Consider the following 144179-nt stretch of genomic DNA (forward strand, 5'->3'; position numbering starts at 1 on the left):
TGGTACTGCCCCGCTGCCAGTGCTGCACTCCCTTGGTACTGCCCCTCTAAAGCAGAGACGAGTCAATTGCTGATTTTTATTTCATTTGCTGATTGACCAAGATACTATTGACACAGATGTGAGGCTCTAAATCAAACAGCATTGTAATGAAGCAGGTACATCTCCTTGCCTGTTCACCCCATGGGCATAGCTGCGTGGATTATCTGTTTTGTGAAAAAATGCCCCATCAGGCTGGGTGGCACAATAGGACAGGTTAGAATAATAACCTAACTAGTGTCTCTGAGATGTTCATGAACAAAGGAAAATGAAGTTTAGTTTGCACGGTCATAAACTGCTCCCCCTTCAGTATGCAGCAACTCTTCAACATAACCTGCCTCAGCCTTGGTACGCGTCAAAACATTGTGACCTCTTCCTTGGTAGTAGTCATCAGCTGTCCCTCGATTCAAGGATTACATCTACCTCCAAGTGTGAGTTTCTGCCATGGATCTTCATTGACTCAACAGGCTGATTCTCGACCCCCAGATCTTTGGGCACATGGGGCAGGAGCTCCCATGAGATAGTGGGATCTGAGTGCAGGATTTACTTCCTTTTCTTCTTGGCTGCCACTCTACCTCATCATTAAGACTTCTAATTCAAAGTGTGATGCAGCTTGAGGAACAAGTTGTTCTCAGCTTGAATGATTGGTAGCAAGTTCCTCCCAATCAACAGTGTCAATATGTCAATGCCGTCATATACTTCAAGATTCAAGATGTCTTTGAGGCATTTTTTTTGTGTGTGTGTGTGTGTCCACACACACACAACATTGGCCATTTGAGAGTTGGGAAAACAGGATCCAGCGCTTTGGAACAGTGTCCAATCCGTTAAAATTGATTTTGCAGGAGTTTTTCCTAAATGATTGTGGTTTCAAGAAAGCAAGCAGCATTTGTTCCATATTTCTCTCATTGAATCTAGAGGATGTGCCAGAAGCATTGCTGATGGAATTTCTCTAGCGTTTTTATGAGTTGTTGATAAACAGTCGAGATGACGAGGTCAGCCACTCTACTCAGACCTTTGTTGACTTGCAGAAGTCTTTGTTGCCAAAACACTCGCTGCTGTAATTTGTAGAAGGCTGGACTGATTCAAGTGTCATGGTGTTGGACCTCAGCAGCCACCTCTCTCAAAAGGCCACCATTGATGATGAGGTGTAGGAGGTATTCAACATATTCCAGAATCTCTCCAACATATATGGGAGGTGGAATATTTGACTGACCTAGTGTGGTTAATGAGTTTTGCTTTGGCAACATCACGAGTTTGTCAGCAAAATTGGAGAGATCAAAAGTGGTTTGCAAACCTGGTGCAGAGTGTGGGCAATGATACCGCAGTTATCTGCAAACTGTATCTCTATGGTGGTCAGTTTAGCTTTGGCACAAAACTTTCCACCTAGACAGTATTTAATACTGACACCAAAAGGCAGCTGCGTCTCACTGATCCAGTTTCTCGGAGTCATATTAAATCCTATATGCAGAACAGGATCATAAATGGAGCCTTTGGCATGGATATAAAGCATCATGTTCCCAACTGTTTAATTCAGAACCATCTCCACTGTCAATGCTTTAATTATTTTACAGAAACATTACAATGATTTTCTATTTTTGACTGTCCATCCCTGTAAGCATCCCTCTACTTCCTGTCAACTACCTGAACTTCTCCCTCTCCCAAGAGGTTGCTTGCCACAAGGTCATGAAGGGTCTCAGCCAACTCAACATTGGGATTTCATCAGGCTGCCTTCTAACATTGCTCCATCTGCATAGGGCTACTGGGAATCATAATTCAGATAAAGCATACTCGGGCAAATTCACATAGGAAATAGGACTAGGAACAGACCATTCAGGTCCCTCGAGTCTGCTCCGCCATTCAACTAGCTGATTTACCTCAATTTTCCCACATTATCCCCATAACCCTTGATATCTTTAATATCTAGAAATCTATCAATCTCTTGTGAACATACTCAACGACTGAGCCTCTATAGCCCTCTGAGGTAGAGAATTCCAAAGACCTGAGTGAAGAAATTCCTCCTTATCCCAGCTTTAAATGCTTACATCTTTTTCTGAGAAATATATCGTTCCTTCATTATTGCTGGGTTGAAATCCCAGAATTCCCTCCTGTGGGAAACAGCACTGTGGGTGTACATACATGGACTGCAGCAGCACGAGAAGGCAGCTCACCACCACCTTATGAGTAATTAGAGGTGGACAATTAATGCTGGCCTAACCAGCAAAGTCCACATCCCTTGAATAAATAAATAAATTAACTCTCATCTGAAAAACAGTGCAACACTTCCACAGTATTGACATGCCAGCCTGGATTATATACTCTTATAGTCTCTGGGCTATGCCTTTTGGCACTCTAGTGGCATCCCTACCTCTCAGCCAAATGCTCTGGCTAAGGAAGTTGCATTCATTCAAACAAAGTTGCTAATCAGCCTGTAAATCCTTCTATTAAGCCTGATGGCAGACAGTAAGAATCAGAGAATCATTGCAGTGCAGAAGGAGACCATTTGGCCCATCCAGTCTGCACCAACTCTCCGACAGAGCATCTTACTCAGGTCCTATCCATAACACCACATATGTAGCCTGCTAATCCCCCTTAGCTACACATCTTTGGACACTAAGGGGCAATTTAGCACAGTTAATCAACCCAACCAGCACATCTTTGGACTGTGGGAGAAAACCGGAACTTCCGGGAGGAAACCCATGCAGACATGAGGAGAACCTGTAGACTCCATACAGACAGTCATCCAAGACCGGAATTGAACCCGGGTCCCTGGCGCTGTGAGGCAGCAGTGCCAGCCACTGTGCCAGGGAATTACCCGCACAGCCACAACTGCAAGAGACAAAGGCAAGAAATCAGTCCATTGGAAGTCCATGACTGCTAATGCCCTTTGGGCATAGGACCTGAAGGGAAGGGGGGGGAGCATGAACACAATTTTCTGTCTCCAAGGCAAAGCTGGTCCCCACTGAGCCATAGCTACCAGAGACCTTGTACCCAGTGAGGAGGCAATGTGTTGTAGGGGGGGAGACAGGAACCTTGAGCAGAGTGACACTGACTCAGCAGCAGCTCAGCTCCCGCCCCTTTTCTCTCGGTTGCCCAGGAAGTAGCGGGCAGGGGGGTTGAGCAGCGCTGTGATTGGCTGGCCGGGCTGTCAATCAGGTCGGTTGCTAGGCAGCCGCATTTAAACCGTTCTGTCCCGGCATGCAGCCCAGGCTGGGTTCTATTTAAATGAAAGCAGCCAATAGGAAGCGGCGCTGGGCTGCCTAACCGCCGGCGCTGCTGATTTGAATCAGAGCCCGCGAGCAGTGGGCCGGGACAGACGCTGCAGCTTCTACCCCCCTGTACCCAGCACAGAGCCGAGACAAGCCACAGCCCAGCCTATATCCAGCACAGAGCCCAGCCTAGCCTGTATCCAGCACAGAGCCGAGACAAGCCACAGCCCAGCCTGTATCCAGCAGCACAGAGCCAAACAGCACCCCAGGCCTGTGCACCAACCCCGGGACTCCCCCCGGAAAGGACTCGCTCGGGGACTTTTGCTTGTCTCCCCTCCCCACCCTCTGCATTAAACCCGTTCAAAATGACCACAGCGTCCGGTAAACCGTCAGCCAAGCTGGGAACGGTGGTGGCCCCGCCGGTGGCCAAGGAGATCCCCGAAATCCTGGTGAACCCCAAGACCATGAAGAGGTACCTGCGGGGCCGCTTCCTGGGCAAAGGGGGGTTCGCCAAGTGCTACGAGATCTCCGACACGGACACCAACGAGGTGTACGCCGGCAAGATCGTGTCCAAGACGCTGCTGATGAAGCCGCACCAGCGGGAGAAGATGTCCATGGAGATCTCCATCCACAAGAGCCTGAATCACAGCAACGTGGTGGGTTTCCACGGCTTCTTCGAGGACGACGACTTTGTCTACGTGGTGCTGGAGCTGTGCAGGCGGAGGGTGAGTGTACCCCGGGAGGGGAGAGAGGAGCAACATTGGGGCTGCCTGTCCTGTCCCCGGGGGGGGGGGGTGGATGGAGGGAGGGGGTTGTATTTAATGGGCGGATTGACCGTTTCAAAAGGGTGCGGGGGACACAAAGAGGCCGCTGAATGGGGCGCCTCGCCGCGTCCCCACCGTGGAACCAACTGTAACCATTTGGGAGAGGCAGCGGCACCAATCACAGGGGCCGCTGCCGGGGCCATTGGCAACAATGTATCCGGTGGCTTTGTCAATGTATCGACTCGGGGCGGTAGCGGGCTGGCGGCTTCTCCCCGCTCCCCTGACCCTTCACTGGGGGGGATCTCTCGCCTCCCCCGGGTGGATCCGGGCTCGGCGCCGCCTCGTTGGCCGCTCGCTTTAAAGGGAGTTGATATTTAAAAATCCGGCAGCTCAGCGGGTTGGCCGCCCAGACTCTCCGTCTCATAAAAAAAGGCGGAGCCACCCGGCCAGGAACTGAAACCTACGGCAGCCTCCGCCAGATGGACTATTCCCAGCTCACCACCCACCCCCCCCCCCCCCCAAATACTAATTTACCAAATGGCTCCATGTAAAAGCCAGTAAGAAGTCTCCCAACTTCTTACTGTGTTTACCCCAGTCCAACGCCGGCATCCCCACTCCATGTGAAGCCACAGTTTGTACTCCGGTAATGAACATTCACCGGTTCCCCCGCTTGAGCTGGGACTAAGCCCGCATGATCGGGTCACTCTCCTTTCCCCAGTCTTTTTAACTGAACTCTCTCTCTCTCTCCTTTTTATGCTATAATAATAAAAAAGTAAAATGTCTCCTTCAGTCTCTGTTAGAATTGCACAAGAGGCGAAAGGCCGTCACTGAACCGGAGGCCCGGTATTACCTGAAGCAAATCATCTCGGGCGGCCAATATCTGCACGACAACCACGTTATCCATCGAGATCTCAAGCTCGGCAACCTCTTCCTCAACGATGACATGGAAGTGAAGATAGGTAAAACTTTGCACCGTGTCCTGTCCCGGGTGTCAGTACTGCATGGCCAGTTCAACTGAGCCACTTATGGAACTAAGTATTGCTTTTCTCCTGCAAACCGTGCACACATTTATTAAAAAATATTAAACTCGCTCGGAATATCTTTCTATCTATATATATATATATATATCAGACACAGGAAGTTGAGCAGAGTGCAGGGCTAATTTTCCTCTATTAGTGCGAGTTAATATTTGTGTAAAGTTTGAAGAGTGGGCTTGACTCGACCCTCGCTGGGTTTGGGGGCATTTTACACTCGAATTTCCTCGGAGCTACATGACTGATTCTTCAATCGGATCCACCGTAAGGGACATGGGTGGTGGTAGGAAGTGCCATTTAAACGGATAGGGACAATTAAAGGGGACTGCCCAACTGGTGTGGTAGAGAACGTGAGTGCATCTCGATTTGCCTTGGCGGCGAGGGGGAACAGCTCACTGACTCTCGGTCCTGCCGGGTCACTCTGTTGGGTTTATAAACGGAAACAGTTGAGCAAGTCATCCACTGTGATGGGTGCTTGTAAATACACTGGAGAAAAGTAGACTGCATTGGGATACTTTGAACTTGTATAATGTTTGAAATGATACTTGAAAGATGTACATCTGATGTGCTAAGTGCAATTTTACAAGATGTAAATTTTAAATTAAAGCACTATCTCTGACGTTCCGCTGATTTCAGCCCCTATGAGGACTCTTGCCCCCGCCCCCCCCCCCCCCCCAGCTGTTACCAGGTATGGTCAAGAGTGACTGAGTGCAGTCAGCTGGACTTTGTGATCTAATGACAATACTGACATGCCTGTCTTACAGCACCATGTCAAAAATGACAATTTGGGGTGCCTTCCAGCATAGTGGCTAGTCTGGCCTTCATGTGTATGTGTCATTGGCCTTTTGTTGGGGGGAAAAAACTTGCATTTAATAGTGTTTTTCACAACCGCCAGACATCTGAAAACGCTTTCCAGCCAATTGAATACTTTTTTCAAGTTTAGTCCCCTGTAATGTGTGAAATGTGGTAGCCAAAATACAGCCAGGTCCCAAAAATATAGACGATAGGAGGAGGCCATTTGGCTCTTCGAGCCTGCTCCACCATTCATCACGATCATGGCTGATCGTCCAACTCAAGAGCCTAATCCTGTTTTCTCCCCATAACCTTTGAACCCATTCACCCCAAGTGCTATATCTAGCCACTTCTTGAATGCATTCAATGCACTCAAACATCCATGTGATGGTGATCAGATAGTCTGTTTGTGATGTTGATTGTGGATTAAATATTGGCCCAGGACACCAGGGATAACTTCCCCTGTTCTGAAATGTTGAGCTGTCCAATCTCCATTTGGTAGTGGTCCCTCGCTCCTTTCCAAATCCCCCCTCAGATGAAGGATTCCCACGGGGAAACCAACTCAATAGAAACAAAAGGAGAGGCAAGTATCAGCTGGGTCATTGAACCTGTCCAACCTTAGCATGGTGCCACCATAGCCCTCTCAACCACCAAGTTAGCTCAAGGATACCCACCTGACTGCTTTCTAGCATTCTTGTCCTCAGTTATTAGGACTCTTCCACAAGAATGAGGAAAGGCAATGTAAAATAAAGATTACAATTCAAAGTGGTCTGGGGGATCTCTGTGCATAAATTTTTGAAGGTGGCGGGGCAGTGAATAAGAGATACAGGATCCTGGGCGTTATAAATGGGGAGGAAATTGAGGAATGTTTATAAAACACTAGTTCAGCCTCAACTGTGGTATTTTGTCCAAATCTAGACACAATGTTTTAGGAAGGGAATAAAGGCATTTGGAGAGGACGCAGAAATGGTTTATGACAATGGTTCCAGAGATGGAAGACTTCAGTCATGTGGTTAAATTGGAAAAACTGGGGCTGTTCACCTTGGAGGAGAGAAGGTTAAAGGGGGGCCTGGACAGTGTAGACAATGGTGGTGGGGTTGCAAAAATGTTCCCCAATGATGGATGGGTGAGAACCAGAGGACATCAATTTGAAGTGAACAGCAAAAGATCCAAAGTTAGCAAATGACTAGGATCTGGACTGCATTGGTGGAGTCCAGTGTGGTGGAGGCAGATTCCTTTATGAACTTTAAAAGGAAATTTGGTTACCTATAGAGAAAATGTTTGCAAGGGGAAAAAATATTGGGGCAGGGACTAATTGAGTTGCTTTTGTAAAGAGCTGGCATGCATGTGACAAGCCAAATAGCCACCTCCTGTGCTGCAACCATTCTGATTGAGAATAAACACTGACCTATAGTGTGGATTGTTTTGAAGGTGACTTTGGCCTGGCCACAACAGTACAATATGAAGGAGAACGCAAGAAGACCTTGTGTGGGACGCCCAACTACATTGCCCCAGAAGTGATTGGCAAGAAAGGACATAGTTTTGAGGTTGATGTCTGGTCTCTAGGCTGTATTATGTGAGTATTTCATTCTCCACTCATATAAGGAGATTTGAATGGAGTTTTTATTGTATCCTGCTCACATTGTACCACCATCCTCTTGCAGGTATACACTACTGGTGGGGAAACCTCCATTTGAAACTTCCTGTTTGAAAGAAACATACTTGAGGATAAAAAAAAATGAATATAATATTCCCAAGGTGAGTGCTTAGCGTAGACCTTCTATTCTGGGCAAATTACTTCAGGGATATCTGGGACATTGATGAAAGTTCTAGCTGTTAAATTTTATTAGGTTGTATGAAACCCATCAATGGTTGGGAGTCTATCATCAGACCATTTTGCCGAGGATAAGTTTCATGCACTTATTATTGATGTCTTGTCATTAACTGCTGGCAATTCGTTTTAAAAGGACTACACTGGCGCAGAGAAGGTGTAACTATCAGGAAATGCTAAGCATGCTGTGGTTCTTGTAGAAAAACGAAGGCTAGAAGGTGACCTGGTCGTGATCATTTAAGATTATGAAGGAGTATGGTTGAGATGTTTCCACTGATAGGGAATCTGAAACTAGGTGCCATAAATTGGAATGTCACTAATAAAACCAATAGGATTACTGCATGAAATGGTGAGATGCAAGCATAGATGTGTCTGAAGGGAAGTGGGAGACAGAAGTATAATACTATGAGGAGGTTGGTGTGCATGGGTTGATTGGCCTGTTCTGTAAATTCTATGTAATATTTAACCTTCCTTTTAACCAATTACCACTCTAATCCTCAGCATGTAAATCCTGTGGCTGCTAGCCTCATACAGAAGATGCTCCGATCTGATCCAAGTGCGCGGCCCAACATCCATGAGCTGCTGAACGATGAGTTCTTCACGTCTGGCTACCTGCCTGTCCGGTTGCCCACGAGTTGCTTGACTATGGCTCCCAGATTTTCTCTAGCTCCTGGTGGGATTGATTCCAGTATGAGGCGGCCACTTACGGAACTCAACAAAGGTACCATACATTGGGCAGTGATCGGGTGGCCCTTGACTCCTAATATGTCCACTAGGTGCTTGTGCATATTGTGTAGCATGAATTAGAAGTTTCTCAATCTGTACCAAAGAAGATCCATTTCTAAATGTAGTAATTGTGGGAGACTTTTCATTTGCACGTAATCTGGACATATCAAATGATGGCTTGGAAAATGAATTTGTAGAATGCTTTTGTGACCGCTTTCTGGAACAAAATTTTAGGAACTGACTAGGGATAAAGTTTAAGTGCTGGAAATACTCAACTGGTCAGACTGGTGAAAGATCATTAACCTGAAATGTTAAAACTGTTTCTCTTGCAACAGAGGCTGCCAGACCTAAGTATTCCTAGCATTTTAGTTTGTTTGTTAGTATCACAAGTAGGCTTACATGAACACAGCAGTAAAGTTACTGTAAAAATCCCCTGGTCACCACACTCCAGAGCTTGTTCGGGTACACTGAGGGAGAATTTAGCATGGCCAATGCACCTAACCAGCACATCTTCCAGACTGGGTGGAAACTGAAGCACCCAGAGGAAACCCACACAGACGTGGGGCAAACGTACAGACAGTGACCCAAGCCGGGAATCGAACCCGGGTCCCTGGTGCTGTGAGGCAGCAGTGCTGCTCTGCACCATGCTTCCAATATCCACAACATTTTGCTTTTTTGTATTGAGGATAAAGCTATTTTAGATCTAATTCTGTGTAATGAGGCATGGTTAGTTAATCTGGTGGCAAAAGCCCCAGGGATGGCAGGGGTTTTTGTTTTGGGGGTGGGCATGCAGGTGAGCAATGATCATAAATATAATTACATTTGAAATTGACATACTCCCAGGCCCAATCAAGAATTCAATTATTGTATCTAGGTCTGAGGAAGAGCTGATAAGGCAGCAAATAAACAGTAAGAAACCATTTGAAGAGTCAGTGTTTCATTTTTGAAAAAAAACACTGATCCGTGACTTTCTAGTGAAGTTAAGGATTGTATTGAATTAAGAGAAGGGGCTTATAATGTTGTAGAGAATTGTAGTAGATCTGTCAGTTGGGGTGTTCTTTTGGCAGCCAAAAAGTTGATTTTAAAAAGGGGAAAAATAAGAGTAAGCTAATGAGGATTATTAAAATAGATTGAAACTTCTGCAAATATATAAAATGAATAACTAACAAACATCGATCCCTTGGAAGCTGGGACAGGAGAAATTATCAAGGGGTGAGGCAATGGCAGAGATGGTGAATATATCAGACTTTTCAGTAGACACAAATTACATGCCAAAAATGGAATGTAACTGAGGCAACTGAAATTAAAATCGGCAGATATTAGAGAATCTTAAGGGACTAACGGCCAACAAATCCCCAGTGGCCCTCATCCTCAGGTTCTGAAAAAGACCATAAGAAATAAGGGCAGGGATAGGCCATCCAGACCCTCAAGCCTGCTCTGCCGTTCAATAAGATCATTACGGATGTGATTGTGACATCAGCTCCACTTTCCTGCTGCTCATCCCATAACCTTTGACTGCCGTTTATAGATCAAGGTAACTGCAGAGATAGTGGATCCAGTGGTTATGATTTCCCAAACGGTTGAAACACTAAATCGTTCCGACTAAGCTTACTTGATATATTGGTACAAAATTATAGCCAATACACATGATCCCAATTGTTCCACTGCTAGTGACCACTCTTAATACTTCAGTGTTGCACAAGAGGTGTCCTTTACAGACACTAGTTTGAAAGGAAGAGACCTCTAATGAGACTGTTGAGAACCGTCTAAAACTTTATTCTTTAGCTCTCCTAATGACACCATTGAAGGAATGTTAACTCCTGCTGCTGACCAGAAAAGTGTCAAGAACAATTCCACCAACTGTTAACATATATAAATTAAACTTCAGTATGTAATTCTTTGGTCACATTCCTTGTAAGTGCAGCTCTGTATTTTGCTGAAATATAACTAAAGGAGATGATAATTCAGCAAATTGCAAAACAAATGCAAATTCAGTGACAGAAAACAGAGCAGCACTTAGGTTCTTAGTTAAGTGAAAGATGTTTCTAACAGACTTGCATGTGCAGGAAGTGCTTCCCCTAATGTTGTGCAAATAACAGTGAATGAAGACTAGAGTAGCAGATGATTAGGGGAATTGTCCCTCATCTCAAGCTGCAGAACCATAAACTGACCACATCAATGACAACATTGTGCTCTTAAAGAATGGGGTTTGAAATCTCTGCCAACCACTGGATCTTTTGAGTTACAGCTGAAGGGGAGGAAGTGCAAGTTTTTGTCTGAGGAAATCTGTTAGTAATTCACTTCCACTAATAGTTTATTGATTTGATCTTTGTAATGTTTATCCAATAGACGTTCCAGCTGGTGACAAACCAGGCAAGTCGGAAGATGGAGTAGCAAGGTAAGTATTCTCTTACTGCCACTAGAAATGGTGTTTCATGTAGATCAAAGGAAGCGTTTTGATTATATGAGGAGCTTTGCTGTTGCAATTTATTTTCAATTCTCTTTGAAATGGTCCCATGTATGGGAACTCTCCATGTGCCTGTCTATATCCATTGACTATGCCTGTTGAATTCTGTCTTTGGGGAGTCATGGAGCTCAATCCATATGGGCTTCCAGTCAAGTTTAAGTAGTTGGTCTATCTTTCTACCTTCCTTTTTCCCTCCTATAATCCAGGGATTGAATTTGGGAGGCTGTATGGGTCAACACTACATAATGCACATTAGTATAATTGAGATGTTTGAGTTCTTTGAACTTTTCTATAGACCTTTTTCTATATTTTATCATTGTGTTGGAAATGCCAGTTGGTCCACTCCCACCCTGACCATTGTTCCTAACCACTCGTGTCATGGGTAGACTATTCAAATATTGGAAAGGAAGATGTCACATGGTGCTTCTTGGGACTATCAGTTGTAAAACTAATTCAATTTCCTAAACTGCTAATACATTGCTTTAATCTACCAAAATACACCTGACTGAGCAAGCAAATGCTGCTATTTTGTACAGTGACTTCTCTTTGCGTGCTTTTGTGATTTGGATTCAATAGCACTCAGTGCATAACTGTGAGATCAAGCTCTCTGCTGGACAAGTTCATGAGTACGTGAGTCTTTTGTGACTAAACTAATTTCTCTTTTCTACAGAGAAGTAGGGGAATGCAATGATTTCTATCTCTCGGACCTATTGCAGCAGCTAAACAGTGTAGTATCAGCAAGGCCAGCCGACAAAGCAGTCATCAGACAAGGTACAGAAACAGGCTTCTCATAGCTCCTGAAGTGTTTTTTTTATGGCATTTAGGCTGCCTTGACCTGGGCTGCTGGGGGAAAACTAGTGCCCCATGAATTGATGTCCCATTTAATGCCAGCAAAATGGAGTTGCATCAACCTTACTTGTATACAATTAATGAAATTCCTGATAGCTAGCTTCGCAACTTCAACTACTCATTCAACCCATCACACATTTTCCCTTATTGATTTTCTTTTTGTGGGTGAGTAATTGCGCTGTGAAACATTCACTGAATTGGCACCTTGCGGAAAAGGTATAAAATAAACTGCTTAATAAATTTGGGGTAATTTTGCTTTCCCACCAGCTAGGTTTATCTGTTGTGCTTTCCTTTCTGTTTTTTACCCCCAACTCCATTGTCTTAAGCTTTTTTGTATTTGAACATGTATGAATGCAGTGTTTACTATTATTTCTTTCTCCTGACAGAGGAGGCTGAAGACCCGGCCTGTATACCGATTTTCTGGGTCAGCAAGTGGGTTGATTATTCTGATAAATATGGTTTGGGTAAGTACCATTCTTGACTTGTCTACACTGGATTATTGAACACAAGTACTCTCATACCTTGGGCCCTCATCGTCTTTCTTGGTTACCAGCAGAGTGAACAAAGAACAATACAGCACAGGAACAGGCCCTTTGGCCCTCCAAGCCTGCGCTGCTCATGTGCCCACTAGACCATTCTTTTATACCCCTCCATTCCCAGTCTGTTCATGTGGTTATCTAGATAAATCTTAAACGATCCCAGCGTGTCTGCCTCAATCACCTTGCTTGGCGGTGCATTCCAGGCCCCCACCATCCTCTGTAAAATATGTCCCCCTGACATCTGTGTTGAACCTTGCCCCCCTCACCTTGAGCCCGTGACCCCTTGTGTTCGTCACCTCCGACCTGGGAGAAAGCTTCCCACTGTTCACTCTATCTATGCCCTTCATAATTTTATACACCTCTATTAGGTCGCCCCTCATCCTCCGTCTTTCTAGGGAGAACAACCCCAGTTTACCTAATCTCTCCTCCTAGCTAAGACCCTCCATACCAGGCAACATCCTGGTAAACCTTCTCTGTTCTCTCTCCAAAGCCTCCATGTCCTTCTGATGAATCTGGATTAGCTTTTCTGGGGTTACCTTGGCCCAACCTGACTAATCGGTTGAATAATTTATTTGGCACTGTTGTGGGAAATTGGGGAGGGGACTAACTTGTCTGAATGCAACCTTAATGATACTGGGGCCTCATGGCCTTAAGAAATGCTGATTTTCTGCATATTAGGGGGAAAAGTTCCTCCAATGAGAGAAATGGTGTATTCTGCCTCAAACAGGCTATACTCATCCTATCCTCTATATTAATCAGAAGCAACTTGCTGAGTGGAGACATAACTCTCTAACACAATGTTGCAGGATTTTTCACATTTCTCCATATTTCCACTGTTTGTTTGGTGTCTTGATATCTGGCCAGTAGAGTAGGTAACTTGTACAGGTTATGTTCCTTACCTTCCAGCAGTACATTGACTCTGCAAATCACTCTCTAGGTTATCAGTTATGTGACAACAGCGTTGGTGTTCTCTTCAATGATTCCACTCGTTTAATCATGTACAATGATGGGGAGAGTCTTCAGTACATTGAACGTGACATGAGTGAGACTTACCTGAACTTTCGATCCTACCCTCCCAGTCTAAGTAAAAAGGTGAGTGCAGGAGTAGCATTGCCCAAGATTCAGTAGCTATACAACAGATAATTGGGCTGAAGGCCCTGGATATGTACTCTTGGTTATAAGTATTAGATAAATTGAGATTTGTTCAGTTTGGTGCACAAATGCAGTCAGTCTCTCTTTTTAGGAGATGAATATTAATGTGACAGTGGGGAACAAATATTGACCCTAATGAGATCACTCCTGCCTCTGTCAGGAGGGACCTATTCAAATTACAAGGCATGGAAACCAAATCTTCAGCTCTGAACAATAGGTTGACAGTCGCTGATGTAGGGGTGGCACGGTAGCACAGTGGTTAGCACTGCTGCTTCACAGCTCCAGGGACCTGGGTTCGATTTCCGGCTCGGGTCACTGTCTGTGTGGAGTTTGCACATTCTCCTCGTGTCTGCGTGGGTTTCCTCCCACAGTCAAAGATGTGTGGGTTAGGTTGATTGGCCATGATAAAATTGCCCCTTAGTTTCCTGAGATGAGTAGGTTAGAGGATAAAATATGTAGGGATATGGGGGTAGGGCCTGGGTGGGATTGTGGTTGGTGCAGACTCGATGGGCCGAATGGCCTCTTTCTGCACTGTAGGGTTCTATGATTTGTGTGAACAGTCCATTATATAGGTTGTGGGAGCCTGCTTTAAAAATCCTTTTGCAGCAAAGGACTAATCACCCAAACAATCAACTGATATAAAAATGATTACAGCTGCAGAAGGTGTATTCCTAGACCTATCAGCCTGCAAATCCTTCGGCAGTGTGATCTAATGGGTATGTTGACCTGATCTGGGGAAACAACAATTTGCTAATTAGCTTAAGAGATGACTGATTTGATCTCATTCATAGTTCAGAGATGAGCAAAATTAGACTAGTTACTGATCCACTGCAGCCTGTTGGAATTGTGGAAAAGGATTGGGTTTGTCTGATTATTTTTTTTAAACAATTGAATGATTTGCCATCAGGATTCAGTCTTTAAAGAATTGGACAAAGGTGGATGGCTGGCTGTGGAACAGCAAATTGTGGGCCTTCAAAAGGAACAGTAACAGTTCACCCAAATTTGGGTGGAAACCTTCCACCTACAAAACAATTAGTAACCAAGCATAAAAATGATTCAACATGTAGAAGGAATGGGTTGTTAATGGAGTCCCTCTCCTTGCAGGCAACCCTGTTGAAATACTTCCGCAACTACATGAGTGAGCACTTGTTGAAGGCAGGGGCCAACATCACTCCCCGAGAAGGTGATGAGTTGGCAAGGCTCCCATTTCTGCGGATCTGGTTCAGGACACGCAGTGCAATTGTCTTGCACCTCAGCAATGGAACCGTCCAAATCAACTTCTTCCAGGTGAGCATCTTTGTTCCAAATGGTGATTGTCATTTTTTATTTTGGTGGAGAAATGCAAGGAATTTATTTTTTTATTTCCCCACTCTTCCAGGATCACACTAAGATCATCCTGTGCCCACTGATGAATGCAGTGACCTACATTGATGAGAAGCGGGAGTTCCACACATTCAAACTAAGCATGATTGAGGAGCATGGCTGCTGCAAGGAGTTGGCGAGCCGATTGCGTTATGCACGTACCATGGTGGAGAAGCTGCTCACCACAAAAGCTGTGGCAACGCAGATCAAACATGCTGCATGAAGACTGGAGCTTCTGACTGGCTGACTGTGTCTGCCCCCATGCAACCAATTCTTTATTTTAGGGGACAAAGTTTGTGTAAATAACCCTATTTTTTTTGTAAGACTCGATTTTTGTATTAAACACCTTTTTTGGAAATATCTAAGTGAACAATGTGTTTTGAATCGAGTTGGTGGGGGCAGAAACATGACTCTCCATTATGTGTAGTGACTTGAGGCAGATGAGATCATGTAAATTAAGCTGTACATTATGCACCAAACTTTTTCACTCCCTTTTTCAGGTGTTCTAGTTTCACTTATATCCAAAATTTCAAAAAGCACTTTACAATCTTGAGTTTTGTCGTTTCTTGGGCAACAGTTGTCTCACTACTTTTCCTCCCCAAACCCAGTTCTGAGATCTGGAACTCCACTGGTTGAAGAACAGGGTACTTCCTAGATAGTTGGTGCTCTTGAACAGTACAAAGCTGTAGTGACTGATACCAGTTTGGATGAGAGGCTGAAATGGAGACCTCAAGATATGAATGTCTTTTGCTTTACTTTGGCTCTATTTCTATTCAAAGCTTATCCCAAGAAAGTTGGACAAACCTTTAGGAACAACTTTCTGTACAGCTGTTGACACAGGTCTCACAATGAGAACATTTTGTACTTAATTTTTTAATGTAACTATCAAATAAAAATCTGTTCTTGAATAATTTTGCAGTGTTTGATTGAGATGGAATATAAGAATGGGAACCACAAAATTTCAGAGCAAGTTTTTATCTCCGGCTAAATGTGTGGGGCTGTTTGTCTGTTGAAGGACCTCAACAAAATTTGTCCTGGTGGATGGGCCAGGCATCTGGATTGGTAGGGACATCAGATCTATTTTGTAAAAAAGGTGGCGAGAGTGAAAGCTGCCCACCCCCAACTGTAGCACCTGTGAGGGATGTGTAACTTGCTCTGAAGCATGTTGCCATTATCATTGTTCTTCCAGTTGTAGATATTGTTCAAAGTCTCACATGCTTGGTATTTAGGAATTTTATTTTACCCTTTACCTTCCAATACAAAAGATGTAAACTCTTCTATATACAATCAATTTAAGAAATGAGCCAAGCAACATGAAGGCAAGCTTAAATAAAATTGATTCACAAGTTTCTATTTACATAAAATCATGTGGCATAAATCATGTACTTTTCTACCCTATAAAAGGATTGGTTCATTCAGTTACCAGTGTTGCTTGAAATACTTAAACACTGGCATTAACCCATTATTTACTCATTTCAAAAAAAGCATTGTCTAAATGGAGTAAGGGAAGACTGTTGATTCACTGGCACATGCAGTATCAGAATTTGCTGCAGCTTTTCCCACAATTCTTTTCAGGGTGTTGTCATTCATTTGAGCAATAACTTTTCTGATTAATCTCACTACATGTCAAAATTCTGTTGGTGATGTGGGGGAATGAGGAAAATCTGGCTCTGCTTCCAGTCTTGGCTTTAGGTCTGCTGGCAACCCAGTACACATTCTCCAGCTCTCTGCAACTTTATGGGTCTTTACAAAGGATTAATTGGATTTAATTGTATTTTACTTGCTTTAATACTGGTTCACACAGAACCATGTTACTGGCATAAAGCTTGTTTTAAAACAAGTAACATCCTTATGATAAATGCTATTTATAGTCTGTACCATATGCACTTAAGGGTGTCTCATGGGTGAATGATGTTACCATTCAGCCAACCTACTGAAAACCCATCACCTCAGGAAACCCTTACCCACATCTAAAACCATTTCTCCTGATTGCTATTGGCTTTCAGTTTCTTCATTCTTTTGGGGGATTTGAACAGAGGCTAGGCAGTCTGTGATCTTTGAGCTCAGATGCAAATATTTAGAGTCTAACAAAACAAAGCTATTTTCACATTAGCCTTACAGGGATTCTTACAATACTAGCTCCCAAAGCACAGAATCTGCCCAGCCAGTGATTTTCATTAACCAGCCAAATTCAACAACTGTGTCAAAAATATTTGTGCAAGTGCATTAAGATCTGAAGGTACAAAACTGGCAATAAATAGTGCAAGAACTGAGGGGAAAATAGTGCTGTAAGTACATTAGGAATTGCAAGTACAAAGCCATTGAGAATCGATGACATGAATGATATCACAGAACAAATCTGCCAAGTTCCCCTTTGTCAGTATAAATAGTCTATAATCTGCAAAACAGCCAGCAAGCTCTCATGCTAGATTACAGATAAACCATTCTATTTTCTGGAAACATTCATACGTCAGCCTAAAAAAAATGCACTTCAGTTATAAATCTTTAGAGTTCTTATTGCATCTATTCCTACAATCCATTCATCTACAACAATCCATTTTTCACTCATCCCAAATCATTGGCAGTTTGTACCTAATTCCATTAGCAAAGAGATCAACACCCATAGGGCATAGATTTGGAGTAGTTGAATAATACAGCATAGGAACAGACCCTTCAGCTCAACAAGAAATGTTGGGTGAAAATAAATCTCAACAACCCCCCCCCCCCCCCCCAAGGTGTTGTGGGGGTCCAGAACACCTCTGCCTGAAAGACTGGTAGGGGCAGAAACCTTCATTGTATTTAAGAATCACTTGAGGTGTAATAACCTACAGGGTTACAGCAACAAGAGCTGGAAGGTGGAATGAGACCAGATAGCTCTTTCAGCTCAATGGATCCCTTCTGTGCCATAAATCCTATGTTTAATACCATCCAACATCAGACAAACCAGCAGGGCAAAATGTCATCCTACACCAGCACAGGTTACTGTTCTTGATGGGGGTTTTGCCTCTCCCCAGAGACTTGACTTTAAGTATCAGAGCGTTGTTCACAGTATGCTCACTCACAGTTGTGCAATGGTCATTTTAAATTAATGTCATGCCTCACTGGTGGACAATGCATGCAGCCTGCAGAGAGTTGGCCTGGATTTGTTCGGTTATGAACCCAAATAATGCTTGGCTGTCCCTGATGTACGACTCATGAAGGGAGTGAGTAGCTGAGCCTTGCAGAACTGGCAGGTATTAGGATGTATCCTGAGTTCGCTGATATCAGCTAGGGGTGGGGTGTTAGCAGTAGATCCAAAAATGGTTCCTGAACCTGGATACTTTTCACTGCCCTACCTCTTGCTGAAAGTATAACCCAACAAAAGGCATCAATGGTTCAGGAGAGAGGGGTAAAATGATGGTAAGGTTCACAGTCATAAGGTATTTACTGATGTGAAAAGTTGCATTTGTTGTTCAGATATAATTAAAATCCTTTTTTTTTAAGAAATAGGTTGTATTAATTACACAATATGAAAATAGTCTGTAGAAAAGCTCTCCGAGCACTGGTATAGAATCATGGTGTGCCAATGCTTTCCTGTGACTGGTGATCACAAATATCAAATTATTCATAAATCAACAATGCAATGTGATGATTTTCCCAGATTCAACTGTTCCAACAATATACAGACTGATGTTGGGATCTGCACCATCTTTCTTCTTGAGTTTTTGACAAAGCATAAAATTTTTATCAAGTAACTTGTGACCCATTATTACTTGTTACTGAAGAAGCCATTCTTACAGAGTGAAACTATAAACATATTTAATGAAACAACCTATTGATCTGGCATCATTACTGCTGGCCTCTAGTCTTCAGTACCAGTCAGTGGCTGTGTGTATGGCACAAACTTGTTGATTAGTCAATTCAGTCCTTTATAAACAGGAGGATCCTTTCATTTTTCACCTTTACAGTTTCTCCCAACAATATCTCCAGGATACAGTTGGCCCTCCTGAACCCCGGAGAGAAAGTCTTCCTCCCGCAGTAGTGGCATCATTGTTAAAAGGTGCAGCAATGTTGATGAGTCACTTCTTTCTCTTTTGTGTCTCAGCTCCTTACCTCTCTGCTGGAGGGTCCATTTGACAGGTAGTACACCATTGTGGCTGTGAATATTAGCAGAGTTGTCTCCCAGTCTGTGATCAATATCACAAATTCTATAGGAGTCCTGTCCAATCTTACCCATGAAATGTCAGCAAAACAGGTTTGTACTGATGTGGTGGTTTGGGAGGTTCCAAACACCAGTGAAGGGGTTATGTGAGCCAGCATTCTCCTGTTCGGAGGATGTAGTCTTGTTCTATCCTACATGAAGAACCCCAGCTCAAAGAGCACTTCCCTCAGGTCCACATAAGGATACCAGAAGCATATTGCCTGGAGCATTTCTTCCTAATTCTCTGGCTCTGAAAAGTCTTTATGTTGGCACAGTTGATGAGCAGGCAAATATGGTGATTCATTTTTTCCCATCTCCAGCTCCCTGATGATAATATGGGTGAAAAAGTCTCTCATGGCTGCATATCCGCATCGCGTTGTAAGTGTGCAACAGCAAGTTTGGAAATCGAAATGTGAAGTACTGCACAAACTGGTCAGGTACCTCTCCCAGTGTTTCCTGCACCTCTGGCGGCAGTTCATGGTAGTGGTGTTTCTGTAACAGCCATTTTACATCAGATTTGTGAAAGAGATTTTTAAAACTGTTCAAAATCTAATCTGATTTGTAAAACAAAAATATTTATGTTCGTGTGCTCATTGAGATGAGTATGACTACACTGGGAAATGGAACATTTCCATTTCAAGCACCCATCAATAGTAAAATTAAATCATAGCCATATGAAGAGCAAAGCTCCCTCTACTCTGCATAAATTCAGAAGATCCACGTGACATTTAGTTGTTTGGTCATACAGAACTTGAATATTGCTTAAAAAATACATTTTAAACTTTTCAGCCTTACACTCGTTAGGACATTCGCAAGAACACTAAATGTAAAGGGGTGGCACAGTGGTCAGCATTGCTGCCTCTCAGCGCCAGGGACCCAGGTTTGATTTCCGGCTTGGGTCAGTGTGTGTGTGGAGTTTGTACGTTCTCCCTGTGTCTGTGTGGGTTTCCTCCGGGTGCTCCAGTTTCTTCCCACAGTCCGAAAGACGTGCTGGTTAGGTGCATCGTCCATGCTAAATTCTCCCTCAGTGTACCCGAACAGGCGCTGGAGTGTGGCGACTAGGGGATTTTCATAGTAACTTCATTGCAGTGTTAATGTAAGGCTACTTGTGACTAATAAAGAAAAAAAAATAAAGGGGACAACAATTTATACTTCTTGAGAAGAGATTGATTGACAAGTGGGCTCTGAATGGTAGAGGTGTTACCATGCAGAATGCACTAATTAACTGATGACTGACAGTTAACTGCCAAGCTTGGTTTAAATTCAAACCTAGCAGATCGACTCTGATTAGTCAAGGCATTGCTCCAAGTGGACTGTGCACACCCTGATCAAATCATTGCTTGCTGCATATTGTGCCAACTCATAGATGGGTTGAAGGTTGCCACTTGCGGTCCTGAGAAGTGCTCAGTCTACCTTAGATTACCCTGGAAGGGTAAGGTTCTTCAGAATTTTAAGCAACAGATAAAGCTGGCTGTTTCATGCTGCTACCATAAGAACTAAGAGCAGGAATAGGCTATTTAATTTCTCGAGCCTGCTCCACCATTCAATTCGATCATGTCTGATCTCATCTTGGTCTCAACCGCACTTACCTGCCTGTTCACCATAGCCCTTCAAACTCTGACTCATTAAAAATCTGTCCACCTCTTCCTTAAATTTACTCAAAGTCCCAGTATCCAACACGCTCTGGGGTAGTGAATTCCACAGGCTCATGACCCTCAGAGAAGTAAGCTCTCATCTCTATTTTAAATCTGCCACCTGAATAGTAACATGAGTGGCACTAACAGGATGCAGCCATTAAGCAAAATAGACATTCTGTCTAACACACTGTAATGTAATGTGATATATGAATTTCAGCGTCGGTGTGATGGTGGGGATATAGGCTGTACATCCCAAAGTCTGGAGGATCATATTAAACAGCACGTCCTGTTGATTGTTCACAGCAGACCTTACCCAACCAGCCTGTGCTTGCAAACTCAAAACAGTGTCCAATATTACATATTATTCCACGATTGGACAGTATTTGGTAAACAATCCTGAGTGTGCTAAGAATTACGCTGACAACAAATTTAAGATTATCGGCCAGTCTGGCATTGTGGCGCACTTACGCATGCTAGAAGCTACATATATTAGTACGCAGGGCCCTGTTATTTGCAGCAGAAAGAACATGTACATGTTTTGTGCCTGTTTCAACTGAGCAAAATAGGTAACAGCCATTCTCTGGGACAATGCCTTGACCAGAGTCAATCTGCTAGGTTTGAACTTAAACAAAACGGAGTAGTTAACTGTCAGTCACCAGCTAACTGATGCATTCTCCATGGTAATGCCTCTACCAATCAGAATCCACTTGCCAATAGCCAAACAGCACTCTTTTCTTAAGAAGTATAAATTGTTGTTCCCTTTACATCTGGCATTCTTGCAAATATCCTGATGAGTGTAAAATGAAAAGCTTCCACAGGTCTTTTTTCAGTATTACTCAATGTGACATTTCTCCATTCTCCACATCAGCCATCCTTACTGTTATTTGAACGACATTGACAATTAGTGCTTTATTAGAGTTGTCTCGTGTCTCATGCCAACAAGGTACTGAACCAAAACAACCCAAACAAGTTTCACGTAAGCACCTTATTATGTCTGAGGTAAATTATAGTATCAGGTGAAACTGAATAGGTCTTTATTAACTCACAGTAAACTGTCAGCAGACCATGTTTGTAAATGTATATTCTTGTTAAGTTTTGTTTGCGATCTATAGCTCTACAAACTCTCCAATATACCAGCTTGCTTCACTGCTCCCGAGATATTATTCTACTCTGCGTCCATTCCCACTCCAAGTTGAAAGCTTCAGCCACTAAAGCTCCACTTTTTGGGATTCTCCCACTTCCAAAAGCCTCTTTAAATTATTCCCTTAAACGTGGCTTTGGTCACCATCCCGAACTTTTGTCCTCACTTTCTGTCTGATGTTGAACACCCTTTGGTAAGTGCCGCAACATTATGGATGTTATTTGAGTCTTAGGTCGGTCATGGCTAACGAACATTCAGCCTGTTCCTCACCTTATTTCTCATGGCTCGGAGAAGATCACGCACAGAATTCCCTTTGTACGTCCGGAACTTTCTCAAGTCTTGGTGGGGAGAGGAGTAAAAAAAAACACACTGTAAAATGGATCATTGCCATATTTTTAAAGAGTTAAACAGCATAATCCACTGTGCTGGGTATCTCACCTGTTTGCAGAGGGACGGAGATGTGCATCCTCCAGTTTGTTCTTACCACCATTCTCCCATTGCATTCCAATCTACCAACTATTGGTCCTTCTAACGACTCCTTTTCTATCCGGTCACTCACATCCTAATACAACACAAAGCAATCTTTGAATGTGGCATTTCAGTACAGCAGTTTTCTAGTGTTATACTTCTACAACTTCCATATGTTTCAGGCTATGCCTAATCGGAACTTCTGATGTGGAGATGCCGGCGTTGGACTGGGGTAAACACAGTAAGAAGTTTAACAACACCAGGTTAAAGTCCAACAGGTTTATTTGGTAGCAAAAGCCACACAAGCTTTCGAAGCTCTAAGCCCCTTCTTCCCGAAGAAGGGGCTTAGAGCTTCGAAAGCTTGTGTGGCTTTTGCTACCAAATAAACCTGTTGGACTTTAACCTGGTGTTGTTAAACTTCTTAATCGGAACTTGAACAGTCCTGGGCTCAAAATCTAAAAACAAAATCACTATCTGTCCAACTGGACCGAACGTAATCAGACCTCAACAAACCATAACATTGACTCTAACGAGTGTCTAATGAACAAAAGGTACAGCCCAGAGAGTAGCTGAGTCATATACAGATAAAAATCATCCCAGGTTCGATCCTTTGTTCATGCTGAGTTAGCATTAACCACCATATTAATAGATTATTAGCCCAGTAATGTAATCATTACATTACCCTACCCAGGTCATGGATATGGTAGAGTAACATTTATGTTACTAGACTAGAAATCCAGAGGCCTGGACTAACGATCCTGAGACATTAGCTCAAATTGCACCCCCGCAGCTGTGGGGTATTAGTTAAATAATTCTGGAATAAATTCCTTTAAAAACCCATCTAGTTCAGAAAGATCCTTTATGGAAGGGTCTATAAGTGATGTCACCCATAGTAATACTTATAAAGCTTTGGTAAGCTGCTCAGTTGTACTAAAGAAGTTGGCTCACCAGCACTTTCTCAAGGGCATTAGAATGGCTTGTCAGTGATGCCCACTTCTGATGAACAAATAATAGAAAAATCTGCTGGTTTCAGATCTTTCTTTGCACCTGTTGGAGCTAAACTCGCATTTTAAATAGAAAATCCAATCGATGTCCAGCTCAGTTGCAAGGATAAGATCTGCATCTACTGCTGGCAGACTGCAGCTTTGGGATGTTAAATTTTACGAATTTACTCCAATACTGCACTATGAGTGGAATCATCTTTAGATTATACTTAATATTTCTCAGCCTATCCACTTTAGAATATCTGGGCTGATAGTTCACGACTAAGAACTCTCATAGGATTACTTGGATATACGGTACAGAAACTGGTCCTTCAGCCCAACTTGTCAATGCTGGTGTTTATGCTCGACTCAAGTCTCCTCAGATCATCCCTCTTTTAAATCTACTATGGTAATCACTATTCCCTTCTACCTAATATGCTCATCTAGCTGCCCTTTAAATGCACGCATTCTATTTGCTTCAACCACTCCCTGTGATATCAAGTCCATAATCTCCTATCTCTGAGTCAAGAAGTTTCTTCTGTATTCGATTTCTTGGTGACTATCTTATATTGATTACACCTAGCTACGTTCTTCTCCATATGAGGAAACATTCTCTCTACATCCACTCAAAAACATTTCATAGTTTGCTTCTCAGCAGCTTTTCAAGAGAAAAAAGACCCAGCCTGTCAATACTTTTCTAATATATGTGTACCCACGTACCCTTGTAAATGCCCTCTGCACCTTCTCCAGTGCCATTTTTTAAAAGATGACTAGAGCATCATATACAGAAGTGCGGTCTAACCAAAGTTTGATAAGTTTAGTATAATTTCCCTACTTTTCATTTCTATCCCCCTGGAAATAAAGCCTAGCGTTTGGTTTGTTTACTTATGGCCCTGCTGACTCGTGGCATAACTTTTAGTAGTTGACTTATTTGTACTCAGATGCTTTTGTTGCTCTAGCCAAATAGACTTGCATCTTCTAAGTAATAAGTTACCTTTATATTCTTCTCAGCAAAATGTATTATCTCAGTTATTTGTATTGAACTTCATTTGTTAATTATTGCAATTCTATGAGTTATGCTGGTTTGAATCCTGTAGTCATTCAATTAAAATTCCACTTAAGTGAAGTAAGGAAACAGGAAATGCATAAGAGAATAAGTTAGTGTTTTAGGTGGGGTGTGACCCTCTGTCAGAACGTTATTCTTCTGTCCTTCTTCAGGTGTTGGCTAATCTGCTGTGAATGCCCAATACATGTGAATTCATTTCAGTGTCCAACATATATTTTATTTTTATCTCTAGTTCAGTGAGAAATATTCTGCACTATCTTGGATGATATTACAACAGAACATAGTTCCAAGTACCGACATTAACCTGCAATTTTTTAATCAGCAAATTGAATTTAGTGGACACAGGTATAAATTATTGGGAATTGTGTGCTGTGGACAATGCCACACATTTATGATATTGCTATGTTCTTCTCCACGAGGGGAGTTCAACACAAATGGTTTCTGGTCATTGCTTTAATAGTATTCAACTGACAGCAATATAAATGTCACCAACTTCCTCTGTCAGATTTAGTTACTGCAATGCGGGCTTTCCAACTATGTGTCACAAGAGATGAGCCCTCTGGTGTGGGTAACATGAATACAAGGGCAAGCTTCCTAAAGTATCTCAAACATTAAAATAAAATAAAAAAAATGACAGGCAGCCTTGGGATTTCTTGACCTGCTAATTCTGGTGGCCAAGGCTCTGTGTCAAAGGAACATTTCGAAAATCAGTCCATCGGAGGCAGTTCGATAGAAATTCTTCCCTGTTACATTCCACCTACTTCACGTGGGCTTCATTGACTTGATTTGATTTTTCACTGGGAGGAAATTACCTGAAAGAATTGAAGCTGCTTTTCTTTAGTCCAGAAGAAAGGATGTTTCAGGACACACTGAGCAGAGGGACGCTGCTGTGGCTCCTCTCTGATCATCTGTTCAATCAAGTGTCTACCCACAACATTCTCTAAAAAAAGCAAAGTGATATCATGTAACTTTTTAATTTTAAAGTTATATTAGCTACTGGACTGTGACAGCGTCACAGTCAAGTCCAATCCTCTCTTTACAGGTGTACATTTGTGCCTATTCTATCAAGGGTAACTGAACAGCATTGAAGAGCAAGAGATCTTCATTGATTCCTATTCCTAAACCACCCACTGCCACCAGCTTAGGAAAGTTATATCAGGGCAATAACTTGCACAACCAAAGTAAAGCAAGTGAGGTACATTATTTACCTCCTGGACTTACTGACCCAGACAGACATTCCTGGATAATTCTTTAACCACAGTAAGAAGTTTAACAACACCAGGTTAAAGTCCAACAGGTTTATTTGGTAGCAAAAGCCACACAAGCTTTCGGAGCCTTAAGCCCCTTCTTCAGGTTCTTTAACCACCAGTGTAAGTCCTGCTTGGTGTGTTGCCCCCTTGGTGTCAGAGTAAAGAAGGCGATGGAGAGGGTGCAGAATATTCTTCAAAAGAAGGAAATGGGCCAGAAAATGTGATACTTGTTGGAACCAAAACAGAAAAGAGGATAGATATTGAGGTTCTAAGGTCAGACTTTCAGGAGCTTAGAAAGAAGTAAAAAAGTAAGACCTCGAAGATGGCAATCTCTGGATTACTCCCATTGTCACACAGGAGTGATAGTAGAAATAACAAAATATGTTTGACCAATGTGTGGCTTGATGCATGGCACAGAAGGAAAGGCTTCAGATTTTTGCGGCATTGGGAACATTCTGGAGGCAGGAGGTACCTTTCCAAAAGGGTCAATTGCACCTCAACATGTCTGGGGCCAACGTCTTCGTGGGGAGATTCACTAGAGTGGTTGGAAACTAAAGTGGTTGAAACTAAATCGACAAGTTGGTGGTTGCATGCTTATTGAAGTAGAAAATGAAATAAGTATATTGGATAGTACTGCAGAAGGACCATTTTCGTAACAGATTAAGGAGGACTATAAGGAATACAGAGGCAGTTTAGAATGCATTTACATAAACACACAAAGTGAGTGAATAAGTTTGCTGAGCAACATGCACAAATAGCCACATGGGAACATGATGTAGTGGGAATAATGGAAATTGACTTAAATATGGTCAGGACTGGGTGCTTAATATCCACAGATGCAAAGTGTTCAGAAAAGATAGGGAAGGAAAAAAGGGTAGTGGGATGACAGTATTGATTAGGAAAATTGTGGTAGTGTTAGAAGATGATGATATCCTTGATGGAGCAAGGACAGAATCCATTTGGTTAGAGTTGAGAAGCAAAAAGCTTACAATCATATTGCTGGGAGACTTCTATAAGCCTCTAAATAGTGAGAGAGGGAGACAGAGGAATAAACTTGCATAGAAATCACAACGTGCCATAACTATACATTTGGGAACTTTAATTATCCAAATATCAACTGGGCTAATGTTAGAGTAAAGAGAAACGAAGGGGAGGAAATTCTAAAGATGTGCTTAGGAGAACTTCCTTGACTATTATGTTCTCAGTCAGTGAGGAAGGAGTCATTGCTGGAAGAGCTGTTTCGGATACAGGCTAGGTACATTCCACAAGTGGGAAACACAGGGGAACCAGAACCAGGGCTCCTTGAATGACAAGGGAGATGGTGAATATGATTAAACAAAAAACTAGTCTGTATGATGCACGTCTTGAATTCCTCAAGCAAAAACCAGGCTAAATGCAATAATTTGAGTGTGAAAGGTAAGAGAAAAGTAAGACTGACAAAGAGAAACATGGGAATAGTACGGCAGTTAGCACATAAATAGTAAACACATTGTAAGAGATCGGATGGGGGTCTAATAGGCACAAATAAGGTGATATATGTTTCAAAAGGATGCTAATAAAATATTGATTGAAGTGGATGTGGTGGAGATGAAAATTGGTAGGCAGGATGTACTGGAAAGATTAGAATGGATAAGTTGCCTGGTCTGGGTGGCCTGCACCTCAGGTGCATGAAGATAGCAGAAGGGGTTGCTATAACCTTCCAAACTCTCCTAGGAGGGTGGAAGGACAATTCTAGCAACTACAAGACAGTCAGTTCTGTGTGGGTAAGGTTTCAGAAACAGTAACCATGGAAAAAATTAAAAGGGATTTAGAGAAGTTTGAGCTGTAAAAGACAGATAACGTTTGGTTAATCTAATTGAATTTTTTGATGAAATAACAGAGAAGGTTGATGAAGGGATTGTAATGAATGTTGTCTATATGGGTTTTAAAAAAGTGTTTGACAAAGTACCATATAAAAGGCTGATTAGCAAAATTGAGCTTCATGGGATAGGAGGGTCGGTGTCCTGCAGTTTGGTTAAAAATGGCCTTAGGAAAGAAAATTGCAAGTCATGACAATTTATTGTTTGTCAGACTGGAGGATGGTAGGCATAGTGTTCCCCAAGAGTCAGTACTAGAACAACTGTTTTTTTTGATAAAGGACTTGGATACGACAATACAAAGAACATTTCAATATTTGCTAATGGTACCAATCTTGGAGGTGTGGCAAACAGTGAGGATGATGCCAATCGATTGCAACAAGACATAGATAGGCTAGCTGAATGTGGAGGCAAGTTGTAGATGGAATTTAATACAGAACACTATGAGGTGATCCATTTTGGCAGAAGCAATTGGGAGCGACAATGACTCAATTCTAAAGAGTGCCCAGGGACAGGGAAATATTGGAGTTCATTTGCATAAATGTTTGAAGGTGGCAGGACATTGTGAGAGAGTATTTAGCAAAGCATATGGGATCTGGAGCTTCATAAATAGAAGTATTCAATACAAAAGCATAGGAGGTATCGCTTTGGTGAGCCACAACTATAATGTTGTGAACAGTTCTGGTCACATTTTGGGAAGGATATGAAGATCCTTGAGAAGATATAGCAAAGATTTACCAGAATTTTTCCAGGTATAAGGGAGTTTGGCTTACAAGCTTAGGGCAGCAAGGAGATTATGCTTCAGTTATACACGGCATCGGTAAGGCCTGGATTACTGAGTACAATACTGGTCTCCTTGTTTAAGGAAAGAAGCAAATATTTTAGAAGCAGTTCAGAGGAGGTTTACTAGATTAATACTTGGAATGGGAGGGTTGTTTTAAGAGAAAAGGCTGGACAGGTTAGGCTTGTATCTGCTGGAGTTTGAGGAGTAAGGGGTGACTTGATTGAAACGTACAAGATCCTGAGGGGACTTGGCAGGGTGGATGTGGAAAGGATGTTTCCTCTTGTGTGGGAGAATGTAGAACTCGAGACCACTGTTTAAAAATAAAAGGTTGCCCATTTAAGCAGAGATAAAGAAAAATGTTTTCTCTCAGAGTTTGGTAGAATTAACGTAGGGGGGAGCTATACGATAAATGGCAGAACCATAAAGGGTGTAGATACGCAGAGGGACCTGGGTGTGCAAGTCCACAGATCCTTGAAGGTGACGTCACAGGTGGAGGAGGAGTGAATAAGGCATATGGCATGCTTGCCTTTATAGGACGGGGCATAGAGTATAAAAGTTGGGGTCTGATGTTGCGGTTGTATAGAACGTTGGTTCGGCCGCATTTGGAATACTGCGCCCAGTTCTGGTCGCCACACTACCGGAAGGACGTGGAGGCTTTAGAGAGAGTGCAGAGGAGGTTTACCAGGCTGTTGCCTGGTATGGAAGGGCTTAGTTATGAGGAGAGATTGGGTAAACTGGGGTTGTTCTCACTGGAAAGACGGAGGATGAGGGGTGACCTAATAGAGGTGTATAAAATTATGAAAGGCATAGATAGGGTGAACGGTGGGAAGCTTTTTCCCAGATCGGTGGTGACGTTCACGAGGGGTCATAGGTTCAAGGTGAGGGGGGGGGGAGGTTTAACACGGATATCAGAAGGACGTATTTTACACAGAGGGTGGTGGGGGCCTGGAATGCGCTGCCGGGCAAGGTGATGGAGGCGGACACACTGGGAACGTTTAAGACTTATCTAGATAGCCACATGAACGGAGTGGGAATGGAGGGATACAAAAGAATGGTCTAGTTTGGATCAGGGAGCGGCGCGGGCTTGGAGGGCCGAAGGGCCTGTTCCTGTGCTGTATTGTTCTTTGTTCGAGTTGAGAGATTTTGGAACTCGCTTCCTCAAAAGGCTACTTCTGCTCCTAGCTCATACTTTTGTATGTTCATCTCTTGCAAGCAAAGGAGGTTGAGGGGAGATTTGGTAGAGGTGTGTGAGGGGAGTTTAGTTAGATGAGGGAGATACAAAAAAACTGTTCACATTCGGTGATGGTACGAAGCTAGAGGACATAGTTTTAAAGTTTTACATGAGATACAAGGGAAATGTAAGGAAGAACCTTTTTACGTGGCAACTAGTAGTGATCTGGAACTCTCTGCCTACAAGAGTAGTGAAAGTGGAGACAATCAATGATTTCAAAAGGAATTCGAAAAGACACGAGGAAAATAAACTTGCAGGGCTACAGGGATAGAGTGGGGCAATGGGAATGATTGGACTGCTCTGCAGAGAACTGGCATGGACTCATTGGGCTGAATGGCCTCCTTCTGCACCATTATGACTCTATGTCAGAAGGCACTAGTCTTTGGCATTTCATTTCACAACAGAGGCTCTCACAGAGCTGTGCTGCCTTCTGGACTTGCACTATAGTGATATTTATGTGGACATGAAGGTCACCGCTCTGTTAAACATTTATTCCAGCAGATCCTCTCAAGAGACATAATAATTTCCACCCTTCACATAGCCCTGTAAAAGCTTGACAAGTGTTTCAAATCTATGTGAACAAGGCTGGAACAATATTTTTAATGATCATGTCAGAACTATTTGCCAGACTTGACAGATCTCCCATGAGGCTAGTTGCTGGTGCAAGGCCAAAGCTATGCCTTGAGGGTGGGGGAATCTGCTAATTATTTAAAATAAAAGGCTCAGAAAATTGAACTGAGCTTGTTACTGGCTACACTGTAGCAATCAGCAATCCTCAGTGCTGAAGACAAAATCCCTGTCATAATTATGAGTAAAAAATTAAATAAACTCTTACCATATACCTCTTGTTCAAAATGCTCTAAGCTGTACTTCCCTAATGAGATGTTGCTTTGCCGCCTCAAAGAATCACCAAATGGATGTTTTCCCTCAGAAACGACATAGTAGAAGACACAGCCTGCTGAGAAAATGTCAACTGCATATGTCTGTTGGGGAAATACAAGTGACATTTTTGAAATGGTTCTGACACACACACACACATGCACACACTACACAAATGGCTCAATGGAGTTCAATTTCTGTTCCCTTTCTTTAACAACCAACAATCCTCCCACCCATTCCAGCCACTCTGAAAGAAGTTCTTGTCATTTATAATTTACTGCATCCACAGGTTAGTACCTCACTCCCGATGTCAGCCCTGTTTACCCGTCATATACTCAATGGAAAGAATTTGTAGGTGTCCAGGCCATTCTGAATATGGAAAGACTGGCTATATATGGGGACGAAGTTGCGAGTGTCAGGGAAATGAATAATATTCTCACTCTTCAATGAACATACAACTGAAAAGTTAGGCACATAATTTGGAAAATGATGGAGGTACAAAGCAGGTTTGGCCGCCTGAGAGAGAAACGGCAAGTTAACAGTTTGGACAGAAGCCATTTGTCAGCACTGCTGTGACAGGTTCTAATTGAGCACTTGTCTGTTGTTGTTGACTGGTTACTTCCAGATTTTCTTCATAGGCATGTAATTTTGACCTTCTGACATTCTTTATCCAGTATTTTTAATTTTAAGGGTAAACAGTCTATCTTTGCGCCAACACTTACAGGTTTGTCTTTAGGCTCCTCTCGTAGGACCTCTGGTGCAATCCAGCCCTCTGTTCCAGGTATACCAGAGCGCAAGCTGAAACTGTGATGTCCAGCAGACAGTTTCTTACACAGGCCAAAGTCCGAGATCACTGCCCTCACATTCCCATGAGAGTTTGGCAGCGAGATGAGGATGTTGCGCGGTTTCAAATCCCGATGGACTAGAGCCAGAATTCCAGAAATAAAAAGGAGGGTCAGATTTGGCCAACAACAGCAATTTGCAACCGTTAACATAGTAACTGGTTACAAAGTACTTCACTGTCCGCAAGATATGGAGTTGTCATGGGGGCAAAGTCAGTCAACGTGACTAATGCTGTGACATGAGAAGGAGGTTTTGAAAAGTGAATGAGATAATAAAGCAGGAGCATGCGAATGGGTGCCAAAAGAATTGAAGAAGTGGTTAGAAAAAACTATTCATACATAAGATGGTTAGAATGTGGAATTCTCTGCCATAAACTGTTGAAGTGTTACATCGTCTTTACAGCACTGAAACAGGCCATTTGACCCAACAGATCCATGCTGACAAGTAGAGTTAATCAATTTTTTTAAGGGATTTTACATAGTTGTTTCAAGAGGACCAATTTTGAAGTTTATGGGGAGCAAGCAACAGATTGGAATTAAATAAGGTATAAACCTAAAGGGTATGTGCAGAAAAAAGGGAAATAGGGATTAGACTGGGTGGAATATAAACATATAGGAAGTGAGGGAACGAGCAGGATTAGACTAGCTGGAACAACAAAGAGCAATTGAAGGGAAAGGGAAAAAACGGTATTAGACTGGGCAGTAGATAAAGAATATGCAGAGTAAGGGGAAGAGTGGGATTAGACTAACTGGAATAGTAAAGAGAATGGGGAGTGAGGGAGCAGCAGGGTTACATTGAATGGAAAGTAAAGCATTGGGAACAGTGAGATTCAGCTCAGTGGAACAGCCGGGAGAATGAGGAGCAAGAGAAAGAGCAGGGTTAGGCTAGGTGGTTCATAAGTAAGAACACCATGTCAACCTGGTGGGCCGAATGAACAACAATATTTTTAAATTCTGCATTGAATGAGAGAAGGATCTTACCAATATTGAGGGAATGCAGGTGGGCCAGGCCAGACATGGTCTGAAAAAGTGCGGTTACAGGATCCAGATCAATGCGATCAAATTTGGAATCTTCCACATACTGTAAACAAATAGAAGTAAAATGTAAAAGCAATATACTGAAGTGCTGACTATGTTTCTCTCTTCACAGGTGCAGCTGAATATTTCCAGCATTTCGGTTTTATTATTGACATTAAAAAATTTCACATCCAATCTAACAGCTGGGGGTAAAAAAAACTCACCCCCATCAGGAATAACCAGAGTAAGATGGTAATGTGGAATAGAACACCAGGGTTTATTGGCTCCCAGTGTTAGAACTAAAAACTCGTAGCGTTAGGAAAACAAAGATAGTTTTAAGGGATTTGTGCATGGTTAAACATTAGCAATAAGGTAGAGTTTTAACTGTGTTCAATTCAATGTTTCTTAGAAATCTTAGAATCCCGACAGCACAGAAAGAGGCCATTTGGCCCATCGAGTCTGCACCGACCACAATCCCACCAAGGCCCTACTCCCATATCCCTACATATTTACCAACTAATCCCTCTAACCTACGCATCCCAGGACACTAAGGGCAATTTTGGCATGGCCAATCAACCTAACCCACACATCTTTGGACTGTGGGAGGAAACTGGAGCACCCGGAGGAAACCCACGCAGACACGAGGAGAATGTGCAAACTCCACACAGACAGTGACCCAAGCCGGGAATCGAACCCAGGTCCCTGGAGCTGTGAAGCAGCAGTGCTAACCACTGTACTACCGTTTCTGTGCCTAGAAGGATATGACCTATAATTAGATTCATGCTGCACAAAGATGTTTGTATGTGTGGGGATCAGTTTCAATTCCAGCTGCAATTCTATTGTGCTTAGAGGGGGCTACTTCGTGAAGGGTAAATAAATCAGCAGTAGTCGTCGAGCAAATGGGGCCTTGTAAGGTAGAGATGCTTTTAAGTTTTAGTTTTAGCTGAATTTGTTGGCAGTTGGAGACAGGATACTGGGGCGTGAACTTCTCTCAACTCTGCCAAGAGATGGCATGGTGGCACAGTGGTTAGCATAAGAACATAAGAAATAGGAGCAGGAGTAGGCCATCTAGCCCCTCGAGCCTGCCCCGCCATTCAATAAGATCATGGCTGATCTGAAGTGGATCAGTTCCACTTACCCGCCTGATCCCTATAACCCCTAATTCCCTTACAGATCAGGAATCCATCTATCCGTGATTTAAACATATTCAACGAGGTAGCCGCCACCACTTCAGTGGGCAGAGAATTCCAGAGATTCACCACCCTGAGAGAAGAAGTTCCTCTTCAATTCTGTCCTTAACTGACCCCCCTTTATTTTGAGGCTGTGCCCTCTAGTTCTAGTTTCCTTTCTAAGTGGAAAGAATCTCTCCATCTCTACCCTATCCAGCCCCTTCATTATCTTATAGGTTTTCTATTATCTATAAGATCCCCCCTCAGCCTTCTAAATTCCAACGAATACAAACCCAATCTGCTCAGTCTCTCCTCATAATCAACACCCCTCATCTCTGGTATCAACCTGGTGAACCTTCTCTGCACTCCCTCCAAGGCCACTGCTGCCTCACAGCACTAGGGACCCGGGTCACTGTCCATGTTCTCCCCCGTGTCTGCGTGGGTTTCCTCCGGGTGCTCCGGTTTCCTCCCACAGTCTGAAAGATGTGCTAGAACAAAGAACAATACAGCACAGGAACAGGCCCTTTGGCCCTCCAAGCCCGTGCCGCTCCCTGGTCCAAACTAGACCATTCTTTTGTATCCCTCCATTCCCACTCCGTTCATATGGCTGTCTAGATAAGTCTTAAACGTTCCCAGTGTGTCCGCCTCCACCACCTTGCCTGGCAGCGCATTCCAGGCCCCCACCACCCTCTGTGTAAAATACGTCCTTCTGATATCAGTGTTAAACCTCCCCCCCTTCACCTTGAACCTATGACCCCTCGTGAACGTCACCACCGACCTGGGGAAAAGCTTCCCACCGTTCACCCTATCTATGCCTTTCATCCTCCGTCTTTCCAGGGAGAACAACCCCAGTTTACCCAATCTCGCCTCATAACTAAGCCCCTCCATACCAGGCAACATCCTGGTAAACCTCCTCTGTACTCTCTCCAAAGCCTCCACGTACTTCTGGTAGTGTGGCTAGTTAGGTGCATTACCCTGAACAGGCGCTGGAGTGTGGCGACTAGGGGAATTTCACAGTAACTTTATTGCAGTGTTAATGTATGCCTTACTTGTGACTAATAAATAAACTTTACTTTAGATACTGGACAGGACAATGAAATTGCAAAGATGCAAGCTTCCTAAGGAACAAGATACAATTCAGACAACCATAGAATTGGGACAGAAAGATTTTTTTAAGACAACTGAAGTTAAGAGAACAGACATCAAGATATTGTTCAGAAGAATTCAAGGAGTAGGCAGCACGGTGGCACATGGTTGGCACAGTGGTTAGCATTGCTGCCTCACAGCACCAGGGACCCGGGTTCAATTCCTGGCTTGGGTCACCACCTGTGTGGAGTTTCCACATTCTCCCAGTGTCTGCGTGGGTTTCCTCCGGGTGCTCCGGTTTCCTCCCACAGTCCAAAGATGTGCATGTTAGGTGGATTGGCCATGCTTAATTGCCCCTTGTCAGGGGGACTAGCTAGGGTAAATGCATGGGGTTATTGGGATAGGGCCTGGGTGGGATTATGGTCGGTGCAGACTCGATGGGCTGAATGGCCTCCTTCTGCACTGTAGGATTCTATGAGAGTAAACAAAGTGTTGAGTTAAAAAGACAGTTGCAGTAATTAGATTTAAAGCGGGACAGCAGACTTGAGGGGTAAATGAATCTTTTCATGCCATTTTAATACAGTCTGGGAATTGAGAGTTAAAGCAATTGTAAACAGTTTGCACAACAGTCACGACAAAGAAATCCCAAAGGGATTGGTGCAAAATCCTGGATGGGATCCATTGTTAAGAGCGAAGCTGAAGCTTTGTTTAAAAGTGTCATTTGGAAAACCTGGTCTGGATTTCAGAATGCAAATTGCCAAACATATTTCATAACTGTTTTACCCTCTGCATGAAAACAAAACTCCAAATTCCCTTTTAAGCCTTAAATTCCCTTTTTCAAAGCTGTTTCCCCCGGCTACTTTAACTCTTCACCAAACTGAACAACTTGCCCAATCAACACTGGCGGCTTCCTTCAAAATCTTGGGACACGTCAACTGGGGTTCACTTCAAAGTCTTTAAAGAGACTGGAACTTCAAATTAATGAGGGTTATGCTAAAGGTAAGAAGAATCACTAAATCATTAAACAGAAAGCTGGTGACTCACCTCCTGTAGCGTGGCGGTGCACAGTTCGATTGCAATATAGTAGAATTGCTTGTCCCTTTCAGTGCAGAAATAACGAATGACATTGGGATGCTCATCAGATTCACGAAGGAGCCGAACTTCACGATCAGCAAAATTGAAACATTCAGGGAGGATCCTTTTCACAGCAACATTGCGGTTATCAAAGCTGCCCCTGGGTTATGAATAGGAAATCATTTACCACCACAACAACGAAACCTTGAACTTGTAATAGCACCTTTAATGCAGTAAAGCACCCCAAGGTGCTTTGGAGGGTCATGATCTCAAACAAAATTTGAGATCATGAGGAAATATTAGAGCAGATGATCGAAAGCCTACTCAGAAAGCTTAGAGCTCAAAGACTATATCACTTCGTCTAACACTCACAGCAGCCTACAATCCACTTACATTACTGGGATTGTGAGGTTGAATTTAGAAACACTCACCAACATGACAGCAGTAAAATATCCCGTAAGGAAAAGATTTTAGTTTCCGGACTGGAAATCCTTCCCTTCCCCTTCTGCCATTCTGAATTGTATTAGAATTCTGCGCATGTGTGGATGGGAATCGGTGGTTATCTTGCATTGGCAGGAGACACCGTGTTGACAAATGGCTGCGTTTGCTGCCAACGTCACGCTCATACAGCTCTACTGTTCTCTGCCATGTTTACTGTATTACAAACTCACACAACGTTGTATCAAACTGGCAGCAGAACAGGATTTCAAAAACCAGAATCTGCCAGCCTGTCATTGTGTCAAAGGAAAAAAAACTTATGCACCATTTTAATGCAGAAGTAAAGTGGATAATTTGAAGCAGCAAAACTAACAGAAAATCCAAGACACCGAGGCAGCATCTTGCGTTCGATGCTTCCAGAGTTTTTCTGCTCCCAAGTTGCAGCAATATTTTTCTGGTTCTTTTGTGAATTGTTAACGATGGCTCTTTGACAATTATTCAATATAATTAAAATATTAGGAGTGGGGAGCTGGTCCAGTCGTACTGTTTGAACATTAGTGGAAGTGTAATTATTTTTCTGCCATTCACCTGTAGTTATAAAAAATTAAAAGACATAAAATGTTAAAACCTGCATTTCTTGCCTACAAAACACATGTTTTGGGCACAGCAGAGTGACGTCTGTATGGACCAGTGTGTATATACAGACAGCAATATCGCGTTTACAGCAGACACAGTGTTTAGAATAATACCAAGTCTAAGAGTTTAGCAAGAAAGGTAAACGTTCCAAGTTGAATCCCTGAGTTACATCTCTGCCAAAAGGTCTACATCTCATACAGTGATATCAGGAAGTCCTTCCTCACACAAAGGTAGTGGAAGTCTGGTACTCCCTTCCGCAAAAGGCTGTTGAAGTTGTGGACTCAATTGAAAATTTCTAAACCAAGATCGATATATTTTTGTTAGGCGAAAATATGGAGGGTTACGGAACAAGATGGAGTTAAAATATAGATCAATCATGGGGCGAAATTTTGCAGTCTGTGCACAGAGTGCCGGCTGAGGTGAGCAAACCAGCGTGCAGCTACAGAGCTTCACAGCTGAGTTTTCTCTACAGATTCTCTGGCACTAAGTGCACAGAAACTCTGGAGAAGTGGTTTTCACCGTCACACTGGGGCAACCCCCCCAACCCAGATTGTCAGAAGGCCTGCCAGGGTGGCATGCCCCTTCCCCGGGGGCTGTACTTTCCTGTTCGCCCCCAGTGGGTTCCCCTTGACTGCTTCATGTGGGGGGGGGGGGGGGGGGGGGAGAGCATCTGACATGGAAGCCCTTTAAGTAGATGCAAATTTATTAAAATAAATTTTAAAATGAGATTCCTGCCCTGAAATTATTACATCACCGACGAGGGGCAGGGAAAATTACACAGCGCGACCTTGCCCCCAAGATTCTCGTTTAATCAGTCTCGCCATTTTCGCCAGTAGCAAACGCTGGCAGAAAATTCATCCCACTATCGAATTTAATAGCCAAATAAGCTCATGGGACTGAATGGCTTCCTCCCCGGTTCCACTAATGTCATTCCGTGGAACTATTACCCGTGAAGAGGTGCAGGAGAATGGTCTTGGGTAATTCTCCCTCATGCCAAGTGGGGCAGAATTCAGTCTTCACTGAGCATCTGAAGCTCAATGTATTAGCGCATAAACTTATATCCCAGCACGTTAGCAGTTAGAGTTGTTTTCTAAACAGAGGTTCCCTTGCCTTACCGGAATACAAATGTCCCCTCAGCTCCATGACCGAGCACATCCTTTGGGTTGAAGGAAATCTTTCCAGTTGTAACTAAGTTGGTTCCATTATCTACCGGATAGGGAAGACAGAATTCCATTAATCTCTCAATACCATGCGTCAGTTGAAGCTATTTGTTACAAATATTTTTGGGGAAGGTGTGAAATTAAAAAAGAAAAATCGAAATTTCTAAACTAGCAAAAAGCTCAAATACCAACCAGCAACTATTTCATCATAACAGGCAGTGCCGTTTTGCAAACTGTAATCATGAGGTTGCTCTGAGGATTGACTGCTCCTGTTTTGAGATGAAGAGTTGGATCCCTGGGGATCTTTCTGAGAGACCTGAGCTGCCTCTTTTGAGCAATCTGGAGACTCTGCCCTGGGTTGGTTGACAGACCGTGAGGGCTGCTGCTGGAGAAGCTGGAATTTCTCTTCGAGTTGTTGTTCCAGCTGGTGCTGCTGTAGTTTCTGCTGTTGGTGCATTCTCTGCCACAGAAAAGATGGAAGTGAAGATTCAAAACAGGGCAGTGAAACTTCATAACAGTACATCAGAGTAGACAGGTTGAATCAAGGCAAATGTCCACAATTCAAAAAGTTCAAACTTCTGAATCCTTCTCCAATCCCACAAGAGTAAACAAGGGAAAAGCACCATCTCAAGATTAGCACGGATAGCTCAGCTGCAGATCAGCCTCATCACAACATCAGGTTAATGAAGGTGAACTGGTGGCAGCGGTCACTGTAACACCAGGTCAATGAAGGGGAGCTGGGTGGTGAGTCCACTGTAATGGAGCAAATCTGTGCCGGCATTGGTTGGGAGGGGTGGGGGTGGTGGTGGTGTTGATGATGGTTGGGAGCAGTGCAATGATGGTGGTGTTCACTGTGACACAAGGTGAATGGAGAAGAGCTGGGGAATGGGGTCAGTGTAATACCAGATGCATACAAGAAAGTTGGGGATCACCAGGATAATGGTGCACAACATAAAGTTCTGTGTACTCAGAATAACTTACTTTTGGATACATAATTAGAAACACCATCCATCCTCCGACTAGCACTGTGAATATGGCCACAGTTAGGATGTCCTGGTTTTCCAATTCAGGCACAGCCTCACTTGCAGACTCCTGCCTTACTTCACTGGTCATCCGATAACTTTCATCAAGTGTTTTCGATTGCATCTGGTCAGGCTGCATCATAAACTAAAGGAAAGACAAAAATATATTTATCCTTAAAAATTTACATATGCTTCTATATAAAGTTACATTTACCAATAACATTAATTTGTAGTTTATTCTGATATATATATAGGCTATTGATTTGGTGCTTCACTATCAGGGAGGTCGTGAGCAGGCACCCCCAACTATTTCTAGTGTGCATCCAGCAGTTCAACAATTGTTAACCCTGAAGCAAGTTATCCAAGTGATTTCGAGCACAAGGATTGTTTTACTTCATAGAAGGCATAGGCATTCCTATGGAAGCTGTTGCATTGAACACGAGTGAAAAATACTGTAGAAATAGAAATTCCAAACTGTAGAAAGTTGGAACTTTTTCAAATATCCTGTGTTTTCCATGTCTCGTCCACGCCCTTGTTATCCCGATATTTGGCTATTTCAATGCACTTCTGACTGGCTTTCGATCTTCAACCCTCTATAAACTTCAGCTCATACAAAACTGTGCAGCCTATATCCTAATTCGCACCCTGTTCCCCCACTATAACTGTACCCACGCTGGCTCAGAGCAATGGTTCCATTTTGAAATTCTCATTCTTACTTTCATGGCCTTTCCTCTCCCCATCTCTGTAGGGCTACAGGAGGTTACAAACACTCCCAAGATACCTGTGCTCCTCAACATTTGGGCTTTTGCACATTTTTGATCTTAAATCATTCCATCATTGGTGGCTGTGCCTTCAGCTGCTGAAGCCCTAAAGCTCTAGAATCCCTATGCGAAGCACCTCTCTCCCCAGCACTTCCTTTAAATCCATCCCTAAAACCTACCTCTTTGACCGAGCCTTTGGTCTCCTGTCTCAATATATCCTTGTACGGCTCGGTGTCAACATTTGTTTGGTAATACCCTGAAGAGCCTTGGGATATTTTACAATGATAAGGATATAGAAACAGGAGTAGGCCAGATAGCCACAAATCTGCTTTGCCATTCAATGAGATTATGTCTTAGCTCAAGCTCCATATACCCACTTGTGCCCTATATCTCTTAATACATTTAGCAAACAAAAATATATCAATCTTAGTTTTAAAATGAATTGATCTGGCATCAAAGGTGGGAGAGAGTGCCAACCTTTTACCATGCTTTGCATGAAGAAAACGTTTCCTAATTTCACTCCTGAAAAGCTTAGCTCTAATTTTTTGACTGTATCCCCTTATCCTAGCTTCCCCAACCAGCAGAAATAGTTTCTCCAAATTTACCCTATCCCCTCTATATCTTGAAAGTTTTGAGCATGTCACTTCTTAACCTTCTAAATTCTAAGGGGACATGGTGGGAGGGAATAGTGAGGGTTAAAGAGGGCAGAAGAAGCCAATAGGATGAGAAGGTGAGATTACACAAGGCTCTGCAGAATTGTGACCAAAAGGCGATTTGTCACTTCAGTCACTCATTGCCTATCTCACATTATCACTGACTCTTCCTCACCCTTCAACCCTCCCTCATCACTTTCGGAAATGTACAAATTAACTTTGAGTTCCCCTTCCTCCTCAAGAATCCCACCCCCGTTACCATCAACTTGTCCATCGTCATCCTGCCCACCCACTAAATCCGTGTCCATCTCCACCTTCCATTGTTGCAATCTCACCTTCTCATCCTACCTCCTCCTTCTGCCCTCTTTAACCCTCACCATTTCCTCTGTTTGCACCCCAGGAGTCCACCATTGGCTCCACCAACCCATGTGAACTCTTTCAGACCTCTGCAGTCCCCATACATCTTCAGACTTGCACAAGCTCCCACACCTGCAACTCACCAAGGCCCTTCACATTCTCCTGTTCCATTCTTGAGAGTGAAACCCCCTCTGATTCTCTCTTCACCCAGCAGCCAAACATGTTCTGGGCTGATGTGATTTCTCTCTGGTATCACGGACGATTGGGAATGGGATGGGCAATTCTGGTCAGGGCTTCAGCTGCATCTCATTAGCAGGATTCAAACTGGCTTCACATCGGCCTCCGGTGGGAAATATGACCCGCCATGCTGAGAAGTAGCGGATGATCTTGCCATCATTCCACACTGGCATGAAACCTATTTTTTGATCTCTGCTGCATTCTGCATCCTTCCCCACCCACCTTAGAATCATAGAATTCTACAGTGCAGAAGGAGGCCATTCGGCCCATCGAGTTTGCACTGGTCATAATCCCACCCTATCCCCATCCCCATAACCCAATGCATTTACAGCAGCTAATCCCCCTGAAACTAAGGGGCAATCTAGCATGGCCAATCCACCTAACCTGCACATCTTTGGACTCGAGGCCTGTCGTGGGGAAAATCCTGCCCCATTTTAGTAAATCTGTGCTGCATTTCCTCTGGAGATCAATACATCTTTCCTCAGGTGCGGTGCTCAGAATAAGCTCACCTTAATTCAGATGTGGTCTGGCCACCATGACTTGGTATAGCTGAATCATTATTTCCACCTCCTTGTATTCTAGTTCTCCAGATATAAAGGTCAGTATTCCATTCGCCTTTTTTGATTATTTTCTGTAACTGCTATTTTAATGATCTGTGTACCCGGACCAGCAAGTGTCTTTGAACCATCACGGTTTGTAACTTTTCATCAGTTAGAAAGTACCGTGTTCCATCCTTTTTAGGCTAAAAATGGATGACTTCACATTTACCTACATTAATATTATTTAGTCACAGCTTTGCTCATTCACTTAATCCATCAATATTTCTTTGCAGTTTTACACTTCCACCTACACTGCTTCCCTTACTGCCTATCTTTGTGTCTTCAGCAAATTTGGCTTTCTATCTCATCATCTAAGTTATTAATGAACAAAATTAATAGTTGGGATCTTAACACGGATCCTTGTGAGACACCAGGAGTAATATTTTGCCAGTTAGTGTATCTACTCATTATATCTATTCTCTTTTGACTGCCACTCAGTCAGTTGCCTAATGAGCTCAACAACATGCTTCAACTTTAGCTAATAGTCTCCAATGAGGGCCTTCATCAAATGCCTTCTGGAAGTCCATATAAATAATACAATAACATCCATAGATTTTCCTGCATCCACTACTTTAGACATATCTTCAAACAATTAGATTCATCAGGCACCAGCTACCCTTCAAGGCACTATATAAATGCTAGTAGTTGTTATTCTATTTTACAACAATGTTTGATATATTGAGCATTCATTATTTTCAAGATTCAAAATGCATGCGAGATAAACAAAAGGGCATTGGTACACATCGACATAGGAAAATGAAGTGAATTGCTTGCAACGTACTTCATCGAGAGTCCTGGTGTTAGTCTTTGTCGTGATGACAGCTTTATCATTCTTCTTCAGTGGATCTGGAAATGTCCTCAATATTGTGGTGTGCGCTACTGGTGGCAGTTCATGGTGACCTTCAAACAATAAAAATCAAATTGGCTGTTCAATTCTTGGAAATAGAAGGTTTCTAATACTATACCAAATTAAAACTTAGCGCACAAGATAGCACTGTACGTAAAGCCTTAACAGACAGTTGTACAGCACAGAAACTACAATCTTTCCACTCATTGCCTGCTATATGCCTTTTTCACATATGACTGCAGGTGTATGTACCTAGTTTACAGAAATAGAAGGCAGTCAGCCCTCAAGAATTCTCTGCCAGACAACTTGAACATGGCTGATCTGTACCCAACTCACCATCATTGCATTTCACGCTCGTCATTTGTTGTGGGGTAGGCAGTGCATAAAGGTGAACAAACTTTGTTCAGTTTGGAGGGAGAGAGTATATTTTCTCAGATGAGTAATCTACCTTTAAAAAAGGGAGATTTCACAGCATCTTAAACAGTCCTATCCATTAAACTGAAAATAATCATGTTGCTCTAAAGATCTTGTCACTTTGCTTTCACTCTATTCCAAGATGTGTGGTACCTAAGTTGCATTGGCTATTATTTTAATGGATGAATTAAATCAGGCTTGTCCAATCTTTTCTCGTTCAATTTTTCCTCACACTCGGGGTGGAGGGCAATGAGCAAATTTGGAAAGATAAGGTTTGGCGAACATTAAACATGTTTTTGTTTAAAAAACAACTTACTGAGCAAAACAAAAATCACAGCAATAAACTGATAATTAAAAAATGAGTAATAAATAAAGCTGAACATTTGACAGTGAAAGGATGAATGCTCGCCCTCGCATGCAAGCTCACCCTCTCCCCCTCGTGCGCAAGCTCACCCTCTCCCCCTCGTGCGCAAGCTCACCCTCTCCCCCTCGTGCGCAAGCTCACCCTCTCCCCCTCGTGCGCAAGCTCACCCTCTCCCCCTCGTGCGCAAGCTCACCCTCTCCCCCTCGTGCGCAAGCTCACCCTCTCCCCCTCGTGCGCTGACTTTCCTCTGACTTACCCTCCCTCGCACTGACTGCCCAACTTCACTCGCACTTGTGCCCACTCTCACACCCTTGCCTGACCTCCCTCCCTCTTACCCACCCGGTCTCATCCGACCACCCTCCCTCCCTCACTCACTCAACCACACACATCCTACCTAGCACTCACCCATTAATTCACCCTCCCCCCTTACTCACCATCAATCATAAATTCAGCTTGGTGGTGGGGATAGGTGTGATGAGAACTGGAACGAGGCCTGAGGCCTAATAGCTCCCCAAGGCATGTGGCCACCGAGGAAAGTGCCGAGAGCACTGGGCAAAAGTGGGGAAGAACTGGTGAGACACAGAGTATCAGGGAGAGCTGGAGAACGCAACCAGGCCAGAGCACCAGCAGCCAGGTGAAAGTGGCTATTGCCAGTCCAGAGCACTGACAGCCAGGGGAACGTGTGCTCCAGAGTCTTTCTCTCTCCATCTTCAAATGCTCATAGGTGCCAGTGATCGCTGCTCCTCCAATCACAGCCTGTTTCTCTCCCATATTTGATGCTTACTGGCTGAATAGTGAGCCTATCGGCAGCAAACACAGGAGGAAAACAGGCTGTGATTGGAGGACTGGCCCCTGAAGAAATCTTCAAACTCACTGAACAATCTTACTGGCATTTTCAACAATCGTTCCAGGGGCCACATGGAGGGTCGACAAGCCTGCCTTAAAGTATGTCAACATGGATGAGCTGGGTGTACTTTCATTTCAAAGTCAGAAGGGTTGTAGTTTGGAATGCCATAGGAGTTTGAGCTTCTAGACTGACATTTCATTAATTTGCCTGCTTTCAAAAGGTATTAGCTCCCATCTGCTCACCACCAGCTAACTTGGTGCGGGAATTAGCAGTGTAGAAGAATCCACATATTATCACTAAGGAGAGGGCAAGTGCATCTGTATATGACTTGTTTCTGATTAAGATTAAAGATCATGAGTTTCCTGGTCATTACAACAACTGGAGATTATTTACATACCTATGAACAACCATTGATTCTTAGCATTACCAGATGATAGGATATTCCCCCGTGGATATTTGACATGAGTGCTTGGAGTCCTTTCGCATGCATCTCTCTCTCGCACAGTGACGTCATCGGTTGTGGGGCCATCCACACGGGCAATAATGATTCCACGAGGCTGGGGAGAAAGGCAGCAAAGTTGTCTTTTTTTTTAAAAAAAGATGAAAACAAATAACAATGCAGCATTCTCTGAAGCCGAGTAAATTAATGGAAGATGGAAAATAAGGAAAGTACTTTCTGTCGCAAGTGCTTTCCCCCAATCCTTGTGAAAAACAAGGCTTCTAAATGACATTTACACGTTTCGCAGAAACCCATTGTTGCATTCCAGTGCTGCTAATCTCGATCAGCCTGAAGCAAGTAACTTCACAACAATAGTTCACTGGCCCTCGTGGAGTTACAGACTTACCACTACAGCGACACCTTCGTGGACAAGTGATGCTGAGGCATAGAAGGCAGATGCATGTTTCCCGACATAAAGTGTAGGGCTGTAACAAGAGGACAAGGATTCAAATACACAACATGCTTAATTAGTGGGGAAAAAAAAATCACACATGATAATTTCCAAGACCTTAAAATAAAAATGACTTCAGTTAAGGGTTCTCATTAACCGAGCTGAGGTAATGTACGAGGGATAGATTCTAACAGTGGTTATTGAATTTCCCTGCTTTAACTGTCATGCTGCGTCAAGGTCATAGATAGCTGGCGTTCAGTAAGGAAAACCTGCAGTGGCTTCAATGTTGTGATCTATTATTGGGGCATACTGATCGCGGCATGAATCACATTAAATGTACTGAACAGAATTGTGAGCTTAGTGATTGAGGTATTAAAATAATCAATGGATCAAAGAGAATGCTTCTGCCCAATTACATCCATCCTTTCCAGAATTACAGATTCATACAATTTAGAAGGACCATAACAACATTAATGGGATGAATTAATTTCTGACCAGTCTCCCATCTTTCATCCTCTATAAGCTTGAGCTTTTTTTCCGGTAGAGGCGGCTGAGGGACTTCACTGGTGCATTCTGGGAGAAGTCGGACCAGCAACATTTACCAAGAAATGGGAAGCAGAAGATCTGGGTGTCAAGGAGCGGTAAACCCGAAACACTACATTAGTGTTTCCCTCCCTCCTCCTCTAACCAAACAAAAAGGCCATTGTTGGCTAAGATCAAGTGTAGTATGGATTGGATGTTGCGCTTGGTTGAGATCATTAGGTCACATTTAAGCTTCATTTGAAGCAATTTTTAAAAGCGGCATCTCAGCCTTTTGGCTAAGATGCAAATGAGATCAAGCCTTGGAGGAGGTGAGTCTGCACCTACTCCAATCAGCTTGGCTCATGTAGATCAGGCCCAAGACAGGAGTGTCAGCTTGGATCGGAAATGTCTCAACTTGTTGAGACTCTGAATTGGACTTGATTTGATTGAATTGGAATAAAGATTTTTTTAAAAGGCCACTGTGAGAAAGTAAGAGTTTTATAATTTTTTTCAAATAATTTCATTGGTGCTCAAAATGTCGGTCAGTGGGGTTAAGTTTTGCACTTGTGAGATGTGGGAGATCCCCGTGACGCTTCCAACGTCTTGGACGACTATGTCTGCAGGAAGTGCACCCAATTGCAGCTCCTTACAGACCGCATGGATAGGTTGGAGCAGCAGTTGGATGCACTTAGGGGCATGAAGGAGGCGGAAAATGTCATAGACAGGAGCTTTAGAGATGTGGTCACACCGAAGGTGCAGGCAGATAGATGGGTGACCGCCAGAAGGGGCAGGCAGTCAGTGCAGGAATCCCCTGTGGTCATCCCCCTCTTTAACAAGTATATCATTTTGGATACTGTTGGGGGAGATGGGCAATCAGGGGATACCAGCAGCAGCAGCCAAAGCAGTGATACCACGGCTGGCTCTGTTGTTAAGCAGGGAGGGACAAAGAGGACTAGAGCAATAGTTATAGGGGACTCTATAGTTAGGGGTACAGATAGGTGTTTCTGTGGACGTGAAAGAGACTCCAGGATGGTATGTTGCCTCCCTGGTGCCAGGGTCCAGGGTGTCTCTGAACGGACAGAAAGCATTCTGAAGGGAGAGGGTGACCAGCCAGATGTCATGGTACATATTGGTACTAACGACATAGACAGGAAGAGTGATGAGGTCCTGCAGCAGCAATTTAGGGAGTTAGGTAGAAAGTTAAAAAGCAGGACTTCTGGGGTTGTAATCTCAGGATTACTCCCTGTGCCACGTGCTAGAGAGGCTAGGAATAGGCAGATAGTGCAGCTCAACACGTGGCTAAACAGCTGGTGTAGGAGAGAGGGTTTCAGATATCTGGACCATTGGGGTCTCTTCCGGGGCACATGGGACCTGTACAAGAAGGACGGGTTGCATCTAAACTGGAGGGGCGCAAATGTTCTGGCCGGGAGGTTTGCTAGTGTCACACGGGAGGACTTAAACTAGTCTGGCAGGGGGATGGGACCCAAAGCAAAGGTGAATTAGCTGAAGGGGAACGAGAGAGTAGGGCCAGTAAGACTCAGAGAAACAGCAGGCAGGATGGGATTGCAAATCAGAGAGGGTCTGGTGGACTGAAGTGCATTTGTTTCAATGCGAGAAGTGTAACAGGTAAGGCAGATGAACTTAGAGCATGGATTAGTACTAGGAACTATGACGTTATTGCCATTACAGAGACTTGGTTAAGGGAAGGACAGAATTGGCAGCTTAACATTCCAGGATATAGCTGTTTCAGGCGTGATAGAGGGTGATGTAAAAGGGGTGGGGGAGTTGCACTACTGGTTGAGAATATCACAGCTGTACTCCGGGAGGACACCCCGGAGGGCTCATACAGCGAGGCAATATGGGTAGACCTCAGGAATAGGAAAGGTGTAGTCACAATGTTGGGGGTTTACTATAGGCCACCCAGCTGCCAGCGGGAGATTGAGGAGCAGGTATGTGGGCAGATTTTGGCAAGGTGTAAAAGTAACAGGGCTGTTGTGGTGGGAGATTTTAACTTCCCCTATATTGACTGGGACTCATTTAGTGCTAGAGGCGTGGATGGGGCAGAGTTTGTAAGGAGCATCCAGGAGAGCTTCTTGAAACAGTATGTAGATAGTCCAACTAGGGAAGGGGCCATACTGGACCTGGTATTGGGGAATGAGCCCAGCCAGGTGGTCAATGTTTCAGTCGGGGAGCAGTTCGGGAACAGTGACCACAATTCAGTAAGCTTTAAAGTACTGATGGATAAAGATAAGTGTAGTCCTCAAGTTAAGGTGCTAAATTGGGGAATGGCTAATTGCAACAATATTAGGCAGGAACTGAAGAATGTAGATTGAGGGCAGATGTTTGAGGGCAAATCAACATCTGGCATGAGGGAGGCTTTCAAGTGTAAGTTGATAGGGATTCAGGACTAGCACATATAAATGATTTGGAGGAAAATGTAACTGGATTGATTAGTAAGTTTGCGGACGACACAAAGGTTGGTGGATTTGTGGATGGCGATGAGGACCATCAGAGGATACAGATCGGTTGGAGACTTGGGCGGAGAGATGGTAGATGGAGTTTAATCCGGACAAATGTGAGGTAATGCATTTTGGAAGGTCTAATACAGATAGGAAATATACAGTAAATGGCAGAACCCTTAGGAGTACTGATAGGCAAAGGGATCTGGGTGTAGAGGTACACAGGTCACTGAAAGTGGCAATGTAGGGGAAGAAGGTAGTCAAGAAGGCATACGGCATGCTTGCCTTCATTGGCCAGGGTATTGAGTTTAAAAATTGGCAAGTCATGTTGATGCTTTATAGAACCTTAGTGAGGTCGCACTTGGAATATAGTCTTCAATTCTGGTCGCCACATTACCAGAAGGATGTGGAGGGTTTGGAGAGGGTACAGAAAAGATTTACCAAGATGTTGCCTGGTATGGAGGGCATTAGCTATGAGGAGAGATTGGAGAAACTTGGTTTGTTCTCACTGGAGCGACGGAGGTTGAGGGGAGACCTGATAGAAGTCTACAAGATTATGAGAGGCATGGACAGAGTGGATAGTCAGAAGCTTTTTCCCATGGTGGAAGAGTCAATTACTAGGGGGCATAGGTTTAAGGTGCGAGGGGCAAGTTTTAAAAGAGATGTACGAGGCAGATTTTTAAATACAGAGAGTGGGGAGTGCCTGGAACTCGTTGCCGGGGGAGGTAGTGGAAGTGGATACGGTAGTGACTTTTAAGGGGCGTCTTGACAAGTACATGAATGAGATGGGAATAGAGGGATATGGTCCCCGGAAGCGTAGGGGGTTTTAGTTAAGTCGGGCAGCATGGTCGGTGCAGGCTTGGAGGGCCGAAGGGCCTGTTCCTGTGCAGTTATTTTCTTTTGTTCTTTATCCTGTATTATAACCTGCAGAAAGCCCTGCTCACATTTCACCCTTGTGCTCACTAACCTAAATTGGCTCCTGCTCCACTAATGCCTCAATTGTTTTAGTCCCCATTCTCCATAGCCTCACCCCTCCCTCTCTCCAACCCTCTTGACAACTCTGCATTTCTCCAGCTGTGGTCTCTTGCAAATCCCTCACTCCGATCACCTCACTATTGATGGCGGTGCCTTCAGCTGCTCAAATCCTAAACTCTGGAAATTTCCTCCCTAAACTGCCCAGTCTCTCCATATCTCTTCCTGATCCTCTTGAGAACCTGCCTCTACGGTAAAAGCTCTTATTCATCCCTCTTAACATCTTGTTACTGGCTCAGTGGCAATGTTTATTTGATACTGCTCCCGAAAAGTACTTTGAGATGTTTTACTATGTAGTTTCATGAGTCTTTGAAAAGTTGCATCGTAATGCTCGTTTAAATACACAGTAAGCTCAAATAAAGCTGCAATATTGGAGTATTATTGCTTGGTATCAGTGCTGAGCTGCAGATTTATTCTCCCTGCTCTCTCAGTTCACAGTTTCAGTCTTATTGCTGTCGTGCGGCAAAGCTAAAAGAACAGTCTTCCCAGACACTTGCGCGCGTCTCCTAGAAGTTAGTGCAGATTGGAACTAGTGAGCCCTGTGCCAGTTGCTTGAAAGCAAAAAATGAAGAGAAAAGCTGGAGCATAAATGCTTATTAAAAAGGCAATGTTTTTCTGGCAGACTTTGCCTTGCACACCATTGGGTGACGATAATGAAAACCAGTCATTATCCATTATACATTTGGGAGCTGGGATTAAGAAAGGATCAACTTACACTAGTTGAGTCTTTGTGGTGGAGGGTTCTTTAGGGAATTGGTACTTCCACTTTATCATTCGGATGTCTTGAGAGTTAAAGGTGAGGTACCGCAGAGTTTCCATGGCTATGTTGAGATGAGGTATCCGGTGAAGGCTGTCCTGTTGCCAAATGAACATCCCCACCACGGGAGAACCGTAGTTCTGCATCCAAAGGACGTCACCCGACTCCCTGTCTACCGTCACCACCAAACCATCCCCGTTTGATGCAAAATGAGCCATTTCTGTACAAATCAGAAACATGGAGGCTGCATTAAATTTCATTCTTCTGACAATTTCAACAAACGAGAAGCTGAAATGTCACTCAGGAAGTGGGTGTCAATTACAGTGTTCAAAGATTTTAACCTCCTGAAAAAAATGTTTCCAAAGTTTCTTAATTAAAGCAAACACAAAACTTACTGTAGTTTGCGTTTTCGTTGCATAAAGGAGCAGAATAATCGTAGTAGGTAGCATTCCAGTAGAGTTCGCGAGTTTTAGTGTCGTACATGGTGATCATATACTCTGTCAAGATGCAAAATGGAAAGTTACTCACCACATAGTTTTAGATTTTTCCTTTTTCAATATAAATCAAGGGATGTTCCAGGAAATTAAACGTTGCTGGTTGAATATTAGCTCAAATACAGTGGCTAACTGCTCCCTGATATGACACTTCAAATGACTATGTGATCTGTTTTAGTCAAAACTATCCTTACATATGTATCCCATTGCACATTATATCCACCACTGTCTGTCATAAGGGAAAAACATTAATTGAAAATATGAAAATAACCCAAACAGCACAAAGGGGCCTTGATTTTGCAATCAGTGGACAAGCACCTGCGCTCAGCGTTGATTGTGAAGAAAGCTGCAATCTCAATGGCTTAGATTTCACTTTTCCTGATGTTAGTTTGAATCTGGTGCCAAATCAAGACGACTTCCAGGCATCCAGCAACAATGATGTCATCAAGCAGGGAAAGCAGTCAATCATATTGAAGTATCCTCAAAACCAGCAAGTAAAATTCAGCAATCACTTTTTATTTAAATTTAAAAGTGAAATAAATCGTTGGGGCATACACTAAAAGCCAAAATATTATAAACAAACTTTTAACAATTTGTTATACAGGTACAGTGCCTGTCTATCCAAAAACAGGCGCTGTCTGAAAAACCAACACTTTTTAAAGAGGGCCATTCAAGAATTTCAAATGAGTGAAAAAAACCTACTGGCTAGTTCAGGGATTTGCTGTATCGGTGCGGTGTATCAGCTTCCCGCATCTAATGTTTTGAATAGTTTAACCACCCTTGACCCCCACTTGACCTAGTTTGGAAAAAGTAAGAAGTCTCACAACACCAGGTTAAAGTCCAACAGGCTTATCTGGTATCACAAACTTTCGGAGCGCTGCTCCTTCATCAGGTGAGCCATTCACCTGATGAAGGAGCAGCATTCCGAAAGCTTGCGATACCAGATAAGCCTGTTGGACTTTAACCTGGTGTTGTGAGACTTCTTACTGTGCCCACCCCAATCCAACGCCGACATTTCCAGCTTGGAAAGGTTCAGGCAGTTGTTGTTTTGAGCAGTGGGAAATATAACAGGAGATGGTTGAACTCACACGGGAAGAAGAAAAAGACTCTTGCAGAATTCAATAAGGTAGAATATTTAAGCTATTCATCATACAGATTAGGATATATTCTTGCTACAGTATTAACTTTTGATGCCATTTGAAGAGCACTAAAACAGAAACCCAGAGGCTTCAATTCAAATATTGCACCTAATTCCCAAAAGTCTTTAAGTTCCATGAGCACTGGTTGCCCTCTTGCAACAGGCCAAAGTCAATTCAAAGAGAGCTACTAAAGAGTACTTGTACAACCTTGAATGAATAAAACGTAGTTTCAGTTACAACTCTTTTCAACATCATTTCGGTTTGATTGATATTTTCTCATTTTAAACAGGGTGAGCTGATGTAGGGAAGTGGGGGAGGCATGGAAGAGTTATTAAATCCAATGTGTGAGAAGTGAATTGATATCAGCAGAGACATGGACATTGACCCGAAATGCTTTGCAATCATATCATTAGTTTCTCATGTATCCCCCATCACTGAATCAAGGGGTCTTGATTTTTTTTTCTGGCAAGTTCTGAAATTCGCCATGGATTGAGTCCCGGGGTTGCTGGTTTTGAGACACTGTACCTGCATTAAAACACTTAGAATTTTAAATCTGAATGTAAATTTGACATTACATTAGTATATAAAGTTAGTCTCCCAGTGTCAGAGTGGTTCTTCAGAAGTACTTATGACTTAGTACACCAGTAAAAATCCAGCTACACCTCATTAACACGATGTAACTTTCTGATAAGTATTTAAACATGATTAGGGCGATTAGGGTGATTCTCACAACTCGCTGTAGCACAGTGGGCCGGGAGACTCGAGCAGAGACCATTTCACAGGCTTCCCACTGGCCGCCACGGCCTCCGTGCATCTCCGGCAGCCGGATTTCCAGTGCATCAGCTCCGCACAGAGCTGCATAATTTATGTAGATATATATCTCCATCTCTTTTAAATCTCATTAGTGGGCCCAGGACTGAAATCTCCGGGCCTACTAGCCTCTTCTGCATCACCCACACATCCCCCCTCTCCCCCCACCAAACAGGCCAGGAGTGGTTCACTCCAGCTCCAAGGAGCTGGTGGCCCAACCCCGCTGGAGTGAAGGGGGCCATCGAGGTCCCCCAGAGGGTCAGGCGCTGGGGATGCCCCCTGGGCATTGCCACCTTGGCAGTACCAGCCTGGCCCCCGGCACTGCCCAAGGGGCAAAGTGCCAGTGCCCAGGGGGCCTGCGATTGTGGCTGGCCCTCAGGGCGGTGGGAGGAGGAGACACACCAAGGTAGGCTTGTGTGGGGGTCGTTGAGGCATGTTTGGGGGGCCAGCAGAAGTCGCACAGCCGGCGACGTGGGGGGTCACGGGGATGGGTGGGTGGCACTGTGGAGCCATTGCACATGAGCCGATCTCAGCGCTGACAGACCGGCACATGCAGAGTGGCCCGCTCAGCACTATGCTGCCTGCCTCTCCAGCGGCTGCCTCCCAGCTTTTTGGACTGATTTACGTTAGTGGACTCTGCAGTGCACAGATTGTGGGAGATTCATTTTGAAACTTCCGCTGAAAAAAACAACTTGATCTACTTAATTTTGTTTACATGAATTCGACACTTAGAATTTTTTTGGGAGAATCACGCCCCACATTTCAGAATTAAAAGGGAAGTTGTCGTCACTTCAGTGATTTCTACTTAAATGTAATGTAACCTGCAGGAACTGAACAGGACAAACCAGAGAGAAGCATTGCATCGCTAACTTCTGAATCTACACATTTAGCTGCACATGTGCAAAGTCTAAAAGTTGTCATCAGTTTATTCGGAGCAATGACAATGAATGCTGTCAGCAAAAAATGGTGTGGAGATGCCGGCGTTGGACTGGGGTAAACACAGTAAGAAGTTTAACAACACCAGGTTAAAGTCCAACAGGTTTATTTGGTAGCAAAAGCCACACAAGCTTTCGAGGCTCTGAGCCCCTTCTGGGGCTCAGAGCCTCGAAAGCTTGTGTGGCTTTTGCTACCAAATAAACCTGTTGGACTTTAACCTGGTGTTGTTAAACTTCTTACAGCAAAAAATGGACCATTGTATAAACTTAACAGCCAATTGGACCAATAAGAGGTCTTGTCAACAACAACAACAAATATTTATATCATGTGTTTGAAATCAAGGTGTGAATAATATTGTAATCATACTCAATGTCATCAAGAATTGTGTGGAATTTTCAATGGTTGAACAATTCTATGAATCTATGAAATAGTTTTAAAGGATTGTCTGTCCAGTTCTGTCACAGTACGCACTTCTACCACTGGATGTCACCACGATCCTATATTAAGTGCACTGTAGTAGGGACTCAGAACAACTGACTAACTAAAATAACTAACACTTCCACTGGCCAACAGGTCAGAGGAAATGTTTGATTATGCTGAGCCATAAGTTAAAGGTAGGAGGTTTCCTGACCCCCAAGCACTGGGGTCTTTTTCCCTTTGAAAGAAAGATCGAGTGGAATTCTCCTAATTTGGATATGGAATCTCTCCAGGACACAGAATTTGGAAGGTCCGCCTGCAGATGCTTCCCCAACACACTGTTGTTGTGTTTCAGCGTCCAGGGTTGCGGGCGGGCGGCTTCCATCCTAAACTCTGGCGGCAGCCCCAGGCACTGCTCAGAAGAATCCTGACATCAGCATGCTATATTATTCCTAATGTGTTCCACGTCGGTGGGGGGCATTCATCTGTATCCCATTTACGGGATGCAAATGAGATTCAGGCTGCCCTCTGGCAGGTTTTCTGACCCGCTATGGTGGGGGAGGGATACCAGCAGAAGGCCCCCGCACAGTAAATTCACGTGAAACCGATTTCTGCCATATTCTCCCACCATCAAACACACCAGCAGCAGGGGCTTGAGAGAATTCCACCCCCTGGTCTTTCAAGGCCTCAAGATATCCCAAAGTGCTTTACAATTATTGAGTGGTTTTGAAATGTAGCCACTGCTGTAATGTAGGAAATACAGCAGCCTATTTGTGCATTGCAAGTTACCACAAACGGAAATGAAGTAACGTATTTAATCATTTGTTTTAGGTAAACAAATCACCACTACTAATATTAGAGTTGCCAATCTACTAACTATTTAAATAATAAATATTAATTTCTTCTGTAATTAAAACTGTTCTGCCAATTCATCCGGGCCAATCAAATTTGGGAAGGCCAAGGGTACTGGCCACATGAATCCAATTTTCCAGCCAGCAGACAATGTTTTATGTGAATAGTTACTGTGTACATGATCATGATCCTAGCCATGTGAGCAGAAGAATTACTCGGAACAATAAATGGACCAGCCATCACATCCTTCAACTCTTTCACCCCAGATCTCTGTACGATATTTCCCAAGCCCCTCTTAACACAGGAACACACCCAGCTGCCTTCTGAACCTACACCCTGTTAAAACAGTTTCCCATGGCTTCCCTTCATACTCCTAACCTCTTTTTAATTTGTCTCTTTGGGATTTGGATCCCTCCTCAGTGAACAATTTTCTAGATCAACCTTTCAAAAATCTCAATATCTCTTTATAGATCATCTCTTTTACAGGTCAAACAACCCAGTATCTTGAATCATAACGGTGACATAGAATCAGCCTTTTGAGCGCTCTCACCTGTCCGCCCAATGTACAGGAGGGGGGAAGATGGACAGATGTTCTCCGACATATCTGTGGTCAGCGTGGTCTGCTTCTCTCCAGTTGTGGGATCCACAACAAACCACAAGTCCTGTTTCTTACCTGGTGCAAGAAAAAGAGCACCTCATTTATTTTAAAACTCACAAATGGGCAGCCAAGTGTCAAAATGAAATGCTATTTTCAAAAAAATACTGCCATATTTAAGAACAGCTTCTTTGAGATTAACTTAGATGTTAGAACAATAGAGAATTAACATAAACCACAGAATTGGTGCCCAATAGCAGAAAGATACAATATAATACTGCAGTAAGACCACCCAGTTTGCGGTGACTGAATAAACAGGATCACAAATAGCTCCTTTGAATTAATCAATGAAACTAGACAATGTTTTTGAAATGTATTCACCCTTAAAGGAGTAGGTACATGATACAAATAAGCTCCAAAAGAGTCAACGTTGTGACAACACCTTTAAAAGGAGCTGGGTAAATCTTTGATTAATACAGATTCTTAGGATTAGTACACACAAAGATGACCAGCAGCTCTGGAATATGATTGTTCCTGGACTTCTGGGAGCAGGGAAGTGTCATCCATGGAATGTAACAATTTACAGTTGAATAAGGTAGATTATGTTAGACTGGAATTTTACAATCAGTGCCAGAGTGGAATTGCACAAGCCGCTCACTACTTACCTGTGGTTACTCACCCTTTTCTGGAGACTGAATAAGTTGGCTGGAGTCTCTGACAATGTAAACTCTTGAACCATAGAACCCCTACAGTGCAGAAAGAAGCCGTTCGGCCGATCGAGTCTGCACCGACAACAATCCCACCCAGCCCCTACCCCCATATCCCTACATATTTACCCGCTAATCCCTCTAATCTACACATCCCAGGACACTAAGGGGCAATTTAACTTGGCCAATCAACCTAACCCGCACATCTTTGGACTGTGGGAGGAAACCGGAGCACCTGGACGAAAGCCACGCAGACACGGGGAGAATGTGCAAACTCCGCACACACAGTGACCCGAGCCGGGGATCGAACCCAGGTCCCTGGAGCTGTGAAGCAGCAGTGCTAACCACTGTGCTACCGTGCCGCCCTGTCTCTGTTTAGTCTGTTTAAAGGAATGGGTGAAGTGGGCCATTTCTCATGCTATATTTTTCCTTCTTGCATTGTTTAGTCCCGGAATTAGAATTATCTTAACCTTTGATCTATTCATGCGTCTTCAAAGAATACATACACAGATAGAAACAGTGACACACGGACAATAGTCCACATACACACAAAGGCATCAGCACATGGCCAGGAGCTCAGCTCCTCCCTCTGCAGCTGCATCCTGAACTTCATAACCCACAGATTGCACTCAGTAAAGGTAGGCAACAACATCTCTTCCACGATCAGCCTCAACACCGGTGCCCCACAAGACTGTGTCCTCAGCCCCCGACTATACTTCTTATACATCATGACTGTGTGGCCAAATTTCCCTCCAACTCGATTTTCAGGTTTGCTGATGACACCACCATAGTGGGTCAGATCTCAAACAATGACGAGACGGAGTACAGGACAGAGAGAGAGAATCTGGTGAACTGGTGTGACGACAATAATCCTCAATGTCAACAAATTGAAGGAGATAGTCATCGACTTCAGGAAGCGTAGAGGAGGACATGTCCCTGTCTACCTCAATGGGGACAAAGTAGAAATGGTCGAGAGCTTTAGGTTTTTAGGTGTCCAGATCACCAACCTGTTCTGGTCCCCCCATGCCAACACTATAGTTAAGAAAGCCCACCAACGCCTCTACTTCCTCAGAAGACTAAGGAAATTTGGCATGTCAGCTACGACTCTCACCAACTTTTACAGATGCACCACAGACAGCATTCTTTCTGGTTGTATCACAGCTTGGTAAGGCTCTTGCTTTATCCAAGACCACAAGAAACTACAATGGGTCGTGAATGAAGCCAAGTCCATCACTCAAACCAGCCTCCAATTCATTGACACAGTCCTCACTTCCCGCTGCCTCGGAAAAGCAGTCAGCGTAATTAAGGACCCCACGCACCCCAGACATACTGTCTTCCACCTTCTTCCGTCGGGAAAAGAAACAAAAGTCTGAGGAACGTACCAACCGACTCAAAAACAGCTTCTTCCCTGCTGCCATCAGACTTTTGAATGGACTTACCATACATTAAGTTGATCTTTCTCTGCACCCTAGCTATGACTATATTCTGAACCCTCTCCTTTCCTTCTCTATGAACAGTATGCTTTGTATAGTGCACAAGAAACAATACTTTCCACTGTATATCAATATATGTGACAATAATAAATCAAATCAAAACATGAGCATCTGTAAACACAAGCACTGTAATACTGAAGTCTTTCTAATTTTATTTGAATAAAAGGTTAGTAGAAGCAGTGCAGCTGCTCCAATGTGCTGTGTCATTATTGTTAAGATGATGGCTCAAAGTTGCAATTACCTATAAAGTGTGTCCCTGAATTTGGATGTGGTGAGAGTGGGAGAAATAGTGAGTGGAATACAGGGTGCTGGAGAGAAACATTGGTGAACAAGTGACAATGGCACTCAGTAGAGTGCATACCTCTGCCACAGTGTGTTAACTCAATGTTATCAAGAGCTTTCATTTCACCGAAGCAGCCAATCCACATTCAACAACCTGTTCTGAAAACTCTGCTCATACTTTGACAGCTGTGACAAATTTCACACCCCCCCCCCCCCCCCCACCCACAGCTGAGACAATCCACAACGTCCCACATAAAACAATCCACAATATTCTTTTTTAAAAATCAATTTGCCCTTTCTCCCAATGATAACGGATCCTTTAAAACATTCCAGGACCTGGATCCATACCTTCACCAAAAAACTAATCAGTTCTTCCTACCTGTGCACCAAATTTGTTTAAACCCTTCCATTCATTTTTGAGATATATTTGTTTATAAACAGACTAACGGGGCGAGAAAATATTACCTCTGTCCACCTTCAGTCAAAAATGGCAATAGTTCAGCACCAACACTCTGTTTAAGAAGCAGCCTTGCTAGAGACAGAAGGATCCATTCTCTAATTTAGGAAATGATATATGTAACCTGGGAATCCTTTATCCGGGAGGGGGAACTTTACATAGATTAAAATTGCATTTCTCTTGTTATCAAAGAAACAAAAAGAGATAAAGAGCCAGTTAATAAACAAAACCTTTACCTGTGTACAATATTCCATCAGAACTCCGACAAGGAGAGGAATGGACCAACTCCGGGATGGTGAAGGGCAGTTTCTGAAATAAGAAACAATAGTATTTGATCAGAAGCAGAGGTGTTGCACTGGCTTTCAGGCAATGTTCTTCAAAGAAATGTTTTCTAAGCTTTATGTTGGTGTACTATTCAGAAGTGCGATGATGATATGTATTGCTTATATGGCAGAATTTTTATATCATTAAGAAATGGATGATATGTTAGTTTTCAGTTAGTCATTAAAACTAGGCTGCTCATTAGGCCTTAAAACCTTGGAAAGGCACTGCCCTCTCTGCAAGCTTCCATAGCTGTCTACTTATTGTCATTCTTCATGCCTGTTTCTTTGGAATAAATTGTACTGCACTTTCACCGAAATCAAACTGAAAACAGGCCAGGAAATCAGGATCCTCAACAACCAAATGCATTCCCGTTATTAGCACGATTTGGTCACCTGATACCTACAGCATCAGAGAGATGGTCTTTTTCCTTTCAGTCCTAATGGATCATCCAAAGAACAGACCACTAAGAATTCTAAGCTGAGAGGTGGGAGTGCTATCCTTTTAACCAAGCGTAAAATACACAAGGATTGTGAACAATAATTCTGAAACTGAAAAATATCCGTTTGGAAATAAGGTTTGAATTATGAATATTGCTGCTGCTTGCGGCTAATCCTACCAGGAGATCTGCTGTCATGGTACGCCACACTCTTTATGGATAAATGTTCAAAAATGTAGTACAAGATATAGTGGTTCCCGTGTTGCTCAGATGATAGAAGCATCTATTCATGCAGCGAAGTACTGGAGGTGGGAGGATCAATGAGCATTTGGCATTTTTGTTTGGTTACTTTTGGGAAAGGGAATATTTTATACAGAACTTTCCCTCAGGAGATTAAATGAGAAGATCGCGTTCATTATAGGGGAGGCTGTACATGTTGGTATTGAAGTAAATTCATGAGTTGTGTTAGGAAATAGAGGTAGTTTTAAATAATCTATATTGGTAAATGTGGGTGTTGGGAACAAGGTATTGCTTTAAGTAAGTTTAATTTTGTGTTTCTGTGGAAGAAAGGTTTGAAAGTTGAGTTAGCTCATGTGAAACCAAGGTACCTGCGGTTTCATTTCAAACTGTGCCTACATTATAATTAAAGAGTTTACAACATGAAAACAAACAGGGTTTAAAGAAAGTCTAGAATGGCACTTAGCAACCAGTGGCCCATTCTGAAATGCATAAGTACTTGTGCTTCAGTTGGAACCAGGTAGCTGGGTAGAAAACAGCTCTTACAGAAACTGCCAGCAGAGAGGCAGGAAAATGGAGTAAGTGGTAGAAAGCAAGTCTCAGAAACTAAAGAACAGGTAGTTCTAGAAACCAGGAATGAAAGAAGTCCCAAGAAGACTAAAGGCACAAGGACAAAGAACTGGAATCTGAACAAGGCACTATTCACTGAAGTTAAGGAAAGAGACAGAGAAAGGCTCCCAGATAAAGACAGAGCTGAAAGATGCAGACCTGGTGAAGTCAGCTAGCGAGAAGCCAGACTTGTGAAGTAATCCTAAGGTTGGCGATACCTTAATATAGTCTGTGAAGCAGTGATGTTCTACTGGTATGGCTGGATACCCGAGAGATTGGGTAGAAGCTTGAATGCATGTGGCAATCCAAGGCACAGGAACACTAAAAAGAGAGATTGAAATCCTGGGAGTGGATCCTTGGTAAAGGTGTCGAGAGAAAGTGTTGTTGGGAGAAGATTTTGCGGCATGTTTTTTCAAGAGTGGAGCTTGGAAACACTCGTGCAGAAGTAATAGTTCCAGTGAAACCAGTTCATTCACAGTGCAATAAGCATCTGGGATGATCTGATGAGAAATCTACAGATGTTATATTGGATGGCGTCTGCCACTTAGTTTCATACTGGGGTGTGTGGGACCACAGTTGGTCTGTTGGTTTACATGGACTGTGTACTTAATGAGAACATTACAGTATAAGATATATTTTGTAACTTGTGTCAGCCTTGAAAATGTGTACAATTGTGAAGATATGGGTGGAATGAAGGAATATTGTGTAATCAATCTTTTCATGTTTAATAAATGTTTTATTCTTTTGTTAAAAGTTAATTGGCCATCCTGTGACTCTGTTCATCCATATCTCTAAACAAAAAAAAAATTACATGGCACAGTGGTTAGCACTGCTGCCTCACGGCTCCAGGGTCCCAGGTTCGATTCTGGCCTCGGGTGACTGTGTGTAGAGTTTTCATGTACTTCCTGTGTCTGCGTGGGTTTCCTCCGGATGCTCCAGTTTCCTCCTACACTCCACAGATGTGTGGGTTGGGTGGATTGGCCATGCTAAATTGCCCCTTAGTGTCGGGGGATTAGCAGGGTAAATATGTTGAATTATGGGGATAGGGCCTGGATGGGATTGTCGGTGCTGGCTTAATGGGCCAAATGGTCTCTGCACTGTAGAGATTCTATGATTCTACAGAGTCTATCAGGCCAGGTTCCTTACTGTCCTATAGTAACATCAGCTGGGATTGTAATTGTGGGTAGAATCTCTAAAAACTAAGTGCAGTGTGAAGGAGTTGCTTCATGGTTGAATGATCTCTTCTTATTCCAACCTTTTTTTTGATTATGTTTTATGTAAAGTTTAAAACAGGAAATAAAGCAAGACAACAGCCATTGGTGCTCCTGTATATTAACATACAATCACATGAAGTTTCAATCAAAAGATTGGAGCAGCTTATTAACAATGACTAACAATAATCTTGTGGATATAATACGGCAGACAAAGAGATGTGTAGCTCAACAATACATTCAGGACTGAAACTCATTTTTGAGCTTCATGAAATGTTCTGCAACTTACCATTAGCCCCTCTTTAGTTGTCCCTCCCATGACATATAGGCTGCCATCATTTGGATCTGGAAGAAATGCTGGCCTACAATCAGAACAGAAACAAATTTCTGTGTAAACCAGGCACCAAACAGACACCACAAATGAAGAACAGCTTGACTGAGTAACTCAAACAAACAAGCAAAAGGCAATAACTTAGTTTAATTTGGTTCAATAAGATCATAAGAAATAGGAGTAGATCATTTGACCCATTGAGCTTGTTTCTCCATTCAATGAGACCATGGCTGATCTGATAGTGGCCTTTCTTGCCTGTCACCCTTGAGCTTTAATTCCTTTGTCAATAAAAAAATCTAACTCACCCTTGAAATTATTCAATGGCCCAGCCTCTACTGTTCCCTGTGGAAGAGAATTCCAAAAACTAAACCAATGAATTCATGAATTATTAGCAACTCCCTCAGGATTTATAAGGCTCTCTGAATCCCTCACTGGACCTACCTACCTGCACATCATTCTCTTTTTCCTCTCTTACTGTTTTCTTCCATCACAAACACAGGCTTTATGGGTCGAATGATCGATTTCCACGTGATAAGATGCTGTGGTTTTAAAGCAACTGCGCCACTGTAACACTGCAACCGGTGAACTGGCAGACACACTGGTTTGAAAAAGGTCTCTGACGCTTAATACTTATTTCAATAAATCACACTGAAAAAAGGCTGTTTTTCTGATGGCCAATCCTCAGTGTTGTCAAGATTAGGTGATTGCTTCCATCATCTGAATGTTCGAAGGTATTACATCAGACTGTCACGTGTGGAAGCTGTACTCAAGTGTATTATTGTATTTTGGGAGGCAAAGTTTTAAAGGTTACAAATTACACAAGGGGCCATCCAGGAACAACTGGAAATTATTATATAACTGGAGGTAGAAAGCACATAGGTAACAAAAATCAATATTAAGTGGCATTCACCTGTAAGCCAAGTCCATCATCCGTAGTGTTCTCACATTTTGGAATGGGGGCAAAAATCACCACAAAAGGACAAACAGTGGCTCATTATGGACTGGGGAAAATCACACATACATATCACCATAGAAAGGCCACGGGTGGACCTAGAAGCATTGTAATGGTCTAAAGGTCTACAAGAGCTGCAGGGACAAAGCAAAAACAAATTTGACACCACTGAGAAACAGGGGTCCCCGAATGAGGGCAGGGAGACCAAAAAGGACTCCTATAGAAAGGCTGGGACAAGGGGGAAGGTCAAGGGATTCAAAGTTCAAATATGAGTAGTCCCTAAATTGGCAGGAGGGGCAGATAATTATCATTGTGACCAAAAGCTGTCTGATATATTTTTGAGGTACGTGAGTGGTCTCCTTTTGCTAGTGAATGAGTATTTTTGATAGCAAAATTAAGTGTGTGGTTGAGTATTTTTGATTGACTCAAATTTCATACTTAACCCATTGGCATGGCTCTTTGCAAACACTCAACAATTCCCCACACCCAACAGTTATATGCCAGGCACAAAACTTTCCATCATGCACAAAGTCAATAATTGATGTTTTCACAGTAAGTAGTCTCACAACACCAGGTTAAAGTCCAACAGGTATTTTTGGTAGCACGAGCTTTCGGAGCACTGCCCCTTCATCAGGTGAGTCAGATGTTTTCATAGCATAACACTTCAAGCCTGAATGCTGCAGAAATTTTCAGTACAAATGATAATGGAAACTTACTCAGCTAGGTAGACTGGAACCTGAATGATTGGATCTGAAAAATAAATTATGGACACGAATCAATACTGTTTGAGAAAAGTAACAGAGCTTAATACAGAGCCATTCTCCTTCCTCATACTGAAAACTTGGCTGAAACTTGCAGCCATTTTATATCGATTCAAGCAGTCCAGAGATTTTTCTTTCAATCTTTTGGGATAATTGACACTATAAGATTGAGAATTTGCACTCGCGCCAAACGTGTTACAGTACTGGATTACCAAGTTGTTGAATTAGAGTTTATTATGGCAGAGGAGGAGGCCATTCAGTTCATCAGGTCCATGCTGGTTTTCTGAAGAGCATCCCAGTCTGCCCTATTCCCCCACTATCTCCTTGGAACATTGAAAAGTTATTTCTTTCAAGTGTTTATCCAACTTTGTTTTGAAATCATTGATTGTCTCTGCTTCTACCACCCTCAAAGGCAGTAAGTTCCAGGCCATTATTACGTGCTGGTAAGAAAAAAGTTCTTCTTTATATTCTCCCGTATCCCTTGCCCAAAACCTTAAGTAAGTGCCCTTTAGTACTTGTATGATCACCTATTGGGAATGAATGGCTTTACTTTGTTGACTTTATCTAACATAATGTCATAATCTTATGTAAAGGTTCTATGATTCCACATATTCAGATACTAATGATGTTCCAGTTAACGTGTAGAACTCTCAGGCCACCTGAACAGAGAAACCACTTCATGTCAGTTCTCACCAATGACGACTGACTGCTGATTATTTCAATTAAACATTTTCTAATTATTTAAAACTTGTCATGTGTCTACAGTTTGCACCTTTATCTAGAGGGGGTTTTGATTAGGTTTGCTTTGTCATGTTGTTTCTAGCACCACACCCAGACCTCAGTCAAGGCACTGCAACCCACATGAAAGGCAGCGTAATGCCTTACCTAGTCTTAAATTTGCCTGCTTTAAAAGGAATTACTTCACCACCTTCTTCACATGGCCCAAATGAGATTGGAGACTTGGTGGGTGCGGAACGAATGGAGAAAGAAAATCCACGTATTATTAATGCCTGCGCACCTGCATGTTTCTTGTTCTTTAATTAAGAATATTCTGAATTGAAAGATCACGAGTTTTGTGGTCATTGCAGCAGCTGGAAGATTATTTACAGCCCGCAAATAAATCATATACTACAGCAGAGCCTGAGTGAAACCCACAGCACCTTCACTAACATTAGCTTCCTCAGTAATGTTATCACCAAGTGCAAATAATAACAGAAGTTTTCTTGCAGCAGCCACTAGACTGATAACAAGCCAAGTGAAAGTTCAAGGTGCATCTTGATAGACACATGAATGGGAAGCGAAGAGAGGGATAGAAACCGCTTGGTGGGCTGAAGGGCCTGTTTCTGTGCTGCATTGTTCTTTGATAGCCAGCTTTTAGCATGTGCTGGCCTAGACCCACAAGGTGCAATCTGGACTACCTATTCCAATGCTTCAGAACAGGGAAAATTCAATGTTAATTCTGCATCATATCACTACACGCTACACAATTGTTTGTTTGCTCTCACTATACTACCCAAACATATACCCTCCATATAACTCCAACTTAGAAAAGCAGTCTTATTGCAGATATCATTAACCTTGAATTACAGACAGGTTTGCTAAGTCTAGTATTTCTCCTAAAGCCTTGGCATTGTATTGGGTTGACAGCTTCAGGAAGCAGGATAGGAGTAAAGAAAGATTGCCATCAATTAGTTATATCCTAGTTAAACTCAACACGTTGGAGATTTTCTTTTGTTATCTATGCAGAAAACTCTCATTGGCAAGTTGTTTTTGTCTTACCTTCCTTCAAGGTCCATTTGATTTCCCCAGTCCGTTTACTGACAGCATGTAGGTTCCCATCAAGCGTGGATACAAAGAGCAGTGTTTCTGGGAGAGTCATTGTGCTGGCAGCACACTGTTGAAACAAAAAGGATATTTGCTGTCAAATTTTAAAAGGAGGAAAATAAATCAAAATACAAATCCATCCATATCCATCTATGACGATTGATGATTTTTCTCCCTAAGTAGGAGACATCTTTACTGCCTGAAATTTTCAGTGCAGCTTCTAATACAGACTTAGCACGTACTGAACTCAAACATTCTGACTTAGTTGTCACTGGCTTTGTGCCCCATTAAGTTCAACTCTTGATATTTATTGTCTAATGCAGCTCCTGTTAGGCAATCAAATGCCCTGAAATACTCAAGATTGCTAAAAGTGCAAAATCAATGTCCAATAAAAAAAACTACAAGACATAGCTTCTTCTTTACACATTCCTGATCATGGTTGTGCTGTCAGGAGAGATATTGATTCCTAGCCAGGCACATCATTTCTGGGAAAGAAAAGTGAATTAGAAATCACCAATCAGCTCAGTGGCTAAAGAGTACTGTTGGCAAAGGTCAGAATGCAGAACACCCGCCCATGCCCTGGTCTGGGAACAGTACAAAGCTGAGCAATAGGAGGAAGAAGTCAATTGTAAAATCATTATTTCAGCATTATTTCACTAAGGTGGTAAAACATGCATCATTAAAACTTCCACACTGATTGCTCAGACAGAAGCAATCCAGATTAGCACTGTAATAATCTCATCAAGGCCAGTCCTTTGGTACAACGATGCTTTATTGAAATAGTGGACCACGTCTATGGCTTACAATAACTCAAACCAATACCCCAATACAGGCTGGGTGCCCCAGGCGGCACGATAGCACAGTGGTTAATATTGCTGCCTCACAGCGCCAGGAACCCGGGTTCGATTCTAGCTTGGGTGACTGTGTGTGTGTGGCGTTTGCACATTCTCCCCGTGTCTGCATGGGTCTACTCCGGGCGCTCCAGTTTCCCCTCTCAGTCCAAAGATGTGCAGGTTACGTGGATTGGCTATGCTAAATTGCCCCCAGATGTGTAGGTTAGGGAGGATTAGTCGGGTAAAATGCTCTGTTGGAGAATTGGTGCAGACTCAAATGGACCGAATGGCCTCCTTCTGCACTGCAGGGATTCCATAAAGAGAATGGCTGGATGCTTGTCAACAGATTGCAGAATCTTGCGGTAATCACATTCGCATTCAGGCACGAGTTGTTTTGCATTTTTTAATGAAAAGTTTGCTGCCTGTTAAGAGTGTTCACTTAAGCTGGAGCATAATTCTGTGACAGCCACTCATCTGCTGGTGTGCCATCTAAGCGACTAGACATTCGATAAGCCAAGATAACAAGTATGACGGCGTCAATCAACCAGGGTTGTAGCACCAAAAGGGAAAATGCTGGAAAATCTCAGCAGGTCTGGCAGCATCTGTAAGGAGAGAAAAGAGCTGATGTTTCGAGTCCAGATGACCCTTTGTCAATGTAGCACTATGTTTGTCCTGCAGCACAATGTGTGGAATTCAATTTAACATAGAACTAGGTATGTGGAGGTCTATTACTTCAGAGAAGATAAATGACTAGAGGATCTCCATTTTAATTTATTATTCCAGTGTATCTCAAGCTACTCAGAAAATCTTAAAATGACTGACTAATGTATAGCTGACTAATCAGACCACAAATTCCACTGTGGTTTACAGGAGGAAAAAAAATGATCTAGATTTTTAAAGTAGTATTATTTTCTGTCTGTTCAGCACCAATACACCATCCTTATATTTTCTAATTGAACCACAATACACTGCAAAGTTACAACCAAATCTATTAGTTTAGCAGTTATGATAGGATAGATTTCTAGTTAAAAGTTGTAGAGTTTGTCTCAACCTATGTCATTCAGCCTTTGGTTATTAGTTTGGCTTAAAATAATTTTTACTCACCCCTTTTCCCCTCCCTTGTTTCATGAAACTCATCGACTCCTTGCAGTTTTAGGGCACCACCTCTGGTGCTTTGTGCAAGTGGGCATTTCGACGTATAAGCTTCGACAGCAAGTACTGACAAGGTATCAACAGAAGCACACTGCAGGCAATCTGATTCAACACTCAGCAAGCAATGCAGCTCCTAGTTTTAGTGCAGTAATCGTTCCTGTTTCCAACTGCTGTCCACAAAATGCAGGACAAACCCAACCTGGCCAATTACTGCCCCATCAATCTACTCCCCATCATCAGCAAAGTGATAGAAGGTGTCAATGAGAATGTTATCAAGTGGCACTTACTCAGCAATAACCTGCTCACTGGCATTCAGTTTGGGTTCCATCAGGGCCACTCAGCTCCTGAGCTCATAATCTTGGTCCAAACATCATCAAAAGAGATGAATTCCAAAGTTGAGGTGAGAGTGACTGCCCTTGACACCAAGGCAGAATTTGACTCGAGTGTGGCATCAAGGAGCCCCAGTAAAACTGAAGTAGATGTGAATTAAGGGGAAAACTCTCCACTGGTTGAAGTCATACCTAATAAAAAGTGGTTGTGATCGTTGGAGGTCAATAATCTCAGCCCCAAGAGATTGCTGTAGCAGTTCCTCAGGGTCATGTCCTGGGCTCCACCACCTTCAGCTGCTTCATCAGTGACTTTCCTTCCATTGTAAGATGAGATGTAGTGACGTTCACTGACTATTGCACAATGTTCAGCACCATTCAAGGCTCGTCAGATATTGAAGTGTCCGTGCCCACATTCAGCAAGATTAGGCCAACATCCAGGCTTGGGCTGATAAGTGGCAAGTAACACTTATGCCACTTAAGTACTGGCAATGACCATCCCCAGCAGGAGAGATCTAATCATCTCCCCTTGACATTCAATGGCATTACCATCACTGAACCCCTCACTATCAATACCCTGGCGGTTACCTTTGACTATAAATTGAACTGGACCAGCCATATTAACACTGTGGCTACAAGAGCAGATACGTTTTGTGGAGATTAAATAGGCCCAAGGATACAAAAGGAGGCTCTACTAGTCCTACAGCAGTTGAACAAAGTGCTGATTTAACTGTACGACCATCCATCAGGATGCTGGCATAGCAACAAGGTTATGACACACCATCTGTGGGGTTATTTATTGAAATGTCTACAAATTCAACATGCTGTGATTAATTGCAGGGCGATTTCCATTAATTATAAACTTGTGCAAATGGGCCTTTTCAAACTCTACTACAAGAGTGCAGAAGAAAACAGACACAGCTATAGGCATCTGCTTGATGAACAACAGGTAGAAAGATTCAACACCTAGCATGCAATGTAGCTGCTAGTCTCAGTGTTTCCAATTGCTATAAGGTGATCCAGTTGTACCCCCACAGGAGTACGATTCACGTCGGCTCCTGTGGCGTAATCTAGACTGCGATCTTCAGGCACTTTGAAATTTTCTCCCCCCCAACATGTAAAACACTGCACCTGACATGCAGAATGTCTGATTTTCCCGTCCCGGGGGTCATCTGAGCACTTCAATGAAGGGAGTGTTGCAACTTGATCTGAATCAAGCCAGGAGGATGGCAGTGAGGAAACCAGTACTCGATTCATGGAGAGGGCCCTCAGCCATTTGCTGGATGCTGTGAAGAAAGGCGGGCTACAATATACCCTCAGGTCTAAGGAGGCCCGCCAGCAAGGTTACAAATCCCACCTGGGAGACAGTGGCAGCACTGGTCAGTGCCAGCAGCCTGACCAAGGTGTCCAATGTAGAAAAAAGATGAAGGACCTACTCTGATCAGCAGGGGTACCAAGTCTCCTCTTGGCATCCACCATTCTGTCACCCGCCCCCCCCCCCCCCCAAGAAAGTTACCTCACAGTGCCCTGGCACCCGACCTCCCACCAGCATCCTCAAGCCATAAGAACCCCTCACTACACTTAGGCCTAGTGCCCTCACAAGCCAGGCGTCATCGACCTCTGACCCAGTAGACGCCCAGCTCATATTAACCCCTTTTGTGTTCCTGCAGGTGAAAATTGCCCTCAACTGCTGAGCGAGACAGAAAATGGGTGGTGGAATTCCCAAGTTGAGGATCCTGACTCCGTATGAGGGGAACAGCAGGAGCAGGCCTGTGTGGAGCGAGAGGTTGATTTGCAAAAGAAAAGTGAGGAGTCACTGCATGTTCATCCAGATGACCAAACCCTTGACCAGGCCATGGATTAAAACCATGTTGCTTGCCTTGCAGGAACATCAACCGAAGAGCCTGGCCCACCTACCAGCAATGTCCCTCCACCCAACCTCGACCACCCCGGAGATCTTGGAGGAGGGCATTGATAAAGCATTACAGCTATCACCTGTACCATCTACCATTGCAGAGAGACACACCTTGGTGGGCGAACCTATCATGCAGGTTTCTGGATCATGATCTGGTGAGCACCACACAGCTCTGATGAACATCAGGTGGAGGCAGGAACGTCGCAGGCAGCAGGCTTCAGGACCACAGACACTTGCACCCCCCAAACTCGACCTGGACAGCGGGCTTGGACTCCCTGGTGCTAGGTGGATAAGGCTGCTCACTTCCTTTTTCCCCTCGCGGAGGTAATGACGCCTAGTTCCTGTTTTAAAATGCAATAGTAATTTGCGCCCACATAACACCATGCCTGGTGGGTAGGAAGATTCAATGAGGTCTGAAGATTTGACTTTAACTTTGCTAAGCATTTTATAATGCATTCAAATTCAACGCCCCCTCTCTGAGCATGTCATCAGCGAGGGCCCAGGAAAATCGCGGTCTTAAATCTCGCTGGTGCAAATCCTGTTTTGGGCCTCTCACAATATTTTGAGGCCATTACAGGATTTACCCCTGCACATTTACCACAGCTATTCCATCTAACCTACACATCTTTGGGCATTAAGGGGCAATTTAGCATGGCCAATCCACCAACTGCACATCTTTGGACTGTGGGAGGAAACCGGAGCACCCGGAGGAAACCCACGCAGACATGGAGAGAACATGCAAACTTTACAGAGCCACCCAGGTCCGGGTGCTGCGAGGCAGCAGTGCTAACCACTGTGCCACCACAGAGGCTGTTGTAATGTCGGAAATACAGAAACCAATTTGTGGACAGCAAGTTCCCACTAACAGTAATATGAAAATAACCAGATAATCTGTTTTAGTCATATTGATTGAGGGATAAGTATTGGCCAAGACACCAAGGATAACTCCTCTGTTCTTCCTCAAAACGGAGTAATAGATTCTGAGATGAAGCCTCAGTTTAAATGGCACCTCAAACAGTGCCGCAGCACAGCATTGGAAATATCAGCCTGGATTTTGACGCTTGTCTCTGGAGTGGGACTTAAACCTACGACCTTCCGAGGCGAGAGTGCTGCCCACTGAGTCATATCTGACACGTCCTAAAGGAAAACTGAGCAAATAGCAGAGTAGACTTGCTACTACCATCAGGTGAATTAACAGTGACTTAAGACCTGACCCCCCATGATGGAGTTAGCAACAACCTGTGCATATATCATGCCTTTAATGTGGCAACTATCACGTGTGCTCTATTCAGCAGCCATCCAAAGAAATCTTAGAAAGCAGGAAAGGAAGATAAAAAAACAGTAAAAGGAATGAAACAGCATGAGAGAGATAGGAATGGACAGAAATTCTCACTGAATGGAAGGGTTTTGATAAGGCTTTGAAAGGTGAGGAGGGAAGTGTAGAAATGGAAGAGATTAGGAAGATAAGGCAGCTGATGATTCCTCCACTTTGGACAAAAAGCTAGACTTGGAGGATTGAGGCGATGGTGAAGGGGCATACGGCTAGAAAAGGTTGCAATGATAGAGTGGAATGTGGCATTGGAAGTATCTGAAACTGAGGATCAGGATCTTACCTGCGTATCTAGGTAAACGCCCATGCAGATCATAATTTGTTTGCTTAAAGTTATACTGAGTCTACTGTGCCTGTTTACTTACCGACTGAATTGTGATGCTCAAGCGACAGATGGAAAGTTTCAGATGAAGAATATAAAACTGTGAATAGGAAATCTCAGATGCTAAATTTGGATTCAGAGGTCTTCCTCTTCTAGTCATATTTTATACGTAAATCTATATTTTCTTGTAGCAATTCAACCTATCTGTACTTTAATTAATGGCATTAATTATGCATTTTGTCACCCAAGTAGGACAAGGAGATTTTTTTGCTCTAAGTATTAACTAGATGGAAAACAAATACCATTTTTTTGAGCGAGGAATGGTCTAATAAGCTTCCAATATGGGCAGTAACATACACACATTTCTGGCTGCAAGTGCACCATTCCCACATTAGTGAAAGAAGGTAATTGGCATCAGAAGTATTTGTATTTACAAATATCTAATAAATTCTCATAATCCCTCTGACGCTCGAGATCAGTTCTGTATATTGCTGTCTTACGTTTGGCTATTTTCCCTGAGCCTTGATGGCCAGAACTGAATGCAGCACCCAAGGTGGAGCTTGACCAAAACATTATACACCTTCAGCAACTACAAGTGTGAATTCACATTCCTTTGCAAGTTTCTCAACCGCACCTGCTTAAAATTTGGAGTAATTGTTCCATCTAGTATTGCTTCTCGGTCTTTTGGGGAAGATCAAGTGTAGTATCGACATGTTGTACTTGGTTGAAGTCATTAGGTTACATTTTAGCTTCATTTGAAGCAATTTTTAAAAGCGACCTTTTGGCTAAGATGCAAATGAGATCAAGCCTTGGTGGAGGTGCAATGCCTACTCCAATCAGCTTGGATCATGTAGATCAAGCTCAAGACAGGAGGTGAGAGCCCTGTCTTGTCAGCTTGGATCGGGAATGTCTCACTTGTTGAGACTCTGAATTGGACTTGATTTGATTGAGGTGGATTAAAATTTTTTTTAAAATTGTTCCATCTAGTATAATGCCAGAAAGGGGCACAGTAGGAAACAAGAAACAGCATAATTTATTAATTAACACTCAGTTTTTAACGTTATTTTACAGGATGTGGGCGCTGCTGGCTAGGCCAGCATTAATCGACCATCCTTACTTGCCCCTGAGAAAGTAGTGGTGAGCTGCTTTCATGAAACACTGCAGTCCATGCAGTGTGGGTGCACCCGCAGTGCTGTTAGGGTGGGAGCTCCAGAATTTTAACCCATCGACAGTGAAGGAATGGCAAAATATTTCCAAGTCAGGGAGAGACCACATGGTCCACTGCATCTGTGCCAGTTCTTTGCTAAAGCAACTCAAAATTAATTCCACCTTCCCAATTTATCCCCATAGTTGTGGTTTTTTCATTTCTTCAAACAATTATCCTACTTTTCCCTGAAAGAAAACATGACAGAAAGCATTCCCCTATCAGAACAGCACTTAGTACAACTTAACAGCAAACTTTAACCAGGAAATAATCTAGGTGTATCTAGGTAAACACCCATGCAGTTCACCATTTGTTTACTTAAAGTTATACTGAGTCGACTGTGCCTGTTTACTTATGGACTGAATTGTGATACTCAAACGACAGATGGAAAGTTTCAGATGAAGAATATTGTATAAAACTGTGAATAGGAAATCTCAGATGCTAAATTTGGATTCAGAGGTCTTCCTCTTCTAGCCATATTTTATACTTAAATCTATATTTTCTTGTAGCAATTCAACCTATCTGTACTTTAATTAGTGGCATTAATTATGCATTTTGTCACCCAAGTAGGACAAGGAGATTTTTTTGCTCGAGTATTAAATAGATGGAAAAAAAGTCAAGCATCAATTATTTTAATCAATAAAATATAAAATTTAATAAAATCAGGATCAATCAATCCAGTGTTTAGCCAAAGTTTATGAAGTAAATATTGGGTTTTCCAAGTCTATTTACATGCACCTTCTCACAGCTGGAAGTTAAGAACATAACTCCGAGAGCAAAAAAGGCGGCCATTCAGTCCATCAATCCTATTTCATCCAGAATTCACATCGAAACATTAGAAACTGGACTAGGTCATTCTGTCCCTCAAGCCTGTTATGCCATTCAATTAGATCATGGATCATTTGCAGCTCCACTCCATTTACCAACTTTTATTCCTTATCCCTCAATACCCTTATGAAACAAAAATCTCTCCACCTCAGTCTTGAAAGATCCATTTGATCCAAAGTATCGACAGCCTTTTGAGAGAGAGAGAGAGAGAGAGAGAGAGAGAGAAAGAGAGCGAGCTAGATTTCTATTGCTCTTTGTATGAAAAAGCGCTCCTGAATAGGCTTTTCAATGACGTGACCAACGAGTGACACAGGATACATACATACATCACTAATTGACCATGTCACTCAAAAGTGAGAGCTGATCTGTAAAATGGAATTGCCACGTTGGTGGAGCAGGTGAGGTAAGTGAAGGGAGTTTTACTCTGCCCTTTTTCCTGTGCCTGACATAGGAGCGTTTGATGCCGTCAAAGAGTGCAAAATCAGTGGAGAAATGTTCAATTATCCAACATCAAAAACTCTCAAAGTCCATAATTTAACTTGTTCTTTTCCTTATTTCTCTTTGGACAGCAAGTGAATTTACCAATAAAATTAAGCTCAATAAAATGAAGTGATGCTAAAAAAAAAATCTCAATGTAGTACATATTCAGCCATTGCACTGGCCTGGCCAGCTTCTTGAATGTGTGCCAAGTTCTATTTTACACTCAAGATAATAAAATATGCAGGAGTCAAATGCTTCCTATAAATCGGCTTGCGAATTTCCAATCAGTACTGTATGCTGTCATGTTAACCTGTGAATCTTAAAAAAAGTGACTTCTTACTGCTGCACCTAAAGCTGTCACAGTTCACGATCAACTACACAAGACAGACCTGTTTTAGTTAGTAACCTGCTGAGTGCATTGGGAATGAGGCTTCCACCACACTCCACATTTCTCAACGTAACCAGTCTCGTACAAGATTTTAAAAATAGCAATGATTCAACTTGCAATGAAACGATGCATTCCGGCTCTGTGGAGGTATGGCCTCTCAACCACATTTCTAGATTAGATCCTGAGAGAAGCAAGTTTTCAATTTTCTTTTGAGAAAGAAATTAAAAGGAAGTAATCCAACTCCAATCACAGATCGGTAACCCAGAACATATACTCACTCTCCGAGTCATTATACAGAAGTATAGAATCAGCTGCATATTCTTGAATCATTAGTTCCTTGCAGTTACCATACTTGCCTCGATTCACTCAACAAATGTGCACACACCTATTAAAATGTTCTACCGTATAATTTAAATACAAGTCTCTAGAAACTTTACACAATGGGAACACGTCATACCTTGTGAACTTCCCCCATTCTTTATGGGAGGTACTGTAGGAGTTTCAGATCTTGTGACCTAAAACACACACAATATTTGGATACAGTAGTCTATAATCTAATTATAATATTTAGGATGCGGTGATTATATTCAGATGTATGTACTGCCCCCAAGATAAACATTTTAGCATTTGATGGCTTTACATTTTAAAACTTCCGATCAGCAATACTTTAGCAAAATTGCAACAGAATTCAGTGATATCAAGAATAGGGATACTGCCCAGAATCCAGTGTCATAAATTGGAAATTCAACTCCACGGGCAACATACCTTCTGTACTGTAAAGTTGCCAGCTTCATTAAAGATTTGGGTAAAACAGAGCTGCCAATCTAATCTTTAAAACTCTGTGCAGCTAAGCCTATGATTATCAATTCCATAATTTTAAATATAAAAATGATCAGTTATATGTATATTCTAATGATTTAACCTGCAGCAGTTCTTGGTGATATGCTTTCTGTCACGTGTGGAAAAATTCAAGATCAAACTTAATTAACATTAAAACAGCATTTTTGATAGAACGACAAAATCCTAGTTAATTACGCAATTCTTTTCGTGCTGCTTTTATCAGTACAACAGTAATAATCTTCCAAAGAACAGGATCTGTATTGTACCGCACCCAAACCTGGCTCAATGACAAAAACATTAGTCAGGTAATTTTCAGAACAAATTTCAACGAAGGCTTGAAGTCATGGCAACAATTATTTTAAACCAGGTTCCTTCATATTTTTAACAAGAATATCAACAATTGTCCAAGAATTAGTCTTTTGTGCAGAATTGTAAATACTCATTTCTGCTATGTGTGCGAATGTACAGGTACTTTTAAGTGGACTCCAAAAGCTTTGAGAAATATCTCCAGAGAGCTATTTTCAGCTTTAAATTCTTACATACTTTCAGCTACTACCACAACCAAGTGATTCCCACTGGAAGTGATTATCTCCTATTTTCTTCACCGAGTCAAAGCGCACACATCAGACGGGTGGGGTAGACGGCTTCTGGCCACCCGGACAGACATTTGTTTACAATCCATCAAAGTTTATTTTGCAGGAGTCTTGTCTGAATGCTCGAGTTGCTGCCATGAGAGGTTATGCAGAGGGAATGCAATCTATTGTCATCAGTCCTTCAACTTAAGGATGTCGTCAATTCGGAGTACTGTGTTTCTGTTATGGGTCTTGATGTGACTGAACAGCTTAAATCATGGCCTGCAAATCTTTGGGCACATGGGGCTGGATTTCCCACAAGGAAGTGCGATTCAGAGTGCAATATTTGCTTCCTTTTCTTTCCTTCTCTACCACTGCTTTGCTTCATCAAGACATTGGGACTCGAAGTTGAATGCAGCTTGATGGACTGGTTGTCACCATTCTGAATGATTGGTAGCAAGCTCCTCCCAGTCATTGCCAATGCTGTTTCAAGGAGAGCTTTAGAGTGCCTTTGAAGAATTTCCTTTGCTCTCCCCTGGATTGTTGACCATTTGAGAGTTGGGAAAAACAGACCGGGTGGGGTCGACGGCTTCTGGCCACCCGGACAGACGTTTGTTTTCAATCCAACAAAGTTTATTTTGCAGGAGTCTTGTCTGAATGCTCGAGTAGCTGGCTTCAAGAAGGATATTAGCATTTGTGCAGGCATTGCTGATGAACCTCTCTGGTACTCATTGTGTCGTTGATGCACAGTCCAGATCTCACTGCAGTACAAAAGTATGGTGACAACAACTGCTGTGTACAAAGGGGTTAGAATTTTCTGGCACTGGCAGGGCGGGTCCTTCCGCAGTGGATGCCAGCCAAAAATCCAGTGACTTCAGTAAGACTGAAGATCCTGTTGGCAAGTAGGGTGGGAAAGTTCTGCCCAAGATCTTTCATTGACTTGGGGAGGTCTTTGTTGTCAAACACTTGCTGCCATAGTTTGTAGAAGGCTGTGCTGATGCAGCTGATCCAGTGTTCCTTCGCCTCGTCAACGGTGGCCTTTTGCAAGAAATGGCTGCCAAGGTATGGGAAATGCTCAACATACTCCAGAGACTCTCTTTCAACATATATGGGAGGTGGAATATTTGGCTAACAAGGTATGCATTGATATATTAATTTAGTATTGATAGCATTCAAGGACAGGTTGAATTTCTTGTATGCAGAATTGGAGAGATCAAGAGTGGTTTGCAAATCTGGTGCAGAGTGGATAACAACACTGTAGTCACCCAGAAACTATAGATACTGTAAATTTATGTTGATTAGTTTTGGCACGGAGGTGACTGAAGAGTTTTCCATCTCGACGGTATTTAAGCTGAGACTGGAGAGTTGTTGATCTTTGAATAGGTGAAAAGCTGCTGTCAGGTATATCGTAAATGGAATGGGAACTATCACACAGTCTTGCGTGACCCCACTCTGAATTTTGAATGCGTCTGTTTCAGATCCCCCAAGACAGTTGCAGTCATTTAATCATGAAGCAATTGCAGGATTGTGAAGACATTTCTTGGATATTCTAATTTTTGGAGCACAATCCACAGAACCTCACACTTTACTGAGTCAAACGCTTTGGTCAGGTTGATGAGTGGACTGAAGAGTTCCTGGTGTTGTTTGTTACATTTCTTTTGGATTTGTCTGGGAACAAAGACAATGTTGGAGATTCCTCTGGAAGGTCTAAAGCTACATTGTGTCTTTGGTAAGGTTTCCTCAGCCAGAGGGAGTGGGCAATTCAGGAAAACGCAGTTCAGGATTTTCTGTTACAGACAAAAGGGAAATAACTTGATAGATTCCACAGCATGATTTATCTCCCTTATTGGATAGTTATAATTGTCGCATTCCTGAGGTGGCAGCGCAGGGGGGGTTTCAGGTTGCGCAAGAGAGTTATTTTCCTCCCAAACTTGTAGGACAAGTGCAGTGTCTTGAATATGAGCAAACTTTCACCAGCTTTGAAGACAGCATTTGGACCACAGACCTTGTTATAGGTCTCCCATCAATGTTGATTCCCCCATGGATTCTACCAAAGCATACTGGGGATAGCTTGAGCTGCCATTGTAGACTCAGAATTGGAACTGTTGAAAATATTCTTTAAAGTGTTGCTAGATGGCTTTGTCATCTTTCAGAAGAGAAATACCATCCTGTGACCAAAGGGGATTTTGTCCATTTAACTTTAATCTATAGATGGCCTTGCTGGTTTCAAAAATCTTTGCACATCATGCTGAATCATTTGGTTGGATCTCTCGGCCTTTCCCTTCCCACCACCTGTCCTTCATCTTCCAGATTTGATTTGATTTATTATTGTCACATGTATTAGTATACAGTGAAAAGCATTGTTTCTTATACAGACAAAACATACTGTTCATAGAGAAGGAAAGAAAAGGGTGCAGAATGTAGTGTTACAGTCACAGCTAGGTGTAGAGAAAGAGCAACTTAGTGCGAGGTAGGTCCATTCAAAAGTCTGACGGCAGCAGGGAAGAAGCTGTTCTTCAGTCGGTTGGTACGTGGCCTTAGACTTTTGTATCTTTTTCACGATGAAAGAAGGTGGAAGAGAGAATGTCTGGGGTGCGTGGGGTCCTTAATTATGCTGGCTGCTTTGCTGAGGCAGTGGGAAGTGTAGACAGAGTCAATGGATGGGAGGTTGGTTTGCGTGATGGATTGGGCTACATTCACAACCTTTTGTAGTTTCTTGCCATCTTGGGCAGAGCAGGGGCCATACCAAGGTGATACAACCAGAAAGAATGCTTTCTATGGCGCATCTGTAAAAGTTGGAGTGTGTCATAGCTGACATGCCAAATTTCCTTAGTCTTCTGAGAAAGTAGGGGCGTTGATGGGCTTTCTTAACTATAGTGTCGGCATGGGGGGACCAGGGCAGGTTGTTGGTGATCTGAACACCTAAAAACCTGAAGCTCTCGACCCTTTCTACTTCATCCCCATTGATGTAGACAGGGGCATGTTCGCCTTTATGCTTCCTGAAGTCGATGACAATCTCCTTCGTTTTGCTGACATTGAAGGATATTGTTGCCGCACCAGTTTACCAGGTTCTTTATCTCATTCCAGTACTCTGTCTCGTTGTTGTTTGAGATCCGACCCACCTCAGTGTCGTCCGCAAACTTGAAAATTGAAATGGAGGGGAATTTGGCCACACAGTTATATATAAGGAGTATAATAGGAGGCTGAGAACAAAGCCTTGTGGGGCACCGGTGTTGAGGATGATGGTGGAGGTGGTGTTGCTGCCTATCTTTACTGATTATGGTTTGTCTCGTGTCAGCTGCGAAATGTCGAAATGCTGCCTTCCTGACTTGTGGCCGTGGGTTGTTCTGCCAAGTAATGAAGGCTGCTTATTTTGTATTCCAGGAGTCACGGATTGGAGTGTCATTTTTGTCAAACCAGTCCTGATAACAATATACGATCCCAAAGGTTTAGACAAAGGAGTCCAGTACATCTGCCTTTATTTGATCCCACTATTCTGGAATTGACTTGGACATGTGAAGATTTTCCAGATTGGTTGTCAACTATGCTTGGAATTCCTCTCTTCAGTTGGGCTGCTTTAGAGTGGAGTTCTTCTTGGGCTTTTGAGCCTTGTGATGTCTTGATGCTAGGTGGCTGTTCATCACTGATCAAACACGTCGACGATCTGTCCAGCAGGCATCAGTCTCCCAAATGGATCAAATGATACAGACGTCACTTAGATCTTTGACACGAACAATGACTGGCTTTGAACCAGGATGCTTCCATGTGGTTCTGTATTTGTCCTTCTGACAAAGGTATTTGTTATAACAAGGCCATGTTGAGCATACTGCCAGCACGAGAATGCCATTTTCATTGGCTTTTCCTATCCTGTTCTTCCTCAATGATTCCACTCCATACTTGGAGCCACAGCCAATTCTGACATTAAAATCCCCCAGGCGGATGATCTATTCTTCTTTTGGGATGGCAGTGAGGACTTCAAGATCAGAATAGAGCTTTCCTTAACATTTTCACTGGAGTCAAGAGTCAAGGCAAACACTGACAACGGTGCCAAATTGGTTAGGGTTGAGCTGTAGGTGAAGCCATGAACCTTTCACTGATACAGTTATGGAGTTCTGGCAGTGCACCCAAGAGTCTATTCTGGATGGCAACACCAACCTCATGGACATGGGGGCTCACTGCCAACTCTTCCCTTTCCGGTAGATGATGTATCCCTTGTTTGTTTCTTCAGCTGTCCCTCCCCAGGAAGGCAGGTCTCACTGAGGGCAGTGGTGCCAATTTGGAGTCTCGATAGCTCATGTAATACAATTGCAGTTCTTCTTTCAGACGGTCACCTTTGAGATGAGCGTGTCAGGTATTGATCAGTAGGCAGCATTCTTGCGTCTTAGTCAAAAGGTCTTGGGTTCAACTCCCACTCAAGAAACTTGAGCACAAAAATCAAAGCTAACTTTCTAGTGCAGTGCTGAGGGAGTGCTACACTGTCAAAAGTACCATCTTGCAGTTTACACTTTAAACAGAAGCCCTGTATGTTCCCTAGTGTGGCTGTAAAAGATTTCATGAGCCAGAAGCTTTTTCTCTGGTGTCCTGGACATTATTTTTGTCTATAAAAAAAAGATCTGGCCATTATCACACTGCTGTTTATTAAGCCTGCTCCATGGAAATAAGCATTTTTTATCCATTCAATGGGTGTGGGCTTTGTTGGATAAGCTAGCATTAATTGCCCATGAGAAGGTGGTGGTGAGCTGCCTTCTTGAACTGCTGCAGTCCATGTGATGTAGATATAGTCGCGGTGCTGTTAGGGAGGGAGTTCTAGTATTTTGACCCAGTAACAGTGAAGGAACAGCAACATATTTCCAAGTCAGGATGGCGAGTAACTAGGAGGTGAGCTTCTCGGTGATGGCATTTTTACATTATGGCAGTAACTCAACTTCAAAAGTACTTCAGTGTTTATAAAACTTTCAGGTGCCCTCAGGTTGGGAAGGTGTCGGGTGCCACATAAATGCCAGCCTTCCTTCCTTTATAGACAACTTTACCAATTAACACTGCTGACATATTTAGTGTAGATTAAAGCATAAAGACACATTGGTAGATTATGTAAGTGGACAACATTGCAGCAGATAGAATTCAATGTTTAAATTGTGAGGTTATCCATTTCCAAATAAAAAAATAAATCTGGGTTTTTTTTTAAATGATGAAAAGCTAGGAACAGTGGCGATCCAAAGAAATGTAGGGGGTCCATGTTCACAGACCATGAAAATACAGTGGACAGGTGAGAAGTTTGGGCTAGAGTGATTGTGGCAGGAGGAGCAGTGGCAGCATATATTCAATGAAAAAAATGTCAAGGAGTGATTCAACAGGACAGTGATTACTTGGTGAGTGCTGTTTTTTTCTCTCTAAATTTGGGCAGTGTGTAAAGAAATTTATTTAGTACAAGTTTGTTAAATACCAAATTTGTTAAGTTTTAAGTAGGCAGACTTAAGTCTTAAGATTGACTCTGGCAAGTTTAGTTAGCAGCCTATTAGAGGCATGGAAGGGCACTTCAGTCCTGTTGAATGCACATCCTGCGCCACATGGAAACTCTAGGACACTTCTCATGTCTTGGATAAGTATTTTTGCAGGAAATGTCATCAGATGGAAGAATTTGATGTGCCAGAATTTGGAGCATGAACATTGGCTGGTGTCACTGTGGTGCATGTGCGAGGCTGAGAGCTACAAGGATTGGATATTTCCACAGCTGGTCACCATAAGAACGTGAGGCAGGCAGAAAGGAAGTGGGTGACTACCAGACCTTTAACGAGGACCAGGCATGTAATGCATCTTGTTACCACACCTGCCCAACCACCTTCAACGATTTGTACATGTATATCCCCAGATCTCCGTTCTTGCAACCCTTTTAGAATTGGACCTTTAAGGTTATATTCCCTGTCCTCATTCTTCCTACCAAAATGTATCATTTCACACTGCTCTGCATTAAATTTAATCTGACATGTGTCCACGCATTTCACCAGTCCACGTTCTCTTAAAACTAGCCTGCTCACAGTGCACAATATTTCCAAGTTGCAAGTGAGAGAGCATTTCAGTGGCAGTGATCATAGCTTAGTTAGATGTAGCATAGTTATGGAAAAAGGTAAAAATAGATCAAAAGTAAAAGTTTTAAATTGGGAAAAGGTCAAATTGCTCAAGCTGCGATGCGATTTGGCACAAGTAGATGGGAAACAGCTACTTAAAAATAAATCAGTGTCAAAACAAGTGTTAGGCATTCAAGGAGGAAATAGAGGATGCTTAGACCAAATATATTCCCACTAAGGAAAAGGGTAGGACCTCCAAATCCAGACCCCTCATGATATCAAGTAGGACAAGGGGGAAAAAAAGGGAAACTTTTGTTGAAGCTTAATACTGCAGAAAGCCTATGCGATTATAGAAAGCACAGGGGTCAAATCAAAAAGGAAATTAGGAAAGCAAAGAGAGCATGAAAAAATATTAGGAATTAAAACTGAGGAAATTCTAAAGGTATAAGCAAAAAGGATTACTAAGGAAAAAGTAGACTTGATAAGACACTACGTATGGAGGGAGAAGACATGGGGACATGGCTCATAATAAATATTTTGCAGCAGTTGTCACAAAGGAAGGAAATGAAGCAGACACTAGTTAAGGAAGAAGATGGAACATTGAATGGGGTAAACATAATAAGGATGGAAATATTAAGGTTCTTACACCTTTGAAAATGGATCAACAGATTCCAATGAAATGGAAAAGCAGCTGAGACAAACAAGGGGAGAAATCACAGAGGGTCTAACCATTATTTTCCGATCCTTGCTGGCTATAGATACAGTCATGATGTGGAGATGCCGGCGTTGGACTGGGGTAAGCACAGTAAGAAGTCTCACAACACCAGGTTAAAGTCCAACAGGTTTATTTGGTAGCAAATACCATAAGCTTTCGGAGCAATGCTCCATCTGACAAAGGAGCATTGCTCCGAAAGCTTATGGTATTTGCTACCAAATAAACCTGTTGGACTTTAACCTGGTGTTGTGAGACTTCTTACTATAGATACAGTGCCAGAGGACTGCTAACTTTCTGCCATTGCCTAAAACAGGAAGACTACAGACCAGTCAGCCTAATCTTGGTGGTGGAAAATTACTTTAAAAAATTCTGAAAAGGCAGTTTATATCATTTAGGAAGGTACAGATTAAGTCCAGTCAGCATTGATTTATTAAGGAAAGGTTGTGACTGACTAACTGGATTTAATTTTGAGAAGATAACAAGAAGGGTTGATGAGGGGAGCACGTTTAATGTAGCCTACATGGATTTTAGCAAGGTTTTTATAATGTCCCACAGTGGAGATTGTCAGAAAATTAGGTGCTCATGGTATCCAAGAGAAGGTAGAGCATTGGATCCAAAGCTTGCTCAATGGTAGGAAAGGGTGATGGCCAACATGTATTTTTTGGGTAAAACCAAAATACTGCAGATGCTGGAATCTGAAACAAATACAGAAAATGCTGAAAAACGTCAGCAGGTCTGACAGCATCTATGGACCATAAGACATAGGAGCAGAATTAGGCCACTCGGCCCATCGAGACTGCTCCGCCATTCAATCATGGCTGATATTTTCTCATCCCCATTCTCTTATTTCCTCATAACTCCTGATCCCCTTATAATCAAGAGCCTATCTATCTCTGTCTTAAAGACACTCAATGACCTGGCCTCCACAGCCTTCTGCAGCAAAAGAGTTCTACAGATTCACCACTCTGGCTGAAGAAATCCCTGCTCATCTCTGTTTTAAAAGGATTGTCCCTTTAATCTGAGGTTGTGACCTCTGGTTTTAGTTTTTCCTACTAGTGGAAACATCCTCTTCGTGTCCACTATCTCTGGAGAGAGAACAGAGCTAATGTTTTGAGTGTGAATGACCCTTCGTTAGAGCTTTCTTTGGGAGTGGACAGAGATTTCTAGTGGGTTTCCTTAGCATTTAGTACAGGATCCTTTGCTCTCTGTGGAATATATTAATGACTTAAATGTTGGCGGCATGGCTAAAATTTTGGAGATGATACGTAAATTGGCCACGTGGTTGAGAGAGGGAGAGAAAGAAAGCTGTACCCTACAGGATGATGGGCACAACAATCAATCCAGAGGAGCAGGAGGTGATGCATTTGTGGATTGGAAACATGACAAGGGATTACTCAATAAATGGCAGAACATTTGGAAGTGTAGAGGAACAGATAGGCCTTGTAGCACATGTGCACAGATCCCTTAAAGGAGGACAGGTATATAAGGTGGTTAAGGCAGCGGGCGGGACACTCCTCTATTGGCCAAGGCATCGAGTACAAGAGCAGGGAGGTTATGCTAAAATTGTATAAAACACTAGTCAGACTGCAGTTAGAATATGACACTCAGTTCTGGTCATGTGATCATGCTAGAAAAGAAATAAGATATACAAGGATGCTGCCAGGACTGAGGAATTTTAGTTATGAGGAAAGATTAGATAAACTGAGATTGTTATCTTTAGAATTGAAGAAGCTGAGGGAAGATTTAGTCCAGGTGTATAAAATAGGGGGGCCTAGATAGAGTGAACAGAACATATCAGTTCCCTTTAGCCGAGAGGTCAATAACCAAGGGAGATAGGTTTGAGATAATTTGTAGAAGGATTATAGGGGAATTGAGTAGATTATTTTTCACCTAGAAGTTTATGGGGATCTGGACCTCACTGTCTGAAAATATGGTAGAGGCAGAAATCCTCATCGATATTTAAAATAATACTTGGATGTGCATGTGAAATGCCGTAACCTACCGGGCTACGGCCCAAGAGCTGAAAAGTGGGATTAGTTCTTTTATGGCCATCACTGGACATGATGGGCCAAATAGCTTCCTGTTGTGCCATGAATTTTCTATGTTTCTATCAAATATCTAGTGGACTAGAATGTAAAAGGGTGCAAAATATTACTACAGTTATGCAAAACCTTAGGTAGAACACACATGGAAAATTGTGTACAGTTCTGGGCAATTCTTAACAATGATACGCTGGCTTTGAAGGAGTGCAGTGCAAATGTACCAGAGTTCCAATTGTTAAAGTACGAGGAGAGAATATATAAATATATATATCCATGCAAACAAAGTTAAGGAATGATTTGTTTGAGGTTTTTGAAAGTAATTGGGAAATCTTTTCCAATGCTGAATGGGTGGGTCTAGGACAAGAGATCACAAGCTTAAAATCAGAAGCAGATCATTCAGAAGGGAAGTTAGGAAACATTGCTTCACCAAAGGATAATAGAAGTGTGGAACTCTCTTCCATAAAAAGCGGTAGACACTGGATCAATAATGACTCTTTGGTGAGGACTATTTGGTATTGGGATATGGACCAAGGCAGGTGGATGGAGATCAGCCACAAACTCATGTAATAATGGAATAGGCTTGAATGGTCTACTCCTTTTCCTATGTGATCCATAATAACAATGCTACTAGGATGAGGAATGATAGAGGCTCAGATGGATTCAGAACATGTTGACTACCACATTTTCACTAATGTCATTAGATTCTAAGTAGGTATGAACTGGGATTGTGTGCAGCAAAAAGGTGATGTACAGGATCAATACAAACTCGGGTAAGGTGGAGGAATTTAATCAGAGTAGGCTAGGTTTTTATCCATTTTGATGAGTCAAGGGTTACTCAAATCTTACACTTTACTATATAAAAGCAAATTACTGCGGATGCTGGAATCTGAAACCAACAGAGAAAATGCTGGAAAATCTCAGCAGGTCTGGCAGCATCTGTGAGAAAAGAGCTGACGTTTAGGGTCCAGATGACCCTTTGTCGAAGCTGCTGCTTTGACAAAGGGTCATCTGGACTCGAAATGGCAGCTCTTTTCTCTCCTTACAGATGCTGCCAGACCTGCTGAGATTTTCCAGCATTTTCTCTTTTGCTTACACTTTACTGTCAAAAGCACATAGTGCAATCTGAGGCAATGATAAAGTTTCATGAGACTCTCATTGTTCCAGGTTACATATGAACTAGGAGCAGGAGTAGCAGTAAGCAATTCACTCCTCGAGCCTAGTCCAATACTTGATCAGATCATGGCTTAACCTATTGATTGTGGTTTCTACTTTTCTGCCTACCTCCTTTGACACCCGTGTCAGTCAAGAATCAAATTAACTCGGCCTTAAAAACAGTCAACACCCAGCCGTCCACTGCTGTCTGGGGAAGAGAATTCCATAGACCAACAGCCCTCTGGGAGAAAACAATTCTCTATATCTGTAGTTCAGATTAGGACTAAATCAGAGAAATGGACAATTCAGCGATGTTTCATATTCTAAAGCAAATTCCAACAGGAAAAGTTCCAGGTGGACTATGCCACAAACCAAATGGTATGGCTTGCCTACCTCCTGCTATTGTGTGCAGACATTTTGGATTAATACAAAGTACATAAAAGGGCCAACTGGTCTAAGATGCATTACATCTCTACTAACTGCATCTGCCACCTATCTGCCTGTATTGGTAGTCCATCCATGTCTTCCTGCATGAGGAGAGATTGGGTAGACTGGGGTTGTTCTCCTTGGAAAGACGGAGAATGAGGGGAGATCTAATAGACGTATACAAGATTATGAAGGGTATAGATAGGGTGAACAGTGGGAAGCTTTTTCCCAGGTCGGAGGTGACGATCACGAGGGGTCACGGGCTCAAGCTGAGAGGGGCGAAGTATAACTCAGACATCAGAGGGACGTTTTTTACACAGAGGGTGGTGGGGGCCTGGAATGCGCTGCCAAGTAGGGTGGTGGAGGCAGGCACGCTGACATCGTTTAAGACTTACCTGGATGGTCACATGAGCAGCCTGGGAATGGAGGGATACAAACGATTGGTCTAGTTGGACCAAGGAGCGGCACAGGCTTGGAGGGCCGAAGGGCCTGTTTCCTGTGCTGTACTGTTCTTTGCAGCCTTGCAATTGGACACATCCTTCAATTTGGTATCATTAGCAAATTTCAATCCTGTTCTCTCAATTCCTCGGTCAGGATCACTCAGGTAGGAATAATTAGGAATGAAGTGCCCTCCACACAGCACCTGTGCAAAACTAATCACTTTCCAATTTGAGACAATTACATTCCACCCTACCTTCTGCCTTTGAATCATTTCTCCTGTTACTCACTTCTCCTTATTTCTGTGTACATCCTTCAGTAAGCAGGGTTACATGCTGATGGGGATAGAGCTTCGAGACCTACTTGCGATCTGCTTAGTCTGAACCCTGACAAATTCTGGATCTTTTAATTTGGATTGGTACCAGCCAATCACCCAAATCAGATGCCAAACGTTGCATATGGTCTCAGTTCCAAAGAAGAGTCATGCCAGACTCGAAACATGAACACGCTCTTCCCACAGATGCTGCCCTCTTTTTAGGTCAAACCAAATAAACAAACTCAGATTAAGTCAGGACAAAGTAAAAGGGGCAGCTCCCCAGAAGGAGGGGGAACAGCCCGAACAGAAATCAAAGTATAAAGGAAACTTAAAAACATCAAATTAAAATGTGATTATTAGGGTCAATAACGCACCCCAACCCCTGCGGTGCCCAGCGGGCCCTGCTGAGTTTTTCCATCACTTTGTTTTTATTTCTGATCACCAATATCTGTAATATTTTGCTTTTATATTGCATATGGTATACCTTCCAAGATTATTTGGATGAGGACCAAGTAGATATTAGTAAATTAGTGCTTTATTAAATGGCTGTGGACAATTATAGCAAGAAGACTCGATGGTGATTGTGTGGTCTTTCTGCTTTTTTGTAAATAGAAGTCACTGGCTTTGGGAAATGGCTATTTTGATTTTTGCCCTCATTAGCCCATGGTGAATGGTAAACAACTAGCAAAAAGAACTTCCTCTTGTGGAACATTACTAGATAAAGATCTCTGAAAGTATTTTATTTTCACTCTTATTGCAGTTAAGTTGCCAAGTTGCAGCTGATGGTTGGAATGCAGCACAACTTTGATAGCCCCTTGTATTAACAGAAAATAATGAAATACTCAACTGGCCCTTCAGCATCAGAGGAGAAACAAGACAATGGGACAAGGATATCCACTTCACAAGCCCCTCCCATCACTCCAAACTTTGTGTCTTTACTTTCTGAGGTTGTTCTAGCCAAATTCAAAAAATTAGAGGCAACGTGTCCATCAACTTCTTGCATTCTCTTCTCTGAATATTTACTCTACCAATTGTAATTATTTTCCTGTTTCTTGTTTATGTTCCACTTTGCCCCAAACATTCCACAACTGTACCATTCACTTCTTTTCATTCTCATGCCTTTGTGCAACTCACTTGAGACAACAACCTTTGCAGATGATATAGAACTTTCAACTCTCTTCCAGTCAAAAAAATCCATGTCTACATTACTAATCCATTAGTAACATGTTGCATATTACTATTCAGTATATTAGATAGTGTTTTCTCTCTCTCCCCTATTGTTAAACTGGTCAAAAAATACTTGCATTTATATAGCAACTTTTACAACCACAGGACATCGCAAAAGCACTTTACAACCAATAAATTATTTTTGAACTGCAATCATTGTTGTAATGTAGGAGAAACCACAGCCAATTTGCATACATTAAATTCCCACAGTCATAGGGCAACAACTATGATGTTGACTGAGGGATAAATATTGATAGGACACTAGGAATAACTCCCCTGCTCTTCTTCGAAATAGTGCAAAGCAATCTTTTACATTCAGCCAAAAGGGCAGACTGGGGCCTCTTTCATCCAAAAGAAGGCACTCCTGTGACAGCCGCTTGTATTATCAGAAGCTGCTGCATCTCTGATAGGCTCATACCATTTCTTGTCTATGTAACATTCATTTTATTACCCACATAAGCTGCGAGACACAACTGCCAACGTCAGAGTCAGGAGCAGACAGTGAAGGGTTTAGGACTGTCTTCTTTATAGTATAGTCTAGAAGAGCCTTCCCTGTTCCACATTCTACAACTCCTGAAAAGTTATTTTTGTTTTATTTATTTATTAGTCACAAATAAGGCTTACATCAACATTGCAATGAAGTTACTGTGAAATTCCCCTAGTCGCCACATTCTGGCACCTGTTCGGGTCAACGCACCTAACCAGCACGTTTTTCAGACTGTGGGAGGAAACCGCAGCACCCGGAGGAAACCCACGCACACACGGGTAGAGCGTGCAAACTCCACACAGACAGTGACCCAAGCCAGGAATCGAACCCGGATCCCTGGCGCTGTGAGGCAGCAGTGCTAACCACTGTGCCACCCACTGTGCCACCCCCAATGTCCTTCTCACCAGGTAACTATGCCCAGTATTATTTGATTTAATACCAACTGATGAGAAACTAAATGAACAGACTTGCTAGATGCTTTGATGAAGCTAACGCTAGCTTTATATACTTGTCAGCCTACGAACCAGACATTCACTATTATTCTGCCAACTAATCCAACAACAAATGAATACAGTTCTAGCATTATCCATTCTAAAGAGACCATTTTAACAAGTCACGTGATTTCTCATTATTTCTAGCCATTGTCTTTAAATACATTTGTGCAATAGCATACTTCACTGAATGATTAATGCATACTGTAGTGCATCATGTGTGTTACTGGACTAGCAACCTTAAAGAAGAGAGTTTAATTCTCATCGCAGCAGTTTAAAAAAAACTTAACCCAATAAAAATTCATAGACTAGTACCATAAAGACTACCAATCTCAACATCTAGACAATCAGCTATGACGAAGGGTCATCGAGACTCAAAACATTAGCTCTATTCTCTCTCTACAGATGTTGTCAGACCCGAGATTTCCCAGCATGAACAGTTGTTGTTTGAGCCACAGAGGGCACTTGATTCCAAATCCTCAAGATGTTTCTCCTTAATGATGTGTGTAAAGCAATCTCTACGAAGTACACAGACTGAAACAATGTATATCAAGAGCCCATCAGCATTTCAGGGCAACTTAGGATCAGCAATAAGTGTGGCTTTGCTAATGTTACTCAAACACCAAGATCAAATAAAAAAAATATTCTAAGGTATTGCATTCATGAACTTTATTCACACTTATACAAAAGCAAAATCCGGCAGATCTGAAATAAAAACACAAAATGCTGGAAACTCTCAGGTCAGGCAATATCTATGGAGATAAACTTTTAACGTTTTGGGTTGATGATGATCCTTCACCTTGATGAATATGCAAGATTTTTCAGTATAAAGTTTATTTATTAGTGTCACAAGTAGACTTACATTACACTGCAATGAAGTTACTGTGAAAATCCCCAATCCCCTATATTGTCAGTAAATTACATATTCAATGCAGGACATGGTGCCACAGCATGGCAGAATTATGCAAGTAATTCCTGACACAGGAAGTTCAGAATTCTAGTCATGCTATCAGGAAAGGCAAAACGTGGATTTGGTTCAATCTGTACTTGCTGTACCAAGTTCGTACTAAATTACTAAACAGTTGGACTGCTTTTGATCGATAGCCACCAATAAAAAGGATGTAGATCTCATTAAGTTAGCAACAGTCTAACCTGAAAAGCAGTCTAACCTGAAATTCTGGGTTATGTTAGGGACAGCAGCAACAATGTACATGAAACAACCATAAAGGAGACTTTCATGAAAGGCCTGAGGAAAGAGGGGACATTGTGTACTGCAGATACTGCCTGGCATCAATACTCCACTATATTTCAATGCTTAGCTTGTAAACTTCATAGCATTTTACTCAATATGGTTATTTATTAACAGGACTGAATTATCTAGATTCCCTAGAAGGGAAGACTTTTGTATCTAAATACATCAGTCTCGGAGAAGTTAAATCTTTTGCACAACCTCGAAACTACGAAACTCTTCATTTCCTTCACTCACCCCTTGCTATTACCCACAGGCTTTACAAAATCAGTACTGATTTATCTTGTATTCTCTTCCCTCTTGTTCAAATTGCTGGCTTCCTGTACAACGGACCTTCATCCTTAACTTTATAATTTAGAGAAACATAAGATTTTCATATAATGCTATAGATAGAACAGTGTTGATGCTTAAACATGGCACAAGATTCATTAAAGGGAAACATGTACAATATTACTCCCTCAGATATGCACATCTTTGAAAATGTACAGCATCCAGATCCTCAGGGGCCAAGGCAGCTTACAGGTACTACCGTTGTGACATAAAAGATAGTTTAAAAAAGAAAAACCAAGACAAAACAATAATACACTTACTGACAATATTGGCAAAAGAACTGTGGGGTTGTAGACTGTCAGGTTCCACAATATTGTGTACAAATCACAGTCAAACTCTAGGGACAGCTCAAATAACTAAAGTACCCCATTTTGAGAGGAACAAATTTACACAAAATTTCTCCAAAACCAGCACCCAGTCTGCACAATAAGGGCAGCATTATTTTTAAAGTGTATGCCACACCAGTCAGATATCCTATTACCCTGCTATTGTGTAGCTTCCACCATGATGGATAAATTATTTTTCTAAATATTTATGTAACATTAATAAGTATTACACCTCAAGTGCCGAAGTCCAATAGTGAACTTAAGGAAAACTTTTGGTTTCAGAAATATTTCAACTCAAGTATTATAAAACTTGAATGTTGCAACTAAGATAACCATAAATGGAGCTTATGAGCTTGTAGATTTGAATCTACAAATTAACCACTGTTTCCAGTTACACTTCCTTAGTCAGATATCCGTACAATTTTGTTTAGCAAGCCCAACATAGCTACAGAAACTGGGAAATAACCAGTTGTTCAGTACCAGCTTGCCACTACTAGCTGGTATGCTACACGTTGAATAAAAAGTAAATGTTGAAAATCCATAAAAGAGTCGTCAATTAGTATCTGTAGAGACAAAGTTTTTTTATTTTAGATCTTCAGCCTTTTCTCATTTTCCCCCCTCCATTCATATCCTCTGCTGTCACATGATAATAAAGTTTGTTTACATTTTATCTGGGCAGTCAGTGAATGGATGAAGTGCTCTCATTCAAGGCTCTCCTCCCAAGACAAGTCTCTATACCGAACAAATTAGAACAACAAGAAGTGACGAGCAAGTTTCAGATACTGAAAATACAGCACATAGAACACAGGAAATAGGAGTAGAGAGAGGGCCAATCAGCTGAAATGAAGGAGGGTCAACTCGGCAATCTGCAACAAACTTGTAACCATCCACATGGATAGTGGGAATCGGACACAACCTTTGCCTTTTAGCACTTACTATTATTAGATACAGCCAGCCACTGTCCCTCATGCTGTAACCTGGTGTTGTTAGACTTAAACATTATTCTGTAAATTGAGTTTGTGTCTCTGTGTGCCCTGTTTGTGAGCAGATCTCCCACTCCACCTGACGAAGGAGCAGCGCTCCGAAAGCTCGTGTGGTTTTTGCTACCAAATAAACCTGTTGGACTTTAACCTGGTGTTGTGAGACTTCTTACTGTGTTTACCCCAGTCCAACGCGGGCATCTCCACCTCACGTTTTCAACCTGGTATACTTCTTTACAACAAAGTCCCAAATCCTTTAATGAATTTAAGAGTAAATGACAGATGTTTTCATGCCCCTCTGACAGGAGGTCACATCGCTGTGCACTGCATCCTTGCAAGTCCCCAAGTCTCTGCATCTTCAGGGTCCCCACAAACGCAGGGCGAAGAGACTAACCTGCTCGGAAGGTGACCGACAACCCGCACAGTCCCCCTACAGGGCGGGGGAGACCCTGGAACTCAAGCTCCGGGCCGATATTTTAGGCTGTTGCCCCCCCCCCAAGGACAGGACAGGATGTCTCCCTCCCCCCGCCGCCGCCACAAGACTCACTCACCTGCCTCACTCCCAGCGACAGTACGGCTAAAAAGAGAAGGGCTAGGAGCCGGCGGGGCCCCGCCATGGCCTGGGGGACACTCGGGGCTCACTGACAGGGCTGGGGCCAGGCCGCCGCTGCCCGGCTTCGCTTCATCGCTCGCGCTCCGGCCGCCCGTGGACAACCCGCAGCGCGAGCTCCCCCCGCCCCCACTTCCGCTCCGGCTCGCCACCGGGAGCCCGCTGATTGGCTAACAAAACCAGGAAGTCGAGCAAGGAGGAGCGTGATTGGGCAGGGCACGAGTGATTGACATCGAAATCCACCAATCAGGCCAGGGTAAGGTAACGATGATTGGTCGCTGAGTGGGCGGGTTAGCCTGCCGGACTCAGCAAATCAGACGCGCGACCTCCGCAGAGGGGGCGGGGCCTTTGCACTGGGAGGGGCGGGTCCTGTCAAAGTGAAAGCCACAGCTCTCTGACACGTGGAGCTGTTTTGTTTGTAAATGTTAGCGAGACTCTGGTAATTTCCTGTTCCGGGAGCATGCTGAGCATGCAAGGTCTGTTAAATTCCTAACTATCTAACAGAGGATGCAATCGAAAATACAGGCAAGAATCTAATTACTATAGGGTCAAGAATAGGCCATTCAGCCCCTGTAGCCTGCTTGTTCATCCACTTTACCAACCTTTGACCCGAAAAAGGCCTTCTCTCCTCTGCCCACGTTTCAACACATGGCATCTACAATCAGACCAAAGTGAGAGAAATCCGACCCCAGCAGCCCTGAAGTGGTGAGATTCCACGTGGACCCCCATAACAGAAGACAGCACAAATTTAATACTGTAAAGTAACAAACTTTAATTGGCAATAAAGACTAGTCTTTAGAATTAAACATTGAGCTAACTAATGGTCAGCACTAAATTCAGAAGCAGTGCAGCTCTAAAACCAAGTCAACTCCCTCAGTTCAACAGATATTGGGGTGCTTGAATCATGCATTCTGCAAGTTAAGTGGCATTAAAAGTTGCATGACCCTTTACAATCATCTAAATCAAAGTATCAGTTTGTGCACATGGAAAATTCAGAACAGGGCAAAGGGTTTTTTTTGTAAAAAGATGGTATTTACACTTAAATATTGCACCTCCTTTCACGATCATCAGGTCTAAGATCTATCAACTTATCCAAAACTCATTAAATCAAAATGTTTCACAACTTTTATCTATATATACTAATCCAAGTAACGATTATCAATGATTAGAAACTGCCATTTATTGCCACTAGTGCAAGTATTCTGTAGTTCAAACGCTCACAGGGCAGGTACACAAATGTTACAGAGTAAACCTCCTTCTGAAGTGTCTCCCAGGGTAGATACAATGCTGGTTAGATTGTACTAAACAGTATTTTCGGAATAATTCTGAAAGTGAATTGATGGCACAAGCCACTCAGTTTCTGATGAGAGATTTACAGGGTTGAGAATTGTTTTTTTTTAAACATCTCAACCCATAAGACACAGCAAACAGGTTGAAAACCTACATAACCTCTTACCAATGAACACTATTGGATCAAGTGCTAGATAGGTCTGAAAATTGTTTGGTGCTCTATTGTTTCAAAATTACTCAAAGGTTTGCTTGCTGTGAGGCGGATGGGGGAGGAAGGAAAGCAGAACTAGGTCTAGTTTTGAAATTATTTAAAAACACGCATCACCTTTTTTGCGCAGTTCAATTGATAATACCTGTCTTGGCTGAGTGCACACTACCAACTCTATGTTTAGAACATGGAAACACAGGATAACCCACTGAAGAGGTGCATATGGCACTGGAGAGAGGATCCTTCCACTGCAAAGTACTAAAAATAACCTAAACATTTTCTTCTCAATCGGTTTCCCGCCTGAGGTGCCCGGTAAAGCTGCATCTACCTGGGACGACTGTGCTCAATACAGAATGGGGTAAAAACTTCGAGACTCATACCCTGCCTCCATGTGCGACAGAAACTGAAACCAATGAAGTGGAAATGGTCATGTAACCTTAAATTGGTACCGCTTTATGGCAACAGGTTGAAATCACTCGGTGCACGCAGTACTATCACATGGTTCACCCAAATATAGTTTCTTCGTCCAACAAATTAGTGGAAGTACAGTGGGTTCTGCTTAATTGCATAGTGTTGGGCCTGTAAAATTCCTTTATGCTACTAACTAGCAAAGTCAGTTAGATATAACATGGCAGACAAACAGAATTCACTGTGCATTTCCTCTTTGTGTTCTCCCTTTTCCTTGGATCTTGCAAACAAGGCAAGTCAAAACTGCCATTCAGGCAGGACACTAAGGGCAACCGGGGAAGCTATTTAATTAAAAGGCATCCAACTGTAAAATGTCCTGAGAACAGACACGTGATGCAAGCTCGTTTATAGAAATAAACATTCCAATTAGGCTTTATATAATGTCAATATAACGGATCCATACGCAGACGGAGGAGGAGGAGCAGGCAGCTGAGGAGTACAAGTAAGTAGAGGCCCACTGTACTGTATTAGAGATAGCCCTGGATGGACACTGGAAACAAGCCTAGATTGGGAGGTTATCCATGTCACAGTAGATGTCATAAAATACTTCTAGTGCATCACCTGCAAGTAATTCTGGCTCTTACAGAACTTCCTGAATAATTTGGAGTTTTTCTTCTTTGAAACTGTTTTTTATTTGAAGTTCATAGGTAAAGTCAAATTGGACATACCACCTCCAGCTCCTGGTGAGGATCTTCCAACACATTTTTATAAATCAATTTTTTTTTTAAATCATTGTTGGCATCTTCCAAGGTTGGAAAGGGAGAGGGGAGGAAGAATTACAATCCAGTATGTGAAAGTTCCAATTGACCAGTTTTATAGTCCTTTGGTTTCAGTCTATCCTTCACTGCCAGAGGTGGAGGCACATTCAAAAATACTGCCACTTCCCAAGGACTGTATCTTTGATTGCATCAACATACTGTGTAGGCACCCAGTAAACCCAATAGTACGAAGCTTCAGTGGGACCCAGCTGAAATGCCTGGAAAGAGAAACATGAATGAATGGAAATCCAACAGTAACAGAAATGAAAAACTTATGTTTATACAACATTCTATGGTTTAGAAAGCACTTCATGTAGACTGAATTACTGAAAATACAGCACATAGAACATAGGAAATAGTAGAGAGGGCCAGTCAGCCTCTCAAGCCTGCTCTCCCATACAAGTAGATCATGGCTGATCTTCCTCAATGACATTCTTCTGCATTATCCTCATATCTCTTGATATCTTTAACATCTAGAAAGTTTGCAAAGAGCAAGACTCCAAAGACATCGATGTGATGAATGACCAGTTACTATGTTCTTTTTGGTATCGAGGGAAGAGGAGTGCTCACTCTTCCTCGTCAATAATGTGGGATCACTTACCTCTATCTGAACTAAAATATTTTAAACCAGACCTGTTCAACATCTTAAAGGGGATTTAAAAAATCTTTCTTCCTGACCTCGCTCAGCTGAAATATTGCGCGCACCCACAAAAAGGAATCTTGACATGCACGATCCTTGGATTGTGCATTGAAAACAAACTTGCATTCTTAGGGGCAATGTTCTTCCTTCCCTCCTCCATTCTACAATACAATTTAAAGGATTTTAAAACCCAGACTCAGTTGTCATCCATGTACTGCTTCCCAATTTACTTCAATTCAATCTTCCTGAATCTTATAGTCACTGTTCACTCCTTCCCATCGCAATGCAGCTGAATTCAGGAGTTGTGGTGGTGGGGAGTGTGTTCCAGCTCAGTCAGTTGTGGCAATTACACACTATTCTGGGAATTAAATGATGACAGTTTCAGACGGGCACTGACCATCTAATATGTAATTAATGACGAGGGTTTGGGCTTTCTGAATGCATACATTATTAGAGTGCACCCCCTAGTGACTGGTTACAGAATGGCAGAGTTATTCACATGCCTTTGTGGTAATGGGATACAGGGAGGCCAAGAAAAAGGGACGGCAAGTTCCAGATCATGTAGAAATTGCAATCTTCTGCATTACCCTATCCAATGGCAGTCTCTGTCACAAACCAAATCTCACCACTAACTCCATCTTTTCCCTGGTCACTGTTTGGATACTGGAGTTCAAACAGACTGCACGCGACCTCCATATTCTATTCCGCCTCCAAGTTAAGCTTCCATATCCTCTCCGACACAATCCCACCCTTTCCTATCTCACGCCATTCTCATTTCAGTTCATCCACTGCCAAGCATCATTTATGGTTTTGTTCTGCCAGACTCCATTGCTTCTGGCCAGCCTTCTATCTTCCACCCGTTAAAAACATCAACTTCATAATCACCCGTCACGAGGCACTGACCTCAGTACTCACCATCATGTGATAATCTTCATGTCCTTCAATTGGTTCAGTGATCACATTTTTGATAGAGCCCATAGGGATTTTTTCTGTCCTCTCTGTCACAAATAAAACAGTCAGACACCACAGAATCTTAAAGTACTGAAGGAAGCGACTGAGTCCAGTGTCGGCGCAGCACTTTCAAATCTAATCAGCCCCACTTCCCCATTGCCCTCCAATTGGTTCCTTTTCCAATCCTCCAGAGGGTGGCGAAATAAATCAGCCACAATAAAGTCCACCATAAAAGAAACCAGAGAGAACCCTTCCCTGAGACCTTGCAATTCACATTTATATAACACATATTTGCAGAGGATAAGGCTGAAACATTTGTAACCATCGCCAGCCAGGAATGCCAAGTGAATGATCCATCTTAGCCTCCTCCCAGGGCCCCAGCAGCATGGATACCAGTCTTCAGCCAATTCAATTCATTCCAGATGGTATAAAGAAATGGCTGAAGGTACTGGATACTGCAAAGGCTGGACCCCGACAACATTCCAGCAATAATAAAGGAGATGTGCTCCAGAACTAGCTGCACCCCGAACCAAGCTCTTCCAGTACAGCTCCAACACTGGCATCTACCCGGCAATGTGGAAAATTGCCCAGGCATGCCCTGTTCACAAAAAGGACAAATCCAACAGCCAGTTACCACCCATCAGTCTACTCTCCATCAACAAAATGGAAGGTGCTGTGGACAGTGTTATCAAACAAAACTTACTCCGCAATAATCTGCTCAATGAGGCTCAGTTTGTGTTCGGCCAGGCTCGTTCAGCTCCTCACCTCATTACAGCCTTAGTCCCAAAAAAAGGACAGAAGAGCTGAAGTCAAGAGGGGAGGCAAGAATGATTGCCCTTGATATAAATGCAGCATTCGACTGATTATGGTACCCAGAATCCTGAACAAAACTGGCCAATGTAAATCAGAGGGAAAAAGCTCCATTGGTTGGAGTCATACCTAATACAAAGGAAGATGGTTGTGGGAGTTGGAGGTCAATCATTTCAGTGCCAGGACATCACTGCAGGAGTTCCTCAAGATAGTGTACCAGACCTAAACATCTTCAGCTGACCTTCCTTTATGTCAAAATGGAAATGTTCGCTGACTATAGCCAAAGTTCCAGCATTAGATGCGACACCTCTGATACTGAAGCAGCCGTGTCCATATGCAACAAGACCCGGACAACATTCAGGCTTGGGCTGGGAACATTCACAGCACACAAGTGCCAACTAATGACCATCTCCCACAACAGAGAATTTAATTATCTCTCCATGACATTCAATGGCATTACCATTGCTGAATTCCCCACTAACATCCTGAGGGTTACCATTGACCAGAAACTGAACTGAACTAAGCCATATAAATACTGTGGTTGCAAGAGCAGGTCAGACAGAGGCTGGGAATTCTACAGAGTAACTCACTTCCTGATTCACCAAAGCCTGTCCACCATCTGCAAAGGCACGAGTCAGGAGTGTGATGGAATTCTCTCCATTTGCCTGGATGAGTGCAACTCCAACAATACTCAAGCAGCACCATCCAGGACGAAGCAGTACGCTCGATTGGCATCCCACGTGCTACCTTCAACATTTAGTCTTTCCACCACCAATGCATTGCGACAGCAGTGTGTACCATTTGCAAGAGGCACTGTAGCAACTCACCAACGCTCCTTCAGCAGCACCAACGAACCCTGCAACCTCTACCACCTAGGAAACACCACCACCACCTGCAAGTTCCCCTCCAACCCACACACCATCCTGACTTGGTTCCTTTACTGTCACTGGGTTAAAGTCCTGGAACTTCCTTCCCAACAGCATTCTGAATGTACCTGCACATCAAGGACTGCTGATGGTTGCTCACCACCATCTTCTGCAAGGTAATAAATGTTGCCCAGCATTGACACACACACACACCCCCAGTGAACGAATGAATTGAAAAGCCTTATTACGCCCCTCCCTCAGAGACTGAACAAACAGGTGAACCTGTAATTCCCCATACACGGTGGGTTATAAAGAATGTGACCAACAACTCGAATAACACGTGCTGCGTGTGTGCTCACCCTTGGTTCCAATCCAGAGCTGATCCTGCTCCAGTTTGAAGGTCAACCTCACTTTTCCACTTGTCTTGTTGTACATGCCAGATAACGGTACACTCGGTAAGCGTTCCTACACAGAGGTCAGGGGTCACAAGTTACTAACAGCAGCGAGACAGAATCATGACCTCAGTCAGGGGTCAAAGCAGTGGATCACCTGACTTGCGCCATTACTTTTAGAACAAACATTTCAGATTAATTAAGGAATTAAAAATTGCCTTAACCACTTTGACAAATGACTGACAGTATCTTTAAATAATCTACAAGGACACCGACAGCAAATTTAAACAGTCACATTGATACAGCACAGGCTACCTTGAATCAGAGGAGAAGCACAGCAGGAACCTAGCGAACCAGAGTGTTTCATGGAAGCATCAAGGAAGCTACACTTAGTATCTAACCCGTGCTGTACCTGCCTTTGCAGTGCACGATGAAGCAGCTTTGCTCTGCATGTGGTCTGAGAGTTGTATTGGGAATAAAAGATCACTGCTGATGGTGGACAAGGTGATTTCTCAGTTAGTGCCTTTGTTCTATTTTCAAAAGCCTTAAACAAATCAACAGAAACTCACCATCTCACTGAGACTGGGAACATGTGGATTGCAACTTTGCCTCATGGGGTCTTTTGCATCAACTGGTAAAGCAGCTGCTTTATGTTTAAAGTGAGAAAAGGCACTTTGACAGTGCAACACTCCCCCAGTACTGCACTGGACAATCAGCCCGGATATCTATGCTCAAGTTTCTGTATTGGGACGTGAACCCATAATCTTCTGACTCGGAGGCGAGACTGCAATACCCACAGAGTCACAGCTGGCACAGGCAGAGATATCAATGAACCTCCACAAAGCACAGCACTGAAGGCAGCCACTTACCTTAACACCTTTAATGGATGGCATGACATCCTCTGGCTTTCCTTTGTCTAATACTTTCCTGTGTTGCTGGGAAAAAAAAAAGAACAGCAGTCAAAGAAACTACAGAATCCAGCAACATGTTCAGCAAACTCACTCAACTCCCATCTGAAAATACTGCTCATGTTTCATGAACCATAGCAACATCAACATGCAGAACGAGGAAAGGTCCATTTGATCAGTCCCAAAATTCAATAAATTTCACCCTATACTGCCTCAAACAATACCCAAAATTAAAAATTGCTATCAAACTCCCTCTCGTGTTCCCCACACTATCTCTCCTGGGTAGTCTGTCCAATTGTTCACCTTTCTCAGAGCAAAACCCATGCTGCGGCCAGAGCTTGTGCTCTATTGGGGTTCAAAGCCTTCAATAAAAAGTCTTCCCTTGAGCCATCTTTCCACTAGTGTAAACATCCTTGCTGAAAGCAAACAGGTAATGTTTTACTCAGAGTGCACAAGGAAGGGCAGCTTCACACTGCAGAGTTTAATTTGCAGGGCATTGGATTTTGCTGGGTTCCCTATTCTAATTACTCCCCGCCCATTGCAGGCAAGGAGGTGGAACACAAAAAAAAGGGCACAATTATGCAGGGGAGGCGATGGCCTAATGGTATTATCGCTAGACTATTAATCCAGAAACTCACTAATGTTCTGGGGACCCAGGTTCAAATCCCGCCATGGCAGATGGTGGAATTTGAATTCAATAAAAAATATCTGGAATTAAGAACCTACTGATGACCATGAAACAATTGTCAGCGAACCCACCTGGTGCACTAATGTCCTTTAGGGAAGAAAATCTGCCATCCTTACCTGGTCTGGCTTACATGTGACTCCAGAGCCACAGCAATGTGGTTGGACTCTCAACTGCCCTCGGGCAACTAGGGTTGGGCAATAAATGCTGGCTAGCATTTATTAAAGACGGGTGCAAAGTATTCATTCAACACCTCAGTAACCACACCCTCCACACCCCTCCTACTCCAAAAGCCTCCATGTGTAAATTACCTTGTAGGTCCCTAATAGGCCCCACACCTTCTTTATATGCTTGAACACGACTTTGGGATTCCCCTTGACGTTGGCTGCCAGTCTTTTCTCATTTCCCTCTTTGCTTTTCTAATATGTTCTTTCACTTCCTAACAAGATCTGTCATAAGCACAGCTTTTCTTTACCTTAATTTCTATCTCCTTTTTCATCCAGGAAGCTCTGGATTTGTTTGCTCTACTTTTCCCTTTTAAGGAAATATACTTTGACTGTGCCCAGACCATTTCTGTTTTGAAGGTAACCTATTGTTCAGCTACAGTTTTCCCTGCCAATCTATCCTGCCCAGCTCCGTTCTTGCCCCACTGAAGTCGGCCCTCCCCCAATTCATAATTTTTACTCTGCATTGCCTATTATCCTTCTCTATCATCATCCTAGACCATACAACACAATGATCACCATCTCCTAAATGTTCCCCCACTAACAATTCCCAATAACTAAGTAAATCAGTGCATCCTTTCTTGTTGGACTGGACTCATACTGCTGTAGAAAATTTCCCTGAACATAATCTAGGAACTTTTGCCCCCCTCCACCCTTTACACTTCCACTATCCATTTTGGTAATTAAAGTCTCCCATTAAAACTACTCTATAATGTTTGCATCTCTCTAATTTCCCTGCAGATTTGTTCTTCTACATCCTTCTCACTAGTTGGCAGGCTATAGGCTACACTGAGCAATGTAATTGCACCTTTTTTATTCCTTAGCTAGAGATAAATTGATTCTGGGACATTCACTTTGTCCAGCACTGCAATGGTCTCCTTAACCAATACCACCACGCTCCCACTCTCCTTTTCTTTCCATCTTTCCTGAACACCTTGTACCTAGAAATATTAACACCCAGTCTTGCTCTTCCTTGAGCTGGGTCTCTCTGACTGCCCACAACATCATATTTCCACAATACAATCTGCGCCTGTAACTCCCCAATCTTATTATATTTTATGCATTCACATACATGCACACCAACCCTGATTTAGACACAATTACCTTCCCTTACTCCAACTTCACTTATTAACATACTACTCTCCATACTAGTGCTTTCTGTTCCTCCCAATATTGTGTGTATCCTGGTACTCCTGTCTATTATTTTCTCTTGGCTTCCACACCCCTGCTGAATTATTTTCAAGCCCTTGTCAGCACTAGCAAAATATCCCACAAGGAACTCAGTCGCCAGCTCTCTTCAGTTGCAACCCGCCCGATTTATACAGGTGTCATTTCCCCCAGAGCCAGTCCACTAAGAATCTAAAGCCCTCCCTCCTGCACCATCTTTCTAGCCATGCATTCATCTGCTTTATCCTCTTATTTCTGTACTGACTTTCACATGGAACAGAATAATCCAGAGATTGCTACATTAGAGGTACTGCTTGCTAATTTTCTGCCTAAATTCTGATTGCGGGACCCCATCCCCCATTTACCCAAGTCATTGGTACCAACGTGGACCACAGCCTCTGCTTGTTCACCCTCTGTCTTGCAGCCGCTCTGACATTCTCAACCCTGGCACCAAGGAGGCAACATACTATCCTGGGGTCACGTCCACAGCCACAAACTGCTCCTCTAGTTAACAGATCCCCTGTCACTATTGCTCTTCCCTGCTTCATCCTCCCCTCCTCTACAGCCCCCGGGCCTCGATCCCACAAGCAACTGCATGTAAACTGGCAAGAGTCACCACAGTTAGTCAGCTGGGTGGCCAATCCCACTGAGTCTCATCAGATCCACTTTGTTAGTGGCTGGCGACACAAGGTTGCAAAAGATGGCGGAACCAATGCAACGTAAAAACTCAAAATGTACTCTGGCATGGAGGACGAAATAATTCATTTGCTTCCCCAAAAGGTTGAGGGTCAACTGAAGTCTTGTTGTGGAAGGGAGTCATGGGAAATTGATCAAAGGTGGGAAATGGAATCAAGTCACAGATCAGACTGAATGGACATGATGGGCTAAATGGGTTGCCTCCATTGCTCTGGAACAGGTTCAACTTGGCTGAATAATCTCCTGCTCACGTGTTACCCAGAGCTGATTTCTGCAATCAAGGCCTTACCTTTTGTCGACATAGAGGTTCCTTTTTAGGCTCTTCAGCTTTGGCCTCTTGTTGCACCACCTCCTTTGGTGTGTTGACTGCTAGAACATCATTAATTGTCGATCCAATCACCATTATTTTTGCACCATTCGTGACTTTAATTTCACGTAAAGTTTTATCTTCTTGGAGCAGACCCTTATACATGACTTTCTGCATTGCAGGAGTGAGACCTGACAAGAAGAACAAAAATGTTGATCTTAGTCCAATCCTTGGGGGAGAAAACAAAAATCAGGATTAGATGTTCATTACTATTATGGCCAGTGACATGACATCATGTCACATCACATCAATGTCTGTGAAAGTTTAGGATCGACGCAAGTGGGAAAATCTGTGTGAAGTCTCTCCCTGACCACTCCTACAATGGTTGATCATGATCGTCCTTTTCTTTCCCAAATTGCTCTACATTACTCATCCCCAATAGGAGATGTTCCCGCGATTCCTCACTGAGAAACTGTGCAATCAGAAAAGTACATGAGAAGGCAGAGTGCCTTTCCCCTTTATGACACAGATTAGGAATGGGCAAATTCATAATGGGCAACAAAGAAATGGCTGAAGAACTAAATTTGTCCTTTGCTTCTGTCTTCATAAAGGAAGACATGAACAACATACCAGAAGTTCTGAGAAACAGAAGTTTTAGTGAGGAGCTGAAGGAAATCAATATTGGTAGAGAAATGGTTTTGGGCAAATTAATGGGATTGAAAGTAGATATCTCTCAAGGGCCCAATAATCTTCATCCCAGAGTACTTAAGTGGCCCCAGTATGAGTAGATCCATTGGTGGTCATTTTCCAAAATTCTTTGGTCTCTGGAATGGTTCCTACAGATTGAAGGGTTGCTAACATAAGCCCGCTATTCAAAAAGGGAGGTAGAGAGAAATTAGGCAACTATAGACCAGTGAGCCTATCGTCAGTAGTCGGGAAGTTGCTAGAGTCCATTATCAAGGATTTCATAACTCAGCATTTGGAAAGCAGTGATATAATCAGACAATGTCAGCATGGATTCGTGAAAGGGAAATTGTGCTTGACAAATCTACTGGAATTCTTTAAGGATGCAACTAGCAGAGTTGATCAGGGAGAACTGGTCTATTCAGAACTTCAGAAGGCTTTCGACAAGGTCTCACATAGCAAATTTACTATGGGATTGTGGGTAGTGGCTTGAGATGGATAGAATGCTGCTTAGCAGATAGGAAGCAAAAAGTTGGAATAAATGGTTCTTTTCCCGATTGGCAGGCAGCGACTAGTGGGGCACTGCAGGGATCTGTGCTCGGACCCCAACTGTTCACATTATATATTAGTGATTTGGAAGAGGAACTAAATCTCCAAATCTGCAGATAATTGGGTTGGGAGACAGAAAACTACACCAGTGTCAGGGTCGAGCAGAGGAAACCAAAACGCTGTAAATACCAGTTTCCTGCCATTTGAGGAATCACTTCCCCATTTGCAAGATATCTAGCATTCCTAAAACCAATAGGGAATTCAGAACAAAATTCTTCACCCAGAGAATGGTGAGAATGTGGAACTCATTACTGTTTGGTGGAAATAGCATAGTTGCGTTTAAAGAGAAGCTGGATGAGGGAGAAAGGAATAGAAGGATATACTTAGGGTGAGGTGGAAGGAGGCTTGTGCGAAGGCAACTAGTACAGACTTCTTGGGTCAAATGCTGTGTTTCTGAATGCAAATTCTATGTGATTCTACGAAATTCAGGGTGATTGGTGCAGAACAAGAAACTCCAGCATTTCTCCCGGTGTGCCACGCTTGACCATTGTCCCATTCCTCACACCTAATTAATCCTCAATTGGAAAATACAGCCGGGAAGTTAATATGATCCACCTGTCCCAGTAAAACACACCTGTGAGTGAGTGAATTTTTTCTTTCAAACTGGCTCCTGTACTATCCAGTGGAACTTTCAGATCATATTTGTTTTTGTTCCAAATAACTTTCAGGTCTACCATTTCCTTCCCCACATCTGACTCCCCACCGTTGCTGACTGAGGTCTGAGGGATTGCGTTCTCGTTCTCCATTTTCTCGGTCAGTAAGGTTTGAGCGTCCCCTTCACCGGCAGTCCCACAGGTTGGTTTCTCTTTCTGAACAGTTATGTCTGTGCAAGCCTCTGTTTCCATTCCACCAGTGTCTGCCCCTGCAAATAAGCATTAAAAGAAAACCCTTTTAAAAGACTAATTATCTGAGGAGCAGGAATTATCATTTATCCAGAAAATATTAAAAATCTTGTGCACGGTAGCACAGTGGTTAGCACTGCTGCTTCACAGCACCAGGGTCCCGGGTTCGATTCCCGGCTCGGGTCACTGTCTGTGTGGAGTTTGCACATTCTCCTCGTGTCTGCGTGGGTTTCCTCCGGGTGCTCCGGTTTCCTCCCACATTCCAAAGATGTGCGGGTTAGGTTGATTGGCCAGGTTAAAAAAAAAAAATTGCCCCTTAGAGTCCTGGGATGTGTGGATTAGCGGGTAAATATGTGGGGGTAGGGCCTGGGTGGGATTGTGGTCGGTGCAGACTCGATGGGCCGAATGGCCTCCTTCTGCACTGTAGGGTTTCTATGATTTCTATGATTTCCAACTGCAGAACCTTTTAAAAATTATTTTCATTGATTTTCAAAAAGAGATAGGAACAAACAAAGTACAATAGAATTAAACAGCCCCCCCTTCCCCTCAGTAAACAAGGGGAAAAGCTATGCAAAAGAGAAAAGGTTCAAAAATTACTAGTGGTTAATTCTTTAAAGAAACAAAAGGCTGTCATTTTAAAAACATTTCTCAGTGGATCCTCTTATACTTCACCTTCTCGAAATACAAGACAGACATTTAAGTTTTTTTAACCAGGACAGAGCAGAGGGTGCATTCTATTAGACTGGACCTCCAGTTTAATAGAATCTGCCTGCTGGCTAATAATGAAGTGAATGCAATGACTTAATCTTAGTAAAATTAGCCAATTTAGATGGGACCCCAAATATAGTTATTAAAGGACAAGGTTGCAAGTCAACATTTAGAGCTTTGGAGAGAGTTTCAAAGAAAGATGACCAGAATCAGCCAGCCTTGGGTATGACCAGAACATGGGGGTATGGTTTGCAGGGGCAAGTGAACACTTCTCGCATTTGTTGCTCGCATTGGGGGAAAAAAAAACTTCTGATTCTGGCCTTGGTGGAGTGAATTCTATACAAACTTTTAAACTGAATTAAGCTTAACCAAGCACAGGATGATGTGGAGTCGACCTTTATAGAAACCCTACAGTACAGAAAGAGGCCCTTCGGCCCATCGAGTCTGCACCGACCATATAAAGGGCCTCCTCCCACCAGTTGTCTGCAAAGTCAAACCCAAGCTCAGTTTCCCAATCATTTATCATCTTGTGGAGAGGGAAGGGTCCAGAGGACAGCATGGGATCGTACAATCTTGAAATAAAACCTCCACGAGTTTGAGGCAATGATAAAATCCCTTCCAATGTGTTTAGAGGTAGTCGAGGAAAGAATGAACAATAACTGTGGACCTGGAAATAGCAGTAAAGACCAGATTAGGGCAAGTTAAATTTGGTTGAATGTTTGTTAAAACTAGCAAAAGCCCCATCTACAAACAGATCAGTAAACCATTCGAGTCCCCATTCCCTCCATAAGACAAACGGTGAATCAAGTTTGAAAGGCAGAAATAAGTGGTTATTGCAAATAAGGCCCAGCAATGGAAGAATGGGAAGTTAAAATATTGATGAAATTGTCCATGTTTTTTAAAGTAGAAATCACAATGGGGCTTGACATGTATTTTGAGGGACAGAAGGATAGTAGAGCACAAACTAATGCAGGAAGCGAGGATGAGCAGCAGGAAAGTGCTTCCATAAGACACCAGTTTATACTTGGATCGCAACACCATATTAAAATCTTCTGAATATTGGCTGCCTAATATTGTACAATAGGTTAGGTAGGGCAATCCCACCAACCCCCTCTAAAGTATCACTCAATGGACTCTAGGCCCAGATAAATGTCGATGTCAGCTTGTTTAATGTGACAAAAATTATTTTGGTTAAAAGAAATGAGAAGACATTGAAAAAGAAACAAGAACCTGTGCAGAATGTCCATTTTTATAGATTGAACCTGCCAGCAAAGGAAAGAGGCAAACTATCCCAGCGCTGTAAATTCACCTTAACTTTGGTGACCAGGTTCATCCAATAAAGAGAGTCGTAAAAGACTCTGTGATGTTCACACTTGAGTAATGAAAACTAGCAGTAGATATATAACAGCAAAGCTTCTGGGGGAATCAGTTTGGCAATGGGATAGACTGGAAAACACACTTTTTGCTATTCAATTTATAGCCAGAGAATGAGCTAAAGGTGCTGAGAATATTCATTGTCATCAATACAGGCAACAGGGTTAGTAATATATAACAGGAAGTTATCAGCATACAATGGTACACAGCTCTCCACACCACTTCAGTGGATAGCCTTTAAGTTATCAATACTGCCAAAGGATATGGACAGGGGCTCTATGAAATAAATTTTGAATGAAACCCAAATTTACCCAAAATTGTAAACAGATATTCCCACTCCACCCAGTCAAAGGCCTTCTCTGCAGCTAAGAAGACAACGACTTCAGGATCTGCAGTTGAGGAAAGTATAATGTTGAGAAGACAACATAAATTTGGAAAAAGATAGTAAAGCAGTTTGGTCCTCCAATATTTTCCCAGGAAGACAAGGTTGCATCGGCATGGCAATACTTTAGCCAACAGCCTGATGCCAACATTTAACAGATAGGCCAATATGAGCCACACTCAGCAGGGTCCCTGTCCTTTTTGGGTATAAACGAGGTGGAAACTTAGTAGCAGGGAAGCAAGCCGAGAAGAGAACTTTACATAAAAGTTGATAGGGAAACCACTGGGACCTTGCCACTTTGTATTAACTTCATGCAGCTTATATTCTCCTCCAGATGTAAAGGATTGTCCAGGTTTCTACCCATGTCCACATCCACAGATGGAATGTCCAAATTATTTAGAAAGTCAGCCATTGCTATATTATCCAACAGGGGTTCAGATTTAGAGGTTGCAGTAAAAAAAAAAAGAGGCGACGGTTCAATTAATAAAGGGGGTCAGTAGTTAAGGTTATGGGAGGAGTCGTAGACTTGGGAAATAAACTGAGAAGCAGATTGGCGCCCGAGTTGATGGGCCAAAAGACAAGCAGTTTTATCCCCATATCCATAAAAAGTCCCCCTTGACCATTGCAACATATACTCGGCTCTACAGAACCTTATTTCTCCTGATGCTACATTTGTGTTAACATACTTCCATTACAAATTCCTACGTGCCCATTTCTAATGGAAACAGCCCATGTAAGCATGTCACATTGCAATTACATCCTCCCACCACTGGTCATGTTGTAGTACTTTGCATCTCCCAGTTATTGAGCTTTTACTGCAGAAAAACTTTCCTGCACCAACTAACTCCTCCATTGCATGCCATATTACCAGTTAAATTATAAAAGAACATACAAAAATAAGGACAGAAGTTGCTTGCATTATATCCATGCCCCAGCTTAAAATCCAAGTCACAGTGTTCAATTCTATGGGAGATCAAATATTTAACACTTTTCAATCCAAACATTCCACCCCTACTATCTTTCCCAAACAAACTGACAGCAGTCAGTTTTTGTGTAGCAGCATTGGTTAACAATAATCAGCTGCCAGTCATTAGTGGGTCCAGGATAAAGGTCTCTGACATGCCTTTTCTTCAGCCAAAAAAAAGTCAAAAATTCAACAGATACGAGAAAAGATCTACAAATACCATCTGTAGCTTCCCACGAAGCTTAAAAATGCAAAGTTTCTTCTCAGGAGTAAATACTAGGCCAATTCACTCTTAATTCAACATATCTTTTGTGCAGTTGTATGCACTCGCCATCTACACAACATCAGTCACAAACTTGTCACTTGTAATTGCAGTAATTTCCTTTCCTTCGATTGCCACCTTGACATGGAGGAGGGGCTTGAATGTTCCGTTGTTCCTGAGAGCAATACCATCGGGAGTCTTAAAAATCACCTATGATGGTCAGGTCTGAGGGGAGGAACCAGACAAAACACAATCTAAAACAAGTCCTCAACAGCGGATCAGGCGGAGGATATTCATATGGTATCAACGGCTGTGATGGCAGATGAAGGCTGCAACAATAGGGAGATCCCCAGTCAGAGGCTTCCTTGCCACCGGATCTACCCTCTATCAAGGACCGGTGTGTCTGCTGATGTGCAAAGACATACCCATGTTAAAAGATGTCCCACACCAGGCATCTACCTAGAGGAAACCAACACAGGCCCCATACAGACAAGCCCTGTGGCGACCGGTGAGGTGTGACAGGGACAGGGTGATCCGGAAGTCCCTAACTAGGAAGACCAGTACGTCAGCAGTGGAGTTTGATTCAGTCATTTCTCTCTTGGAACAGGAACAGGAGAGTGTTTCAGCAGCTTTCTTCACCACTGAGCAGTCCTCAGGATCCAGTCTGTGCATCTCACATGGGAAAAGGGCCAGAAAATGTGCTCTAAAAATAGTCTGTTTTGTCTATAACCTGACTGGAAAACTGCATCCAGCAAGCTCATCTACCTGTGGTCGGGAAATCAAAGTTAAACTCAATTTCAGAACCTGGAATGGACAAACAGTCACGGGTAATGAGCAAAACAATCGACCAGAACGGAGAACTGCTCTTGTTGCCCGTGAACTCAGGCACTTCAACACTGACATCACTGCCCTGCAAGAGACCCAAAGAGCTGGAGAGGGCAGCTGATTAGAGATGGTGGTGGTTATATCTTCTTCTGGAGAGGAAAACCTGACAATCAGCACAGGACATCTGGAACTGGATTCTCCATCAAGAACAAACTCATGAACCGATTCTCGGAGCTCCTTTTCAGCATCACTGAGCCTCATGACCTTCTGTCTACAACTTGCCAAGAACCAGCAGGCAACAGTCATGCGTGCCCCATCCCTTGATGCCAAAGATGAGTCCAAAGGAGGCTTCCACTCTCCTTTGGACATCATACTCTTCAACATTTCTAAGGAAGATCAACCTCCTTAGGGACCTCAACACCAGGGTTGACTCAGTTGGGAAGTGCTATGGAAGACCCTGTCAAAGGTCAGCTGTCCAGAGAAATTCATCAACATCCTCCATGACAACACGTTGGCGACAGAAATCAGATGGAAACCTTTAAAGTCAAGACTGGAGTCAAGCAGTGATGCACCATCGTCACCACCCTTTTCTCCATCTTCATCACCACCATCCTTCACCTTGTCAAGAACAAGCTTCCCACGGAGTGAACATTGTCTACAGGATGGACGGAAAACATTTCAACCAAATCCAAGAAGAAAATGACACCAGCATCACTTGTGGAACTTCAGTATATGGATGAAATCACCATCTCCGCTCTCAAGAGAATCTCCAAACCATGCTTGAAGCCTTCACAAAAACATACTGAAGAATTGGCCTCAGCCTCAAGAAGACTCGTCCTTTACCAACCTGCCCCAGGGCAGGATCCAGTCTGTCTCTCCATCAAGATCAATAGAGAAACTCTCCCAAACTTGGAACATTTCCCCTACCTGAAGAGCCATCTCTCATCTAAGGCTAACATCGATGCAGAGATTGAACATCGTACTCAATCCGCGAGCACTGCTTTGGATGCCCAAGGACAAGTCTTCAAGACCACCACATTCGGGCTCACACCAAGTTCTTTGTGTATGAGGGAATCATCCTCCTAACTCTTCAGCACGGCTCAAACTCGAGCTACATTCAGATGCCACCTCAAGGTCCTGGAGAGGTACCATCAATGCTGTCTGAGATGGATTCTCCGCATCAGCTGGGAAGACAAGCGTACTAACAACAGCATCCTTGAAGGAGCAAAGAGCACCAGCATCGAGGCCACGATCATCTGAAACCAACTCTGCTGGGCCGGCCATACTTAGGATGTCAGAGTCCCAAATGCCAAAGCAATTCTTCTTTGCCCAGCTTAAGGAAGGCTCCCGAACAAGAGGACGACAAAGGAAATATTTCAAAGACACCCTGAAAGCTTACCTCAAAATATAACATAGATGTCAATGCCTGGGAGATCCTTGTTCAGAGAAGACTTACTTGGAGAAACTTCTTGGTTGAAGGGACATAATTCTTCGAGAACATCCGTCGGCAAGAGGAAACCCAGAAAAGGAGCCCGAGAAAGGAACACTAGCGATCTAGAGTCCAAGGACCAAATCCACCTCCCAGAAACACCTGCCAAGTGCGTGGTTGAAGATGTGACTTTAGGATCGGGCTCATCAGCCACGCAAGGACCCACAGAACCCATGACCAGTAGCACTGAGTTTCTTAGGTGGACAATCATACTCATTAGCGAGCTAAAGAAGAATGTTCTTTTGCATCAACCAGCTCCTACAGCAAAGTTTATTTCATTGCAATTAGTTCTACTTCCCAAATCGGTGTCACTTTTGCAATTTAACTACGAAATCAAGCATTATAAAAATAATAATAAAATGTAGGACTTTGAATTTTATCTGCATGTCCTGGTCCTGTTATCCTCCAGGTTTCTAGCCCCGTTTCACCTGGTCTCAACTGCCCATGGACATCACCGCAGAAAGTTTTACATATCTAAGTATAGAGATGATTTACTGGAAAACAAACCTATCAGTTGGTGCAGAAAATGCCTGTGGAATGAGATGAAATTTATTCCACATGAAAAGGGTCATTCAGCTGCAACTAAAAAGAAAAGCACTAAAAGATGTTGAAGAAGAAAGTAACAGACAGCCCACTAACTACACAATACAACTTATTGCTTTGGTACCCCAGCACCGGAGAATACCAAACTGGTGCTCGAGGTCAACAGAAATGTGCTCCTTTACGCAGTGCCAAACATTCTTCATCCAATTCAGCGCACAAATAATAAAGAATTGGAGTATAAGTATTTATTTATATAAAAACGTCAGGCAGATTGTCCAATGGTAAATGTCGCAATGGTTTCAACAGTCAGATTCCATCCCATCAGGGCAAGGATGTGAGTTTCTAATTGACTGCAGTGCCTCAACACTTCTGTGTCGTATCACAAGTATTCCAGTGTTACACGCCGTCAGAAGTATCGATTTCATACAATGTATTAAGAGATCCACACGATTTGATGAAAGTTGAGTGTTTTTGTGTTCTACTGACCCACACACACGCCTAAGCCAGGACCAGTCAGTCTTTCAATTCAATGCCATTTACCAGAGCAGAATAGCTGCTCTGGATACTTACTTTAACATTCACTAAATAATCCATGAAGTGAAAACCCCTTCCAACAGTTCAATTACTTGACAATTACAATGTAAAGCAAAACTGCTATTCAACAAAACATATACTGGACAGAGTGCGTGCACTTGAGGGCAGGACCAGGGATGGTTGTGATAGCTCCAATAGGGGGATAGCACATAATAAGTGGCCTTGTAAAGTATCATTGAGCAAAGACAGATGTGCTCACCCCTTCAATCACCTGCAGATACCCCAATATAATCTACCTCCTAATACGCAATGCTTACACGTGAATCTAATCCAGTGGCACCAAGCAAGGAGGCATCGTCAACTGATAAAATTCTGCTGATCACTTCCAAACAGCAGAGAACTGTTGCTCTCCGTAAGCTGAAAACATTCACTCAGACTTTATTTCCTGTTTAAACAAAATAAAAGCTGATTTAGTTTCAGGAACAAATTGTTAATGAACTTCCTTAAGCATCAAGAGGAGAAGAGGTAGGGGTGGCAACAAAGCAGAGGGGGGGGGGGGTAATTATTTCTCACACCTCATTGGACAACAAACTTGTGCAAGATTTCTGTGCAATTTTGTTTTTAAAAACACGGTTTTAAATCAATTTAGGACTGTTAAAAAGTAACAAGAGCAGAGTCTTGCACAAAATGTGCATGTACCACCAGGGGAAATGAAGGCCATTATAGAACTTTAACACATCTCTCCAGACACTTTGAAAACTTCACATCAATCATTTATTTTGATGTGAAGTGACCTCTTCAAAGGATAAGAGTCTATTTTACTTTAAGATGGTAGCACTTTCCCCAGTCAGGTGGCTGTGGATTCAAGCCTCACTTGAAGTCAGCTGAGTGCCTTGGTTAAAATGTCAGTGCAGTCCTGGCTGGGCACTGAGAGTTATTAAACTAAGGGCCCTTCTATACGTTTGGGTGAAAGTTGTAGACCATCAGCAACATTTGCAGAGGTTTTAAATGGCTGAAGTGGAGAATCTTTTAAATTTAAATTCATGGGCGAGAATTTTAAGCATGGCCTCATGACTCCCTTTCTCTAATCTCTAACCCTATGACCCACCGAGATCTCTACTCTAATTCTGGCCAATTATACAATAGATTTCAATCACTCTAGCATTGGCAGTCACGTCTTCGACTGCCTGTGTCCCAAGTTCCGGAATTTCCTCCCTATCCCTTCAAGGGGCACCATAAAATGTACCCATTTGACCAAGTTCTGTCTGCGGTTCTGATGTCTCTTGGGGTGATTCAGTGTCAAACTCCATCTGATAATTCCTCCTGTCAAGAGTCTTGTGACCTTGACTGTTAGCAGTGCAATATAAATGTAAGTTGTTGCCCTGCTGAATATCAGCGTCAGAAAAAGACACAGTCCTTCAGCACTACAGTAAATGGTGCCATGGGATATTTTGCTCTTTGCCTTTTGATAGGTTATGGTCAAAGCTTGTTACTTTTCTTGTCGTCTTTGCTCCAAAACTTTGAAACGTCATCTGTGGGCCCAAAGCCATTTCCATTTCTACACTCCACCATTTTTCCTAGAACTGCTGCCCCATTAATAGTTACTCTGATTACTCCCCACCTTCCCCTTTTATCTGTCAATCTCCACAGTCAAGCAAAGTCCTCAATCAGTTTCTCTGCTATTTCTCCAACCTGTCTTATCCAATAATTCTTTCACTTGTTTGTAAATATTTCTCATTCATTCCCCTTTGTCCCCAGCTAGTCGTTCTTCAGATCTGCTCACTCCATTTTGGTTATGTCAATTGCATAACCCTACATTTGTCATAAACCTTTTTCATTTTTCTAATCAGCAATTCCAGTTTGTGTCACATCACCCTCATGAGTTATGGCAATGGACTGATCTGTCATCCCTGGTTTGAGTGTTTCCTGTTTTCTTATCTGCCAAGTTTTATCTGGGCTACTTCATTTCTAATCCCACTGAAATTGACTTTGGTTTCTCAGTTCAATACTTCCAGTACTGTACTTTATTTTCACTCACTTTCAACTCACATCAAACCAAATTTTACTATGGTCATATTCTCTTATCCAGTCACTTGCCTTCGCACCCTAGGCTTACTAGAACAATACCCCCTTTACCATTCATCCTGTGTCATCTTTCTTTTTATCATTTAATCTCCCCTTGCCTTCCATTCTATTATAGATGTTCCTTCCCTTGTTTTTCCCCTCCTTTCCTCATCCCTCTATTTGCATAAAATCTATACATCTTTTTAAACACTTTAGTCTTTTCCATTAGCCAAGTTGATATTGTCCATGGTTGCCCTCTGCACAGCATCAACACACCCTCAAAGAAATTTTCACAATCTCTGCCTACTCTCCTCTTTCCCCAATGGACAGTAACCCTTTCTTCATCTTCATTTATCCCAGTGAATGGACCTTCCGGCAGATGTGCACAAAGAAGCCTCACAAAACCTGAATGTTCTCAACTTCAAACCTGATGCTTGACTGCAACCATCCATTGAAATTTGCTGCACTTACATACATGTAAAGAATATAAATTGCTAGGGATTCTAGTCCTTTAGTTGCAAAATACTAAAGGAGTTGCTGACTAATCATAGCAATCAATCTCTATGCATTAGTTGGAAACAGACCCAGACAATAAGCAAGGAAGATTCCCAGTTCCATTCGGAGCCAGTTCCCATAAGCGCAAAGTCATCTGCTCCTCCCAAGCAACCTCCATTCACATTGCAATTTACTTATACGTATATCCCAAAATATTTTCTAAAATATATCAAATTTATCTAAATTATCACTGTTGCCATCAGTTCCCTCAAGAGTTTGTTCAATAGATTTAAAATATTATGAATGTCCCACACAATACAAATGCCCAGATCACAAAGATGGCAACAGAAGTAAAGGGTACATGTTGGCAGTATTGAGTTAAGGAAAGCACTGCAGTGCTGGAGAAAATGTCCCAGCTGGGCAGGTCAAGGACAGAATCAATTTGGCTAGAGCTAAGGAACAAAAAAAAAAGTGCAATCACATTGTTTGGCGTAGTCGACAGACCATCAAATAGTTGGAAGGATACAGAGGAACAAATCTGCAAGGAAATTAGAGAGGTACAAAATTTACAGCATGGTTATAATGACGGACTTTAATTATCCAAATATAGATAGGGATAGTGGTGGTTTAAACGACAGAGAGAGACAAAAGTTCCTAGACTGTGTTCAGGAGAATTTTCTACTGATCAGTCCAAAGGGAAAGGAGGCACTGTTAGACCTGATTCTTAGGAATGAGGTGGGCCAAGCAGATCAAGTGTCAGTGGAAGAACATTTATGGCAGCAATCGTATCATAAAGTTTAGAATGACAATGGAAAAAGATAGAAGAACCCAGAGTAAGTATAATTAACGGCAAAAAAAGCCAACTTCAATGGGGCAAGAAGGGATTTGGACCCAATAAGTTGAGCCAACGTTTGGCAGGACAAACTGAACGATGGACTACCTTCAAACAAGAGACGGTTCAGACACAGTCAATGTATATTCTCTCAAAAGGGGAAATGTAGAGAAAATAAATCCAGAGCTCTCTGGAAGACGAAGGAGGTAGAAATCAAGATAAAGAAGAAAAATTGTGCTTATTACTGATGTCAGGTAGAAAATACAATTGAGAACCAGGCTGAATGCACAGGTCCAGAGGCGAGATGAAAAAGCAAAGATTAGAAGCAAACAGGGTATATGAAAAGAGACTGGCAGCTAACATGAAAGGGAATTTCAAAGACTTCTGTAGGCATATAAATAGTATTAATAGTGGCAAAAGGAGTAGGGCTGATTCGGGACCAAAAAGGGAATTTACGCTTGGAGGCAGCGGGATATGGCTAAGATATTAAATAACTATTTTGCATCTATCTTCAGCAAGGAAGATGATGCCACCCAGGCCACAGTGAAAGGGAAGGCAATTCAGTCACAAGAAGGGTTTTAAATTGATAGGTTTGTAGGCAGGATGAGGGGTGTGCTATAATCTTTCACCCAGATCCCTGATCAACCTCTCCCACTATGATCACCGGTCTCTGACATCCCCTCCCCCTTTGGACCCCAGATTGCACCCCTCCTCTCTCACTGCACTCGGCGATCCCCACCCCATTGCACCCTAGTCTGCAACCTCCAACCCCATTACACCCCAGTCTGTAACCCTCCAAAACACCCCAATCCCTGACCACCGCCCCCCCCCCCCCCCCCCCAACCTTTTTCATCCTGGTCTCTTCCCCGCACCCTCCCCCACCCTTTGCACCCACTCTCTGACCCCCACCCCCCACATCCAGTCCCTGATCCCCCAAATACCACAATCCTGACATCCCACTCCCCAAACCTTTTGGATCCTGGTCCTTCCCCCCCCCCCCCTTGCACCCCACTCTGCGACCCCTCCCTTGCACCCCACTCTGCGACCCCCCCCCTTGCACCCCACTCTGCGACCTCCCCCGCAACCCTCCCTTGCATCCCACTCTGCGACCCCCCTTGCACCCCACTCAGCGACACCCCCCTTGCACCCCACTCTGCAACCCCTCCGACCCCCCCTTGCACCCCACTCTGCGACCCCCCCTGCACCCCACTCTGCGACACCCCCCCGACCCCCCTTTGCACCCCACTATTCAAACCCCCCCTGCGACACCCCCCTTGCACCCCACTCTGTGACCCACCCTTGCACCCCACTATTCAAACCCCCCCTGCGACACCCCCTTGCACCCCACTCTGCACCCCACTCTGCAACCTCCCGACCCCCCCTTGCACCCCACTCTGCGACCCCCCTGCACCCCACTCTGCGACCCCCCCTTGCACCCACTATTCAAACCCCCCATGCGACCCCCCTTGCACCCCACTCTGCGACCCCCCCTGCACCCCACTCTGCGATACCCCCCTTGCACCCCACTCTGCGACACCCCCCCGACCCCCCCTTGCACCCCACTCTGCGACCCCCCCTTGCACCCCACTATTCAAACCCCCCCTGCGACACCCCCCTTGCACCCCACTCTGCGACCCCCCCCTGCACCCCACTCTGCGACCACCCCCTCGCACCCCACTCTGCGACCCCCCCTCGCACCCCACTCTGCGACCCCCCTCGCACCCCACTCTGCGACCCCCCTCGCACCCCACTCTGCGACCCCCCTGCACCCCACTCTGCGACCCCCCCTTGCACCCCACTCTGCGACCACCCCCGCGACCCCCCCTTGCACCGCACTCTGCGACCCCCCATTGCAGCCCACTCAGCGACACCCCCCCTCGCACCCCACTCTGCGACCCCCCCCTCGCACCCCACTCTGCGACCCCCCCTCGCACCCCACTCTGCGACCCCCCCTCGGACCCCACTCTGCGACCCCCCCTCGCACCCCACTCTGCGACCCCCCATTGCAGCCCACTCAGCGACACCCCCCCTCGCACCCCACTCTGCGACCCCCCCTCGCACCCCACTCTGCGACCCCCCCTCGCACCCCACTCTGCGACCCCCCCTCGCACCCCACTCTGCGACCCCCCATTGCAGCCCACTCAGCGACACCCCCCCTCGCACCCCACTCTGCGACCCCCCCCTCGCACCCCACTCTGCGACCCCCCCTCGCACCCCACTCTGCGACCCCCCCTCGGACCCCACTCTGCGACCCCCCCTCGCACCCCACTCTGCGACCCCCCCTCGCACCCCACTCTGCGACCCCCCATTGCAGCCCACTCAGCAACACCCCCCCTCGCACCCCACTCTGCGACCCCCCCTCGCACCCCACTCTGCGACCCCCCCTCGCACCCCACTCTGCGACCCCCCCTCGCACCCCACTCTGCGACCCCCCCTCGCACCCCACTCTGCGACCCCCCCTCGCACCCCACTCTGCGACCCCCCCTCGCACCCCACTCTGCGACCCCCCCTCGCACCCCACTCTGCGACCCCCTCTCGCACCCCACTCTGCGACCCCCCCTCGCACCCCACTCTGCGACCCCCCCTCGCACCCCACTCTGCGACCCCCCCTCGCACCCCACTCTGCGACCCCCCCTCGCACCCCACTCTGCGACCCCCCCTCGCACCCCACTCTGCGACCCCCCCTCGCACCCCACTCTGCGGCCCCCCCTCGCACCCCACTCTGCGGCCCCCCCTCGCACCCCACTCTGCGGCCCCCCCTCGCACCCCACTCTGCGGCCCCCCCTCGCACCCCACTCTGCGACCCCCCCCTCGCACCCCACTCTGCGACCCCCCCTCGCACCCCACTCTGCGACCCCCCCTCGCACCCCACTCTGCGACCCCCCCTCGCACCCCACTCTGCGACCAACCCTCGCACCCCACTCTGCGACCCCCCCTCGCACCCCACTCTGCGACCCCCCCTCGCACCCCACTCTGCGACCCCCCCTCGCACCCCACTCTGCGACCCCCCCTCGCACCCCACTCTGCGACCCCCCCTCGCACCCCACTCTGCGACCCCCCCTCGCACCCCACTCTGCGACCCCCCCTCGCACCCCACTCTGCGACCCCCCCTCGCACCCCACTCTGCGACCCCCCCTCGCACCCCACTCTGCGACCCCCCCTCGCACCCCACTCTGCGACCCCCCCTCGCACCCCACTCTGCGACCCCTCTCGCACCCCACTCTGCGACCCCCACTCGCACCCCACTCTGCGACCCCCCCTCGCACCCCACTCTGCGACCCCCCCTCGCACCCCACTCTGCGACCCCCCCTCGCACCCCACTCTGCGACCCCCCCTCGCACCCCACTCTGCGACCCCCCCTCGCACCCCACTCTGCGACCCCCCCTCGCACCCCACTCTGCGACCCCCCCTCGCACCCCACTCTGCGACCCCCCCTCGCACCCCACTCTGCGACCCCCCCTCGCACCCCACTCTGCGACCCCCCCTCGCACCCCACTCTGCGACCCCCCCTCGCACCCCACTCTGCGACCCCCCCTCGCACCCCACTCTGCGACCCCCCCTCGCACCCCACTCTGCGACCCCCCCTCGCACCCCACTCTGCGACCCCCCCTCGCACCCCACTCTGCGACCCCCCCTCGCACCCCACTCTGCGACCCCCCCTCGCACCCCACTCTGCGACCCCCCCTCGCACCCCACTCTGCGACCCCCCCTCGCACCCCACTCTGCGACCCCCCCTCGCACCCCACTCTGCGACCCCCCCTCGCACCCCACTCTGCGACCCCCCCTCGCACCCCACTCTGCGACCCCCCCTCGCACCCCACTCTGCGACCCCCCCTCGCACCCCACTCTGCGACCCCCCCTCGCACCCCACTCTGCGACCCCCCCTCGCACCCCACTCTGCGACCCCCCCTCGCACCCCACTCTGCGACCCCCCCTCGCACCCCACTCTGCGACCCCCCCTCGCACCCCACTCTGCGACCCCCCCTCGCACCCCACTCTGCGACCCCCCCTCGCACCCCACTCTGCGACCCACCCTCGCACCCCACTCTGCGACCCCCCCCTCGCACCCCACTCTGCGCCCCCCCCCCTCGCACCCCACTGTGCGAACCCCCCCTCGCACCCCACTCTGCGAACCCCCCTTGGCACCCCACTCTGCGAACCCCCCTTGGCACCCCAATCTGCGAACCCCCCTTGGCACCCCAATCTGCGAACCCCCCTTGGCACCCCACTCTGCGACCCCCCCTTGTCACCCCACTCTGCGACCCCCCCCTTGGCACCCCACTCTGCGACCCCCCCTTGGCACCCCACTCTGCGACCCCCCCCTTGGCACCCCACTCTGCGACCCCCCCCTTGGCACCCCACTCTGCGACCCCCCCCTTGGCACCCCACTCTGCGACCCCCCCCTTGGCACCCCACTCTGCGACCCCCCCCTTGGCACCCCACTCTGCGACCCCCCCCTTGGCACCCCACTCTGCGACCCCCCCTTGGCACCCCACTCTGCGACCCCCCCTTGGCACCCCACTCTGCGACCCCCCCTTGGCACCCCACTCTGCGACCCCCCCTTGGCACCCCACTCTGCGACCCCCCCTTGGCACCCCACTCTGCGACCCCCCCTTGGCACCCCACTCTGCGACCCCCCCTTGGCACCCCACTCTGCGACCCCTCCTTGGCACCCCACTCTGCGACCCCTCCTTGGCACCCCACTCTGCGACCCCCCCTTGGCACCCCACTCTGCGACCCCCCTTGGCACCCCACTCTGCGACCCCCCCCTTGGCACCCCACTCTGCGACCCCCCCTTGGCACCCCACTCTGCGACCCCCCCTTTGCACCCCACTCTGCGACCCCCCTTTGCACCCCACTCTGCGACCCCCCTTTGCACCCCACTCTGCGACCCCCCTTTGCACCCCACTCTGCGACCCCCCTTTGCACCCCACTCTGCGACCCCCCTTTGCACCCCACTCTGCGACCCCCCTTTGCACCCCACTCTGCGACCCCCCTTTGCACCCCACTCTGCGACCCCCCTTTGCACCCCACTCTGCGACCCCCCTTTGCACCCCACTCTGCGACCTCCCTTTGCACCCACTCTGCAACCCCTCCTTTGCCCCCACTCTGCAACCCCTCCTTTGCCCCCACTCTGCAACCCCTCCTTTGCCCCCACTCTACGACCCCCCCCCTTTGCACCCATTCAGCGACCTCCCTCTGCACCCCCCTCTGCACCCCCCTCTGTGACCCCCCCCCCCATCCCATCCCATTCTCTAGCCCATCCTTTCTGGATCCCTTGTCCACTTGCCTCCAGCCTACGCACCCTACCCCACATCTTGCACCCCGGTCTACTGCATAGCTGCCCCCCCCATTGTAGCACCCTGACCTCACTGGGCCTGAGCTCCCTGGTGGACACTGGTCCAGTAACAGTAGGTTCCCCGCAGCGAGGCTGTCGGCCTGTAGCTGGGTCCGGTGCAGCTGGGAGAGTCGTGCCCTGCTGTGACTGTACCGAAGTCCCCGAGCTCAGCACTCGGCCTTAACCCGCTACCTTACCGTCCCGAGCCGCCATCCTTGTCCGTCACAGCCCGAGGCCCGCTGGGAACGCGCTGACAACTTCCGCTTCCCAGCAGCGTGGAGCAGCAGTGTCAGCTGATTGGCTGCCCGTGGGCGGGGCGGGGCAATCTGATTGACACTGGCGAGGGGCGGGTGTGTAGCCCCACCCCCTCTGTGGGCGGGGCCGGGGCGGGTGCGCAAGCTCCACCCCCTCTGTGGGCGGGGCCGGGGCAGGTGCGCAGCTCCACCCCCTCTGCGGGCGGGGTCGGGGCAGGTGCGCAGCTCCGCCCCCTTTGTGGGCGGGGGCGGCGATGATTGACTGGAGACTGGCCGCGAGCTGGGTGAATGTGGCGCACCTGATTGGTTCATTACTGCCGCTGGAAGGCGGGACTACCGTGATTGACGGCCGTGATCAAGTGCACTGATTGGCCAATGGTAAATCCCCATGGTAACAGGGGGTGGGGCTAGGAGGCAGGCTGATTAATTATAAACGGTTCCCGCGGAGGAAGAGGTCATTCTGAAAGGGTTAACTATTGAAGCACCCAGACTGAGCTCAATGTGGGACAATCCCCCCTGACCCACAGTGGACCCTGTGGACAGGCTGCAGGCCCAACTCTTTTAAAGCTCTGTCAGGAAATGAGGCCATTCTGCCCGTTGTGTCCATACCAGCTTACTGCAAGATCAGTCTCATTTGGTGAGCTTACATTTTAAAGTCCTTTTCTATCATGGGTTCCTCAAACTGTTTGTCATGCTCAAACTGTGATCTAACCAAAATTAAAATTACAATCACTTTCCTCAATGCCTCAAATACAGAATGTGGAGATGCCGGCGTTGGACTGGGGTAAGCACAGTAAGAAGTCTCACAACACCAGGTTAAAGTCCAACAGGTTTATTTGGTAGCAAATACCATAAGCTTTTGGAGCAATGCTCCTTCGTCAGATGGAGTGGTCTCTGTTCTCAAACAGGGCACAGACACAGAAATCAAATTACAGAATACTGATTAGAATGCAAATCTCTACAGCCAGCCAGGTCTTAAATGTACAGACAATGTGGGTGGAGGGAGCATTCAACACAGGTTAAAGAGATGTGTATTGTCTCCAGACAGTACAGCTTGTGAAATTGTGCAAGTCCAGGAGGCAAGCTGTGGGGGTTACTGATAATGTGACATAAATCCAACATCCCGGTTTAGACCGTCCTCATGTGTGCGGAACTTGGCTATCAGTTTCTGCTCAGTGACTCTGCGCTGTCGTGTGTCGTGAAGGCCGCCTTGGAGAACGCTTACCTGAAGATCCAAGGCTGAATGCCCGTGACTGCTGAAGTGCTCCCCCACAGGAAGAGAACAGTCTTGCCTGGTGATCGTCGAGTGGTGTTTATTCATCCGTTGTCGTAGCATCTGCATGGTTTCCCCAATGTACCATGCCTCAGGACATCCTTTCTTGCAGCGTATCAGGTAGACAACGTTGGCCGAGTTGCAAGAGTAGGTACCGTGTACCTCTGCAAGACGTGCCGGATCATCAACACGGATGCCATCATCTCACGTGAGAACACCATCTACCAGGTACAGGTTTCTAGGCAACCAGGGTGTGAAGGTCAGCCAAGACAAGGAGTTAGCTTCCGGATTTCACGGACTAATAAAATACCGTTATGTTGAGGAGTGGAATGCAATTGGCCAGAGTATTTGACAGGTATTATTGTTGATTTGTGAATGTTGAAGATGATTTTGATTTAAAGTTATTGTAAGATGGGAATGATTGATAAGAGAAATCTATAATTGATGTTTTTTGATTGTATTGTTAGATTCATCGGAGAGGTTTTGATGCTCTGTGTCAGAGCTGATTAACCCTTTTTGATGATCTCCTGCCGGCCGCTGGTTAATAAAGTTATATCTTTATACAGAAAACGCTGACTTTGTGAGTCTTGTATTGTCTGAGTCCTCTTGACAGTACTGATCAGCCCGGGTACCCCACCAACACTCCTCTTAAAGATTGGCCAAGGCACTCCCAACAGTAATTTAAATGTCTGGTCTAAACAATGCTGAATCCAAGTAACACAAGGCTCTGATTCATATTTCAGCCCCACTGCAACGGTGGGGATGCAAGACAAATCCCAAAGCGAGAATTTTACCGCATGTGTGTTGAACTCAGAAGTAACTCTATTTATCCCGCCCTTCAAACATCTTTCCATTAATTGTTTACACCCACGTCTTGATGTCCTTCCAAACCTCACATAAACTAAATACTATTTGTCATATGTGTGCCCATTTCATTTGCCCATTTTCTTGCAGTCTTTTAAAAACCCTTTTATTGGTCCTTAGACATTTTCAAGATCCCAGGTTTAAGTCATCTATGTGTGATACCTAGAGTAAGTACATCACTTTCAACCCTTCTCTAATCTGAGGAACACCCATTTAACCAACCTCTTGTATAAAAACAGAATGTGCCATTGGATTTTTTACAAGGATCTGTGAAGGTGGAAGAGGCCTTTGTTTAACATTTCATCCAAAAAACAGCACCTCTAACAGTACAGAACTCCAGGGTGAACAACTGTCCCCTATTTTAACAAATTGTTCTTTATTTTGATTAATCCCATACCTTAAGGGATGATGCCTTTTGTCTCGAGGACAGCCTGTAGGCAACTGATGTTGGGAGTCTCTGAGATGAGTTTGAGTGATTCGAGCAGGACTGCGAATGACTGAGTCAGTCGGCAAAAGATGATCTTATTGTGACTCAGCAAGATGGGGTTTGATTAATTGATTTTAACTCTTCCCACCCGTGCTATTCACCCTTCCACCCCACCGTCAAAATGTCCCTTATTTTAAAGGAAATGGTCACCCTCCAGCACTCCTTTCTTCTCTGGCAGTCCCTCAGGGTTAAGGATTACTTGTTTCCACTCCGGAGAGGTGGGTTCTGTTGTGACCAAATATTCCAATCCTGGAGTTGCAGACTCTGCCACAGGTTTGGCAGGTGGTGTTTGATGAGGTGGGCAGTGGGACACTCTGGATTCTGTGCTCTCTTTCTGCTGTTTATGCTTTGCCTCCGCATGCTCCACCGAGTGATTGATTTAGGGAGGCTCTCAGAGTGTAACGTTTCCTCTTCTAGTGCTCGCTTGCCCTTGCAGAGCTCGGAATAGAGCACTTGTTTCAGGAGCCTTGTGTCAGGCATACGGACAATGTGGCCCACCCGTCGCAGCTGGTCGAGCGTGACCAGTGTCTCAATGCTGGGGATATTGACCTGGGCGAGGACACTCATGTTGGTACGTCTGTCCTGCCAGTGAATCTGTAGGATTTTGCGGAGGCAACGTTGGTGATATCGCTCCAGGGATTTGAGGTGTCCATGTTTCTGATGCGTACAGGAGGGTAGGGCCATGGCTGCTCTGTAGACCATGAGCTTGGTGCTGGATTTGAGGTCTTGGGCTTCAAACACTCTGTTCCTCAGGCATCCGAAGACTAAACTGGCACGTTGGAGTCGATGCTGGATTTCATCATCGATGCCTTCTCACGCCAAGAGGAGGCTCCCGAGGTATGGGAAATGATCCACATTGTCCAGGGGACCTCCGCGGATCTCGATGATCGGGTGGCAGTTTGCGTGCCAGGGGTGGGCTGGTGAAGAACCTTTGTTTTCCAGTTGTTTAGTCTGAGGCCCATTCTCTCATATGGCTCGGTGAATGCGTCGACGTTGGTTTGCAGTTCAGCCTCTGAATGTGCAAACATTCAGGCATCATCTGTGTATTGCAGCTCGATGGGGTGGTCTTGGTTCTGGCCTGGAGGCATTGGAGGTTGAGCAGCTTCCCGCTTGTCCGGTAGATTAGCTCCACTCCAGCAGGGAGCTTCAGGGTGATGGGATGGAGTGTTGTACTAAGGAAGATGGAGAAAGGCAATGACCCAGCACTGTTTGACCGCAGTTTGCACTCATAGTTGATCTGTGATGGTTCTGTTGGTGAGGATCACAGCTCGGATGTCATCATGGAGCAGGCGGAGAATGGTGACAAATTTCTGCAGGCAGCTGAATTTGAGTAGGATGTTCCACAATCCCTCACGGTTGACAGAATCCAAGGCATTTGTGAAATCGAAGGAGGCAATATACAGAGGTTGATGTTGCTCCCTGCACTTTTCCTGGATTTGTCGCATGCTGGAGATCATATCCATTGTGCCTCTTGATGGGCGGAAGCCGCAATGAGACTCGGGGAGGAGCTGTTCAGCCACTGGGAGGATGCTGTTGAGGAGGATTCTCACGATGATCTTTCCCGTGGCGGAGAGTAGGAAAATTCCTCTGTAATTTCCGCTGTCGGTCCTGTCTCCCTTCTTGAAGATGATCACAATTAAGGCGTCTCTGAGATCTCCTGGCATGTTGCCTTCCTTCCAGACAAGGGTGATGAGGTTGTGGATTCTTGTCAAGAGCCAGCACTGTGCTGGTGCCAATCTAGATTTCTGTGCTTACCCCTTGAATGGGATTGAACCTAGAACATGTAATTCAGAGATAGAGTGTTATCAACTGAGCCACAGCATGTAAAACATGGGAGTGGTGGGGCTGTAGTAACAGCTCCTGCACAATCATGGCAATGGGTGAGATTTCAATTCATTTAAAACGCGTCTTGCACTCATATTGGGCCCAATATTGTGTCCAGTGAGCTGCAGCATCTCACTCTGTGCCAGGGTTGGAAGGATCACACTCTCTTCCTGGACCTCTCAATTGATCTTTAGTAGCAGAGATAGTATTGGGGTGTTTTAGTTTGTGTCAGCCATGGCTCAATGATAGGTCCCTCTCTTAATGAAGCAAAAAGTTAAGACTGAAAGACGTAAAACACCCTGGTGAAATACTGAGGGACGCTGGATTGTTGTAGGGGCCATATTTTAGATGAGACATTAAACCAAAGCCCTGTCTGCTCTCTTAAATGGACACAAATGATCCGTGGATGTATTTAAAGAAGAGCAAGAGAGGATGTCCTGTAGTCATAGCCAATATTCATACCACACCCATCATCACTAAAACAGATTATTTAGCCATTATCTCATTGTTGTTTGTGGGATCTGGCTTTGCACAAATTAGCTGCTGTACCAGAGGTTACATGAGGAAAGAAATTTTGCAGAAAGTTGTTAAGATTTGGAATGCACTACCTGAAAGAATGGGGGAAGGTGAATCAATAGCAATTTTCAAAATGTGGGGAAAACATTTACAGGGTTATGAAGAGCAAGGAAGTGGGACTTCCAAAGAATTCTTTCAAAGAGCTATCGCAGGCACAATAGACTGAATGGCCTCTTTCTGTCCTGTATCATTCCATGACTCTTTGATTAGAATGTTGACTACACTTCAAAGGTACCTCGATGATTCATAAAGTGCTTTGTGATGTTCTGAGATTGCAAAAAGAATAAATGCAAGTCTTTCATTATTTTAATTGAATCAGCATTTGTTCCCATTGAGTTAAGGATCATTACTCATTTCCTACTTACTCTCGAAATCATGTGAGCTGAATTCTATTGCCCATATATACAGGATAAACATTTCAGACTGTTGGCCCTACACTGACACAGAACCACTGGATGCTTGATCACTATCTCAGACAGCAAAGAAAGTCTATTTGCACAGGAACTAACCAGAAAACTAGCATATGCTTTCAAAAAATCCATCATAGGTAGAATCTGGAGCTGAGAACGAACTAATTTGACTGAGACTTATGATGGCATAACAGAGTAAATTGACGAGCATAATGCAGTTGATATATTGTATGTGATAAAGTGCCACATAACAGGCTTTCAGCAAGGTAGAAGCCCATGGAATGAAAGGAATAGTGGCAAGGAAACAAAAGTGGTTGGTTGACAGGAAGCAGAATGCAGTGGTAAAAGGTTACTTTCTGAGCTGGAGGAAGATGTACAGTGGGGTATCCTAGGGGTTGGTGCTTAGGACCACTGCTTTTCTGAATATTTATTAATGACTTTGACTTTGGCATACAGAGTAGCATTTCAAAATTTGCAGATAATTGGAATTTTGTGAATTGCGAAGAAGATAGTGACAGACTTCCAGAGGACATAGACAGGCATGTGGGGTGAGTGAACATGTGGCAAATTAAATTTAATGCAGAGATATATGAAGTGACACATTTTTCTAGGAAGAATGAGGAAAGGCAATATAAAATGAAGGGTACAATTCTAAAGGGGATACAGGACCAGAGGGACCTGGGGGTATTTGTGTACAAATCACTGAAGATGATAGGGAATGTTGACAAAGCAGAAAAGAAGACATACAGGACCCTGAGCTTTGTAAATAGAGTAATTGAATACAAAAGCAAGGAAGCAATGGTGAACTTTTATAGAACACCAGTTAGGCCTCAACTTGAGTAGTCCAGGCACAAACTTTTAGGAAGCACGTGAGGCATTATAAAGGATACAGAAGAAATTCACAAGAATGGTTTCAGTAAGGAGCAATTCCAGTTACTTGGATAGATTAGTGAAGCTGGGGCTGTTCTCTTTACAGAAGGTTGCAAGGAGATTTAATCAAGGTTTTCAAAATTGTGACGGGTCTGAACAGAAATGATAGGGAGAAACTCTTCCCATTGATGATAGGGTTGAGACTCAGAGATCATTGACTTAAGGTTATTGGCAAAGGAAAAGGAAGCAACATGAAGAAAAACTCATTACGCAGTGAATGGTTAGGATCTGGGATGCATTGCTTGAATCTGGTGGTGGCAGAATCAACCATGGCTTTCAAAAGGGAATTGGATAATTATCCATAGAGAAAAATAAATGCAGGGCTACAGAGAAAAGTTGGAGGAGTGGGAGTAACTGAATAGTTCTTCCAGGAAGCCAGCATGGATACAATGGATTGAATGGCCCCCTCCTGCAGCTATTCAATGATTCTATAATCCAAATAGAGCCACAATAGCAAAACTGTGCCTTGTAAAAATCAGTAGTTGTGCCAAATAATGTACCTTAAACAGTCAGAATATTAAATATTCCTTTACTCCAAATAAAGTATCCCAAACAGTCAGGGTATTAAACATTTCTTCTCTCCTACTGGAAGGAATAATAACATGGGTATATGAAAGTTTGAGGGTATTACTGTCGTCGGCTTTGGGTACAGACAACATTTAAACCCAGAGTATTCTATCTCCAAGCTTTAATAACTTGTGTACAAGTGAGAACACAATGCAGCGCCCAGCATTGCAGGGTGTTCTGCTGATACGTACAGAAAATGCAATAGTTATAGTTAATTACAGCAAATGAGAAATGAGCAACTTTCTAATCCTTCATTTGCATACATATCCACCAATCATAGCATAGCTTTTTGCCCTTTCTTGTCCAATAGAAAACTGTCTCCTGCCAATCCTTCATATGTCCCTATGTCTTGCTATTTGGTAATTGTTATGGTAACTCATCCTGTGTCCTAGCCTGGAATGCAGTGTTAATGGAACAAGATTTTAGATTTAATCACTTATCCTGAATGCATAAGCGCGAGACTTACTGAAGGCCAGACTTGTTTGGCTAATAATCATTTTCCATTACTTGACAGAGTTGTTTGTCATAACTTAATTTCCACAATTGTTGTAACTTAAATTTTTCCATACCAACTTCTGTATTTAGTAACTGCTTTTAACTATAGTTTCACTATATTTATTGCTTTATTTGAAGTGAGCATCTTTAATCTTGCAGAACAAAGTGAATTAAGTATTTGGCCTTGGCTGGAATTACAATTTAATTTCCACATTACAAATATTGGATGAAAGACCCGGGTTCAATTCTAGCCTTGGGTGACTATCTGTGTGGAATTTGCATGTTCTCCTCGTGTCTGTGTGTGTTTCCTCTGGGTGCTCACGTTTCCTTCCACAGTCCAAAGATATGCAGGTTAGGTGGATTGGCCATGCTAAATTGCCCTTTAGTGTCCCAAGATGTGTAGGTTAGGGAGATTAACAGGGTAAATGCATGGAGTTATGGGAATGGGGTGGGCCTGGGTAAGATGTTCCGTCGAAGCATTGGTATAGACCTGATGGGCCAAATGGCCTCTTTCTGCATGGTGGGGATTCTATGATTCTACGAAATGTATGGGCTAGGCAATTAAAGGAAACAAGGAAAGAAATAGTAGAGACTCTGACCATCATTTTCCAAACCTTTCGGCCTACATCGGCATGATGCCAGAGGACTAGAGGATACTAACATTGTACCATTCTTTAAGAAGGGAGAAATGATTAGACTGAGTAATTACAAGCCAGTCAGCCTAATCTCAGTGGTGGGAAAATGATTAGACTGGTGACATGGGATCAAATCTCACCACAGGAACTGGATTTAATTTCAATTCATGAATCTGAACTATAAAGCTAGTCTCAGCAATGGTGCCCATGGAGGCGATAATTGACTGTTGTAAAAAACTATCAGATTCATTATTTCCCTTAAGGAAGGAAATCTGCTATCTCTATCGACATATGAATCCAGGTGCCCAGCAATGTGGTTGATTCTTAACTGACCTCTGAAATGGTTGAATAAGCTACACAGTTCAGGACAATTAGGGATGGGCAATAAATGGTGGTGAAGCAACACATGTCCCATTGCTTCCAACTGGGCTATGGGAAAAGAATAATGGAGTTCAAACTAATTGGAATTGTACAGTAGTCACATTAATTGTGTCCTTCTGTACTGTAGGATTCAGTGCAGACTGATGTGACTCACAAAGTCACTACACAATGTGCTACTGTGTCATACAGCTGGTCATATACTCCATCCAGTCTTGGCTGAGTTAATTGGTCTCAATAAAGCCTACCTCCATCCACTAGGGAGGGGAAGTTAACCAAGTTCCTGTTGTTGCTCACTAGACAAGTAAGCCCACTACTGTTGAGAAATGCATATAAATATCAGGATAAGTGATGCCTCTGACAACATCAGGCAATTTTTGTTACTGTGCAGATGGAGGCCATTTGGTCCATTGTATCTATACCAGCTCTCCAAATGAACAATTCAGCTAGTTCCATTCTCCCGCATTCTCCCTGTATCCGTGCACATTTTTTCTTTTCAAATCATGGTTTCATTCCTTTTTGAATGCTTCTGTTGTTCCTGCATCCATAGCATTCCAGACCCTAACGACTGACCATTTTCTTCATATCACTGTTGCTTCATTTACCAATTACTTTAAACCTTTTCCTTCTCATTCTCAATCCTTTTATGAGTGGGAAAAGTTTCTCCCTCTCTATTCTGTCCAGAACTGTCATGAGTTTGAATACTTCTATCAAATCTCCTCTCGACCTTCCTTTCTCCAAGGAAAATAGTCTTAACTTCTCCAATCCATCTTCATAACTGAAGCTCCTCAGCCCTGGAACCATTTTCACGGGCTTCAATTTCTCCAATGTCTTCACATCCTTCCTAAAATAAGGCACCCAGAACTGAACACAATGCTCTAGCTGAAGCCAAACTAGTGACAAGTTCAACATAACCTCCTTTTGTTCCTGTACTCTGTGCCCCTGGTAAAAGAGCCCATGATAATGTATGCTTTATTAATCATGCTCTCAATCTGTCCTACCACTTTCAATGACTTATGCAAATATACACCCAGGTACCCCTGCTTCTGCATCCCCTTTAGAGTTGTAACCCCTATTTTTTATTACCTCTCCACGCTCTTTCTATCAGATGAATCACTTCATATTTCTCTGCATTGAACTTCACCTGCCATTTGTCCACCCATTCCACCAACTTGTCTGCATTCGTTTGGAGTTCTACACTATCCTCCTTCAGTTCACATTGCTTCCAAGTTTTGTATCAGCCACAAACTTTGAAATTGTGCCCTGTACATCAATGTCTAGGCCGTTAATATATGTCAGGAAAAGCAAGGTTTGCGACACTGATCCCTGGAGAGCTGCACCTTTCTCCAGTCTGAGAAAACACCCATTAACTACTAATCTCTGTTTGCTCAGCCAATTCTGTATCCATGGTACTACTGTCCCTTTTATTCCATGAGCTGTGACTTTGCTCATAAGTCTGTTGTGCGGCACTAAATCAAACACTTTTTGGAAGTCCATGTACATCACATCAACAGCATTGCCTTCATCAACTCTCTCTGTCACCTCTTCAAACATTTCTAGCCAGTTCCTTAAATATCAAGCTGACTTTCCTTAATTAATCTGCATTTGTCCATGCGACTATTAACTTTGTCCCAAATTATTGTTTCCAGAAGTTTCCCCAGCACTAAAGTTAAACTAACTTGTTTGTAGTTGTTGGACTCATCCTTACACTCTTTTTTGAATAAGAGTGTAACGTTTGCAATTCTCTAACCCTCTGGCACCACCCTTGAGTCTGAGGAATACTGGAAAAGTATGGCCAGTATCTCTGCAATTTCGACTGTCACTTCTCACAATATCCTTTGGTGCATCTCATCTGGTTCTGGTGCCTTTTCAACTTCAAGAATAGATAACCTATCCAATACCTTCCCATTTTCAAGTTGAAACGCTTTTAGTGTCTGAATTATATTCTCTTTACCATAGGCTGGGTAGCATCTCCTTTCTTGGTAAAGACAGATGCAAAGTATTGTTAAGATATTGTATCTTTAAGAAATGTATTTTTATCATGTTTCTTGTAAGGGGTATGTTTAAAAGTCAGCTCTGTTTTACACTGTGTCGATTCGTCTGGGCAAAAGCACCTCAAATGTTGCGAATGCAGGATAATGACTAATTTTAGCTAATGGTGTGTTTGTCAGAACAAAGTTAATGCTTTTGCGTTTACTTAGGTTTCCCTTGGAGTTTCAGAGTAGGATTTTGATCAGGTTTTTGAAAACGTCATGTGTTAATGGAACTAAGCTTGCAGGAGAGGTAGTGTTTTAAAAGTCAGTTTCTGCCTGGTACTGAAAGAAACAAGTCGTGTCTCTCTGTCTCTCTCTCTCTCCAAAAGTGTTCTGAGAACTCTAGGACTGGCAATCTAATTACAAGCATGTAAGCCTGTTTGCTAACTGATTTTAAAGAGTGGTTTTAAGTTTGTAAGAGGAATATTGCTTGAATTAGAATTGATGTGGAGATGCCGGCGTTGGACTGGGGTAAACACAGTAAGAAGTTTAACAACACCAGGTTAAAGTCCAACAGGTTTATTTGGTAGCAAAAGCCACACAAGCTTTCGGAGCTCTAAGCCCCATCTTCAGGTGAGTGGGCACTCACCTGAAGAAGGGGCTTAGAGCTCCGAAAGCTTGTGTGGCTTTTGCTACCAAATAAACCTGTTGGACTTTAACCTGGTGTTGTTAAACTTCTTACTGAATTAGAATTCACAGGGGTAGGTTAGCAATGAAGAATTGTATCTTGTCATGTCTAAGTATTGTTCAAATGTTAAATGTTAAGCTAATTCATTTGTTATAGTTAAACTGTTGTTAAGTTTGTGTTGATAAAATCTTCCCAGTGTGTCAGTAAAATTGCACCTGGAGTGAAACATCATGCCCTCACATTAATGAAAAAATAACAAATAGTTAGGGCCTAGTCTAACTTCATCATATACCTTGGTGTTTCTGATCCATATACTCTAACAGTATTCATTTAATACCTCAGCTATGCCCTCTGCTTCCATGTGTAAATTTCCTTTTCAGTCCTTCCTAACTCCTTTCTTCACCTTTTTACTACTTACATGCTGATAGAAGACCTTCGGGTTTCATTTTATGTCAGCTGCCAGTCTCTTTTCATCCTTTGCTTCTCTTATTTGCTTCTTCGCGCCACTTTAAACCTTCTATATTTAGCCTCAGTTGTAGTTTTACTTGACATCTCTAATTAATTTCTATCACCTTTGTCATTCAGGAAGCTCTGGATTAGTTTGCCCTATCTTTTCCTCCTGAGGGAATGTACCTTGACTGTGCCCAAATGACCTCTTCTTTGAGGGAGCCATTGATCAGTGACCGTTTAATCTTGCCTGCCTGTGACTCCAATTTATTCAGACCAGCTCTGTTCTTCTTCATTGTCATTTTTTCCCCAATCTAGGGCGGCTCTTTGTCTTTTGTTGCAGTTTGTGATACAGTGATCACTGGACCCTAAATGTTCTCCCACTGACACTTGATCGACTTGACCCACTCCGTTTCCAAGAACCAGGTCTAGCCATGTCTCATCTCTCTTAGGACACATACTGCTGAAGAAAATGTTCCTAAATACTCACAAGGAACTCTTGGATATATTTGGATAATTAAAATCTCTTATTATAACTACTCTATAAGTTTTGCACCTTGTTGTAATTTCCTTTCCACTAGTTGGTGATCTAGAGACACATGCAATTGCATTTTCTGCTCCTTAGCGCTGGACAAATTATCATAATACGGCGAGGCTCCTCCAGGGAGTGAAGTCCTGGAGGCTGCCTAATGCTCAGCAAAGAGCCAGATCGGTAAATGAATCCGAGAGGATTTGCTGTCGGGATCAGTGAGTGACAATACTCCGCCTCCTGCATTATCCACACCCACACAATGTACTGGACATCAGAGCCCGCCCCTGATTGACAGCCGGAGCCCCGCTGCCCTCTCTCGGTCCAGCTGCTGGTGCGGGCGGTCAGGGGTGTCAATGGGCGATCGCAGGGTGGTCAACGTTTACCTCCTGGGTGTGGGCTTCATGCTCATCTTCACCGCCTTCACCACCTGCGGGAACATTGAGGTAAGTGTGCACTCCCTTGCTCTGAAGTATAACTGTCGCCAGTACTCACGATCAGGGTTAAAGTCTATGACGAGAACAAAGTACTTCGGTGCTGGTGATCCCAGAAATATCCCGCAGGTCTGGCAGCATCTGTGGAGAAATAGAGTTAACCACGTTTCAGATCAGTGAACCTTCCTCAGAGTTGGTCATAGTTTAATAAACAATTAGGGAGAGGGGAGGAAAGTAGAAACTGGAAGATCTGTGATAAGGTAAACGGAGATTAAAGAGAAATGTTTGACAAAGGGTCATCTGGATTCGAAACGTCGGCTGTTTTCTCTCCTTACAGATGCTGCCAGACCTGCTGAGATTTTCCAGCGTTTTCTCTTTTGGTTTTATTGAAGAGAAATGTTAATTGGACTAATAATGAAACAAAAGATGTGACTGAATTATGTATAAATGAGGAAAGCAGAATTACCATCAACAGCTGCCACCCAAAAACAAGGGGCAGGGTTTATAATCTGAAAATATTGAACTCAGTTGTTTCTTTCAGTTTGGTCTATTGCATTCGCTGCTCCCAATGCATTTTCCTCTATATTTGGGAGACTAACTGCAGACTAAGCGACCACTTTGTGGAACTTCTTCACTCAGTCTGCAAGAATGACCCCAACCTCCCTGTTGCTCACCATCTTGATGTCATGCCCACATGTCCATCCTTGACCTGCTGCAGTGTCCCAGTGAAGCCCAACGCAAACTGGTGGAGCAGCACCTCCTCTTCCGATTCGGCACTTTACAGCCTTCTGGACTCAACACTGAGTTCACCAACTTTACACTGTGACCTTTCTCCTCCATCTTGACCTTTTCCTAATTCCAAAAGTTGAATGCAGTGGCCGGGATTTTACAGCCTTGCTCGTTCCGAAACCGTAAAATCCCACCCTAGGTCAACGGACCTTTCCGTTGTCCGCCCCTAGCCTGCTCCAATTCACGTGGCAGTAAAATTCCAGCTCGTGAATATATTGGAAGAGGTGTAAATAAATTCCTGTGTAACCTGGGAGTGCCTAGAAGAGTTAGAACATATGAGGTAAAAGGACAGGTGTTGCATGTCCTACGCTTGCATGGGAAGTTGCATAGAAAGGGGTGTTGGGGATGATTGAGGAGTGAACCAGGGTATTGTGGTGAGAATGAGCCCTTCGGAAGGTACAAAGGGGAGGGGAACATGTGAGGGCATCATGCTGAACCGACAGTAATCCCAAAGGATGATCCATTAAACATGGAGATCAGTGGCGTGGAAGGTGAGGACAAGGGCCTCCCTGTCCTGATTCTGGGTGAGGAATGGGTAAATCGGATTTGGATTTGATTCCCACTACAGTTAAAGAGTCTTCCGACATTCACTATCTGGCTCCCTTGTAAGGAGTGGGTGAATTACTGGGGGGAGTAATGGCGAGGGGCCAGCTGGAGAAGACGGGGGAAAACTGCAGACCTTGCAGGAGAAGCTGAAATAATTAGCTGCAGTTGCTATTTACTCATCAATTCGCAACATATGACCCCCTCGACTGGGACGCAAACTGGAACTCTATTCTTCAAATAACAGTATCTCCGATCAGCAACCCATGATCGTGACATCATTTGAACAGGAGTCACAGGGCCCAGCTCAATTAAACTCTGTTCAGAGCCATAATGTGTTTACAGCACAGAGCAGGCCAGCCATATCTGTGCTGGCTCTTTACTCAAGCAATGCAAAACAGTCCCATTGCCTGGCTCGCTCCCTACAGACCTTTTCACAACTTTAAAAACCCCAATAAATACCCCCCCACACTGATTATTCCAGGAACTCAAGCCTTCCTCATAAGTTTATCAAAGAGTTGCTCCAACTTGAGTCTGAAGAGTGTTTGGACACATTAATTCTTTCTTTACCCGTGAATTTGCTTAGTCTCTCTCGTGCTCTCTTTTTTTTTCTTGTTCTGTGTGAAAACTGCAGCATTCCAGGATGAGACCAGGAGTGAGAAGTTGAGTTTCAACTACAGCTGAAAATCTAAGTCTGTTTTCAAAGGAGTGGAGATTAAGTGAAGATCTAAAAAGCATTCTGTATTCTGGGACAGCGTGAGAGTATATCCTGAAACATTAATTCCACTGGGCGACGACAAGCGGGCATAAAGTAAAATTAGTGCTAGAACAGAAGTAGGCCTTTTAGCCCCACGAGTTTATTCCACCCATTCAGCCAAATTATGGCTTAATTTGAAACAGTCACTCAGAAGAAGAACCATACTGAGTGTCAGGACGATTGAAAGTAAAAAGGTCACTCTGACATTGTGGATACTATTCTTGCCTCTGAGTCAGGTCATAGGTCTGAATCACCGGAACATAGAAACAGGAGTAGGCCATTTAATTCTTTGAGCCTGTTCCATCATTCACAGAGCTCATTGCCGACCAGTTTCTGAACTCCTTTGCCCCATGTCCCATTATACTTTTAGCTAACAAAAATCTATCAAACTGGGTTTTAAGTTTAACGATTAATCTAACATCAATTGCGGAAGAGTGCTCCAAACTTCACAGAATCATAGAATCCCCACAATGTAGAAGGAGGCCATTCGAGTCTATGCCAACTCTCCGGCAGAGCATCCCAACCAGGCCCTATCCCCGTGACCCCGTTAATCCACCTAACCTGCAAATCTTTGGATTGTGGGAGGAAACCGGAGCACCCAGAGGAAACCCATGCAGACACAGAGGGAGTGTGGCGGCACAGTGGTTCGCACTGCTGCCTCACAGCGCCAAGGACCCGCATTCAATTCCAGCCTCGGGTGACTGTCTGTGTGGAGTTTCCACATTCTCCCCGTGTCTGCGTGGGTTTCCTCCGGTTTCCTCCTACAGTCCAAAGATGTGCAGGTTAGGTTGATTGGCCATGCTAAATTGACCCTAGTATCAGGGGATTAGCAGGGTAAATATGTGGGGTTACAGGAATAGGACCTGGGTGGGATTGTCGTTGGTGCAGACTCGATGAGCCGAATGGCCTCCTTCTGCACTGTAGTTATTCTATGATTCTAATGCGCAAACTCCACACAGTCACCCAAGGCCGGCATTGAACCTGGGTCCCTGGCGCTGAGAGACAGCGATGCTAACCACTGTGCCACCATGCTGCCTTCTGCCACTCTGAGGGAAGACATGGTCATAATTTCACTACTGAAAGGTCTGGCTTTCATGTTTAGACTATGTCCCCTAGCCCTAGACTCTTACGAGCAGATATCATTTCTCCCAATCTTCCTTATCTGTTTCCCTTTATATCTTGAAAAATTTGATTAATCATCTCTTAACCTTCTAAATGCCAGGAAAAACAATGCTAGTTTGTTTACTCATTGTTCATAACTTAATCCTTGGAGTTCAAGTATCATTCTAATAAATTTACAATTCCTTCACTCCAAAGCCAATATGTCCCTTCCAGGGTGTGGCGCCCAGAACTGCTCACAGTACTCCAGATGTGGCCCAATCAGCGCTTTGTACAGCCAAAGTTTCTATCCCATCATTTAAGTTGTTAATGAATATAGTGAATAGTTGAACACAGATTCTTGCAGGACAGCACTGGTCAAAATCTGCCAATTAGAGTACCTGCCCCTTATCCCTACTCTCTGTGTCCCATTGCTCAAGTCAGTTTTCCAACAGGGTCAATAATTTTCCTTCAACTTTAGCTAACAGTCTCTAATGAAGGACTTTATCAAATGTTGTTTGGGAGTCCAGGTAAATAACTTTCATAGTCATTCCCCTGCCTACTATTTTAGTCACCCATTCAAAACATTCAATCAGATTCATCAGGCAGGACCTACCCTTTACAAATCCATCTGCTTCTCTCTGATCAGCTGTATATTTTTAAGATGTTCACTCACTCCACCCTTAACTGTAGACTCTAGCAATTTCCCCACAACAGATGTCAGACTACTTGTCATAAATTCCCTTGTTTTGATCTATCATCATTGTTAAAACTCTGTCAGAAGCTCTGTCTTTCAGATGAAACATTGAACCAAGGTGCCGTCATATAGTTTTGGGATAGATGTTAAAGGTCCTGTGTCCCGATGGGGAGACTGTCCTGGTACCCTGATTCAACATTCCTTCCTCAACCAACACCATCAAAAACAGATGAACTTGCCTCATTCCTGCTTGTGGGATCTTGCTGTGTGGGGAAAGATTGCCCGGTGCCTGGGCAGCACCAACGTGACTATGCTTCGATGTAATTAATTGGGGATGTACCTGAGGTACCCATAAAAGTAAATGCTTTCAATGTTCTTCTTTTGCAGCAAACGGTAATAAGAAGTTTGACCAACACCAGTTTCTCCGGCAGTGGTTACAACAGGTATCAGAGACTCTGGCTATTTACTATGGGCTGATGAAACAGTCTACAATATTTTTGATGGACTGAGGCACCCACTGCCTCCTCACCCTCCGTGTGCCTTGTGGTGTAGTGACCCTTTAAGGGGTGTTTTCCCTTTTAGGGTCATGTGACCAAGTTGGGGACTCACTCAGACTTGCTTGGGCTTGTTCCAGCAGTTGGCGTTTTGGGTCAGTGTAGTTAAGATCTTTATCCTTGCTCTGTAATGTGTATAGTTATTCTGTTAATAAACCTTTGTTAGTTTGCTGACCTGAGTTTGAGCCTTACCTCGTGACATTCTGGTGGGTGTGGCCTGTCACCACACCTGAGCAAGGATTTTTGCTCCACATAAGGGGCAGTATTTAGTGGAGGTGATGGGTGTCTTGTCAGCCAGTTGCTTTCAGGAAGGCCTGCTGAATTAAGTCAATCAGGCATTTAACTGAGCAATGTCAGGCCTTCCCTGGGATCAAACACCCCAGAGAGCTGCTGGCCAATCAGAGGCTGGGAATTGTATGTTGCTTGGTAGCTGGCAGCTGCTGCACTTACTCGAGGCCCAGGATCACTGAGAGGCCCAGGATCGCTGAGAGGTCCAGGATCGCTGAGAGGCCCAGGATCGCTGAGAGGTCCAGGATCGCTGAGAGGTCCAGGATCGCTGAGAGCCTCAGGATCACTGAGAGGCCCAGGGTCACTGAGAGCCTCAGGATCACTGAGAGGCCCAGGGTCACTGAGAGCCTCAGGATCACTGAGAGGCCCAGGATCACTGAGAGCCTCAGGATCACTGAGAGGCCCAGGATCACTGAGAGCCTCAGGATCACTGAGAGGCCCAGGATCACTGAGAGCCTCAGGATCACTGAGAGGCCCAGGGTCACTGAGAGGCCCAGGGTCACTGAGAGGCCCAGGGTCACTGAGAGGCCCAGGGTCACTGAGAGGCCCAGGGTCACTGAGAGGCCCAGGGTCACTGAGAGGCCCAGGGTCACTGAGAGGCCCAGGATCACTGAGAGGCCAAGGATCAATGAGAGGCCCAGGGATCACTTAGAGGCCCAGGATCGCTGAGAGGCCAAGGATCAATGAGAGGCCCAGGGATCACTTAGAGGTCCAGGATCGCTGAGAGGCCTAGGATCGCTGAGAGGCCTAGGATCACTGAGAGGTCTAGGATCACTGAGAGGCCCAGGGTCACTGAGAGGCCCAGGGTCACTGAGAGGCCCAGGGTCACTGAGAGGCCCAGGATCACTGAGAGGCCCAGGATCACTGAGAGGCCCAGGATCAATGAGAGGCCCAGGATCGCTGAGAGGCCCAGGATCGCTGAGAGGCCCAGGGATCACTGAGAGGCCCAGGATCACTGAGAGGCGCAGGCAATAGATGAGTGATGAGGGTCACAATGGAAGGAGTCGGCAGCATAGCAGGGGAGCGGGGTGTTGCCTTCAGTGGATCCCCACTCTTTTCCTGATGCAGGGTCCCTCATTTAGACACTGAGTTCCCTTTAATGATGGACACCTCTGGAAGCTTGCAGGCAACTCTGACGGGGTTTGCTTTTTGGTCTTCTCACGTGGTGAGTCCCCTGCCCGTCACTGGGTTAATACCAGCACCAAATGGATGAGGTTCCTAAGTTGGCAATATTTATCGCCCATGAGCGTTCCTGCCCTGGACTTAATCAGGGCAGAGGTAGGAAGGAAATGGGGTCCCAATATGACACCTGCCCAATTAAATGCCTTTGTCCTTGCCACCAAACCTGCCACAGGAGAGGGTATTAAATTCCACCTTTACACATTCACAAGTTCTGGTTGACATTATACATAGAACAGTACAGCACAGAACAGGCCCTTCGGCCCATGATGTTGTGCCGAGCTTTATCTTTAATGCCAGTGTGCCAGACTGTTTTCCATCCCTGGCTTGCAGGAAATCTGCTGATGTCCCAGGCATTGTAAACCTCTGGATCCAGATTTCAGCCTTGTCCACATGTCATATACTGTGTCATATAGTGAGGCCAGGGTAAACATCCAGAACTCCTTCCTGCTCTGAAGCAAATCATTTTCTGATCGAGTGATCTTATTAAACCCTGGCAGTCAGCTTAATTCCCGCATTGCAACTGCAAGTTGTATTTGTATTTATGTTACCACTAATGTCGCAAAATGTCCCAAGGCACTCGCAAAACAAGAAGGAGATATTAGGTCAAGTAGCCAAAAGCTTGGTCAGAGGTGAGTTTTAAGGAACGTCTGAAAGGAGGTAAAGAGATGAACGAGGTTTAGAGAGTGAATTCCAAAGCTTAAGGCCCAAGCAGCTGAAGGCATTGCCACACGAATGGTGAAGTAGTTCAAATTGAGTAAGATGCCAGAATTGGAGGTTTGCAGTGATATAGGGAAGAAGATTACAGATATGGAGGGAGGTTGAAAACAAGAGTGAGAGGCAAGAATAAAGTTGAGGCATTGTAGGACTTGCAGCCAATGTAGGTGAGCACAGGGGTTGGTGTGAGTTAGGAATCAGGATGTAATGAGTTTTCAAGTGCTCCTTAGTATAAATTGGGCAATGTGCATGTTTGGTATCTCACTAATCATCTTCATGAGTAGGGGCACCATCTGCTAGTTGCTCAATGTATAACCCAAAGGTGTGCAGAACATTGCTCTTCTGTTTCAGTAAGAAACTTTTTTCTGCAGAAGACCTTGTTAGGGTAAATTCTACACAGGGAGCAAATGAAGATTGGATGTGCGGGTAGAGTCCATAAGGGGTAGATTTTACATTGGGTATGGAAAGGGGTTCTATGGGTAGGGGGAATCTGTAATATTGTTGCCAGTATTTGTTGCAGGAAGAGCAGGAATGAAAGACCAAATAGCCCCTGCCCAAGCATCATACATCCTTGTGTTTTTTTGCCAGCCTTGCCATTATCTATGGAGTGTTTGCAGCTTCTAACCTTGTTGCGCCATCTGTTGTCGCAGTTGTTGGACCAAAGATGTCGATGGTCTTCAGTGGAGTTATTTACAGGTAGGCCTGATTCCCATTGGGTTTTAGCCTCCCACACTCCCGCATGCCATCCAGGATAAAACTTCTATTCCCCCTTCTATTCTAATGATAGTCCCCTGGTTTAGACCCTGAGAACTTTTCACACTTTCTCCTTCTGAGTTTTAAATGCAGTGTGCAATGGGAAAAGAATGAGGGAAGTGAAATTCATTGGATAGAGCTTTCAAAGAGCTGGTACAAACATGATAGCCTGAAGGACCTTCCTCTTTGCTGTAATATTCAATGATGACCCAGGTGTGCCAGTTTCTGGTCTCCTTTTGTCAGTTTGTTCCCTCAGCTGTGCCATTACAGGAGAGTCCTACCCACCCACTTCATGGACGTGGCATGTGGTGATTGGATACCAGACTCTCTCAGCCACCCACAGCATAACTGGGGATTCTTGGGACCAGAATCAGTGGAGAGTTATTGAGTGACACAGAGTATGAACCAATGTTGAGGGTGGGGTTTGCAGAAAAATTGCATCCAGCTGTCCTTAATTCAATCAAATCTAAAAATAGTGCTGATCATGTGTACCCAGCAAATTAGATTTCATTAAAGGGTAAAATGCTTCAATTATTCCCCGTTACCCATTGAAGAAACTGAAATGTTGCCCGGGGCAGTTTGCAGTTACATCTTTATAGAGTGCTGAGTTGGAGCTGGCACAGGCTGGTAATAAACAACCTTTAAAAACAGGCTGTGATGTTGCACCAACTGGGGGAAAGGGAGTGTTGAGGGGACGGGGGGGGGTGTTGAATGGTTTCTTCCTGTTCCTATCACTGACTCTGTACCAGAAGCACCTTTTTTAAAATGTATTCTTTCATGGGTTGTGAACATCGTTGGCTAGATCAGAATATTTTGTTCTTTCCTAGTTGCCCTTGGAAGGTGGTGGTCGTGATCTGCCTTCCTGAACCGCTGCCTTCCAAGTGGAGTAGGTAAACCCACAATATCTTTATGGGGGGAGTTCCAGGATTTTGACCCAGTAGGAACAGCGATGTTGTTCTCAGTCAGGATGGTGCATGGCTTGGAGGGAAAATTGCAGGTGGTGGTATTTCCACTTACCTGCTGCCCTTCTTCTTTTAGGTAGGAGAGGTCATGGGTTTGGAAGATGCTGCTAAAGGAACCCTGGTGAGCTGCTGTAGATGGTATACACTGTTACTGTGTGTCGGTGGTGGAGGGAGTGAATGTTTAAGGTGGTGGTGGATGAGTGCCAATCGAGCGGGCTGCTCTGTCCTGTATGGACCTGCAGTGAAGCTCTGCTGACTGGCCCTTTACTGTTGTTGTGTTTTGTTTGGTTTTTCCAGCGGTTACGTGGTTTCTTTCTGTAAGCCGATGGCGTGGTCGTTCTACATCACCTCCATCCTCATTGGATTTGCTGCAGCTGGTGAGTGGAGTGCTCAGTGCTTCCTGAACTATTACTTCCAAATCTCCGCACCAACGTATCTCCTCCCCTTTCCTGACAGACCCTGTCCCCACCCCACATCCTAGGGTACAGTTATACCCGCCTCTCATCATGTGCTTCATGCGAGTGGTTGACCTTTGTGCTTGAGGCTGCACAGGCTATGGAATCACGAGGAGTCGGGGGTGGCGGGTTCAGGGCTGCAGCCACCTCCGATCATGGCTTCACTGGATGTCCCTATTAACCAGGGCAGCAACAGGATTGGCAATGCTGGCAGGCTTTCAATGCCCCTCCCCTGCCTCACACCAGAGACTCCAAACCCAGTTGTTGACCCGACTTCTGCCTCACCACTGAACAGGAGGAAGGTGGTGGGGAGGAAGTCAGGATGATCCAGCCCTGCCAAAGTTCTTCCTTCTCTTTCAGTGTTATGGACGGCTCAGGGGAGCTTCCTTATCTTGAACTCTGACTGTACCACTATCAACAGAAACACCGGCACCTTCTGGGCTCTGTTACAGTGCAGGTAAGGGAACTGCAGACTCCAACAAGAACTGGGAGACATAACCATAGCCTTACCCCTTAATACTTTCCCTCTGTCCATTATGGTGTCTGGTGACCAGACACGGTAGCCTACTGTTTCTGGTAACTCGAGGTCTGCTGTGGCAATTTGGCAGGATTGAAGTCAATAAACCTAGTTTGCAGCTGAGCTGATGCTTGTAAAATCAGCTGGAACTTTGGCTGTGTTCTGGAGAGGTTTGAGATTGTGGATCAGAATCGCAGGACATGACCATAAGAGTAGAATCATGGGGTGTGAGGGTCATGGTAAAGGACAGGGTGAGATTAAAGGGTGTGACAGTGAGGATGATGTTGGGTCACAGGGTGTGAACATAATGGGGGGTCATGGGGTGTGAGGGAGATGGGGGTCATAGAATTTGAGGGTAATGGGGGGTCATGGGGTGTATGGGTAATGGGGGCTCATGGGGTGTCAGGGTAATGGGGGCTTATGGGGTGTGAGGGTAATGAGGGTCACAGCGTGTGAGGGTAATTGTCATCATGGGGTGTGATGGAGATAGGGATCACGGGGGTGTGAGGGTAATGTCCTCATGGGGTGTGAGGGTAATGGGGGGCCATGGGGTGTGAGGGAGATAGGGGTCATGGGGTTTGAGGGTAAATGGGGGTCACAGGATGCGAGGGTAATGGGGGAATCATGGGGTGTGAGGGAGATGGTGGTCACAGGGTGTGAGGGTAATGGGGGTCACGATGTGAAGGTAATGGGGGGTCATGGGGTGTGAGGGAGTTGGGGGTCATGGGGTTTGAGGGTAATTGTCATGGGGTGTGAAGGTAATGGGGGATCACGGTGTGTGAGGGTAATGGGGGGGTCATAGGGTTTGAGGGCAAAGGAAGATTCATAGGGTGTGAGGGAGATGGGGTCACAGAGTGTGAGGGCAGTGGGGGTCACAGGGTGTGAAGATGATGGGGGTCATGGGGTGTGAGCGTGACGGTGGGATCTTGAGGGGCAAATCTTGACCTTTCCCATTTGGGTTATAATCTGATGGAATAAACCCTCCCTCTCTGAGAGACCTACAGCACAGAAGGAGGCCATATGACCCATTGTGTCCACACTTTTTTTCAGTGTGGAGTATGAAGGCCAGCATGGATGAATTGGGCCGAATGGTGTGTCTTTATGTTGTAAGTTGTTTGTAATTCTCTGAGTCCCGGTTTTGAATGTGAAAGGAATATGGTATTGATATTCCAGTATTGTCCGACTATTCAGCACCAGAATGTGCCTCTGTGAGGGGAGCCTGGGTGCTGCCGTTTCACTCTGTGTGGCTGATACATTTAATACTTCTTATCTGACTGGTTTGATATATTTTTGCAGCATGTTGTTTGGGAATCTCTACGTTTATCTGCAATGGAGAGATACGATAGTGATCTTAGGTAAGAGACTGATTTTGCTTCATGTTGTATGTTTTTTGGGGCAGCGAGGAAGTGTAGGGTCTGAAAGGGACATTGATGTTGCTTGGGAATGTTGGGCTGGGTTAGGGTAAGGGGATGATGGGAGGGGTCACGGAGAGCGGGGTGGTGGATGAGGTTGGCAAAGTAATGGAATTATATGATGATGGGGATTGACAGAGTGGCTGGAAGAGATGATGGGGGTGATGGGGCAAGGGACTCTTATGGGAGCCTCAAGCAAGGGATCAACTTGGGGTCCCAACATTCCATGAGACGATGTTAGTAAATTCACCCAACCCAATATGGATCCACACAGCCCCTCCGACCGCCCCAGCCCCTCCGACCATCCCTGCTCCTCCGACCGCCCCGGCCCCTCCGACAGTGCCAGCGCTCCCCTTGACCTTAAGCCCATAATCAGGGTGACTCTCCACAGCAGTATTGAAGGAGTGCTGCACTGTTGAAGGTGCAGGCAATTAAATGAGCTGTTATACAGAGGACCTGTCTGCCTTCTCTGGTGCACGCGAAAGATCCATGCTACTCTTCGAAGAAGGGCAAAGGAGTTCTCCCCGGTGTCCAGATCAATAGTTATCCTTCAACCAGCATCAGCAAAACAGATTATCTGGCCATTATCTCATTATTTGTGAAATCTTGCTGTGTGCAAATTAGCTACATTACATCAGCAAAGACTGTAGCGTAAAGCATTCTGTGATGTCCTGAGGTTATGAAGGACAATGTAGAAATGTGAGTTCTTTATTTTTGACTTCTCAGATCATGACAGAAGTACCTTGTTTATTGTATTGTCCGTGATCTCTCTTGCTGGGACAATCCTCTTACTTCTGCTGAGAAACATCAAACATGTGGAGAACAGCTCTGAGATCAACGACCCTCTGCTTCAGGATTCCTGGTTGTAAGTACACAAATAGCACAGTGATTAGCACTGCTGCCTCACAGCCCCAGGGACCCGGGTTTGGTTCCCAACCTGAGACACTGTCTGTGCGGAGTCTGCACGTTCTCCCTGTGTCTGCATGCGTTTCCTCCGAGTGCTTCGAAAGAAGTGCTGGTTAGGTGCATTGGCCAAGCTAAATTGTCCCTCA

The 144179-nt window shown here is 44.2% G+C and overlaps 4 protein-coding genes across 10 annotated transcripts in view; 2 read left to right on the forward strand and 2 right to left on the reverse strand.

The window, feature by feature from the left end:
- Positions 1-3280: 3280 nt before the first annotated feature.
- Positions 3281-15664, forward strand: plk1 (polo-like kinase 1 (Drosophila)). The gene is made up of 11 exons (XM_078239813.1): positions 3281-3967; positions 4797-4965; positions 7264-7408; positions 7497-7590; positions 8165-8384; positions 10739-10787; positions 11527-11627; positions 12092-12169; positions 13182-13336; positions 14501-14683; positions 14775-15664. Exons 1-11 carry the CDS (start codon positions 3608-3610, stop codon positions 14979-14981), a joined length of 1761 nt encoding a protein of 586 aa, XP_078095939.1. The 5' UTR covers positions 3281-3607; the 3' UTR covers positions 14982-15664.
- Positions 15665-15974: 310 nt separating this feature from the next.
- Positions 15975-91477, reverse strand: ern2 (endoplasmic reticulum to nucleus signaling 2). Of its 3 annotated transcripts, none has more exons than XM_078240329.1 (22): positions 91269-91477; positions 64239-64353; positions 62415-62448; positions 60705-60777; positions 57835-57907; positions 54615-54737; positions 49812-49913; positions 49375-49636; positions 44602-44680; positions 44154-44313; positions 42066-42184; positions 38637-38822; positions 37848-38115; positions 37611-37701; positions 35392-35581; positions 32057-32156; positions 30956-31155; positions 30190-30337; positions 25046-25173; positions 22155-22278; positions 21987-22054; positions 15975-19430 (listed from the first exon to the last, which is right to left on the reverse strand). In XM_078240329.1, exons 1-22 carry the CDS (start codon positions 91332-91334, stop codon positions 19239-19241), a joined length of 2901 nt encoding a protein of 966 aa, XP_078096455.1. In that variant the 5' UTR covers positions 91335-91477; the 3' UTR covers positions 15975-19238. The 3 variants fall into 3 exon arrangements, 2 of the variants coding, with proteins under 2 accessions (XP_078096455.1, XP_078096456.1); XM_078240330.1 differs by lacking the exon at positions 91269-91477 and adding an exon at positions 73340-73448; XR_013500666.1 differs by having other exon boundaries at positions 18834-19430; positions 30197-30337; positions 91269-91436.
- A 2086-nt stretch (positions 91478-93563) lies between these two features.
- On the reverse strand, positions 93564-119959 carry ubfd1 (ubiquitin family domain containing 1). Of its 2 annotated transcripts, XM_078240332.1 has the most exons (8): positions 119840-119959; positions 111231-111358; positions 103565-103852; positions 101680-101888; positions 98580-98645; positions 97678-97783; positions 95607-95689; positions 93564-94269 (listed from the first exon to the last, which is right to left on the reverse strand). In XM_078240332.1, exons 3-8 carry the CDS (start codon positions 103833-103835, stop codon positions 94159-94161), a joined length of 846 nt encoding a protein of 281 aa, XP_078096458.1. In that variant the 5' UTR covers positions 103836-103852; positions 111231-111358; positions 119840-119959; the 3' UTR covers positions 93564-94158. The 2 variants fall into 2 exon arrangements, with proteins under 2 accessions (XP_078096458.1, XP_078096457.1); XM_078240331.1 differs by lacking the exon at positions 111231-111358 and having other exon boundaries at positions 119840-119891.
- A 12333-nt stretch (positions 119960-132292) lies between these two features.
- The window catches only part of LOC144510656 (UNC93-like protein MFSD11), a 27054-nt gene continuing 15167 nt past the window's right edge, over positions 132293-144179 (forward strand). For 2 of the 4 annotated variants that reach the window (XM_078240336.1, XM_078240335.1), the window contains exons 1-7: positions 132293-132418; positions 136678-136733; positions 139617-139724; positions 141041-141120; positions 141559-141655; positions 143012-143070; positions 143854-143992. In XM_078240336.1, coding sequence (XP_078096462.1) covers positions 132329-132418; positions 136678-136733; positions 139617-139724; positions 141041-141120; positions 141559-141655; positions 143012-143070; positions 143854-143992 — 629 coding nt within the window. In that variant the 5' untranslated portion in view covers positions 132293-132328. Of the gene's footprint in view, positions 132419-136677; positions 136734-139616; positions 139725-140819; positions 140865-141040; positions 141121-141558; positions 141656-143011; positions 143071-143853; positions 143993-144179 lie in introns of those variants that run through there. The other 2 variants (XM_078240337.1, XM_078240338.1) reach the window with 2 other exon arrangements.

This window comes from Mustelus asterias, chromosome 23 (assembly GCF_964213995.1).
Source record: "Mustelus asterias chromosome 23, sMusAst1.hap1.1, whole genome shotgun sequence".
NCBI lineage: Eukaryota > Metazoa > Chordata > Chondrichthyes > Carcharhiniformes > Triakidae > Mustelus > Mustelus asterias.

What these genes read in the sequence shown, in the direction of transcription:
- plk1 (XM_078239813.1), top strand. Translation starts at nt 3,608, where the DNA reads ATGACCACAGCGTCCGGTAAACCGTCAGCCAAGCTGGGAACGGTGGTG. An exon ending in ATGAATATAATATTCCCAAG is followed by an intron (nt 7,591 to 8,164) that starts GTGAGTGCTTAG and finishes TCTAATCCTCAG; the next exon opens with CATGTAAATCCTGTGGCTGC. An exon ending in TCCAAATCAACTTCTTCCAG is followed by an intron (nt 14,684 to 14,774) that starts GTGAGCATCTTT and finishes CCACTCTTCCAG; the next exon opens with GATCACACTAAGATCATCCT.
- ern2 (XM_078240329.1), bottom strand. Translation starts at nt 91,334, where the DNA reads ATGGCGGGGCCCCGCCGGCTCCTAGCCCTTCTCTTTTTAGCCGTACTG. An exon ending in CAACGAAAACGCAAACTACA is followed by an intron (nt 49,637 to 49,811) that starts GTAAGTTTTGTG and finishes TGATTTGTACAG; the next exon opens with AAATGGCTCATTTTGCATCA. An exon ending in GCACCGCCACGCTACAGGAG is followed by an intron (nt 32,157 to 35,391) that starts GTGAGTCACCAG and finishes ATTTGTTTACAG; the next exon opens with TATGTGGAAGATTCCAAATT.
- ubfd1 (XM_078240331.1), bottom strand. An exon ending in AAAAATTCACTCACTCACAG is followed by an intron (nt 101,889 to 103,564) that starts GTGTGTTTTACT and finishes TCTTCTTGTCAG; the next exon opens with GTCTCACTCCTGCAATGCAG. An exon ending in GCTCTGGATTGGAACCAAGG is followed by an intron (nt 95,690 to 97,677) that starts GTGAGCACACAC and finishes TATTTGTGACAG; the next exon opens with AGAGGACAGAAAAAATCCCT.